Raw genomic sequence first — 115,177 nt, 5'->3', positions numbered from 1 at the left:
AAATCTTGTTGGCTTCTCTATAAGCATGCTTTTCCTAAAATTTGGTGAACTGCAATTGGTAAAAACACTCCAAATGGCACCTGAAGGTATTACAAAAAGCTTGTAAAATTGAATTTCTGTTTAAATAGACTTTAGTTCTTTGACTTCACCAGGTTTTGGCTCTTCCTTTCATAGCCTTTGAATAAGTCAATAGACAATAGGTGCAGGAGTAGGCAATTCGGCCCTTCGAGCCAGCACCGCCATTCAATGTGATCATGGCTGATCATCCCTAATCAGTACCCCGTTCCTGCCTTCTCCCATATCCGCTGACTCCGATATCTTTAAGACCCCTATCTAGCTCTCTCTTGAAAGTATCCAAAGAACCGGCCTCCACCGCCCTCTGAGGCACAGAATTCCACAGACTCACAACTCTGTGTGAAGAGATGTTTCCTCATCTCCGTTCTAAATGGCTTACCCCTTATTCTTAAACTGTGACCCCTGGTTCTGGACGCCCCCAATATCGGGAACATGTTTCCTGCCTCTAGCATGTCCAAACCCTTAATAATCTTATATGTTTCAATAAGATCCTCCCTCTCATCCTTCTAAACTCCAGAGTATACAAGCCCAGCCGCTCCATTCTCTCAGCATATGACAGTCCCGCCATCCCGGTAATTAACCTTGTAAACCTACGCTGCCTCAATAGCAAGAATGTCCTTCCTCAAATTAGGGGACCAAAACTGCACACAATACTCCAGGTGTGGTCTCACTAGGGCCCTATACAACTGCAGAAGGACCTCTTTGCTCCTATACTCTTGTTATGAAGGCCAACATGCCATTTGCTTTCTTCACTGCCTGCTGTACCTGCATGCTTACTTTCATAGACTGATGTACAAGGACCCCCCCAGGTCCTGTTGTACTTCCCCTTTTCCCAACTTGACACCATTTGATAATCATCTGCCTTCCTGTTTTTGCTACCAAATTGGATAACCTCACATTTATCCACATTAAAATGTTTGTCATGCATCTGCCCACTCACTCAACCTGTCAACAATAAAAATCCAATTATACATAGCACAATTAGAACTTGGAAACAAATAAAACAGAATCTAAAATTAAGAAATTTATCTCTTTTATCTCCAATAGTTAATAATCCGTCGTTTAAACCCTCTATTATAGATAAATCATTTACACAATGGGAAAGAATAGGAATCAAAAAGTTTGGAGACTTGTATGAATTTGGAAAATTACTATCATTCCAACAATTACAATTGAAATATAATTTGAGAAATAATCAATATTTTAAATATTTTCAAATATGTGACTATCTGAAAATATATATAAAAGACTATCATAATATGCCTCCAGACTTACTGGACGAAGCAATGAAGACAGGCCGAATCAGCAAACTTAATATCATACTTATGTAGCGCTTCTTTGCCCTCTACATGAGCTGCGCCCCAGGTTCGTAAACTTTAATTCCCTTATAGGTGTTTTACTGGTGTTTCTCACACAGATATTCAAAAAAAAACAATACTCAATAAATCAATCTTTTATAGTACCTTTAAGTATTAATTACTATGTGGGCCCACACACTCACTCACACAAGCCGGCAACATTAAAAACAAAACAAGAATAACCCCACGTTGCAGGCCTGGTCGAAGCTGGAGAGCGTCGCGGCCAAATACAGTGGAAGCCGACAAGTGCACAGTGCAGAAGCTCACAAGATGGCGGGGAGTTGGCTGACCAGAGAGGACCCCATGTGGCAGAAATCTTCCTTCTCCCTCGTTGTCTCCAGGGCTCAGCTAACCGCTGCTCTCACTCTCCTCGTAATCACAAAGTCCAAACAGCGACAGTCTTTAATCCACCCCTCCGAGCTGAAGGGGTAGCAGTTAGCCTAGGCTTCTTCTGGACTTCTCTCTCTCTCCTGGACTTCGATTACCCACAATTCCCAGCTCCTGCCCCCAAACCAATCACCACACAGGAAAAATGATCTAACTCATTAACATCTAATCAAAATGCAGAACACATATTCACAGCAAAACTTATATAAATTTCTTAATAAGAAAAACTAATATGAAGTTACACAGGGCTACACCCTCCCCCTGCTAAACGTCTGATGTCCCTATCAGGCTAACCTACTGTGCACTAAACACATCTGCTTACTTGGGCTCTTTAGATGGATTCTGAACTTAACGTTAATCTTGGTTCACTAGTGTCTGTGGTCTCTGTGTCACAGCATATTTGAATAATCAGGCCTCTATAAACTATCGTCACAGGTCTGTCAGTCGGCTGTCCAAGTTTGTCATAACTGAGGCGTAGGACAGGTTTCACAAGCCGTTTGGCACAGGGTGTCTGGGAGGACTCAGCAACCACAGCCGAGGTGTTAGGGGTAGGGACGTCTCCCTCCCCCAGCTCTGTGTCCACCACAGAGTCTTGGTGTGGCTGTAAGGGTTCTTCCAGATCTTCTGTTGCTACTGGCAGTTCATCCACTTGATCCTCCTCTTCAAGTGAGTCATGATCATTGGAACAGACGCTGATAGCTGTATCTATCATGACCGGACCATGTCTGTGTTCAGCCTCCAGGCCTTGGGCTTGCGGACGTAGACAGAGTTTTAGCTGGGGTAAGTAGTAATTACTCTCCTCTTCAGACTCTGAAGTCTGGTCCTCTTGACTCGCATGTTCTGGGTTTTGGGCTTGACACTTTACTTTCTGTGCTCTGGTTACTGGTTTCTTTGGTTGTGTTTTCCTCTCTGCAGGAGTAGGCAGTCTTACCAAGTAACCAATGGGAAGCAAGTGATCTCTGTGCATTGTTTTCACTATGCCTGTTCCTCTCTCTGGTTTCACACGATACACCGGAAGATTGGGCAACTGGGCTATCACCACATAGGGCAAGGGGTTCCATCTGTCCTGTAGCTTGTGTTTTCCAGTGATGCCAAGATTGCGAACCAGGACACGGTCTCCTTCTTGCAGTGTCTGATTTCTCACTCTTGCATCATAGAGTCTTTTGTTCCGTTCATGGTTTTTGGAAGCTGCTTCAGCTGCTAGCTGGTAAGCATCCCGCAACTCTTTTTTCATTTTGGCCACATATTGGTGATGCTTAAGAACATCCTCTTCCTCCCAACCAATTCCAAAACAAAGATCCACTGGTAGCCGTGCCTCTCTCCCGAACATTAAAAAGTAGGGTGAGTACCCTGTTGCATCATTTCGGGTGCTGTTATAAGCATGCACTAGCTGGCTTATGTGTTGGCTCCATTTGGGCTTTAGAGCTGGATCAAGGGTGCCAAGCATGGACAGGAGAGTACGATTGAATCTCTCAGGTTGGGGGTCTCCCTGAGGGTGGTACGGAGAGGTTCTCGACTTGCGAATGCCCAGCATGGTCAGGAGCTCTTTGATAATTTTGCTCTCAAAGTCGCGACCCTGATCTGAGTGGATGCGGGCTGGCAGTCCATAATGAACAAATAACTTTTCAAAGACTTTAGCCACGGTGAGGGCCTTTTGATCTTTCGTCGGGAATGCCTGAGCATACCTTGTGTAATGATCTGTGATGACCAGCACATTGGCAATGCCTTTGGAGTCGGGCTCAATAGAAAGGAAATCCATGCAGACCAAGTCCAACGGTCCATTACTCGTGATCTGTTGCATAGGGGCAGCTCTGTGTGGAAGGGACTTCCGGGCCACACATCTCCCACAGTTCTGGATGTAGGTTGCAATCTCAGAGGCCATTTTGGGCCAGTAAAATCGGTTTCTGACAAGCTCTGTGGTTCTTTCAATGCCGAGGTGACCAATGTCGTCGTGCATGGACTTCAGAACCATTGATTTGTACTGAGCAGGTAAGATAAGCTGACTCGCCTCTCTTCCAGAGGGTCTCTTAATGACTCTGTACAGGAGGTCACACTTTATCCGAAGCTTGGAACTTTCTCGCTGCAGCAAGGCGACATCAGCATTTGTATGTTTAGGAGCTGGGTCACATTTGCCTAGCTTCACTTGAGACATTACCACACTGATGACAGGGTCTAATCTCTGGGCTTCTATCAGTTCTTTACGGCTCAACTGCTCAAGCTCATTTCCCTCCACTTGAGTGAGGTAGGAATAAACAGCAGGAATAGCATCGGGGGAAGCACCTAGTTGGTCGACACATCTAGTGGTGCTTTCGCTGGGACCACATGCAGCGATTCTTCGGCTGAGAGCTTTCATCCCAGAAGTAGGAACATCCACCCATCCATCCTCTGTCTCCTGATGATTTCTGGAAAGCAAGTCCGCATCAATGTTTTCACGACCAGGCTTATACTGAACGTTGAAGTCATAGGTGGAGAGGGCAGCTAGCCACCTGTGGCCTGTGGCCTGTGGCGTTAAGCCTGGCAGTGGTTAAGACATACGTGAGCGGATTATTATCCGTTCTCACAGTGAATTTGGTGCCATACAAATAATCATGGAACTTATCGACTACCGCCCACTTCAAAGCTAGAAATTCTAGCTGGTGGATGGGATAGTTCCGCTCTGACTGGCTGAGCTTGCGACTGGCGAAAGCAACTGGACGGAGTCATATTAGTTTTTCTTATTAAGAAATGTATATAAGTTTTGCTGTGAATATGTGTTCTGCATTTTGATTTGTTGTTAATGAGTTAGATAATTTTTCCTGTGTGGTGATTGGTTTGGGGGCGGGAGCTGGGAATTGTGGGTAATCGAAGTCCAGGAGAGAGAGAAGAAGTCCAGAAGAAGACAGAAGAAGCCTAGGCTAACTGCTACCCCTTCAGCTCGTAGGGGTGGATTAAAGACTGTCGCTGTTTGGACTTTGTGATTACGAGGAGAGTGAGAGCAGCGGTTAGCTGAGCCCTGGAGACAACGAGGGAGAAGGAAGATTTCTGCCACATGGGGTCCTCTCTGGTCAGCCAACTCCCCGCCATCTTGTGAGCTTCTGCACTGTGCACTTGTCGGCTTCCACTGTATTTGGCCGCGACGCTCTCCAGCTTCGACCAGGCCTGCAACGTGGGGTTATTCTTGTTTTGTTTATAAGGGAATTAAAGTTTACGAACCTGGGGCGCAGCTCATGTAGAGGGCAAAGAAGCGCTACACAAAATGGAGGCACTGCTGGGATTTGGCTGACCAGAGAGGACCCCATGTGGCAGAAATCTTCCTTCTCCCTCGTTGTCTCCAGGGCTCAGCTAACCGCTGCTCTCACTCTCCTCGTAATCACAAAGTCCAAACAGCGTAATCCACCCCTCCGAGCTGATGGGGTAGCAGTTAGCCTAGGCTTCTTCTGGACTTCTCTCTCTCTCCTGGACTTCGATTACCCACAATTCCCAGCTCCCGCCCCCAAACCAATCACCACACAGGAAAAATGATCTATCTCATTAACCGCAAATCAAAATGCAGAACACATATTCACAGCAAAACTTATATAAATTTCTTAATAAGAAAAACTAATATGAAGTTACACAGGGCTACACTTATAACACTATTTTAAATATAGAAATACCTACAACTGACGGTATTAGAAGAGAATGGGAACAAGAACTAGCTATAAAAATTTCAAAAGAGAGCTGGGATAAACACTTACTATATGTGCATAAATGCTCGATTAACGCAAGACATACTCTAATTCAATTCAAAACATTACATAGACTATACTATTCAAACACCAAAATAAATAAACTTTTCCCTCACGTCTCACCCATTTGTGATAAATGCCAGTCTCAAGAAGCTACCATAGCGCATTCATTTGTTTTTTGTATAAGAATTCAAAAATTCTGGACCGGAATCTTTGAAATCTTCACAAAATTATTTAAAATAAAACAGATACCAAAAGCAGAATGGATTATCTTTGGAATAATGGAATTAGCCCTGAACTAAACGTGTTTCAAAAGAATTTATTTAATTACGGGCTAATAACGGGAAAAAAGCTTATACTCAAATTCTGGAAAAACGCTCCTATACCAACAATAAATATGTGGATTTTTAATATGTTCGAAACATTACACCTGGAAGATAAGAGACTCCTCCTTGCAGGCAAAGCAGACCACTTCCAAAAGACGTGGTCTGCATTTATTGACTTACTACAAGTATAAGGTGCAACAGTAATTTAAAAAATAAATGGTGCCAGGATCTGGTAACTGGGGATGAAAAATATGAAGTTGGTATATCCCTTTTAGCGTGGTTTTTTATAATAGAGCAATTGTTTCTCTTTCTTTCTTTCTTTTCTAGGGTCAATTTCTTAACTTTCTTCTCTAACTCTTTTTCTAATGGGCTTTTTTTTCCAACACTTTCTCGCACTATCACGAGTCTTTCTCACTTCCCTTACTTCCTTTATTTCTATCTTTCTTAAAGCTCAAAAAATGAAGGGGTACAACAAATGTAATAAGATATGTGGTGTGTACTACTGTAACTTATTGTACTTCTAATAAAGAAATAAAAATAAAAAAATAAAAATAATTGACTCCAGCAGCTTCCCCACCACTGATGTCAGGCTAACTGGTCTATAATTCCCTGTTTTCTATCTCCCGCCTTCCTTAAAAAGTGGGATAACATGAGCTACCCTCCAATCCACAGGAACTGATCCTGAATCTATAGAACATTGGAACATTATCACCAATGCTCAATTATCACCAATACCCAAATGAACAATATCTTGTACTGAACAAACTCGAGATGCAAGGTCAGACTGAGATTATCTTTCTCAGTAATTGACTATCTTGAACATCTAATCTTTTGAGAACTAAAATGTAGCTGAAAATACATTAATTGACTAGAATAATTAAATACATAAGTATTTGTTGATTCTTTGGCAGAAATATGCAATGAGTCCCATTCCTCTGTTCTTTCTTCATAAATAAACAAAGGCCCGTAAAATGTTAATCCTGTTACTAGGTATGTTACAATACCTACCTTCAGCGGCGCTGCAATTCTGCCACTGGCCGTGTGCGCGATTTTGGCGCGTTTGAAGGGGGGGGGGGGTTAAAACGCGGTTTTTTTGTACCTTGTCCTGGATTATATTTGGTTGGAGTGCAAGATTTTGTTGAAGAATCGTTCCGACGGGCGTTCTGTCTATTTTTTTTTTTTTTTTAATCGCCCGACTCGTTCAGCGCTGGAGTGATTTTAAAATCAGCTTCTAAAACCGTCAATGCCGACAACGGGGACGGATTTCATGTAGGTGACAGGTAAAAGAAAGCGGTTTATTTTTATGTATAAAAGTGGTCCTTAAGATACCTTTAGTTCATATTTTAGGTTGCGCAACGGTGATTTAGTCCCCATACCAACGGGCAGTGTTTTCCAGGCAGATATTGGAATCTAAATCATTGCAAACCGCAACGTTCCAAATGGTCGCGTTCCATAAAAACCCACAGGCAAGTTGATTTAAATGGCCATTAATTTGCAGGTATTAAACATTAAATTCCTTCCATTTGGCCTATAAATCCATGACAATGAGATTTGAAAATTATGTTATTGTGAATTCTTAAAATGTTAATCTATTCTTAAGAAATTGATAGATGTTTAGATCTAATTGAATTTTGTAACTAGCTACAATTAGGCAACTAACTAATTATATGCTTTAATTTCAAGTCATCTAAGTAAGATTGTTTCATATTTGTTTCAGAATGCTTCAATCTATGATAACTGAAAATTTCTTTTAGTTCTCTTAATTTTTAAGAAAGTTATGGCCATTTGACTGTCCTCGATCACAGCTTTTGTGTTAAGTCAATGGAAAAGCAATAGAGAGCAAGATGCTAATTTCCGAGTATGAAAATGGCCATAACTTTTTAAATACTGAAGATATGAAAGTGAATTAGGTGACAAATTAAACTTTTTATGCTTTATCTGATGGGATAAATTATAGACTTGATTTTTAAAATCTCAAAATGTTGTAGCATTGCTACTGTTACTTGAAAGCTATTACTTGATTGTTTTTACCAGTCTTAGTAAATCCTGTGGTTTTCTAAATTGAAAGTTCTCTGTGATTCGGCTCCCCCTCCCCCCCCCCCCCCCCCCCCCCCCCCCATTTTCCAGAAGATTAGTAAAGCATGATTTCCCCTTCGTAAATCCATGCTGACTCGGACCGATCCTGTGCTGCTAATGTGCTGCTATTTCATCTTTTATAATTGTAATATAGGAGCGATTTTCCTCTCACCAATGAACCTGAATAACACAAATTACAATAAAAATCCAATTATACATAGCACAATTAGAATTTGGAAACAAATAAAACAGAATCTAAAATTAAGAAATTTATCTCTTTTATCTCCAATAGTTAATAATCTGTCGTTTAAACCCTCTATTATAGATAAATCATTTACACAATGGGAAAGAATAGGAATCAAAAAGTTTGGAGACTTGTATGAATTTGGAAAATTGCTATCATTCAAACAATTACAATTGAAATATAATTTGAGAAATAATCAATATTTTAAATATTTTCAAATATGTGACTATCTGAAAAAATATATAAAAGACTATCATAATATGCCTCCAGACTTACTGGACGAAGCAATGAAGACAGGCCGAATCAGCAAACTTAATATCATACTTATATAACACTATTTTAAATATAGAAATACCTACAACTGACGGTATTAGAAGAGACTGGAAACAAGAAATAGCTATAAAAATTTCAAAAGAAAGCTGGGATAAACACTTACTATATGTGCATAAATGCTCGATTAACGTAAGACATACTCTAAATCAATTCAAAACATTACATAGACTATACTATTCAAACACCAAAATAAATAAACTTTTCCCTCACGTCTCACCCATTTGTGATAAATGCCAGTCTCAAGAAGCTACCATAGCGCATTCATTTGTTTTTTGTATAAAAATTCAAAAATTCTGGACCGAAATCTTTGAAATCTTCACAAAATTATTTAAAATAAAACAGATACCAAAAGCAGAATGGATTATCTTTGGAATAATGGAATTAGCCCTGAACTAAACGTGTTTCAAAAGGATTTATTTAATTACGGGCTAATAACGGGAAAAAAGCTTATACTCAAATTCTGGAAAAACGCTCCTATACCAACAATAAATATGTGGATTTTTAATATGTTCGAAACATTACACCTGGAAGATATGAGACTCCTCCTTGCAGGCAAAGCAGACCACTTCCAAAAGACGTGGTCTGCATTTATTGACTTACTACAAGTATAAGGTGCAACAGTAATTTAAAAAATAAGTGGTGCGAGGATCTGGTAACTGCGGATGAAAAATATGAAGTTGGTATATCCCTTTTAGCGTGGTTTTTTAATAGGAATCAAAAAGCTTTATCTGATGGGATAAATTACAGACTTGATTTTTAAAATCTCAAAATGTTGTAACATTGCTACTGTTACTTGAAAGCTATTAATTGATTGTTTTTACCAGTCTTCGTAAATCCTGTGGTTTTCTAAATTGAACCTGCATCAGTTCTCTGTGATTCGGCTCCCCCCCCCCCCCCCCCCATGGAATAAAAACATACATCAGCAGGGCATGATTTAAATGTGATTGCTTTGTAGGGGCTCTGAAAAGAAGTATGCAGGTATGTTCCTAAGAATTGACGAGTAGCCTGTGATCTTACTATCCCTGACACTACCTCCATTTGCAGTAGAGATGTGTATGAAATTGAACATTGTGCACTCCAGCAAACGTCCCTGCTTCTGACTTTATAATAGATGAAGTTGGATGGTTGAACATGGACACCTGGGACGGGACGGGTGAACAATCGTCTTCCTTTGCACAAGGTATTCCAACCGCACAAGTGATTTCTTGCCACATGCAGTCAAATGCTACTTTGAAGATGAGGCAAGCTTGCCTACCTTTGACATCAGAGTTTTGACCCCGACATGTTGTTTCCCTTTACCCAGAGGCTGTCTGACATATTGGGTATTTCCAGTATATTCTAGTTTTACTCTAGAATTTAGCTCTTTAGCCATGTTTGAACTAAGGCTGTGATGCATTCAGGAGCCATGTAGTCCATGGAAAGCCCAAACTGGGCATCGGTAAGTGGGTTACTTGTCATTAATTGCTGCTTGATGTCTGTTGACAATGGTGACATCACTCAGTAGATATTTGAGATGGTAATAGCCTAATTAGATTTTTTTTTGTAAATATTAGGATTATTTAATTGCATGAATTTAAATTTTCCTGCTGCTCTGGTGAACTTCAAACTGCGATCTCTAAACTAATGGTTCAGAACTCCAGAAACGGGGAACTACAGATGCTGGTGTACAAAATTAGACAACGTGCTAAAGTAAAGATTCGGGCAGCTTCTCGGGAGAACATAGATAGATGATGTTTCGGGCCGGGACCCTTCTTCAGACAGGTTGTGGGGGGGGAGGGGGGAAGAGTGGAGGGGCACGTAATAGGTGGAAGATAGACACAAAAAGCTGGAGTACCTCAGCGGGTCAGACAGCATCTCTGTAGAAAAGGAATAGTTGACGTTTTCTGACTGAAAAAGGGTCTCGACCGGAAACATCGCCTATTCTTTTTCTCCAGTGAAGCTGTCTGACCCGCTGAGTTACTCCAGCTTTTTATATCCATCTTTGGTTTAAACCACCATCTGCAGTTCCTTCCTACACAATTAATAGTTGGATACAGGCAAGAGGGGGGGTTTGATAATCAGATGGTTGAACAAAGACCAGAGATGAAAGGACAAAATTTAAGACAAAAGGATTGAAGAATTGCGAATCGTGAAGCAGGAGGGAGAAATTTCAAATTGAAGCAAAGTATCCTGTGATTTACTGCTCCTTATTTCAAATTGTACTGCCTGTTTTGTGGCATCACAACACAATGAATGCCAACAAATCCATGAATTATTTTCACATTACATGGTAAATATGTTACAGTAACTAGAGCTATCTGTTTCTTGTTGATATAATAGTGATGTGATAGATATATAAAGGTACGTAGTTCCTTGAAGGTGGTGTCACAGTTAGATAGGGTGTCAAATAGGCTTTTGGCACAATGGCCTTCAGTCAGAGTATTGAGTATAGAAGTTGGGAGGTCATGTTGAAGTTCTAAAAGACTTTGGTGAGGCCGCATTTAGAGTATTGTGTTCAGTTCCAGCTGCCATGTTATAGGAAAGATGTTGATAAGTTGTAAAGGGTACAGAGAATGTAAATGTTGCTAGGGGTATAGGGAGATGTTGAACAAGCTTGGACTCTATTCCTTGGAGTGCAGGAGGATGAGGGGTGATTTTATAAAGGTGTACAAAATCATGAGAAGAATAGATCAGGTAGACACACAGTCTCTTGCCTAGAATAGGGGAATTGAGAACCAGAGAACATAGGTTTAAAGTGAAGGGGGAAAGATTTAATAGGTATCTGAAGGGTAACCTTTTCCACACAAAGGGTGTCGAGTGTCTGGAATGAGTTGCCAAAGGAGGTAGTTGAGGCAAGGACAATTGCAATGATTAAGAAACAATTAGATAGGTACATGGATAGGAGAGGTTCAGAGAGATATGGGCAAAACGTAGGCAGGTGGGACTAGTGAAGATGGGACATGTTGGTTGGTGTGGGCAAGTTGGGCCGAAGAGCCTGTTTCCACGCTGTTTGACTCCATAATACATAGGACTGCAATTCCAATCTCACCTTACACAATTGCAGTCTTGCCATTGTCAGTGTTATTGGAATGAATCCACAAATAAATATTTCAAGTGCATTAATTAATGCATTTGAAATATTTATTTGTGGATTCATTCCAAGATTGAATCTTCAGATTTTTAATCTTCAGTAAGTCTTGGACTAACATTTTTGTTGAATGCAGATGTCCAAGATCTACTAAGCCACCGATGTGATTGCCCCTTTTGAGAGGTTTCATTGCTAGATTTGAGACCCCATTGCAGGCCTGTGGACCAAGGGAGCAAGATTTTATTTTAATTAGCTATTTAACATTAATAGTCATACATGCCTGATTTACAATCTGTTCAATTCAATTCAATTCAATTCAATTCAATTCAACTTTAATGTCATTGCACAAATACTGAGTATGGGTACAACGAAATGCAGTTTTGCGTCAGTCCGTAGTAGTGCAATATAGAAATTTAAAAAAAAAAAAAAAAAAACCCTTTCAGATTTGATGTTCTGCCTCCCAGCCTTATCTTTCATCAAGTTATGTCAGCAATATTTTTGGGGAGGGGCCTTTGTGACCTGATTACTGTCCGCATCTCCTTGCCCCAATTGAGGGTGTGGAGGGCAGGTTTGAGACCATAGATTGGGTTGAAGTGATCGGTTAGGAAAAATGTGGGAGTGATTGACTCCGGTTTCTCAGTTTGCTTTCTACTTTCTGCTCTGTTACTCATTCTATCATTGACACTGAAACACACAGCCATAAAAGATTACTTCTGTTTGAAAGGCTGCCGTTTTTGACACCATACTGTCCATTCCTTTTGTGTTTCTAATGATGTCCAGAAGAAGACAATCCTGAGCTCGGTATCTACTGTAGCCCAGGTCTCATTCACCATTAACATGTATAATTTTTTAATGTAAGATTCAGCTCAATTGTTGGAGCTGAAACTGAATGAGAAGGGGCAAAAAAAAATGCTGTTTTGGCAATATACATTGATGCAAGCATTAAAATGGTATTGTCATTGATCATCAAATGAACTTAAAACAGTTTTGATAGCAACCATTATGAACTCTTCTTAAATACATTTGTGTAACTCTGCTTTTGCTTTCCCCTAAAGTCTTTCTTCTGACCAAAATAAATGCCTCACCTTCAAGCAACAAGTAATAAATTAAAGGCAAGTCATCAACTAATAGCCTTAGTTGTCAACTAATACTCTTCCAAACCAAAACATTGGACAAGAGGGGCCATATTTTGAAGATGACATTTAATAATTGATACTTTAAACAAATAAATCCATATTACTTATTACATCATGCTACAGATTACATACTCATCAAAAAACAAGTTGGGTATACAAAAACAAATTATTGTACAATTATACATACATACAACTTAAAAGCACAATTTATTTTTTACTTTATAAAATAAAGTACTTACCCAAGCTTTAAAGCTCATTTGCTGCCAAATATTTCATACTGCTTCTCATTGTATATAACGGTCAAATTACAACTAACAGTTTGGTGATTTGACAATCTTAAGCGCACTCTGTAAGTATGAGTATATGAGAGAGGTGTACTTGCCCAAATGCTGATCTAATTTACTGGTGCAGTACATAGCATGAGTAATATCTGATGACGTTTGCAATGTACACAGAAGGATGATGGTGTATTAAATCAATAGAAAAATGTTTTCTGGTTTCTATGTAATTTATATTCAACATTTAGGTATCGAGTTATATTTAATACTCAAATTTGCTGGATTTCTTGTTATTTCCTGTATTATTTTACCTGATTTGATGCAGGCAAATTAAAAGTTGTGACGTTTGTTTCACGTCAACAAATTAGACCGTTTTATGACTATTTGTAAAAAGGTAAGTAAAATCTTCAGTGCTGATTCAGGTTTTTGACCGAATAACAGGCTGGTTTAGATTGATATTTACATTTTACAATATAAACATTCAAGAGCCATTTTACATGAAAGCATCAACGTACCTGTCTCTGTCCAAAGAACTTTGATAGTTTGTGTAATCTAGAGCGGTAATGGTTGGTCCAGGGAAATATACACAATGCAGTGTGATTTATTTATAGACTATGCTTTGTGCGTTCTGGTTCACATACAGGAAAATGTTAAGTATTTGAGCTATTGCAAAAAAAAAAAAACATATTTGTCTCTGTGATATTGCAAAGTTATTAAACTTATCCAATCAAACCTTGTCATGAACTCAGTTCTGAAATTTGAGCATCCATAACTTGCAATTTGAGCAGACATAAATGCCAATGAAATAGCAGGTGACCTGCCTCTCAATATCTGTGACATTTTTAAACCTGGAAGTATGAAACTCCTGAGCAATCCTAGGTGACTCTTTTCACTATGATTCATTTCTCATGACTTAAGTATTGATTACAGAAGTGAGATTTATCAAAATTTCAAGTAGGTTGTCTTGGAGAAATACAATTTGATTATTTTAGAATGATGACTGGCTTTGGCACATATAAATATTAAAGAAAAGCTTCATGTCACTTTCTTATTTTAGTGGCTTGATACTGTTAAAGATGTATGTGGAGTGTTCTCATTTTTACAAAGCTATCTGGACAACAAAAACCTACTCAGTGCCTTTTTTTGTCTGGTCAGATTGCTTTGAAATACAGTTACTATTGCAGTTATATGGAAAGTGGTATAAAAATCTTGTTGCTTAAAGATGTGTTGGTCACTGGCTATCTCATTGTGGTGGACATAACTGTTTGATTCAATTTTATTTGAAACTGAACGAAATGGAGATTGACGTGCACTTCAGTTGTCTCTCATTCAAAACCGATAGTCAAACAAATGCTGAAAAATGGTACTGTGTATTAGTTGGAATTGCTTTGTTGTAATATTTTTGGAACAACATTTATTGCTATCCTGCATCAATTTTTGCTCACAATTCTATTGCTTATTTTATACTAATGTCATTAAAATGGCCTCAGTGTACTTCTAAAAAACTGTTATTTGTGTTTTCCAAAAATACAGAGCTGAACATCAAATGCCCTCCCAAATTCAACTTGTTTGAATGTGCACTTGATTTTTCATAAAGTTGTTTGTATTTAGTGTTGGTTTTAATGCTTGATTTTGCAATCTAAAAAATATTTTTGTTAATCAAGGAAATAGTTAAATAGAGGGAAAACGTCCAATATTTTTATTACCAACATATCCTGAAAATTCTATATTTACCCTATTTTTGTACAGATGATGGGTATGAGCAGAAAATGATAATTTTGTTATTTTTATGCCATGCTGCTTTCATCTATGACCATATGCTTTTGGAATGCATCAAGTTGTTCTGAGAGAGTTTTAATTTCCTGCTGTGCCTCTAATAGTTTTGTCTGCAGATTTGTGTTTTCAATGTGCAGTTTTTCTTTCTCTTCTCGAAGTTGGTTTCTTTCCTAAAAATAAGGAAAAGTGATAATTATGTACAACGTTTCTGATGGTGTTGATTTCATGTTTTCTAAAGCCACTTTTGTGCCACATATTGGATAAAGCTATTTTGATATTTTAATATAAAACATAAATCAATTACTACATATATTGGAACAATGAAACTGGAAATTATATCTTGCTTAAATCCCTTAATGTCAAACAACAAAATTGCATAGTGAGTACAATGGGAGACATTTTAGTTAGTCTTTGCCTCTTAAGTGACTTATTGTGATAAGTGCCAACAGAAAACTGAGCTTGTACCTTTTCAAGTAGAAAGATCCGATGTTCTTTACTAAAGTCATCTCCTTTGGGTTTATGAAAGGATGCCATATTCTCCCATTTAACACAAGGTCTTCTACGAGTTGGAGTAGGACTTGGACATAATGGAAGTATATTTGGGGACAGCTGAGAGGTGTCTGCCTTAATTTTTCCCAGAGTAGCAGCTTGATTTCCAATGATTTCTGAGTCTGAGCTAGAAGCGTCTGTTTGTACAGCCTTGTGCATTACAATAGGCTTTAGTCTTACGGAAACTTTCTGTGCCGAGCTGCCCATTAGTACAATAGTGCGGTCCTTGTGCTCAGAATGGTTCTGTGCTTCCTCGTTAAATTGCGTGAATGGTCCATCCTCATTTCCTGTAATATTTGCAATATGAATGTCAGCAATTTTTAGAGAATGAGATAACAGACATACATATGAACAACTAATGTTTAAGCATGGCCTGTTGTGTTGAATTATAGTCTTCTCTTCTCTCTTTAGGTAAAAAGGTCATGCTCTGTCCTACCACCGGCATTATTTGGTAGGACCTAGGGAGAGTAAAGTGGGCAAATCAGAACATGCCTATCCATTCCCTCTGCGGATGCTGTCTGACCTGCTGAGTTACTCCAGCAAAAGGCTAGAGTAACTCTTGTTACAAAACATGTGTTTTGCTCAAGATTATGGCATTTGCAACTCCTTGTGTCTCCAGAGTAAATTGGGAGCAGTTGTTATTGGATAAGTCCACATCTGATATGTGGGAGTCATTTAAAGGCCAGCTGGTCAGAGTTCAGGACCGGTGTATTCAAGTAAGGATGAAGGACAAGGATGCTAAAGTAAGGGAACCTTGGATGACCTAAGGAGTTGTAAATTTGGTCAAGAAGAACAAGGTAATGTAAATAAGGCCTAGAAAGATGAAATCAGATGGGGGGCCTTTGAGGAATGCGAAGCAAGCAAGAAACTATCAAGCATGCTATTAGAAGAACAAGAACGGGTCATGAAATTTAATTGATGAGATGGATTTAAGAAAATCCCAAGGATATACGTTAAAAACAATGTAGGAATAGGAAAATAAGACAAATGAACACGTGGCTCAGGAGTCGGCATAAGAGGCAGAGTTTCATATTTTCTGATGGTTCTTCCATAAGCTAGGGTATTTCCAATTCACTGCTGAAGTATATATTTTTCAATGCAAGTATTGTGGGTAAAGCAGATGAATTTAATGCCTGGATCAGTGCTTGGGACTATGATGTGGCCATTACTGAGACTTGGTTGCAAGACTTGGACATGACTGACAGCTTAACGTTCTAGGGTTTTGATGTTTCAGATGGGATAAAGAGAGAAGTAAATGAAGTGGACGAGTTGCTCTACTAATCCAAGAGATTGTCATGGCGGCACTCAGGGAGTTAATCCACTGAGGCAATTTGGGTAGAGTTCCAAAGTAAGAAAGGTGCAATTACTCTAATTGGATTGTACTATAGGCCAAAGCAACATGGTTGTCTTCATGTTTGACTTCATTACCTTACATTCATGGTTGACTTCAATTTCTCCGATTGTTGCCAAAGCCTGAGATGAGACAGAATTTTTTAGGTGTATCCAGGAGGGTTTCTTTTAACAATATATGGATGATCCAACCAGAGGAGGGATGATTAGAAGGGCCATAGAGCAGAAAGCATTTTGTGGCACACTATGCAAAGACATTTCTCTTCAGTTCTCCGAAATCTTTCCCCTCTTACCTGGGAAAATGACTGACCATTCACCTTATCAGTGCCCCTCATGATTTTGTATACCTCTATCAGGTCACACTCCTACTATGCTCTGGAGAAAAAAATCCCAGCCTCTCCGTATAACTTAAGCCCTTAAGTAATATGCCAAATCACAAACCCTGGCTATCTGAGTGGGTTACCACTCAGGAAATAGTGTACCTGCACCCCTTGGTTTCTCTGCTTTACAACACTCTCCCATGTCCCACCATTTACTGTGCAAGCTCCGCCCTGATTTAACTTACCAAAATGCATCATCTCACATTTGGTCAGCTTTAAATTCCATCTGCCATTCCTCTCCCACTTCCCCCAATTAATCCAGATCCTTCTGTAAACTTAGCCTGCTTTATTTATTCACTGTACCACCAACTTTGGTGTCAATGACAAATTTAACTAAATTTGTATAACCAAATTGACATAAATGTAGAAACTAATTAGAGCTAATGTATGGCCAAGATGAGCCAGCACAGGTGGATGAAAGTTAAGGTTACTTTTTCTGAAGATGAAAAATAAAATAAAAAACTTTTTTTGCCTGCTCTTCAATGATGTAATTAAATTGACTTTTGGGGTATTTGGCAAAGGGAAGCCCCAAGTCTCTGAAGTACAGGAGTAATGTACTGGGTTAGATGTGTGCATCCTTTATGTAAATTGCTGTTACACCAAATAGAACTTTTTCTAAATGTTGCTATAATCTAAAATGGTACAATAATTGTAAGAAAGGTAAGTTTACCAATGTTGTAGCCCTTTGTTCCAGCAGGACAGAGTGCAGTAGGAGTGGAGCTTGATGTTGGACTGGAGTCTGAGATCTTGGATCTTTTTTTGCATTCCAAGACCACGAGATCTCGACATTGTTTGTGACAGTTCATGCCACAGTCTGCACCATAAGAAATAAATTATTAGACACCAACAAAATCATGCAACAACAGAACAATGTCCAACCAGAAAATCTACAAGCTAGAATGAAACATTTACTTGCAAGCTCTTGCATTTATTTCCATGTTTAGATAATAGGCATCATTTCTGCAGTGTGTAAGGTATTTTTTGGGAAACCATGAAAATATTATGCTATTTTTCCAATCATAAATAAACTGTAAAATTTTACAATATTTAACTATGATTAGAAAAAATGTCAAGTAATTCATAGATAAAATCTTGAACATGTAATTTGCTTTAAAATATATAAATAATTCCACATTATCCATAATAATCCTTGCCCATATATCTTCCGCTAGTTTTCTAAAATCACATTCTTCTTGTTTCCAGGAATGAAAAGTAAATATAAATATAGCTGTCCTCTCCAGATGATCTGGGAACCATATTGGAATTTATTTTCTATATGTTAACTGTCAGCAAGTCTTTCCTTTGTCTTGCATTACTCTGATCAGATGTTTTAATGTTGGAGAAACAGTGCGGAAACAGGCCTTTCGGCCCACCAAGTGTGGACCAACCAGTGATCCCCATACACTAGCACTATCCTACACTCTTGGGACAATTTTTACAATTTTACTGAAGCCAATTAACCTACAAACCTGGACGTCGTAGGGTGTGTTGAGCACCTGGAGAAACCCCATGCGGTCACGGGGAGAACGTACAATCTCCATTCAGACAGCACCTATAGTTAGGATCGAACCCGGGTCTCTTGCACTGTAAGCTAGCAAATCTACTGCTGCACCACCATGTCGCCCCACCGATACATCCATTGTCTAAAGGAGAATTCTATACGGTGAATTGTGCATTTAGGAACTGATTGCATTTACTTCAGAACTTGCATTGCTTCTGTCTCATTCTTCCACATGAAAGAAAGCTTGCTGGAAATATAAAAACTGACTGTAAAAGTTTCTATAGGTACAGTGCCCTCCATAATGTTTGGGACAAAGACCCATCATTTATTTATTTGCCTCTGTACTCCACAATTTGAGATTTGTAACAGAAAAAAATCACATGTGGTTAAAGTGCACATTGTCAGATTTTCTTAAAGGCCATTTTTATATATTTTGGTTTCACCATGTAGAAATTACAGCTGTGATTATACATAGACACCCCCGTCCCCCTCAATTTCAGGGTACCATAATGTTTGGGACACATGGCTTCACAGGCATTTGTAATTGCTCAGGTGAGATTAATTGCCTCCTTAATGCAGGTACAAGAGAGCTCTCAGCGCTCAGTCTTTCCTCCAGTCTTTCTATCAGCTTTGGAAACTTTTATCACTGTTGATCAACATGAGGACCAAGGTTGTGCCAATGAAAGTCAAAGAAGCCATTATGGGGGTGAGAAACAAGAATAAAACTGTTAGAGACATCAGCCAAATCTTAGGCTTACCAAAATCAACTGTTTGGAACATCATTAAGAAGAAAGAGAGCACTGGTGAGCTAACTGATCATAAAGGGACGACTGGCAGGCCAAGGAAGACCTCCACAGCTGATGACAGAAGAATTCTCTTTTATAATAAAGAAAAATCCCCAAACACCTGTCCCACGAATCAGAAACACTCTTTAGGAGTCATGTGTGGATTTGTCAATGACCACTGTCCGCAGAAGACTTCATGAACAGAAATACAGAGGCTACACTGCAAGATGCAAACCATTGGTTAGCCGCAAAAATAGGATGGTCAGGTTGCAGTTTGCCAAGAAGTACTTAAAAGAGCAAGTTCTGGAAAAACGTCTTGTGGACAGATGAGATGAAGATAAATTTATAGCAGAGTGATGGCAAGAGCAAAGTATGGAGGAGAGAAGGAATTGCCAAAGATCCAAAGCATACCACCTCATCTGTGAAACACAGTGGTGGGGGTGTTATGGCCTGGGCATGTATGGCTGCTGAAGGTGCTGGCTCACTTATCTTCATTGATGCAACTGCTGATGATAGTAGCATAATGAATTCTGAAGTATAAAGCCACATCCTATCTGCTCGTTCAAACAAATGCCTCAAAACTCATTGGCCAGCGGTTCATTCTACAGCAAGTCAATGATCCCAAACATACTGCTAAAGCAACAAAGGAGTTTTTCAAAGCTAAAAAATGGCCAATTCTTGAGTGGCCAAGTCAATCACCCGATCTGGACCCAATTGAGCAAGCCTTTTATATGCTGAAGAGAAAACTGAAGGGTACTAGCCCCCAAAACAAGCATAAGTTAAATATGGCTGCAGTACAGGCCTGGCAGAATATAACCAGAGAAGACACCCAGCAACTAGTGATGTCCATGAATCGCAGACTTCAAGCAGTCATTGGATGCAAAGGATATGCAACAAAAGACTAAACAAGACTACTTTCATTGACATGATATTGCTGTGTCCAAAACGTTATAGTGCCCTGAAATGGGGAGGCTATGTATAAACAGTGCTGTAATTTCTACATGGTGAAACCAAAATGTATAGAAATGGCCTTTGTTAAAATCTGACAATGAGCACATGTGATTTTTCTTCTATTACAAATCTAAAATTGTGGAGGACCGAGGCAAATAAATAAATTATGAGTCTTTGTCCCAAAAATTATTGAAGGCACTGTATGTTAGAAGGAAAAGATTAGTGAAGATGAATGTAGGTCCTTTACAGTCAGAGACAGGTGAATTTATAATGGGGAAACAAGGAAATGGCAGAATATTTAAACGAGTACTAAGGAAGACACAAACCATCTCCTGGAAATACTAGGGGATCGAGGATCTAGTGGGAGGGAGGAACTGAAGAGAATCCACGTTAGTCAGAAAATGGTGTTAGGTAAACTGTTGGGACTGAAGGCAGATAAATCCCCAGGGCCTGATGGTCTACATCCTAGAGTATTCAAGGAGGTGGCCCTAGAAATCGTGGATGAATTGGTGATCATTTTCCAATGTTGTCTTGAACCTGGATCAGTTCCTATAGACTGGAGGGTAGCCAATCCTCCACTTAACTCCACTTTTTAAGAAAGGAGGGTGAGAGAAAACGGAATTATAGACCAATTAGCCTTACATCAGTAGTGGGGAAAATGCTGGAGTTGATATTAAAGATGTTATAGCTGTGCATTTGGAAAACTGATGGGATCAGTCAAAGTCAGCATGGATTTATGAAGGGGAAATAATGCTTGACTAATCTTTTGGAATTATTTGAGGATGTAACAAGTAGAATGGATAAGGGAGAGCCAGTGGATGTGGTGTATCTAGACTTTCAAAAAGCCTTTGACAAGGTCCCACACAAGAGATTGGTGTGCAAAATTAGAGCACAAGGTATTGGGGGTAGGTTATTGACATGGATAGAGAACTGGTTGGCAGACAGGAAGCAAAGAGTGGAAATTACCGGGTCCTTTTCAGAATGGCAGGCAGTGACTAACGGGGTGCCACAGGGCTCGGTGCTGGGACCCAAGTTATTTGCAATATATATTAACGATTTAGACGAGGGAATTAAGTGTAACATCTCTGAAATTTGCGGATGACACAAAGCTGGGTGGCAGTGTGAGCCACGAGGAGGATGCTGTGTGGCTGCAGGGTGACTTGGATACATTGGGTGAGTGGGCAGAAGCATGACAGATGCAGTATAATGTGGATAAATGTGAGGTTATCCACATTTTTGGTGGCAAGAACAGGAAGGCAGATTATCTGAATGGTGTCAGATTAGGAGAAAGGGAGGTGCAACAAGACCTGGGTGTGCTTGTACATCAGTCACTGAAAGTAAGCATGCAGGTACAGCAGGCAGTGATGAAAACCAATTGGCCTTCATTGTGAGAGGACTTGAGTTTAGGAGCAAGGAGGTCCTACTGCAGTTGTACAGGACCCTGGTGAGACCGCACCTGGAGTATTGTGTGCAATTTTGGTCTTCTAATTTGAAGAAGGACATTATTGCTATTGAGGGAGTGCAGCGGCGGGACCGACGTATGATGAAAGAATGGGTCGACTGGGCTTGTATTCATTGGAATTTAGAATGATGAAAGGTGATCTTATAGAAACATAAAATTCTTAAGAGGATTGAATATGGTCGATGCAGGAAAAATGTTCTTGACATTGGGGGAGTCCAGAACCAGGGGTCAGTTTAAGAATAAGGGTTAGGCCATTTAGGACAGATGAGAAAAGACGTTTTCACCCAGAAAGTTGTGAATCTGTGGAATTCTCTGCCACAGATGGCAATGGAGGCCAATTCATTGGATGTTTTCAAAAGAGTTAGATTTAGCTCTTAGGGCTAAGGGAATCAAGGGATATGGGGGGGTAAAAGCCAGAACGGGGTACTGATTTTGGATGATCAGCCATGATCATATTACTGGCTCAAAGGGCCAAATGGCCTGTTCCTGCGCCTATTTTCTATGCTTATGTTTCTATTTCTCCCAGCACTGAAAATAATATGAATGTGTTCTAAAACCATGCCTTCACTGAATTAATTTCTTTTTTTTCATTTTGCAGGTGAATTTTGATCTTGTACATAAACAATTAAAAAAATGTTGGTTGATGTAAAGTTGACATTCTTTGTTAGGTCAAAAAAGTAAATCTGTAGTTCTGCAGTTATTAACCTACACAGGGAAAGGGAACCTAGTTTACAGTATAGCTAGCTACAATGATTTGCCCTGAATTGTGTGGATTTGTTGATCTGAAGCACATTTTGGGGTCAAATAGGACATGAAGTTTGCAACAATCTAATTCACTTTACCAAGGAGAGAGAAATGCAGTTCAGATAAACAAGACCCACTGCTGACTGATCATTTACCTGACATGTTATTAATTGTGTTTCCATCATGACAGATGCTTCCTAATCTTATGAATAACTTTAGTAGTTTGTGTTTGTACTTCTGATTTCCAGCAACTACAGTTTTATAATGAAAACCTACCTTTAGAAAGTTAAATTGAGTTTATTAAGACCTTGCCTGCCTCATTATCTGTACAATATACATTGATGCCTGTGTTTCATGAACAATTTCATGTATACAATTCCTCAGATGCTGAATCTGAGGACCAAACGTGATGTCCATTTTGACAATTTGCCACTGTCAAGTCTCTTTCTGATAATTAGAGACATTTAAAAACAATCCAATAGCTGTAAATAATTTAAAACATAAATACACTTAAACTACCAGAAATTAGAAATCATTTTATAAAAAATTGAAAATAAATAAATCACTTCCCTTTTTAATCAAGTTTGATGACCTTATTGAAATGAATGGTGTTATGCTATTTATGACTGCCATAACAGAGGCCTGGAATATAAAGTGCACCCAGCTGCTCAACTGAACACATCAGTACTCTGCCACTGGACTCACGGGTGCCCTGCAGCACTGACATCTAACCTCCAGTTACCATGACTTACACATTGTAATAGGCAAGAGTGACAGTTGGAGACAAAGTGACCTCTGATGGGGAAACTGCTAATTACAGGCAAGCATGATTTGGACCGATAATTTTAAAGACCATTACAACAGTTTAACCATCGTCATACGAAAAACAAACAAAAAAATTGTTATTTCTATATATTTAATTTGTCTTTTGTCATTTACCTCTGCATCTGTATCCTTGCTTTATAACGCCCCATATCTGCAAATAATAAACAAATAACTTTTTGTATATTTTGTGGAATGGAAAGTAGTTAAACCTGTAACTGGCCAATCATTTGGATGTCTTGAGAAGTGGCTATCTCTGCCTGCCTGGTGGACATTGACACCAACAATACAATGCGAGAATAGAATTGCTTGTGGTCCTAGTACAACAATGATGATAAATTCCCTTACCGAAGGACAACTTGGGGTTATACAACAATAGCAACTCCAATGATTTACAGGTGCTATTATCCCACTTCTTACCAGATTTAACTAACACAATGTCACCATGCTAAAATGGGACTTTAACTTACAAGCAAAACATGATCCCCATAACAAATGACATATGAATTATCTAACTGCATTGGAACAATTGTCGCAAACTGTTTGTCTACTTTACGTTTGATACAGTGATATGTTACAAGCTAGGAAATGACACATGCAAGTTACTTACAAATCCAGCACAGTTGTCACAGAAGGTAGGTTTCAGATATGTTGTCTCTTGGAAATTATGGAAAAATCCTTGAACTGACTTTGAGGAGATGGAGCTGGACCTCATGAAATAGGCTGTAATTTCGGCCCTGCTTATTAGACCTTCGCTGTAAAATGATGAATTGTTCATTACTGAAACTTTTGCATAGATGTGAACACATTCTTAACAGGAGCTCTGTGTACATTATTCTGGTAAAAGTGGAAGTGAAAGCCAAATAAATTGTTATTTCAGGCTTTGTTACAAATTACAAATCATACGTTCTGTAATGATCCCTGCCAGCTATATTTTCCACAATATTTTAAATAATTCACAAATGACAATGGTATTGTCACAGCATTGAATGTAATTAAATAATGCTGTCATGGGCAAACCTGTAATTGGGCAATCATTTATGTCATACACTAGCAGCAGTGCTGCACGATGACATTGCTTTGCTTTATAGATGTATCAAAGATATGTGCTTAACGACCACATCCTGTATGTTCCTTTTGAGAATTAAAAAACTACTGATAAGTGCACAACAGTATAATTTGCTTCACTTCAGCATTGGGTAATGCCTATTGTTTCTTAGCTGCAATCAACCTATGGTTTATGTGAGTGCCAACATCTGTTTTTCTTGACTGCAGTCAACACTTGGCTGTGGTGTATATACAGTGCCCTCCATAATGTTTGGGACAAAGACCCATCATTTATTTATTTGCCTCTGTACTCCACAATTTGAGATTTGTAATAGAAAAAAAATCACATGTGGTTAAGGCACACATTGTCAGATTTTAATAAAGGCCATTTTTTATACATTTTGGTTTCACCATGTAGAGATTACAGCAGTGTTTATACATGTCCCCCCATTTCAGGGCACCATAATGTTTGGGTCACAGCAATATCATGTAAATGAAAGTAGTCATGTTCAGTATTTTGTTGCATATCCTTTGCATGCAATGACTGCTTGAAGTCTGCGATCCATGGACATCACCAGTTGCTGGGTGTCTTCTCTGGTGATGCTCTGCCAGGCCTGTATTACAGCCATCTTTAGCCTATGCTCAGCAGCAGATAGGAGAGCACTGCAGAGAGTGATCAAAACTGCCCAGAAAATCATTGTCTGCCCTCTGCCTTCCCTGGAAGACATCTCCAGCTCTCGGTGCCTCTGTAGAGCCAGGAAAATAATCCTGTCGAGCCAAGAAAAGACCCCTTCCATCCTGGACAGTCCCTGTTCAACCTCCTGCCCTCTGGTAGGTGGTACAGGTGCGTCAAAAGCCGGACAAACAGACTCAAAAACAGTTTATTTCCCTGGGCCATTAGATTTCCTCTAAATTCCTCAAATATCCACACGACATGAGAATGCTGTCATCCATTCCACTATAAAACAGCTAATATTTCTTTTTTTAAAATTCTTTTAAAGTATGTATTAAATTTTAAAGTGTAATATTCTCCCAGTGCAATGTTCTACCTAGGTGTGGTAATTATAATTTATCTACTATTTTAAGCAGTTAAATAATGTATTGGATGTGTTTTTGTCTTGTTTGGACTTGTTTTGGTTGCACTGATCAGGAGTAGCTCTCCTAATTGTGTTGTATTTCTAAGTACAATGACAATAAAGGCTTATTATTATTATTGAGATAATTGGCAAAATCACCATAGGGATGAAGGGGAGACTTTCTTGTTTAATTATTGATAGGTTAGTTGATTCAGGAATGGCAAATGGGACAAGAAAATATACAACACATAGGATTCTGAAAACTAGAACATTGAAACCAGCAGGCCTGGAAGATGAGCTGGTAAAGGATGAATGGTAAAGAAACAAACTTTTTACAATTTAGACACAAAAAAATGGAAAGAATAAAGTACGATTAGACAAAAAAAAAGGGAAAGCGTGTAAAATCTTAAAAAAATAAATTTCTACCTTCAACTTTTCTGAATTGAGTGTGAGTTGTGATACATAATCTATTTTGTCCTTAGAATTAAAAGTCCCAACTCGAGGTGGTTGTTTTAAGTTATATTTACATCACAATCTTCATGAGACCTTGAAGCAATGAAACTTTTGCAAACTTTGCACCTGCAGGTTCTCATGTTTTAACTATTCTTTCACACAAACTGCTGGAGTTCGTATAGATAATGGGTGACGACTTTATTTAACAAAGAAATGGTGAGGAAAACATTGGCTTTCCAAAGGATGATGATCATATATACTTAAATGAGGAAAACATTTGAAGCTACAAGGAATGAGCAAGAAAAGGAACAATGAGTTAATGCTTTCAAAGAACTAGTAGACCTATTGGGCTAGATGTCCTTTTTCAGTGTTACATGATGTGTACAAAAATATATAATCTAAAAACTTCTATTGGAGATTAAGACTTTCACAGCTAACTCTTTCAATCAGACTAAAGCTATTGGACTGCGTGGGAATGCATGCTGTCACACGGTTGGGACATCTTATACAATTGTGAAATTGCTTTACCTACCAATCTTTGTCCATCACACAAAAGGAAAAAGGAAAACTAGCAGCAATCTTTTCAAATTCTTCCTGTGAAATGTAGCCATCCTGATCGTGATCATAATTTTTAAAAACAGACTGCAAAGAGCAAACAAAAGGTTAAATACAAAATGTGCACTAATTAAAATAATGGAACAGTCCTAAATATACCAGTAGCTATGTTCTTCTTAAGATTGAAAGATCAACTTTGGGAATTGTTTTTGCTAAATTTTATTTTTAAATCACAGGCTGATAAATAGGGAAAAGTGTGGATACCCCTGCAGACTTAATTGTCATGGTCCAAGACAAGAGTTAGTCCAATAGGTAAGAGTTCAATCCATGAAAAATAGGAGCAGGAGTAAGTCATAATACTTCATCAGCTTGCTCTTTTAAAAAGACCTGGATGAGCTGGTCTAGTCTCCATTGTCCTGCCTGTTTCCCCAAGATAATGATTCCCTTTTAATTCCAAAATCTGTCTACCAGCTTACACCATGTTCTTTCTTTTCAATGGGTGATCCTTTATTCTTATATCAAACCCACATTTGAACATCTTCACTCATGAAGCGAAACATCCTCTCAGCATCTATCTTGTCAACCTCGCCTCACCTCAGAATTTAGTTTAGAGTTACAGGGTGGAAACAGGCCCTTCAACCCACCAAGGCCGCGCCGACCACTATCACCCCATACACTAGATCTATCCTACACACTAGGGATAATTTACAGAAGCCAATTAACTTACAAACCTGCATGTCTTTGAAATGTAGAAGAAAACCAAAGTACTCAGAAAAAACCCACGCGGTCACAGGGAGAACACACATGTATGTTTCATTATGATAACCTCTCAGTTCTAATTAAATAGTCATATTGATGTAGAAACTAATGAAATAGGTGGACATTGTGGAATAATTCATGAAATATGCTCTCGGTGGTACCTGCAGACCTAAATTCTTGACCTGATCTTACAGTTTGTGAAACACTCATCAAATGTAATGGTCACAGGAAGAATATTCAAACTTCACGCAGACAGATTTAATTTGCTGATTTTAAAGTAGGGAGAGGCAAACCTAAATAGAGAATCGCTTTTATGCATCACAGCAGATTTCAGAATTATTGGCAAAGATCTACGAGTCAACACCATGGCTTGATTGGAGTTTAAGTGTGGCCAAGATGAGCCAGGACAGGTGGATGAAAGATTTGGTTATTTCTTGCTCTATCATTTATTTAATAATATTATAGACAAGCTAGTCTTGCCTCAATGAGTGCAGAACTAACTTCTCAATTGTTATGGGCTCACATAACTCAAATTGGGAAGGCCACTCACCAGATACAAGTATTCTACACAATTCAGTTGATTTTTATTCTTGTGTCCTGCTTGGTAAAAGCAGTACTTTTTTCTACTGAAATTAAAGAAATGCATTGATGAAAATCAAATCTTGGAAAGGGAATACAACTTTTATCTAGTCTTCTGGTAACCATTTAGTGATCAATGCCAAATTTTGCCAATACCTCTGTGTCTTGGAACGACAATACAAAAACTAGTAACTGCATCCACAACATTGTAAAAACTCACATCAACCAGCCGCTGAACATGTTTACTGATGGTCTTCGGATCAGGCTTTGGGGCTATTCCGGGGGCCCAGTCTGTTACCATGGGTGGCTTACAAGGAGTTGATGGCTAAATTAAAAAAAAAAAAAGTTAATTTGCAACTGCAAACCTTCTATATGGGGGTGGGGAGAACATTTATTGTTGCCATCTTAGATACGAATCATCAAGCAGTTTTGATACCCAACAATATAATAATAATAATGCATTTTATTTATGGGTGCCTTTCAGAACACTCAAGGACACCTTACAGTTAAAACAAGCAAATTACAAATAGATAAATAAAATGAAACAAAAACAACATATCCATGAATTTGATAGAAAGTGGAGTTACGTGGGATAGGCCAGTCTGAATAGGTGAGTTTTGAGGGAGGTTTTAAAGGTGGGGAGAGACTCTATGGTACGGATGGACAGTGGGAGAGAGTTCCAGAGGCAAGGGGCAGAACGGCTGAAGGCTCTGAACCCCATCGTGGACAGGCGGACAGATGGAGTGGAGAGCAGGGAGGAAGAAGAGGATCGGAGAGTTCGGGATGGAGTGTAAGGCTGGAGGAGTTCAGAGAGGTATGGAGGAGTGAGATTGTGGAGGGCTTTGAAAGTGAGGAGGAGAATCTTAAAATCAATGCGGTATTGGACAGGGAGCCAGTGCAGTTGTTTGAGGGTGGGAGTGATGTGTTCGATGGATGGGGTTCTGGTGATAATGCGGGCAGCTGAGTTCTGGACCAATTGGAGTTTATGGATGCGGAGAGAGGAGAGAGTTACAATAATCAATACGGGAGGTGACGAGGGCGTGGATGAGAGTAGCAGTGCTGTTAGGTGTGAGTGATGGACGAAGACGGTGGATAGTGCGTAGGTGGAAGTAAGCAGGCCGAGTGAGATTATTGATGTGTTTTTCAAAAGAAAGTGTGCTATCAAGGATGACACCCAGACTCTTGACCTGAGGGGAAGGAGGAACTATGGAATTGTCAATGGTGTGGGAAATTGGGATATTTAGATAGGGTGGATTTGGAGCCAACAAGGAGAATTTCAGTTTTGTCACTGTTGAGTTGGAGGAAGTTGTGGGAGTAAACCAGGTTTTAATTTCCACTAAGCAGTCAGACAGGGAAGAGGGAGGAAGCATGAAAGTGGGTTTGGTGGACAGGTAGAGCTGGGTGTCATCCATGTAGCAGTGACATTGAATGTTGTATTTCCTGAAAATAAAACCAAGGGGAAGTAAATACATTATAAAAAAGAAGGGGCCCTAGGACTGAGTCCTGGGGAACACCACTGGTGACTGGGGAGGGTTGTGATTGGACATTTTTAAGTTGTACAAACTGAGTACGGCCGGAGAGGTATGATGTGAACCAGGTGAGTGATGTGTTGATGATACCAATGGAGGCTAGACGGTCGAGGAGGATGTTGTGAGAGATGGTGTCGAAGGCAGCAGTCAAATCAAGGAGGATGAGTATGGTGAGAAAACCGGAGTCAGCAGCCATCAGCAGGTCGTTGGTGACCTTGACTAATGCTGTTTCTGTGCCATGGAGAGGAAGAAAACCAGATTTAAATTGTTCATAGAGGTTATTGCTGATGAGATAATTATGAACCTGTGCAGCAACTGTTTTTTCTAGTATTTTAGAGATAAATGGCAAATTGGAGATTGGTCGGAAATTATTTAGATTGTTGGGATATGTTTCTCCCCATTATTAACTGCCTGTTAACTCTGTAAATTAAATGTGCCTAGGATCATTACATGTTGACTGTTTAAACAGTTTATTGACTTCAAAAAGTCATAAATCGAATATTCATTTTCACAACAAGCATGTACAACGCAGTTTACTTAAACATCATCATTCATTTAACGCCAACTACTGCAGACTACACTTCACTATTATCCTCATTCTTCTCTTCTTTCTCTTTTCTCTTTTTCTATTACAGCTTAAAGTTAAAAAAAAAGAGAAGTTGTACACGAAATGTATTATGTTGCATAGCATGATTAAGATGTATGTACAATGCTTTTAATAAATAAATAAATATAATTTAAAATTTGTTAATTAATAAATGAATGTAAATTTATCTTAACATAGAACAGTACAGAACAGGAACAGGCCCTTCGGCCCACAATGTTCACGCCAAGCATAATGCCAAGTTAATCTCCTCCGCCTGCACATGATTTATATTTCCCCCATTCTTTGCATATCCATCTTGCCACAGTTCCCATCATGTTAAAATAATTATTCCACAACCAAATGCATTTTAAAAGGCTACAATAGGGATTGCGCCACCAAAACATAGAAAAGACAAATACAAGGGTAATGACAAGAATTGAAGGGTTTTTGATCTGAAACATCAACCGTGTTTCTCTTACCTAAGCTGTTACTTCTAGCATATTCTGTTTTTATTTCAGATATCCAGCATCTGCTGTTTGTGATTTGAACAGTTCTGGCCTTCATATTATAGGAAGGCATTAGAGAAAATGCAAAGAAAAATACTGCCTCAATGACCAAATAGATTTCATCTGCCCAGGTAGATTGGACAAGATTGGTAATTTCCGTACAAAAGAGAACACTGGGATTTTAGAGGGTAAATGTCAGGAAAATATGTTATTATTTGGCAGGTTAAATTAATGGGCCATAAATATAAGACAGCCAATAATAAATTAAATAAATAATTCACAAGTATCTATTTTACCCAGGTAGAGTTTCGAATGTGTAAGTAATTGCCAACAAGTAATATGTGAGGTGACCAGGATAGAGATGCTTGTCAAATTCAAGATTGAGTGAAGCACAGGACATGGCGATGGAATTAAGTGAAGGATGGAAGAAGGTTTCTCTAGAACATTATCACCATTTGGTGCCTGTTGGGTCAAAGACGCTGCTTCTAAGCTGCAAGTACATTTCATTAATATTTAATATTTTGATTATGCCTCTAAAATAAATTTGGTTGATCTAGATGTGGGGTGTTGAAAAATGGGAAACTGCAGCATTACAAGATCATGTTCCATCAGACTGGCCGAATCAACTCAAGGCAACCAGGGATTACAGAAATATGCCCAGCTGGAGACAGTTATCTAATAAAGATTCAACAATACCCACCAGGAATTAATTTACACTGAAATGCTTGTACTCCATTTCTATATCCCTGGAAAAAAATGCTCGCCCTACAGTAGGATAACAAGAATCAGCCCTATTAGTTGAGTCCCATTGTTACTTCACACTCTACCAGTTTTTCTTTCAAAGAGAAACAATAAAACACCCTTGCCTCACAGTTCAACTAACACCCAGATAAATGTCAATGGTACATAAACTGCCACTCCAATTGTACAGAAATATCTCAGTAAATGATAAAGAATCCAGTTAGTGAATTATCCCCAACTGATTTAATTTGGATCGCACCTACCTGAACCAGAAAAATATGGTTCACAGTAGCAACTGGATGCAGACTGATAATGCAGCATTAATTAAACAGGTCGACATATCTGAACAAAGCTAATTTTAATTTTAGGCAATGGTATAAAGTAAGCAGGATTATATCAGATACTCATCAAACATCTCTCCCAGAGAAACATGAAACAAGACTAATGGACTGACACCTGATTTACAAACATATCAAAAATGTGGCTCACCAATATTTTGAGAATACAACAAATGGTCAAATTACCTTGGCGTTACAATTATTATTAACAGTGACCTTGGCATATTGTACATAAGTACCCCAAAAAAGTATTACTTTTAATGTAGCTTCCATATTATATTGGAGTTTTTTTGTTCGGCTGAAACCCTAAGTGAAAGAGTTTCAGATTTTGCATATGCTTTCAACCCAAAATCAATTATATGCTTAAGGAGCCATAAAGCTCTTGATTTGAACATGATCAAATCTGATTGTCTTTCAAATTTCACCAACTGCAATTTCATGACATATAACTTATCTGGCAATCTGACAAGATGATTGCAGCTTCAATCAGCAATAATGCATATCACAATGTGCACTTAATGTGAAACAGCAATATCAACTGACAGAAATGGTATGAGGAAAGTTTCTTACTGGGGCTTTATTGTTTCGTGGCTCACGTGCATATGAAAGCTCATAAATTTCATCTTCTGTGTAGTAGAGGTCCAGTGAGAGCTGAAATAATGCAAAATATCAGTTACCAACTGCTTTCACCAAATGTTTCAGTTTTCACTCACCGCACTACATAAGTGACCCATGTTTGGCAAGTACCTTTTATTGTATATTAATAGACCCACTAATTAAGAAATGTTATACTCTTGCAGATCAATTAATGATTTACTGATGATTCAAGCCACCGCAAAAATCTACAGAGGGCACCAGTTACTCTGATTACAGATGGCAAACATTAAAATGGTAGTTATTGCAGTCACACTTCATCTAACTGCATCAATAAAACCTTTTAAAGAAAGCCAGATACAGAATATTTTACGCTAAGATCTCAAGTGTGGTTATGGCTTCTGATTCTCTCACCTCTTTTTGACAACCTTGCTGGGATAAGATTACACAGGTATCGTCGCCCAGAACTAAGGTCTTGACACAATAAGCATTATTCATATGAGCTTATTCCATCTTCAGCAAATGTTTACTAATACTTTAAGTTTTCAGAAACAGATATATTATATATACATTCCCTTTACTGAGACTTGTTGTAGTGATTCTAAGGTTGTTCTACAAGATTACCATAGAATAGGTTCACATTTACTGGGATAGCTGTCCTGCATTTTTACATAAATACTGTCCAGCATAAAAATACCACTTTACAAAATTGGCAAAACATGCTTTAAACTGACAAAGCAAGCAGCAAATCAGTATTGCAAATAGGCACCAAAATAAATGTACTGGAAGACTGCTAAATGCACGTATTCTTTTCAAAATATGCCTCTTCCCTAAATCAATGCTGCTCAAAACAGACTGACGTTAGTCTCATTACTTCATTTGAGCAATTCCCTCCTGGTACACAACGTTGGGTGCAAATCCATTCCTTTATATTTTCACCTCTACTATCATCTACACCCAGTTCCATCCCCAAATCTTCCCATCATCAGCAGTTCTGACTGAAGTATAGGCACAGCAGTAATGTATCCATTATTGCTTCTCTTGAGTGGGTAGTTAGGAGATGCACAAAGTGTTTGCTGGAGATGACTCACAGCAAAGCTTTGATCAGCAATTTGTTGGGAAAAGAGCAAATTATTCAAAAAAAAAAAAATCAGTTTTACATGTGTATAAAGCCTGATATTGAATCACTTTAGGCATTACATTGAAAAAATGATACTGTTCCACATTACTACAATGTTCAATGATCATTGGAAAATCAAAATGGAGGAGCAAGTTAATGGTGACCAGTTTGAAGCTGCTGACTATTTGTGACCGGTTTGCATTTTGATTTATTATCAGCAACTGGATTTTATTTCATGTTCCCTGATGGGCTGCCCTGAAGTTAATAATCCCTAATAAGACCGTTTAATTGAAGAACACTATGTGAATTTGTTTGATTACATCCAACAGCAGCCGAGGAGCGGGCAGATTACACATTCCGAATAGCGAGTTGTACTTTCAGTAATCATCTACATGCTTTTCCACCCGCAGTCAGCACTGTAAATACCAAAAGGCAGTTGATTGACTTTGTACACGCATTGCCAACAATAGTGCAATCAAGGTAATACTCATCAATATGAATTTAAATTCACAAATTCTGTTTGCAGAATGAAACTTCGGAGTGCTTTGCTAAATTACAGTCTGCATAAACAAAAGGAAGTGTGGTAATGTCAAAATGAAGCAATAACACAAAATGTATTTATCTTCTCATAATTGTATTTCATACATTGTTCATTTTATCGTGGCCATATGGTTTATCTAAACCAAGAAAAGCAGTATTTAAAGAGCTTATCTTTATAAAAAATTATCAATTTTTAATAAATATTGTGGAAACAAAATAAAAGCCTAATTGGATAGGTAACCTAATAAAATGCCCAATAGCAATTAATAGGATCAGACCGAATTAATATTATCAAATAGAAATGTAAACATGCAGACCATGTCACAGATCGATATTAGGAGAGTTGGCCAAAGGCTCAATCAGAGGTAGATTTAAAGGACAAGAGAGAAGTGCAGAGCTTTAGGGAAATAATTACAGAGCTTAGGGCCAAGGCTGCTGAACAAAAGGTCACAAATGATGGAGGTAAATATCGGGGGAATACAAGAAGCCAGAATTTGAAAATGTGAGTGATAATAAGTCTTGTATGGCTGGAGGTGTTAAAGAATTATCAGTGGTGATGAAGAGGGGGTAGGTGGGGTACGAAGGAAGGGGTAAAGTGTAATGCATTGATACTTATTTATTAAGACATTTCAAGACAAATTTACATTTTCCATTAATAGGATTTCACTTTGATTCAATAAAGTTCACTATTAACCAGAATGGTATTACTTGGTGAATAAAGTTCCTTGCAGCAGTTTGGGTTTTGCTCATTCATTTGCTAGTAACTGAACCGTGCAAACAATTTCCTGAAGCATTTTGATACAATTGATTTTGATGTATAGTTTTAAGCATGTAAATGAGAAAGCTAACCTGAACACGTCACCTTAAAGTTTTACTGCATTATCACATGCAAGATTGAAACTATCATTTTAGTATAAGTGACGACCAGGTGAATTATGATTAAAGTTTCTTAAATTGTAAATTTCACAATTTATACGAGTTAAAAATTTACTTATTCTTGGGAGATAAACACTTGGAAGTTGTAGAAACATTCAAAAGACAAAAGCAAATAGTTTTAATAAAAATGCAGAGGTCAAAACATTCTTAACTTTGGTTTGACATGTCATTTACTTGGTGCATTAGAATAGGGCTATAGTGGTGATATGCTTGACATTTTTTAACAGCATTAATTTTCTTAGTATTTAGGAAATCAACATTAAAAATAATAAATTGAGCTATCCTTTTCCTTTTAGATAAAAATTAAGGATATGAAAGTGAGTTCAATATTTCATTGAATTATTTGCATCTTTCATCACAATTAAGGAGCAAAATAATGCTGAGAATTATAAATGCGCCAGTGGTAAATGTTTATCCTTAAAATTTGAATGGTCCAAGCTGTGTTTAGGTCTCTTTATGGGATTGGTTGTCCTTATCTCTATGCCTCCTCTAGGTGTACATCTCTACAATGCTCCAATTTTGATTTCCTGCACAACCTCTATTTACTTCACCACACCACTAGCAAATATTTCTTATTACCAAATAGCTTGGTTACAATCACTGCTAAGCACACTGAGAATAATTTTTCTGAGAGCAAGGAGAAGTTTGAAGAGTCCAGCATTAGAAGCAGGGAAATTGGGTTGATAGGTCCAGGTTTGGTTTGGACTTAATTCCATGCTCTCCCATTGTTCTGGGTGTTGGTGACTGCAAAAGACTGAGAAGACCTGGACTCAATTTCTGGGCAGTGATAAGTTAAAACAGGACTGCAGCTGAAGACAGTTGGAGACACAGAATGCAAGCAGTTTCCACTCGTCCCGTAGGATTACTCTGAAACCAGCGTTTAAAGCAAATCACAAAGTAGGGGGCAATCAATCAATCTCAGTTCCAGCCATTAATCAAAAGGCTCAAGCCCAGGTATCGCTGTGTCCAAATAAGCAGTGCAGAGGAACCTCAGCAAGCTTCTGTTCCACACCTGGATTCCACATGAAGTCCACTGCAAGAATCCGAATGTCTACGTACTCTACTATATGCTGCTTAATTTTATATACTTCTATCAGGTCTCGCCTCTGTCCCCAAACACCAACACTCCTAAGAAAACAAGTTTGTCCAACTTCTCCTGATAGCTAATGCCCTCTAATCCAGGCAATATTCTGGTAAACCTCTGCTGCACTCTCTCCAAAACCTCTACATTCTTCCTGCAATGGGGAACATGAACTGCACACAATACTCTAAATGCAACCTAACCTAACCAAAGTTGCAACATGACTTTCTGACTCTTATACGTAATGCCTTGACCGATGAAGACAAGCATACCATATGCCTCTTTAATATCGCTCTACTTATGCTGACGCTTTCAGGGAGCTATGGACTTGGACCCAAAGATCCCTTTGTACAACAATGCTGTTAAAGGTCTTACCATTGACTATATATTTCTTAATTTCGACCACCCCAAAGTCCAACTGCTTGGACTTGCTCTGATTAACATCCATCCGACATTTCACTGTGCGTTTCTTTAACTGATTTATATCCCATTGGAGACTTGGACTACCTTCCTCACTGTATGCAACTCCACCAATTTTGATGTTGTCTACAAACGTACTAACCAACCAATCTACATTTACATCCAAATCATTCATAAATAGCAAAAGCATCCTGAGGAATGGCATCAGTTGCATTTTGCTGGCTCAGATTTGTTCACCAATAACACCAACATGCATTTAAATAACACGGTAAAAACTGGGGGTTTTATTTAATTTACAAATTATGCACTTTCAATCAATCAATCAATCAAGTTTTATTCATCACTTGCACATAAGTGCAAGGAAAATGAATTTGCCAGCAGCGGTACAAATTGTTTACATTTATCATTTAATTTTGATATCCTAAATGCCACAGTGTTTGAAATGTCATTGTGCAAATGTCTACTGTTGGACTGTTTATCACGTGAAGGAACGAGACATCATCAGAGTAAGACCAACTTACTGTGAGCAAATGCACCAGATCCTTATTTGCTTCCAGAGGTGGCACAGTGTTCTGAAGTTGGACAAGCTCGTTGATGTGGTTGAACAGAATTTGCAGTTTATGTACGTTAATCTTGCTATCCTCAACATAGTCTGGCAAGGCTTCATGTAGTGAGATAAGATCTTTCAGGTGGACGCCCAGAATAGGAATCTTGAAGTCTGTGCAATCACCATACACACGTCGATAGCTGTTGTAGTTTCCACTGGACGAAAGCAGCTCAGTCATTTCGTTCATTCCCTACATTGAAAATCCCAAGATTACAGATTCTGGATATTTTTACATAAATTAATCATTTATCTTATCCATATATATTTTCCTTTAATAGTTGTGAGAGAACATAGCCAATAACAGTATAGGAATGAAACAACCTAAGTTGATGCAAAAATGCCGTCTGTGATTGTCCACCACTGTGCCTATTTACAAAAACGGGTTGTTCCTGTGAGTGTAAATTCTGCCTTAAGTCACCTGCCATTGGTGCTTAATCACCAGGAATCAAGTATCGCATGTTTACCAGCCTAGGCAGTGATTGTAATATTCTTGATACAGATTTTAAAGTCTGCAGTACTTTCACTGCTGTCATTAGGATTTTTGTCATGTTCACCATGCAAATATTGATTTATCAGTTCAGAATGGGATGTGGTAGTTTATGTTCAGTACAACATATCTTTTTTCCTTGTTTGATTTGGCTGCAGATGCAACAGTGTCCAGAGGCAACGGTGAAATTATCCTAATTATCCTAATCAAAAAATATTCTTAAGAATTAAATATGTTTAAGATCATCCAATTCTGTCCTTACAATCAAAAATATTACAGTGCAGAAAAACATTCAGCCCATTGTGTCTGGTCTTTCTCACGTCTTAATTTCCCATTGCTAAAATATAACAATATTGCAAATGATGACATAAGATAAATAAATCCTTAATGTATCGTTTTTCACAAACTGCATATAACGTGTGGAATTTTTACACATTTCACCCTCTGTTTGCACTAATACATGAATGAAGAACAAATGTAATCTACTCGTTTCAACTATTTGTAGAGGTTAGGTTTTGTAATGAAGCTTTCAGACATTAGAGAAAGGTTCTCAGCCAGCTAATAGTAGAGCAACTCCTGAACAAGGAAGGGGGAGATCAGCTTGCATTCTTGTTCCCATTTTTTGATTAAATGACGCCTGCTGAAAGCTTCCTTTCTCTAGGTATTTGGTACAGCTTGGTGAGTACCAACCATGAGTTTGATAATCACCACAATGAGCTTTAATGACCAAACTCATGAAGTTTGGTTAATGCAATGATCTGTAATATACATTGGCTAGGTTCATATATTAAGAATTGTGAACTCATACATGTATATATACAAGACACTGGAGAGCATGTTATTTGTGGAGCAACTGCCCAGCATGTATTGCCCCTTTCACAAACGGTAAGTGGTTGAGAGGTACTGCAATCAGAATATATCAGCTGCATTTTTCCTGGAATGCTAGTTCTCAGTGCTGATCAGTTATTTTCTGCCACTGGACTCCTCACACTCCAAATGTTGAACTCCACATTGTGAGTGCACTGAATGACATCCACTTATACAAGGGAATCTGCTTTTAAATCTTGTGCCATATTAGAGTAGGATCCATGTGTATATTGCATTCACTGAGGATTGTAGGGCTACAGAAAAGAAAAAGTTGTTTCTTTTTTCAGTTGCTTTTATATTTTTTAATGTTTTAGTTGTTTTGATTTTGAAAAGTTAAATTCTTTATTTAATTTTCAGCAGTTTTAAATATTTCTAAATGTGGTACATGTTTACAAACATTAAAAGATCTTACACTTGACAAAAGAAAAGCTGGAAGATTCTCCAATTTCCAGAGGAGTTTCATGGCTGAGGCTTGCCCTGGCCTGCCCAATATTGCTCTCGTGTTAGTCAAGGCCCTGCTGCCATTCAGATCCTCATTGGTGAACTGATGGATTTCAGCTCCAAATGACTGGCTTTTCCGGATCTAGGTAATTTCCATAATGTTTCCATGTTTTTAAAGATATAAGAGTAGGCCATTTTAGCCTCATCATAGCTCTCCTGGTTCTCAAAAAAATCCCACTCCTACCCATTTTCCCTGTACTCATTTACCCCATACCATCCCCCCCCCCCCCCCCCAAATTCCACCACTTACCGAAGCACCAAAGGCAATTTACGGCAGCCAATTAATCCATCGACCTGCATGTGTTTGGAATGTGGGAGAAAACTGGTGATCTGGGGAAAACCCATGCAGTCAAAGGTTGAACACGGCTAGCACAAAGTATAGGAGTAACTCAGCATCAGGCAGCATCCATGGAGAACATGGATAGGTGACTTTTCGGGTCAGAACCTTCTTCAGTTGAAGGTCAAACAAGGCATATTCCCTGTGGGTCAGGATTGAGCCCAATAAATGGTGTTGGGAGGCAGCAACTCTGCTGGCTATGCCTTTCTGCAGTTCTTCCAAATCTGATAGTCTGTATCATAAATTGGTTCACAAATGGAGAAATGTAATTTTATACATATAAATGTAGAAGATATTAGATATATGGAGCGATGGTCAAGCATATGTTACATAGGAAGTAGGGGTCTGAAAGTTGCTACAATCAGATGCCGTTCCCATGTAACCTCTTACTTGGGGCCTCTATCATCCTACTAATTAAAAGTAGTGGAGTGGAATGCACTTTGCTGGCAACAGGAGACAACCTCCCAAATCTGGCCCTCTATCTCAAGGTCTCAAGCAACATGAACATTTAGACAAGATGCGATCACAAACAGCAAGATGTGATGATGGGGTTCACGGCAGTAAAATCCAGGCTGAACCTTTCATCAAATTTATGACATTTACTATCAGTCTTGCAATATCATAAGCACTTGTGTAGAGCACTCCAAGAAAAAAAACCAACCTTATTCACTTCATGAGGGACACAAGCGCTTGTTTCTTTTAGTCTGGAGATTGAGCTGTGACACAAACCTCCAACCACAGCCATTAGTGTATTAAAGTTCTGTAGCTGCTGGAGTTTCTGAGGAGAGAAGCAGATGATAATGCATTCTGAATCAGATGAGAGGAACGGCAGATTCTTGAATGCTTCAGGTTTACTGTACTGCAACCCTATTATTATAATCACCACCTAGACTCAAAACAACAAAATATATAATTTGAAATATTCAAGGGCACATATTTTCCTGTATGTGCAATGTTAAAGCGCAATTAACTTGCTAAGTTATAATTATGAACTGATGACAAGTTAATCATTTACTTTTGTTGAGACTGAAGCTCATGGTGATCTGCCACTTTATTAAGGCATTAGTATGGGCAAACCCCCCCCTAAATTTTGTGTTTATTTATATACTTTAAAAATATATATTTATGAGTTAGTTTTTATTCCATATCCCAGATATTTTTTAGATGATTTGTGAATTGCATAAGGGTGATTTTCTATTATCCAAATGGAGTTTTCGCCTGTAATGAATAATGTTGCTGCTGTTGAAATGATACCTTTCCGCTATTATAGCACCACAGAAGATTTGAAAACATGGATACAATAAATTCAATTGGATTTCTTGCCTTATCTTTCCATCTACATATCTGGAGAAGTCAATAAAACAAACTGGATTACCCAACAAATTATGAATTTAAAATGTAAAGAATAGCAAGATCAGGCCAAATTAGCTTCTGAGCTTGCAACACCATTTAGTAAGTTCATCGCTATTCTAATCCTGGCCTCAGCTCCAGATATATTTTTTGTAATTCTTCCTTTTTCCGAGTGAAGTAGGTATGGCAGTCATGGGACCTCCTGTAGGATGTGGGACGTCAGGGAAACTTCCAGTGTCCCTGAGGAAGTGCGTCCAGCTGTAGCTCCTGACTGACCACATCAGAGAATTGGAGCTCTGGATTGTGCAGGAAAATGAGAGAGTCATAGATCGGATATAGTTATAGTGGGGTGGTCACACCTGAGGTATGGGCGGGAGGTAGACGGGTGATCACCAGGAAAGGAAGTATGCAGGAATCTTTAGAAGTGAAGGACCTTCAGACCATCTTGATGTGGGATAAAGGTTTAGACAAATCAGTCATCCACTGTGAAAATGAGTCTGTTGGGACTCATTTTGAGAAATGTCAAAACAGTTGGATACAACACTCAGAATCTTAGCTAGTAAGATCATTTCCAATAGGTATATGCCCAACCTGCTCAATTGTTTTTCATAACTCAACCTCTTAACACAGATATCAACCTAATGAACTCTCTGTCTCAGGTGCTGATTTTTCTTAAACAAAGAGCCCACAAAAGAATGCAGTACTCCAGGTGTCGTGTGACTAATCCCTTATATACATACAGCAAACCAAGTCTACTTTTATAATCTCCCTTTCAATTAAGCCAATATTCCATTTGGTTTCTTATTCACTTAATGCATCTCCATGCTAACTCCCTGCATCCCATGTATTAAAATACACAGGTTCTTGTGAATAGCACAAGTCTCTAGTCCTTCTCTGTTTAAACAATACACTTCTTTCTACAACACGGAATAACCTCACATTCTTCAATATAATTGTCTATCAGCCATTTTGATTTTGCCCTGAGACATAACCCATTTATATCCTTCCTCACAACTTACAGTCAAGAAGCAGTGCAACATTGGCAAATTTGGCAAAATCTCATTTAGCTTCTTCATTTAATTCATTGCTAAACATTACAAATAGTTATGGCTGCAGTACTTATCTTCATAGGAACCCCATTGGTTATAGCCAAAATTTAACTAATTAAATCCAACTCACTGTTTTCTGTGAGCTAACCAAACCTGTATCCATTCCATAAGCCAATACATAGTTACGTGGCAACTCATTTTAGAAATCCCAAAACGCTAATACCATTGGTTCTCCTTTATCCAATTTCCCCTGGAATGCACTGCCAGGCATTGAGCCAGAGGCGGATATAATAGGTGTAACTAAGAGACTTTTGGATATACAGGGAATGGAAGGGAATGGATCAAATCATGTTGACTTTAATTGTACTATGATTTTCTAGCCTCTTAACTATTACCTTAATAATCGATTAATTACGATTAAGATCTATAAATTAAAACATTTTCTCATCATCCATTGTGACAATAATATTTTGGCAAAACTATTTACACATTTTGCAAAAACCACTCGCACCATCCATACCTGAGCAACACGAAGAAACTTGATGAAGACTTCAGCTCGTAGTTGTGGTGTAGGTCTACTGAGAACCATAAGCTGAACCCACTGTGAGATGCCATTACACAAAGCAACAGAGCGTTCCATCGTGGGATTATCCTTTACACAACCAGTCAATATATAATTCTGATAATCTGAAAACTGGGCAAAGCAAAATCCAGTCATTTTGTCATTGTTACCCATTTTATCAGCTTTGTCATATCCTGTCTTTTAATGGCAAGACAGCTTCTGATAGAACTGCGGTTGCTGGAGTCACAATAACTGTAAACACAAGGAACTGTAGATGCTGGAATCTTGATCACTCTGAAGAAGGTTCCTGTCGTGAAATGCCACCCATTCATGCTCTCCAGAGATGCTGCCTGACCAACTGCGTTACTCCAGCATGTTGTTTTTTGCACAATTACTGTGAATTGTTTAGTCATGGACCTTCTTTTGGGTGGCAGAAAGTTCTATTCACCTTAACATGAGAACATGCACAAACAAAAGAAATGCATTCCAAAGACGTACAGGGTGTGTAGGTTAATTGGCTTCTGTAAATTGGCCTTAGTGCGTAGGGCTAGAACTAGTATACAGGTGATCGCTGGTTGGCGCGGTCTCAGTGGGCCGAAGAAAGCCTGTTTCCATGCTAATTTAAACTAACTTAAACTTCCTGCACTATTTATTAAGCCTCCCACCAGCCTGCAAATAGTGAAGGGAAAGTCAAGGATGGTCATGTTTGGTGTCAATGGCAAGATGTGACCAGGAAGCATCTCTTCGAAGGGACTAAAGATATAAACTATGTCTTGTGCATATAATCATTCCAAAGTTGAATTTGAAACAATGCTGGATATCAACTGTGGTTTAATCTTAATATTTGTGCTTCTGAATCTATTTAACAAATTGGGTATTTTTGAGGGGAACAAGTAGATATTTGTACAATTTCTTAAGGCATTTGGAAGGCTGTATGTTAAAGTTGTTACACAAGATAAGGTTATGGAATTAGGCATATAATATTAGCATAAATACAGAAACGGTTAGAAGACTAAACCAGCAAATGTTTTGAGAGACATTAAGCATTGAGTGTTGCAAAGAAAAGTGCTTGGGCCTCAACTTTAATAATCTACATTAATGACACACAACAAGAGATTGTGTGTAATATATCCATATTTGTTGTTAATACAAAGTTTGGTGGGAAAATAATCCTTGAGTAGGACACAAAGAAGTTGCTAAGGAATTTTCAGACAATATAATTGAGTGGGCAAGATGGTGTCAGACAGAAAATAATGTGGATAAATGTGAATAAATCAAACTTTGATGGAAAGAATGACAAAACATTTAAAAATGGAGAGCAAGTACTCACAAACAATTGGAAAGGTAAACAGGGAGTTGGTCTTTTACTGCATTGGAGTACAAGGGTAGGGAAATCCTCATACAAGTATACTACGAGAATACACTTGGGAACTCTATGGACAGATTTGCTGTTTTTATCCTCAGGAAGGATGAATTAGCTTTGGAGATATGATGATAAATATTTTCTAGATTGATCCATGGGATAGAAGGGCTGCCGAATGATTGGGATGAATATTAGAATTTGGATTAATATGAGGTGATCTCACTGAAACGTACAAATATGCGGAAAGAGTAGGACAGGGTGGATGTTGAAAAGTAATTTCCTTATTTTGGAGAATCAAGAATGGTTTCAGGATAAATTATCAAACATTTAGATCTAAGGTCAGAAAGTATTCCTGCACTTAGAGCATTGTGAATCTCTGGAAATCTACACCCCAAAAGCTGTGCCCTCTTTGGGGAAATCTACACTCCAAAGAGGGCGCAATTTTAAGGTGAAAGGGGCAAAGTTTTAAAGGCGATATGCAGGGCAAATTATTTTACACAGAGAATATTGGGTACTCGGAACGTACTGCCAGGCATAGAGCCAGAGGCAGATATAATAGGTTTTTAGATATGCAGGGATTGAAAGGAAATGTATCAGGTGCTAAGGAGATTAGTTTAACTTGGAAACATGTTTGGCACAAACATTATGGGCTGGAGGGCCTGTTCCTGTGCTGTACTGTTCTATACACTATATATTCAATACCAAGATTAACAGATTTTTGGAATTTAAGGAAGGCAAGGAAGTTGAGAATCCGCTGAGAAAGCAATGTGCAGTTAAAGATCACCAATAACCCTGTCAAGTGGTAGCATAGATTTGTGAGGACATGTTCTTGGATCTTATATTATTTGAGGGTTTTATGTTCAAACCCTTCTCCAGAAAACAAAGTGTTTATGACTGTTCAGTGCAATACAAAGGCATTTCACTGTCTGAAGACCTATCTTTCAAATGGGATGGTCAAATGGGATGTTAAGACTGCTCACTCAGCAGGACAGAAAAAGAAAATCCCAAACTTTATTTAAAAAGAGATATGAAGAGCTCTCAATACATTTACCACTCAGGAAAACCACAAAGAGATAATGTGATATTTGATTAATTTGTTTTGGGGATATTGCTGCATACTAACTGGCTGTTGCATTCCCATATTGTAATGGAGACCTGACCACAACAGTTATTTTATCAGTTGCATTAGGTATCATTGTGAAGAGGAATGCTACATGGTTGTGTATATTTTCTGGAAAGAATGTGAAAGATATTTCTCACTGCAGCAAAATTATCAAAAAAAATCTATGCAGAAATATTATCACCATGGAAACATGACAGAGTCCCCTCGATAACAAATTGTTAGCCATTCAAATGAGATTTTGGAGGAGACAATATAAAGCAATTCTTGAAATCCTAAATGAAATTGGAGGTAAATTTGACTGTGTTTGATTGCTAGAGTATACAGTATGTACTGTAAATGATAAGGTTAATTGTTTTCATACTTTTTTCACAGCTGTCAGTATTTAACAATTTCCCATGCACCTTCAACCATTTTGAGAATAATTACCTGTTTACTATGTGATTTATGTGAGAGTGTGTGAAGCTTAAATGAGTAACCTGTTGAAATGTATCTTCTCTTCATTATGGTGATATCGTTATAATTTAAAAATACAAATCAGATTTCTTCCATTTCCTAAATATAATTGTCACAAGACTTACTGATATCCTGCGGAAGGACTTGAACTCGAGGTAAGTTAAGTGTTCGGCCAGCTCTTGTGGCTCCAAATGATCAAAGAGAAGGGAAACTTTTCGTTTTTTGCTACAGTTTGTCTTTATCCGTTGAGTGATTTTCCGTGACCATTCATGTGCACTTCTGTCCAGAAACCAAAAAGAGGGTTAGGTGTCAGTTCCAAACATATTCATCAGAGTAGGATAGGTGGAGAATGTATTGGAATGATTTTCCATCCCACCAATATGTTTAAGATTTAGCTTTTTTGGTGGAGCACAATATTCAAATACCCTCTCCTACTCCTCTTTCAATTCCATTAAAGTACCTATATTCTTGTCTGAACTCTACTTTGTTCTCATCTGGTATGTGCTGCCTGTGTTTATCCTTGTCTGCCTCCTGATATTATACCAGCTTCAAACTTCTCATTTTCTAAAATGACTAATCCTTCATCCACCTATTCCAACGCTGGAAAATACCCTCTTTGTGTTACTGCCTATTGCCTTAAATGTGATACTGCAATATTGCTGTTCCCATTCTTTCAATATATTTCCGAGTAGTGTAGTGGTGGAATTTTACGACTTTATAAGCAATGGATATAACAGCATAATACTAGCTCTGCAAAAATCAAGAATATTTTAGGTTCATGAGTCAATTTTTATGCAGAAGGAAGATATTCGGGAGAGTGGAATCTGAGTGCCCAGAAAAAATACAAGTAACCTATACTTGTATACCTAACATAGTGCTTGGCTGGAGATGAAGCGATAGTTGAAGCTACAAAGTGGATAAAAATCTTCAGTATGTACACAATGTTAAATGAAACATTATTGTTGTGAGTGGCTGCTGTATTCTTATAAAAGTCAGTGGCAGTTGTTAATTGCTTGCTATCATCACTGATATATTGAGATATTTATCTTTGGTTATAAAGACTTTCAGGTCCTCTGAGAGAGTGAAATTGTTGTTTAACTTAAAGTTCTTCCTTCTAGAAATGGTTTGAGAAAGCACATAATCGAGTTCATTTAAAATACAACTAATTCACATTAAATGTTGTATAACGTCACACTTCATAAATCTACCATATATCTATATTGACTGAAAATATTGTATTATAACATTTTCCACAGTTTTTCCTCTTACATTTCTGCTCTGTTCCCAAACACCTATTCTTAAGCAAGAGTAATTATGCTGGTGATATTGATGGATTGCTTAATATTTTTTTCATTAAGAAATGGACTGAATACTTATGTCTTACATTTGTGAAGTATCGATACATTGGGAATGTGACTCTTCACCCTTGTTTCTCACCAGCTCTTGAAAATGTTCCATTGTTTCTGAAAGACTATTGTCTATTTTAAACATAATCCAGAACTCTGTAATCCAATACCTGTAATAGAACAATGCAACCATTAACATCAACGTGGAGAGACAATTCTCAGATGTATCCCATTGTTACAATGTTTCACTGAAACCTACAACATAATTTAGAACAGAAAATAACTCTATATTACAGATTAGTTTATAACTGAACTCTTATATCACAAATATTAATCTCAAATTGTATTTTCATGGCTTTTTGCTTGCAATCACCATCTCAATTCACCCCTCTCTAATCCTAATTCAGAAGGCCATTGCTGCTGGATGGAGCTATCCTGGAGACCAGAAATGAGGCCTGCTAAGTAGCAGGCTTTCAATGATGGACTCCAGAAGCCCCATCAACAAATTTCCCATGAATGCTTTGACAGGTGACTGAGACCGGCCTCTAGCTGTCAATGCTGTAAGAGTTTATTAAAATATATTAAAGAACTTAAACATTTAAACTTATATCGAACAACTAAAATATTTAAAAGCTAACATATTTAATATAGAAAGCTATAACACAAGCTAAAATGTTTCAATGTATGAAACATTAATAATACACAGCAATTCCGTCCTTTTTACTTCCTCATAGCTCTCCATTCACCACTGCAATCAATGGGATCAAGGATTCTGTCCCTGTTCTAACCCCGTGCAGTATTTTAAAGCTATTTCCAAAGCTGGTTTCCATAGGGAATCAAGCTGAGGAGCCCATTGAGGGACACATCGTTTGGAGCTTCTAGCATTTATCAGCAAGGTCTGGGTCCATGTGATAAGAGACAGATTATGAGTTGTCAGAGAGAGACACAAGAAATACCAGATGCTGGAATCTTGTGCAAAACTCAGTGTGTAGGAACTCAGTAGGTGAAGCAGTATCAGACGGAAGAAAGGTCCCGGCCCAAAATGTTATCTGTCCATTCCCTCCACAGAGGCTTCCTAACCTCCTGAGTTCCTCCGGCATGTTGTGTTTTGCTGTTGAATGAGTTGACAGATCCAGATCTCCTTCCTAAAGGAACGTCCTTTAATTCTGAGGCTATGACCTCTGGTCCTAGACTCTCCCACTAGTGGAAACATCTTCTCCACATCCACTCTATCCAGCCCTTTCACAATTCGACAATCGGCAATGGAGACCGCACATGGCAATGCACCTTTGGACATTACTTATGCAAAATTAATAGTCCATGAGCACCTTGGCCACACATAAAGAAGTAGACTTTAACTGGGAGAGTTGAAGTCTGTTTCTATGTTTGTTTAAAGAGGACAGGATTATGTGGTCTGTGGCTGGAGTGTCCAAGATGTTGATTATCTGACAGATAACTTTTCTAAGAACTTTTTTTGTGGGTCATTTTCACACCACCCCCACCACCCTTCCCCTCACCCCTGCCTTCCCCTAGCTGGTTCAGTTCCAGCAATCAGTCTTCACTGCTCTGCCTCAAATGTATACTAGCCTAAGTGGGACCCGTTGGGTCCCAGTCACACGGGGGAGGGGGGGTTTTGGGGGCGTGGGGGTTGTGGGGGCGGGGGGGTTGTGGCGGCAGGGGGGTTGTGGGGCGGGGGTGTGTGGATGGGGGTGTGTGTGGGCGGGGGGGTGTGGGCGGGGGTGGTATGTGTGGGCGGGGGGGCTTGTGGGGGGGAAGGGTGTGTGGGCAGGGGGTTTGTGTGGGTGGGGGGGAGTGAGCTCGGAGGAAAGACGGGGAAGAGCCATGGGGGAGAGGGGAGCATCACGGGGAAGGGGGGGAGGAGCCAGCGAGGGGGACCAGATGGGTAGTGGCTGGAATTGGCGGTGCAATGGGGACTCACAGCGGGCGCTGGTCGCCGGTCGTTCTCCTCCGCTAGGATCAGAGTCTCCGCTTTCCGTTTGGCAACATCTCCGACTCTGGGCGGGGCTGGGACTCCGACTCGGGGCTGGGCTGGGACTCCGACTCTGGGCTGGGCTGGGTTTCTGGGCTGGGCTGGGTCTCCCACGTTGAGCTGGTTCGGGTCTCCGACGCTGGGTTGCTTGGGGCTGGGCTGCTTGGGGCTGAGCCGCTTGGGGCTGGGTCGCTTCGAGTCCCTCTGAAAATTGTGTCCGATTGGAAACCTCCGCCGGCCATCCTCAGCTCCAGTAAAGATGCGATGGCACAGGAAGGGGCGGACCGTCCCAGGGAGTGACAGGGGAAGAGACTAATCTGCGTGGCGCTGACTGTCAGGAGAAGGATAGATCTGCGCACGCGCGGTTTTTAAGATTTTTAAACCTCGCTAACATTTACGACATTCAACCGATTGGATCGAAACATGCAGCACAGGAGAATGGTGAGTGAACTGGCGAAAAATCGTAGTGCAATCGCAAACCATTTTTACTCAAATAGAAAGGCCGCCAAACCGGAAGACAACAAGATCAGAGTTTTAGTTATGTATGGAAAGAATAGAATAGAATAGAATAGAATAGAATCTTTCTTGAAAAAGGAGACCAAATCCATGTATTATATTGTTTTAGACACAAAATTCTTGAGTAACTGGCAGCATTTCTGGAGAGAAGGAATGGGTGACGTTTCAGGTAGAGACCCTTCATACTTCGACGCGAAACGCCACCCATTCCTTCTCTCCAGAGATGCTATCTGTCCCGCTGAGCAACATTTTGTGTCTATCTTCGGTGTAAATCAGCATCTGCAGTTCCTTCCTACACATAATATTGTTTTAGTTACTTATACTAGAGCATCAACACCCAGTGGTTCAAAACTATCAAAACTAAATTAATATTTAAATATTATTCCTTATTACTCGCCAGCACAATTTTACCTAGAAATTAGATTAAAAATTAGATGCAATGGATATTCATGCATAAATTGCGAAAAAATATGTTTTGCATATTTTGAAGTGTGTACATATTTCCCATTGAACTCCAGTCCCTCAGAAAATTATATAACGTGTTTCTTGTCCCAATTCGCTTTAATGCAGCTATAATTTTCCCCAAAGAATTTTGCTTATGTAATGACACTGTCACAAGTGTGTTGCTGACTTAGGAAAAGAGATCGGAACAAAAGGCAATGTTTGCACTCTTGCAAGGAAAAGCAAGTTAACAACTATATCAGACAGAAAGGTGGGAACCATGTGTGAATTAAAGAGTGCCTGCTGTGACATATTGTTATTTTCAGTAACCCCCTCCCTAACATTGAGTTTAATGAGCTGTTTCCTGCAGACAGGAAACACTGAGATCTGCACATTCGCAAACAGGAAGTTGTTTTCAATTCTTAACAATTTATAAAGTGGCCCAATTGTACAGGTGGGGAGAGGGGGGGAGAGGTGTTACCATTAAACTGCGCTGTTCATACTCCTAACTTTATCTCCTCACTCCACTATCTGTATCTCCTCCCACCCCTTCATTCCACCTTATGACCAGTGAATACATAGTTCGACTTCTATCTCTTTTAGATGGCTAAAAACCTGAACAACAATTGCTTAAAGCATGCACATGAATTTTGTGCTATTGCTGGTGATACCACTTTTAATGCTGGGACAAAATATAGCACTTTCAAGCAATGTATGTATAAATATAACAGCAATCATCTGCCACAGTCTCTTTCTATTCTGATTTTCTAATGTTATGCTTCTTAACACTTGCATCCCTTTATGTATATTTAACAGGTAGACCAGATAAGTATTTCCTGCCTCCAACCCATTAGATATTATTTATCTATTATTGTTATTTGGAACATATATCGAACTGAATAATTTCACATAGTTCTCAACTGAATAGTATGTGCAGAAAAAACTAACTATAGACAACACGGATGAAAAAAAGAGCTTTTATCATTTCAAAAGAAACATTTGCAGGATGTAACCACAATCTTTCAAACACAACCCAAAATGAGATGTGCAGCTACCGCAGATAGTCACTTTGCTTTTTGTCTTTACTAGCTGTGGTTATTTCCAGGAAAAGCCTCACCTTATGAAATAACAGATCTTCAGGCAGGCTGCAGCACAGTTTTGCTCTAAAGCATTCTGATATGTAGGTCATCATTAAGGAAAACAGTTCTAATTTGAAGTTTCCTTATTAATATCCTTACTGATATTCAGCGACATCATTATTGAGGTCCCTATGAATGAATGACATTTTCTGGAAGTCAACTGCTGAAGATGATGTCGGTCATTTGTCTTTTAATATACCTTGAAATACACAACAATTATGTTTCTCTAAAATGTAATTTCAGAGCACCTAAGAGGAACAAAATTGAGGCAATTATTTCCTACTTTAAAATATTTTTACAAGTATAATCAGTCTTGTAGAAGGCACAGAAGGCAGTGCCGGTTGTATGCTGGTTATGATGTACCGTGATAAACAATGATTGTGGCACTTAATTACTTGTTCAGTTGGCCAGCTTTAATCTGCATCTTTATTTGGCAATAGGGTTGATGTCTTTTTACCCTGCCTTGTTGGGGAGGAAGTTGAGCAACAGTATTTTGGGCACGACTCTGCTAGTTCTGCAGTCCAGTCCCCACAAAACTGCAAGTATCTGGGATGGATATGTAATACCGCTCACAATATTTCTCTGCACCCTTGAATCAAGTGTTGTAGCCTAGATGACAACAAGGTCTCAGGTGGCATAGTGAGGAGGCCTTGCTTCTCGAACACCCTGAGATTCCTTGATGTTACACAAAGCTGGGAGTGGTGCTATGGTAATTATTAAAGCTATTATGTTTTTTTTTTCTCTGAAATTCAGACATTTGAAAACTAGAAATATAAAAAATATACAAGTTAATTTCTTTAAATATTTAATTAAAACACAAAATCATTTGGGAATAATTAAAAATACTTAACTTTATTTATAAAAGTGGCTTCCACTTTGCCTCCTAATCTATATGTGTGAGGGTCTCAGGAATAGAGGAGCTAAAACAAATATGGAAATGGGCAAACTGAGAATCCTATATAACTGGGTGTAGCAAACAATCTGGTTCAGACTCAGACATTTACCTGGAGGATATAGGAGTTTGTGTAAGGGACCAAACATAATGGCATCCCTATGATGAATTATATGATCTTTCGAAACTGGAATTCAAATGAGCAGTCTGACAATTTGATAGGAAAAACCACAGAAGTGTAGTGAGGTAGGGTGCATATTGCAAATCATTTTCTGCCAGGATGATACCAAGATATCACCGCAAATGACATCCTCTTTCATTATGCACTCAAATTGTTGATTTTGTCTTCTGCTCTGAAGACTTTCCAATGCTAGCATTGGCAAATGTTACTATTTATAAATAAGTCTTTAAAACCTAAGCAAGCAGCCTACTGTAGATATAATGTTCTCATTCAAACATACATTTTTGGTATTTTCTGATCATTATGTTGGATTTATTACGGATAAGAATATTGTTCCACTGGAGCTCACAGGGACTAACAAGACAAAGGTAAGGATTCCATTGATTTCTGACAAACAAATATATAATGATTCAATTAATGGTGTCCTTGAGATAGAGAGAAGAGAAACATCTGGTGTTTGGATTTTTGGTGGTATGATTGTAATCCATTGCTTTGAGATGGAACATGCTCACATTTAGACATTGGTGACATCAACAAGCCTGCTGTTGTTCACTGCACTGTGCAAGCTCACATTTAAGTTAAGCAATTACCATATGAAAGTTTGCAGGTAACTATCACTGACTGTCAAATCATAAGCTATGGTTATTGGGGTTGGGAATGCCAATGTAGTGGTAAAGAAATGACGGATCAAACGTTGTCTTTAGTAGTGTGTGAAAGACATGATATAAACAAGTGCAATTTGATGCTGATCCAATGGTATGACTAAAGTACGTTAACTTCCAATCCCTAGGGTCAATGTAGTAAAAGATTTTATAACATTTGTCTGCGAAGGGTCTCGACCCGAAACGTCGCCTATTCCTTCTCTCCATAGATGCTGCCTCACCCGCTGAGTTTCTCCAGCATTTTTTGTCTACCTTTGATTTTTCCAGCATCTGCAGTTCTTTCTTAAACATTATAACATTTGTCTTCTCAGACAGGTGAAAATGTCTGCACTCTGGGTCTATATCCTTTCTAATTTGGTTTGAGTGCGACAGGGGGAATAAAAATCTTTGTTCTAACATGGTAAATGTCATGTAACGCAATATCATGCAGTGCCACTCAAAATTCACTGTGAATAGGTACATTGGTGTGCCCTTTTCAAGTATCTGGGAAGCTTTTTATCTCTCTACAAGCCCGCTGTTCATTCTCCAGCATGACAGACTAATTATCATAATAGTTAATGTGTTTTCTGAAGTAGCTTCTGTTGCCTGGGTTATTTTAAACATGGTCTCACTGATTAGAGTCTAATTTTAAACTGTTCCAACTCGATAGAGTACTACGGGGACAGTAAATTAATGCTTGCTTAAGCTCTTCAGTGTTGGAAATATGAACAGAAATGGAAGATACTTATAATGCATGTGCCCTTAGTAAAGGTAGGTTATTTTTTCTTTCTTATTCAGTAGTTCCAGACAATATTGTAACTATACAGTTCTAATTATAGGAATATTATAACATTGCCTCTGTTATGAGATTTCTAAAGAATTGTCACATACCCAACTTTAGCTGAAACAGTATACATTTTGCATAGGGTGTTTGTATGGCTCTAAACTTGAAACTAGGTGATAATAGTTTGTGTTATACTAAAATCTATTATTTCCATTGAATCATGTCAGATCTCATGATGACCACAATTACAGCAGGATCATCAACAATTACAGGAGGATCAAGTAGGCTGAGGAAAGGCTAATAGATTTTAATGCAGATAGGTGTGAGGTGTTGCACTTTGGGAAGTCAAACCGGGGTAGGACCTTCACAGTGAATGGTAGGGCCCTGGGGAGTGTTGTGGAGCTGAGGGATCTAGAAGTACAGCTACACAATTCTCCAAAAATGGCGCCACAGGTAGATAAGGTGGTAAATAAAGGTACATTGACCTTCATCAGTCAGGGTATCGAGCATATAACACAGAACAACGCAGCACCGGAACGAGCCCTCCAGCCATCAATGTTTTTACGGAACATGATGCCTAACTGAACTGCTCATCTGCCTGTAAATGATTCATATCCCTCTATTCCCTGCACTTTCATGTACCTATCCAAGAGCCTCTTAAACAGCACTATCATATCTGCCTCCCCACCACCCCTCGCAATGCGCTCCAGTCCCCCACAACTCTCTGTGTAAAAAACTTGCCCCGTGCATCTCCATTAAACTTCCCCCCTCTCACCTTGTAGCTATGCCCTCTTGTGTTGGACATTTCCACCCTGGGAAAAGGTTCTGACTGTCTACCCTATCAATACCTTTCATTGTTTGATATGCTTCTATCGTCTTCCCTCAACCTCTGATGTTTCAGAGAAGACAACCCAAGTCTACCCAACCTCCCCCTGTAGCAGAAACTCTTTAATCTAGGCAGCATTTGGGTAAACCTCCTACGCACCCTCTCCAAAGTTATTACATCTCTCCTGTAATGGGGTGACCAGAACTGCATGCAATATTCCAAATGGGGCCTAACCAAAGTTCTCTAGAGCTGCATCATGACTTCCAACCTATTGTACACAATGTCCCTAGTAATGTAGGCAAGCATACCATATGCCTTCATTACCACCCAATCTACTTGTCTTGCCATCTTTAGAGAGCTATGAACCAGAAATCCAAGATCCCTCTGCACATCAATGCTGTTAAGAATCTTGCCATTACCTATCTACTCACTCCTTACATTCAACCTCCCAAAGTGCAACACCTTGCACTAGCTCGGGTTAAAATCTATCTGCCATTTTCCCACCTATTTCTGCAGCTGATCTATATCCTGCTGTATCTTCTGACAGCCTTCCTCACTGTAGACGACTCCTCCAATTGTGGTATTGTCAGCAAACTTACTCACCAACCCATCTACATGTACGTCGAGCTCATTTATATATATCGCAAATAGCAGAGGTCCTAGCACAGATCCCTGTGGACTCACTGGTCACAAATCTCCAGCCAAAATATCTACTTTCCACCACAATCCTCTGTCTTCAATGGATAAGCCGATCTTGAATGTTATGTTATATTTGTACAAGATGTCAGTTAGGCCACATTTGGAGGATTGTGTTCAGTTTTGATCACCCTGCCATAGGAAGGATTTCATTAAGATGTAAAGAGTGCAAAGAAGATTTATGAAGATGTTGCCAGTATTCGAGGGCCTGAGCTACAGGGAGAGATTGGGCAAACTAGGACTTTATTCCTTGGAGTGCAAGTGGTTAAGGGATGATCTTATAGGGGGTATATCAAATCATGAAGTCAATTGATAGGGTGAATGCATAGAGTCTTTAATCTAGGGTAGGGGAACCAAGAACCAGAGGACAAAGTTTTAACACGAGAGGGGAAAGATTTAATAGGAACCCGAAGAGCATTTTTTTCACTCAGAGGGTGGTAGGTATATATGGAATGAGCTGCCATAGGGGATAGTTGAGGCGGGTGCAATCGTTAAAAGATACTTGGACAGATACATGGATAGAAAAGTTTTAAAGGATGTGGACCAAATGCCAGCAAATGGCACAAGCTTAGATGCCGACAAGTTTTGGTCGGCATGAACAAAAAGGGCATATTTCCGTGGTGCATAACTAAAATCAGCTTCAGTTTCAGTTTTTGTTAGTTGCGTGAGAGTCAGTACACTCTGATGCAATTGAAAGTTCAGCAGTTATACTGGATCAGTTTACTTATATGTTTTGATCCCCATTATGTGTAATAACAAACTGGTGAAAACTACTTAAGAGTACATTTTCGAATGACATTTACACTTTACACTAGTCCCTCCTGACAATTCACCTATATGTTGTGATATATTTATTGCAGCAAGTGCTGCTGAAATCATCAAGGGAACTCAGCTGCAGGAAGTGAAATATATACTTAGTAAATACTTAGTGAAAATATATATTTAGTATTTGTTGTATCTGTAATCCCAGATCCCTTGGTCTCTGCTCCACTGAGGATTTTTCCAAGGTTTATGTGACCTCTTGGTATTGTTAGTATGAATATGTTGGAGGGAGATACTGTCCGACTAATTTCATTTTTTTTAGCGATAATTAAATATATTGAATAGGAAGTACAGTTGAATGTGTTCCACATAGACTTCAGTAAGGCCTTTGATAAAATGCTTCATGGAAGTCTGGTCCAAAAGGTTTGAGACCAAGTTGATAAATTGGTTCCAAAATTGGTTTGGTAATCGGAGATAAAGGATGATGTTGTAGGGTTGCTTTTGTGATTGGAAGCCTATGACCAACAGTATACCGTAGAGAATCAGTGTTGATTTCCTTGCTGTTTATTACATGCATTAACAGATGTCAAAGCTAGACACAAAATGCTGGAATAACTCAGCGGGTCAGACTGCATCTCTGGAGAAAGTGAACAGGTGACATTTTGGATCAGAACCCTCTTCAGACTGAAAGATAGGGAAGGCCAGAACAAAATAGGGCTGGTTACAGATGACCTCAGGAAGGGTGGAATCTATTATGGCCCATTGTTGGCTGGGGAAAATGTGCTAATGACAGGGATACAAGGATGGGAACAGTGGAATTAGTAGGATGACTAAAGTGGGGGAGGGGGTAGAGAGAAGGGAGGGGGGTGGGTGGGGGAAATGCAGGGGTTACTTGAAATGAGAGAAATCAACATTCATACCATTGAGTTGTAAGCTGGCCAATCGAAATATGAAGTGCTGTTCCTCCAATTCGTGTGTGGCCTCACACTGACATTCGAGGAGACCCATGGCAGAAAGGTCAGTATGGAAGGCAGTCAGGAACGGGAAGGGGAGTTAAAATACTTGGCATCTTGTAGATCGTGTGGGCCTAGGCGGACTGAGCGTAAGTGTTCAGTGAAAAGAGAACATTGTATAGGGCAATTGCAGATGAAATTGATAGACGGAGGTGTTTTTTTGGGGGATTGCATTAGAGCAGAATATGAATGTTAGGGCCTGAGGGACTGTTGAGCAAGGGACTGTGGTGTACGAATCCAAAGAATCCCAAAGGTGATAGCGCTATTAGATAAGGTAGAGATGGCAGCATACTTTAACAACGTGGAACTCGCGGTCCTTGGTTAGCGACCGACTTTGGGAGCTCCAACCGCAGGAGCTTCAACCGCCCGATCGCGGGAGCTTCGATCGCCCCGAGGTGGGAGCTTCGATTGCTGGCTGCGGGAGCTTCGATCGGCCTGACTGCGGATGGTTCGACTCCCCCGACCGCGGGAGAAAAGGAGGAAAGAAGATAAGACCTTGTTGCCTTCCATCACAGTGGGGAATGTGGAGGAGCTGCTGTGATGGATGTTTATGTCAAATTTTTATGTAGTTGTGTGCCTTGCTGCTTTTTTTTGTATGACTGTATGGCAAACCAAATTCCTCGTATGTTGCAAAACATACTTGGCTAATATATTACGATTATGATTATGATTACAGGGTATTTGCCTTCATTAACCAGGGAATTGAATACCTGTCTTGGTACAACTTTATAAAACATTGGTTTGGCCAAGTTGGAATATTATGTGACACTAACCAATTAATTGAGATTAGTTTACAAACTTAAAGCACACGGCATTGGGGGTTCAGTATTGAAGTGGATAGAGAACTGTCTGGCAAACAGGAAAAAAAAACAAATAAATAAATAAATAATAAAAAATAAAATAAAAAAACAAGATATGTGAAAAGAAAGAGATTAGTTAAAACAAATGTAGGTCCCTTGCAGTCAGAAACAGGTGAGTTGATCATGGGGAACAAGGATATGGCGGTCCAATTGAATAACTACTTTGGTTCTGTCTTCACTAAGGAAGACATAAATAATCTGCCGGAAATAGCAGGGGACCGCGGGTCAAAGGAGTTGGAGGAATTGAGTGAAATCCAGGTTAGCCGGGAAGTGGTGTTGGGTAAATTAAATGGATTAAAGGCCGATAAATCCCCAGGGCCAGATAGGCTGCATCCCAGAGTACTTAAGGAAGTAGCTCCAGAAATAGTGGATGCATTAGTAATAATCTTTCAAAGTACATGGTAAATGGTAGGGAATTGAAGAATGTAGGTGAACAGAGGGATCTGGGAATAACTGTGCACAGTTCCCTGAAAGTGGAATCTCATGTAGATAGGGTGGTAAAGAAAACTTTTGGTGTGCTGGCCTTTATAAATCAGAGCATTGAGTATAGAAGTTGGGATGTAATGTTAAAATTGTACAAGGCATTGGTGAGGCCAATTCTGGAGTATGGTGTACAATTTTGGTCGCCTAATTATAGGAAGGATGTCAACAAAATAGAGAGAGTACAGAGGAGATTTACTAGAATGTTGCCTGGGTTTCAGCAACTAAGTTACAGAGAAAGGTTGAACAAGTTAGGGCTTTATTCTTTGGAGCGCAGAAGGTTAAGGGGGGACTTGATAGAGGTTTTTAAAATGATGAGAGGGATAGACAGAGTTGACGTGGAAAAGCTTTTCCCACTGAGAGTAGGGAAGATTCAAACAAGGGGACATGACTTGAGAATTAAGGGACTGAAGTTTAGGGGTAACATGAGGGGGAACTTCTTTACTCAGAGAGTGGTAGCTGTGTGGAATGAGCTTCCAGTGAAGGTGGTGGAGGCAGGTTCGTATTTATCATTTAAAAATAAATTGGATAGTTATATGGATGGGAAAGGAATGGAGGGTTATGGTCTGAGCGCAGGTATATGGGACTAGGGGAGATTATGTGTTCGGCACGGACTAGAAGGGTCGAGATGGCCTGTTTCCGTGCTGTAATTGTTATATGGTTATATGGTTATATGGTTATGTGCAGTTCGGATTACCACAGTGGTAAGAACGGGATTGCACTGGAGAGGAGATTTCATTTATGAGGAGAGACTGGATAGACTGAGTTTGGTTATCTTGGGCCACAGGGGGCTGAGAAGAGACCTGACAGAACTATACAAAATTATGAAAGGCACTGATAGATTAGGTAGTAAGAAACATTTCCTCCTAGTAGATGTCCAAGACCAAAGGACATAGAATCTTTTCCCACATAGGGTGGTTGTAATTTGGAATGCACTGGCTGAGGTGGTGGTAGAAAGCAGGTGCTCTCGTGGCATTTGAGCATAAGAATAACCAGTCGAACCACCCAAACATACGGTCCTAGTTAATAGGATTAGTACAGACAGGTGCTTGATGGTCTGCATACACAAGGTGGGCCGCGGGTTTATTTCTGCGGTGCTCTATGACTCTATGGTGTGAGATGGTATATTTTGGGAGTGAACATCAGGAGAACTGCACAGTTTTTTTCATATCACAAAAAGGATATTAAGACACTGAAATTGAGTGTAACAAATATTTACTGGAATGATACACCAATTGATAGGTAAAACTAGGTTGAACAGAAATGATTGACAAATGATCTATTAAGAGGTTTTTGAGGTTTTTGTAGGTTAGATATAGATAACTAGATTTGTAGGGAATTTAATATCGGAGCTATTAATAAAAGTGTCTAAAACTACTAATAATTCCAACAGGGTATTCAGAAGAAACGTCTTTACACAGAAACCAGTCATAATACGGAACTCATTGCCTCAAGTAATGTTTTGAGACCAATAGTATTGTTGTATTTACAGGAAATGCTATATAAGTACATGAGGGTAAACAGAAAGGAAAACTATTAAGTTGCAGTGAATTTAAATTAACATGAAAGGTGCAGCAACATTTTTTTTTCCTTTTGCATTAGAATCGAGATATCTGATTTGGTAGTGATAGAACAGCAACAATTAGATTCTATTACTTTGTAAGTGATCAGATTCTAAATTATATTTAACCTGAATCATATCACACTTGGGGATAACTCGCGATTTTTGAAAATGTGTCAGTGGATAATTTTAGATCTAGTCAAAAGGTCTTCAATTTAATATTTCATCCACGAGACACCACTTTGAACAGTCTGGGACATCCACTGCACTACCCTACAGTATCAATCTAGACCATTGATTGACCTTTCAAACTTCTGACAGAAAGAACTACTGCACTATCAGCTGAATCTGGCTGACATTAAATGGTGTAGATGGGGGGAAATATACTTTTAACTTTTTACTTCACAAGCTAAAGAGCATTTTGACAAATCATTTAAACTAAACTCCACTTCCTTTTCCAACCTGTTTATGATCCAGATATACTGTTACGCTCTAGTGGTAATACCTGCTTTGCAGTTCAAGGATTATTGCACCAAAAGGATATAGTACGATGAGCTTCTGCAGCAGCTCCGTTGATGATACATTGAAGCGGTGCATTGACAGAGTTACCTGCAAGAGGTGGCTGCTTCGACATAGGTTCCCATCTGCATCTGTTGGGAGAGAAAAGATTATTATGATTTGGTACACAGGCTCACTGATGTCTTCCTCGTCATTTATGCAAATATGACTATTCGCCTTCAGTATGAAAACTTTGGTTTTAGTTCAATGATTTTGCGAGTAGGTCCTTTCATTAAATCTGTGAGTTTTAAGATTAAAGACAATGGAAAATGGCATGCTACTCATGGAAGTACTTCACTATACTGCAAAGTCAGGCACTGAAGTGGGTCAACACTATTAGCTCCAAACAGACAAAATTGACGGTGCTATTGTATGGACTGATCTCACATCTAAAAATGAACAAAATGTTACAAAATTAGAAAGTACCTTGTTCTATTCTCACTCTTTTTTGTATGCTGAAAGCAGTATTTTATAAAACAAATTCAGGGTTGACCAAAAAATTAAAATTAATTCTCTTCCAAATCGCACACCATCCTAAAAAGCCAGAAGATGGGGAAGCTTTTAAAGAACAACAGAAGGTAACTAAAAAGGCAATATGGGCAGAAAAGATTAAATACGAAGGTAAGCTGGCCAATAATATAAAAGAGGATAGATAGCAAGACTTTCTTCATTTATATAAATAGTAAGAAAGAAGCAAGAGTGGAAGTTGGACCACTGGAGAATGATGCAGGAGAATTGATAATGGGGAATAAAGAAATGGCAGATGAGTTGAATAATTTTTTTATAATCAGTCTTCATAGTGGAAAACACCAGCAACGTGCCTGAAATTCATGAGAGTCAGGGGGTGGAAGTTACTGGACTGGCTATTACGGGAGAAGGTGCTTGGGAAGCTGAAAAGGCTGAAGGTAGATAAGTCACCTGGACCAGATGGACTGGGCCCTAGGGTTCTGAAAGAGGTGGCTTTAGAGATTGTGGAGGCATTGACAATGATATTCCAAGAATCACAAGAGACAGGAGTGGAAACTTGCCAATATTGCCCCGCTGCATAAGAAGCAAACAAAGCAGAATAGTTGGAACTATAGGCCGGTTAGTCTGACCGGTGGTTGGTAAGATTTTAGAGTCCATTATAAAGGTTGAGGTTACTGAGTACTTAGAAGTTCACGATAAAATAGGCCAAAGTCAGCATGGCTTTGTGAAGGAGAGGTCTTGCTTGACATCTGTTGGAATTCTTTGAAGAAATAAATGGCAGGACAGACAAAGGAGAGTCAGTAGATGGTGTTTACTTGAACTTTCAGAAAGCCTAGGGTGCCACATGTGAGGCTGCTAAGGAAGATGAGAGCCCAAGGTATCAGATACTAGCATGGATAGCAGGTTGGCAGGGAAGTGGCAGATGGAATATAGTGTAGCAGAGTGTGGAGTCATGCATTTTGGTAGTAGGAATAAAGGCGTACACTATTTTCTAAATGGGGAGAATCCAGAAATCGGAGGTGCAAAGGGACTTGGGAGTGCTGGTGCAGGATTCCCAAAAAGTTAATCTTCAAGTCGAATGGGTAGTAAAGAAAGCAAACTTAATGCTAGCATTTATTTAAAGAGGGTATGCAAAAACAGGGTTGTAATGCTGAGGCTCTAAAAGGCGCTGGTAAGGCCACATTTGGAATACTGTGAGCAATTTTGGGCACTATATCTGAAGAAAGATGTGCTGGCTCTGGAGAGGGGTCAGAGGAGGTTTACAGGAATGATCCCAGGAATGAGTATGTTAACCTATGATGAGCGTTTGTCGGCACTGGGCCTGTACAGCTGGAGTTTAGAATAATGAAGGGGGACCTCATTGAAACATACAGAATAGTGAAAGACTTGGATAGAGTGGATGTGGAGACGATGTTTCCACGTGGGAGAGTCTAGGACTAGAGGTCATAGCCTCAGAATTAAAGGACGTTCTTTTAGGAAGGAGATGAGAAAACATTTTCTTTACAGAGGGTGGTGAATCTGTGGAATTCTTTGCCGTCAGTGGATATTTTTAAGGCAGAGATAGATGGATTCTTGAATAGTACAGGTGTCAGTGGTCATGGAGAGAAGGCATGAGAGTGGGGTTAGGAGGGAGAGATAGATCAATTATGATTGAATGACGGAATAGACTTGATGGGCCGAATGGCTTAATTCTACACCTAACACTTATGACCTATGACCTAACTTTGAAATACATTGCCAGTCCTTCTGAGTGTAAATCTCAGATCTATAGTAATATCTTCAGCAAAAGGGCTGCAGCAATTGAAGCTAGCAGTTTACCATCACCTACACAGGGGTAATTAGGAACAGGCAATAAGTAAGATGCCATATTACATAAATTAATGGCAGCTCATTCCATACAACCATGATACTGTGGAAAAACTCCAATCTCCTTTACATTTTGAGGCGGCGCGACTCACTGTTGCAGCGGCCCCTACAGCCTGTCTGTCTTTTTTTTTATTTTTTGTCTAGTTAAATGTAGTTGTTTGTGTTTTTTAATAGTTTTTTTAACTGTGTATATGTGGGGGGCGGGGGGGGAAGGGGGAAACTTTTTAAAATCTCTTCCCTGTACGTGAGACCCGACCTTTTTCCTGTCGGGTCTCCGTTGTCGTTGGGGCCTAGCACCGTGGACCGGCCTCCAGCCTGAACGACCTGGGGGCTCCAGTCACGGAGCCTGCGGAGCTGCGGACTTACCATCGTGGGGCTGGCTGGCCTCGGAGCGTGGGGAGCGGTGGTGATTCGCTGCTGCGGCCCGACCACGTAGCTCGGAGGCTCCAGCTGCAGCTCCAGTGAACTGTCGGGACATCGGGAGCTCGCGGGTCCGGGTGGAGAGACCGCTTTCCGGAGCTCCCGCAACGCGACTTCTCTAGCCCGAGTCGCAGGGTTGGAACGACCCGGAGCGGGGTCGCGCATCGCCCGGCGCGGCTTCATGGCCGTGGGACATTCCAGCGCCCGCCGGGGGCTCCAACTTTTGTGACATTTAGACCGGGAGCGGGGCCGTACATCGCCGTGGGACTTATCATCGCCCGCCTGGGGCTTGGACATCGGGAGAGAAATGGAAAACAGGGGAGAGAAAAGACTTTGCCTTCCATCACAGTGGGTTCATTGTGATGGATGTTTTTGTAAATTGAATTGTGTGTATGCCTGTAGGAGATTGTCTTTGTATGGCTGTGGAAACGGAGTTTCGTTTGAGCCTCACTGAGGTTCAAATGACATGTAATAAATATTGATTGATATTGATTTTTCCCCTCTCACCTTAAACCTATGCCATCTAGTGTTAATTTCTGGGATACTCTATCTCATCAATGCACCTCATAATCTTATACTTCTATAAAATTACTGTCAACCTCAGAAATCACCAGTGTGAACAAATTCAGAATATTCAATGTCTCCTTGTGGTTAAAGCCTTAATTCTAGGTGACGTCCTGGTGAAAAAAGGAGAGGTGCTGGAGGAACTCAATGTGTCAGGTGGAGAGAATTGAACAGTTGATATTTCAGGTCGAGATTCTTCATCTGAACTGAAAGAGTAGAGTTTCCAGTATAAAAGGGTTGGGAGAGGGTGGATTAAGCTGGCAAGCAATAGGTGGATCCAGGTGAAAAGGGGTTGATAGGTAGATATGGGTCAGGTGGGGGAAGGAAGGGAAGGGAAGGTTGGAGATAGTGACACAACTGGGAGGTGATAGGTGAAGACATACTGGTTTGGTGCAAGGAGTTAGGGTGGTCATGGTGGGCTGTTAATCAAATTGGAAGCCCTTATCCAGTAGTGTGCTGGAGGGATCAGTGCTCAGTCTACTGTTGTTTGTCTTCTATATTTACAATTTAGATGACAATGTTCATAACAACATTAGTAAGTTTGCAGATGACTCCAAAAGTGGTGACATAGTGAAGAGAGCTATCTAAGATTACAAAATGAATGAGCTGAGGAAGTGGGCTAAGGAATGTAGTGGAACTTACTTGGATAAGAGCAAGGAGTTGCATTTTGTTAAGTTGAACTGGGGCAGGACTTGCAGAATATATGGTAGGGCCCTGTAAAGTGTTGCAGAGCAGAGAGACCATGGGTTGTGGTACACATTTCCCTGAAAGTGGTGTCACAAGCAGACTAGGTGATGAAGAAGGTGTTTGACATGCTTGCCTTCTTTATTCAGGGCACTAAATATAGGAGTTTTGCCATCATGTTAAAAATGTACAAATCGTTGGTGAGACTGTATTTGGAGTATTGTGTGCCGCTCTGGTTGCCCAGCTATAGGAAGGCAGAGAAAGCTGTAAGAAAAATTCACAAGGATGTTCCCACGGCTGGAGGGATTTAAGGTGTAAGTAGAGGCTGGATAGGAGATTGAGGGGTGACCTTACAGAAGTGTATACAATCGTGTGGGACATAGATAAAGTAGATGATCACAATCTTTTTCCCAGGGTAAGGGCGCCTAAAACTAGAGGGCATAGTTTTACGGTGAGAAGGAAAGGATTTAAAAGGGACCTGAGACAAACTGTTCACATGGTGGACCATAGGTATATAGAACGAGCTGTCAAAGAAAACTGTTGAGGCAAGTATAATTACAATGTATAAAAGACATTTGCACAGGTTGAGAGGATATGGTCTTAACATAATTGAACAGTTGATATTTCAGGTCGAGATTCTTCATCTGAACTGAAAGAGTAGAGTTTCCAGTATAAAAGGGTTGGGAGAGGGTAGATTAAGCTGGCAAGCAATAGGAAAATGGGACTAGCTCAGAAGATATATTGGTTGACATGAGTTGGACCGAAATACCAATTTCCTGGGGAAAAGACCTATCTCCATGCTGTTAACACTTTGGATCTAAGAAGCGTATGACCCTCTGCCTTCTTTCATCAAGGCAATTTTATATCTAGTTTGCAACATTTCTTGGATCCAGTGTGCTTTAACCGTGCAAGATCTTGTCAAAAACTTTGCTAAAGTCTATGTAAATAATGTCTACCACTCTTCAATAATTTAGTAGAGTGGGAGGTTTGCCATTACTTTCAGTGTTGTTGCTTAGTACATGCATAAGGAAAGAAAATGTTCTATCAAATTCTAATATTGTTAGTCATGGAAGCAATTATCATTCTGTAGCAAAAGAAAAAAGCTTTATTTGCACAGGTCCCATAGGCTGCATCGTTACATCAGTTAGTCATCATGGATGTTCTCCATATTGTACTTTATTGAATGTGATCTTTGTAGTCCATTTTAATGGCACCCGTAACCTCCCAGCTTATCCAGTATCTACTTCTGCTTTTTAAAAAATAATTAAAGATTCTGCTTGCATCAAACTTTGAGGAAGAGAATTCCAAAAGCTGTTGATGCTCTGAGAAAAATAATCATGCACCAGGATATTCTGATCCCACTGCATCTCAGAACTTTACAATCTTTCATCATTATAGGTTAAAGGCTTTTTTGATATTTTTCCTGCCAAAGTGGACAATTTCACATTTTCCCACATTATATTCCATTTACGAGATCTTTGCGTATTCACTTAACTTTCTTCTTTATAGCCTGTTCAAACCTGCATTCAGTGGCCCCGATGTAGCTTCCTTTACACGGCGAGACCAAGTGTACACTAAAAGACTGCCTCGCCTAATATTTGCACTTTGTGCTCCAAGACCTGCTGAATTTCACCTTTGCTAACCATTTTAACTTCCCTTCCCATTCCTCTACCAATCCATCTGTCCTTGGCTCCCCCCATTGCTGGAGGAGAGCCACAACCAAACTGGAGGAACAGTATCTCATATGGCACTTGGGTAGTGTACAACCATATGGTATGAACATTGAGTTCTCCAATTTCAAGTAATACCCCAACCCCCTTCTCTTTCCCATGATCCCCATCCAACCACTCCAGTGCACACACACCAGTCACACCAACTTCCAACCCCTCCCCATTACCCTGCTCCTCCCCATCCTTCGTACACTTGTCTCCCATTCCCAAGTCCCCAGTTTCCTTTTTATTCCCTTTCTTTGCCCTCCTCTGTCCCCTTCCACCCATATCCCTCTCTTCAAGCTTTACATTTCATTCCTCCTTTTTCCTTATCTGACACCTTTTTGTCTCCTTTTCATCTATAGCCTTTATCACTTATTCCACTCATTTTCCACCCCTCCCTCACCTGTATCCACCTATCACGCCAGACTTTGCCCTGGTCCCACCTCTCTTTTCCAGCTTTCTCCACCCTACAATCATTTTGAAGAAGGCCCAAACCAAAACCTCGTCTATCCATTTCCTCCACAGATGTTGCCTGACATACTGAGTTCCTCAAGCACTTTGGGTGTTGCTCAAGTTTCCAGCACTTGCAGTCATCTTTATAGCCTCCTTTTGTTCAATTCATCTTATTTTACTATTTGCCTTTATGTCATCAGCAAAGTAAAAAAATACCTTTGATTCTTTCTTCCAAGTCATTTACATTCATTGTGAACCACTGAGGCCCCAGAAACAATCCCAGTGGCACACCACTCATCATATCCTGCCCACCAGAAAAATACTCGTTTATGCCTATTCACTGTTTTCTATTATCCATGCAATTATCCATACCAATAGGTTATATCCTGGACCAATTTGTCAAGTGTGTCTAATTTTCATATGCATTGGAACCAGAACAATTACATTTTTTCTTGCTGCAGATTTACTATTCTAGAATAGCAAATTATTCTATAAATTATTCTAGAAACAAAGACCATGATAGTGCAAACCAAAGTATGTTGCCAGTCCATAGCAATATAGTGCTGAAGTGAGATTGTCTTTAGGATTGTTCAGGGTGGTTCAAGAGCCTGGTGGTTGATGGGAAGAAGATGTTTTGAACCTGGAGGTCATGGTTCTCGGGCTCATGTACTTTCTTCCCAGTGGCAAGAGTGAAGTGAGAGCTTGGCCAGGCTGATGTAGGCCTATGATGATATTGGCTGCCTTTGAGAGGCAGAATTTAATGGAGGGGAGGTCATTGAACCATCTTGGGGAACGGCTGCTAACCAGCAGCCGTCCGTTTAATTCACTTTTTTTTTGTAGTTCTAGTGAGTCCTGTGTTTTGTTTGTGGGAGAAATAGACTTTTTAATGTGGGGGGAAGGGGGTAACTATATTTCTAGGTCCCTACCTGGTCGGTGAGGCAGCTTTTTCTCCGGGCTGCCCCGTCGACCCGTCCTCGTGGCCTACCAGCGGGCGTGGAGCGCCGTTTCCTGGCGGGGGACCACCCAGCACCTCGGCTTCGGTGGCGGCACAGCGCTGGAGCGCTATCGCGGAACGGAGCAGGCGATGCCTTGTCTGGGTCGCCGCGCTGGATCGACGCGCTGGAGCTCCGGTGTGCTGTGACCGCCGAGTTCAACACCTCCGGGCTGCGGGTCTGCGGAGCGGAGCGGGCGGCGCCGACTTCAACATCGGGAGCCTGGGAGCTCCAAACCGGCGCGGCCTTGTCGGCTTCGGAAGCCGCGGTCTCCGGTAAGGAAGCGGCCGTTCCAGGTGGCCCAGCCGTTGAGAGGACTCTCCCGACGCCGGGGCAACAGCACCCGGCGAGAATGGCCAGGAACATCGGGCCTCCGTAGAGGCAATAGCTGAGGCCTCAATAGGCCTGACTTTGGGAGAACTGGGGATGGGGACTGGACATTGTGCCTTCCCCCACAGTGGTAACCATTGTGGGGGGATGATTTTTGTGTGTAAGTGATTATTTTAGTTTGTGTCCAAGATGGCTGTCGGAAGGGAGAGTGTACGCTGGCGCGGTTTAGCTGCCGCTGCTCTCTCTTCACATTGTGTTTTTGATTTTTTTGTCTTTGGATCGAATTCTGTCTTTAATTTGTGTATTGGTGATGTCTTTATTATTTATTTTACTCCGATTATATGTTTTTTACTCTTGTTAAATTCTGTAAGGTGTCCTTGAGACTTTTGAAAGGCGCCCACAAAGAAAATTTATTATTATTATTATTGAACAGGCAATGTCCACCACTTTCAGCAGCAAACTTTGAGGAAGATAATTCTTGAGCATTCAAACCAGGCCAAGGAAACCAGTCATTTGGCAACATGCCAAATCTCCTCAAACGTCTGAGAAAGCAGAGGCATTGGTGAGCTTTTGTTGTTATTGCATGAAAGGCCTCAGGACAGATCATCAGACCTCTTTCATCTCATGTGCTAATCCCAGGACAGATCATCAGACATCTTCCATTAAAGATGGTGTTAGGGTGTGATGACTTTATGCCAGCAACTGAGCAGACAATATTAGATATAACACTTTTTAAACCACCATTTTCCACAAAGACCTTTGATGCAGCATCTTTATCAAATGCCTTCTGGAAATCTAAAAATAATACATCTACCAGTTCCCTTTCATTCCTTGTTCATTCTACAAAAGAACTCCAATAAAGTGGTCAAACATGCTCTACTTTTCACAAAACCAAATAAGAATTTTCTTAATCATCTTGAATTTTTTCTAAATGCTTTAATAATAGCTTCCAACACTTTAATTATGACAGATATTAAGCTAACCGCCCTGTAGTTTCTTGCTTTGTCTCCCTTTTTGAATTAAGATACATTTGCAATTTTCCAGCTCAATGGAACTTTACCAAATATAGGCAATTTTAGAAAATTTGATGTTTTATTATATATCTCTCACTAGCTACATCTGTTATTGAATGACTTAGTTACTATTACAGAGTAATGCAATTACATCATTTTCATACATTTTCTAATTTAACCAATGCATTTAATAGATACATGAACTTTTAGAACCATAGCATTGTACCCTCGTGTGCAGCATGAAAAATAAGTGGGACTAATACAAACTTAAAAGGTTTGCGTTGGCTAATAATTTAGTTGATATCACTATCTGAGAAATTGAAAGGGAGTCTGAAGGAGGTGCCCAGTTTGTTGTGAGCCCAAGACGATATCAGCAGCAGAGAAATTCTGAAGGATGTTTCAGTCATACATTCTATGATACGATACAATAGAACTTTATTTATCCCGAGAGGGATATTGATCTGCCAACAGTCATAAAAACACAAAATACATGAAACATTAAATTAAAATGACGAGTGGAAAGACTTGGGGTATGTGCAAGGATTGGGGAGGGGTGGAGGGGGGGGGGGGGGGGGGGGGGGGGGGAGTCAGTCTCTGTCTGTCCCACGACAGAAGGGGGAGGGGTTGTAAAGTTTGATAGCCACAGGGAAGAAGGATCTCCTGTGGCATTCTGTATTGCAACTTGGTGGAGCCAGTCTGTTGCTGAAGGCACTCCTCGGGTTAACAGGTGTGTCATGTCATCTCGAGATGGGGCAGGCATGCTGATGGACTTGAATAGAGTATTTTCACATGTTTTATCTGCAATAATGAGGCAGGTATCAACCACATACTTGACTGCTATGGACTGCAGCAATTCCGATATGGCTGAATGATCCAGCAGGGCATACATCATAGAAACATAGAAAATAGGTGCAGGAGTAGGCCATTTGGCCCTTCGAGCCTGCACTGCCATTCAATATGATCATGGCTGATCATCCAACTCAGTATCCTGTACCTGCCTTCTCTCCATACCCCCTGATCCCTTTAGCCACAAGGGCCACATCTAACTCCCTCTTAAATATAGCCAATGAACTGGCCTCAACTACCTTCTGTGGCAGAGAATTCCAGAGATTCACCACTCTCTGTGTGAAAAATGTTTTCCTCATCTCGGTCCTAAAAGATTTCCCCCTTATCCTTAAACTGTGACCCCTTGTTCTGGATCAAACCAGACAACTCTTCCAGACTCCTGACTGAAATGATAAATGTGCCATATTGTATGATATCTTCAACAAACTGATAAATGGAGGAAGCATTGTAGCAATACAACTGGTCTGTGATGGAGAAACTTCTTGTAATAAAATATCCAGGTGGGCGGCCCAATGGCACAGCAGTAGAGTTGCTGCCTTACAGCACTTGCAGTGCCAGAGATCCGATGTCGATCCCGATTACGGGTGCTGTCTCTACGGAGTTTGGATGTTTTCCCCATGACAGCGTGGGTTTTCTCCAAAATCTTTGGTTTCATCCCACATTCCAAAGACGTACAGGTTTGTAGGTTAATTGTATACTTGCTATAAGTGTAAATTGACCCCCACCGTGTGTGTAGGCTTGTGTTAATGAGCGAGGATAGCTGGTTGGTCTGGACTCGGTGGGCCGAAGGGCCTATATCTCTAAACTAAGCTAAACTATAGGTCAATAGAGAGGCAATTGGTGACTCCTGATTAGTTTGATTAACTGAGAGATCACCAATGAGACGACATCAAATAGACGCAGTAAGCCACAAAGATAACATAAATGGAGATTGGCAAGATAGCTCAGACAACACAATCTTTATTTTTTACTATATATTTGACCCGATGAAAATCCTTTCACAAAATATTACTTTGTTGCACAGAAAAGCATTTACTTTACAATAGTAAAGTAAAAGCTATTCTGTGCAACAGTAATATTTTGTTTAGTCTTAAAGTAATATACCTTTATCGTACTGTTAATAGATGTTGTTCATTCACAATGATCACAATTATCTGCAGTAGAAATAAAAAATGTATAATGTTCTGCAGTCTGATCTAATAAATAAATCAACACGTCAGGCTCATAACTGACGGTCAGCCTCAGAAAACTTGGTTAATTTAAATTACTCCATCAACACTAAAGTGAAACATAAAAATATAAAATATGAAGTATAAACAGTGAATAAAATAGTAATAGATATGTTTTTTTACATTTTTAAGTATGAAAAAATGTCAATGGAATCTCATTTGGTTGTCTTTAGCAATGATATGCTGGAGTATTGTGTTCAGTTTTGGTCACCCTGCTATCGGAAAGATGACATTAAGCTGAAAGAGTGCAGAGAAGATTTACAAGGATGTTGCTAGACTCGATGGCCGGAGCTATAGGGAGATATTGGGTAGGCTAAGACTTTACCGAGAGACTAAGAGACTGAGGGATGATCTTATAGAGGTAAATAAAATCACGTGGAATAGGTGGGTGAATGCACTTTGTCTTTTTTCCCTAGAGTTAGGGAATCAAGAACTAGAGGTCATAGATTTAAGGTGAAAGGGGAGAGATTTAATAGGGATCTGAGGGGCAACTTTTTCACATCGAGAGTGTTGGATATATTGAAGCTGCCAGAGGAAGAAGTTGAGGCAGGTACAATAACATCAGTTAATAGACATTTGGACTAGGTACATGAATAGGAAAGGTTCAGAGCAATATGGGCCTGGCCCGGGTAAATCGGACTAGTTTGGATGGGGCATCATGGTTGGCATGGACTAGTGGACTGAAGAGTATCGACCCGAAACGTCACACATCCTTCTCTCCAGAGATGCTGCCTGTCCCGCTGAGTTACTCCAGCTTTTTGTGTCTATCTAGTGGGCTGAACGGCCTGTTTCTGTGTATATGACTTTAAAACTCCGAGTCCTATACTCCAGCTATTTCTTTATATATGCTATTACCACTGTTAGAAAAACAACTTGAAAAGAACACACCAATGAATCCATGTGTAAATTAGTTTTCCAGTCTGGTGCTAAATCACACTGGAAAAATATGAGATAAAAATTAGTTTATGTTTCTCGTATCAGGAGGTTAAAATATAAACTTGTCTTCAGCAGCCATCAACTATGAACTTCTGAGGAATACTGAGATTTGTTTTAACTTTGGGATGAAAAGTAGTCAATTGCATCATGGATTGTCACATTTATGGGATTTTGAAATTATTTCCTGTAACACATTGCTACTATTTCTGTTGATATAAATTGATAAACATTTTAATGAAGTTAATGCTAAGTTAAGCATTTTAAATATTTTTGAATTCCAAAGTATATTTTATGAAACAACATGTAAATAGCAAATGATTAAGGGAAATGTTCTGGATTTGCAGAATTGAATGAACAATTTTTCAAAGAAAATGTAAAAGCTACAAATAACTAAGATTGACATGATCTATACAGCTACTCTCAAGATAAAATAACCAAGAATGTTTTATATAAGGTATGCAAAAATGTAAACCACAATATGTAAAAGCTCTAAAGCATCTTAGAGCCTTGAGGATACATGCCACATTCTATTTAAAACTATGAATGTCTTTTTGTTTTATCACGATTATGTTTGCTGAGAAATCCAGAATATTACTGGTGTTACTTTGCTATTTTCATGGGTTAATGGAGAGTGAAAGTCAGTAGAAGGCTGAGTATCATTGAGTGGGAGTGAATAGATTGTCACTGTTGCATAAGTGTTGTCACGTGACTCATGCTAGGGCACGGCTTTTCTATTTTAACAGTGAGAGTGAAAAGACTTTGGAATTCATTAATATTAAAAGGCTTTGTTTGTGTTTTTCACATCTGCCGTAGCTTGAGAATGAAGGAGAGAATGTTTTTGCAAATATCTTGCCCCATATGCAGGCCATTCCATAATTTTGTGTTAAAGAATTGATTAATACTAAAAGTCAGACATGTTTCTTTAAAAAGATAACTAAATGTAGTAAGAAAAATACCTTTCTTAATAAAAGTGATGATTATAACGGCCTTCTGCTATAAAAAAACTATTTTTTTTAAGCAAGTTGTTTGCTTCTCATTGTACTTGTGTGATATCACAGTAAATATCATCATAGAGTAAGAGATACAACTGAAAGGAAAGAGACCCTTCGGCCTACCAAGGCCAACCATCAAGCAACCATTTTTTTTACACTAATGCTACCCTAGCCCATTTTGCTCTCCCCAAATTCCCATCAGCTTTCAGTCATCTACACACTGAATGTAATATAAAGTGGCCAACTAACTGATTATACCAATCCCAAACTTTTGGGATATAGGAGGAAACCATAAAACTAGAGGACACCCACATGCTCACATACAGATGCAAAATGCACACCAATAGCATCAGAGGTCAGGATTGAATCTGTGTCAAGGACCTGTGAGGCAACTGCTATAGTTCATGTTCAAGTTCACATTTATTTGTCATATGCACAAATTAAGGTACAGTGAAACCATACATGTTCTACATCTTTATATGTGCCATTTAAGAATGGTTTATTCTGATCGTTTCAATACTAAGAAACTCCATTATCAAGAAGCCATAGCAAAGTAAAATACATTTCAGACAAAACAAATTGTGCTGGACATTAAGCTCCACATTGGCCTTTCCTATTCCCTTCCTATCCTACCCACTTTTCTTACCAGTCCCTTTTCTCCCATCTGTTCACCATGCTTGCCCTTAAGAGTATGAATGCTATCTGATTTGATTGTTCAATTTACCAGTACATTCCTCATTCCCACATCAGGTTGTTTTAATGCTAGAAGAAATTCCACCTCTATTTTTTTTATTTGATGCACCCTTGTTTAAGGACCACCTGCATACCAAAAGAGTTTCTTCATGACTAACCTTTTGAAAACGTTTTAAATTTAAAATACTTTCTCCCATCTTCTCCTTTACAAAGAGCCTGAACAATCTAGTTTAACCCAGTGCAGGTTTTTAGGTTAGCTTGTGCTGTCTAGGGATTAAGCAGCATGAAAGTGACTTGTAATTAAGTTACTCTATCTATTATGAGGTTTCTTGCTGAAGACATTTTTTCTGCCTAGTGGTTATTGCTGATGTTTACGATCGAATATATCATTAGAATTAGTGCATACAAAGCTTTCCTCCAATTCCATACTAGGACAATGTTGTTTCCACTTGACATCCTGCTCCTAACTGCTCAGAATCTCTGTCAGGAGGAGCTTTAAAGCTCTGACACAATGCAATGGTAGGCTTCGATAAAGTACATCAGGAAGTATAAACAATCTCCCAGATGTACTAGTGGCCCAAGGACCTAGGGTGACGGAGGAACTGAAGGAATATTACTATATGCATTAATGTTTTAGATGAAGGGATTAAAAGTAATTAGCAAATTTGCAGATGACTCAAAGCTGGGTGGCAGTGTGAACTGTGAGGAGGATGCTATGAGTATGCAGGGTGACTTGGGCAGGTTGGGTGAGTGGGCAGGTGCATGGCAGATGCAGTCTAAATGTGGATAAATGTGAGGTTATCCACTTTGGTGGCAAGAATGGGAAGGCAGATTATTATCTGAATGGTGTCAAGTTAGGAACCGGGGAAGTGCAATGAGATTTGGATGTCCTTGTTCATCAGTCATTGAAAGTAAGCTTGCAGGTACAGCAGGCAGTGAAGAAAGCTACTGGCATGTTGGCCTTCATAACAAGAGGAGTTGAGTATAAGAGCAAAGAGGTCCTTCTGCAGTTGTACAGGGCCCGTGTGAGACCACACCTTGAGTATTGTGTGCAGTTTTGGTCTCCAAATTTCAGGAAGTACATTCCTGCTATTGAGGGAGTGCAGCGTAGGTTCACAAGGTTAATTCCCGGGATGGCGGAACTGTCATATGTTAAAAGAATGGAGCGACTAGGCTTGTATACACTGGAATTTAGAAGGATGAGAAGGGATCTTATTGAAACATATGAGATTATTAAGGGATTGGACACTTTAGAGGCAGGAAACATATTCCCGATGTTGGGGGAGTCCAGAACCAGTTTAAGAATAAGGGGTAAGCCATTTTGAACGGAGATGAGGAAAAACTTTATAACCCAGAGAGTTGTGAATCTGTGGAATTCTCTGCTTCAGAAGGCAGTGGAGGCCAATTCTCTGGATGCTTTCAAGAGACTGATAGAGCTCTTAAAGTTAGTGGAGTCAAGGGATATGGGGAGAAGGCAGGAACGGGGTACTGAATGTGGATGATCAGCCATGATCACAGTGAATGGCTCGAACGGCCGAATGGCCTACTCCTGCACCTATTGTCTATTGAAGTAGCAAAGTATTGCTAGGTCCAAATTATAGCTTAAGACAAAAAGCTTCATTTGCTTAAACTCAAAAAAAAAAACTGCTTATGGTCATGCAGCACCTCTGAAGGGAGAAATAGTTAATGGTTCAGGTTGATTACCTTTTATCAATACTTTTACTGGAATTATATCTGTCTCCTGAAGATACCAAAAACTGAAGGGTTTTGCAGAGATCTAAAAGGAATGCTAACATTTTCCTTTCACTTACAGTACATCTTTTAGCAACAGTGGCTGAACCTTCATCTTCATTGACTATTTAGTATTGCACTAGAAAGTCTCCCGATTAATTTACACTAGAAGAATGAGAGTTACCAGGACTGAGAGATGACTTGCTGGACTTTGAATGTTGATATCATTGCCATCAGTGTTGTGCACAAATGTTTCCCCAGTGATCAAACACCAGGTTTCATCTGCATTAGGCATTGGGCCATAGTTATTACATTCTAGCCCTTCAGCTCTGGATGGTAATCTGTTCAAATATTTAATAAACATACTGCAATCGTACAGAAGCGAAGTCTTCTACACTTAACATTGAACTCAGTAATTTCAGGTAATCAGTTATTCTAGTTGTGTTTCAATAGTCACTTTATTTTTTCCTCTTGAGATAATTACGGAATTTACTTCTCCTATTTACACTTCTCCCAAACTTACCCTTTATTTTATTCACCAGCCGTTCTACATCAGCTGGCTCTATCACCACTCATCGTGTAAATTCTGCCTAAACCCCATCAAACTTTTTGTTTTCTCTCCCCCTCTCCATTTTCCTCTGTAATTTAGAACTGTTTAATACATTTTTTTCCCCAGTAATAAGAAAAACTCATTAACCTGAAGTATTAAACTCACCTGCTCGGGCTGCATCTATTCAAGGGTCAAATGTTTTAACTAAATTAATTCTGCAGCAGAAAGTTAAAAATCACTGGTTATTGACATTTCTCTGCCAAAGTTCTTTACGTTTTATTCAGGATGTTGAAAGGGTAAAAGAATGAGAGTCAGATTTTCACCATAAAGATGAAGGTAACTAGCAAATAGATCATTATCGACGCTACTGACATATCGCCTGACACTGAGATCAAATACAACATCTGCAGAAGTTTGGTAAGGTGTGGTATGTTTATTTTCTAAGGGGTATTACTGTGAATAATTCTATGTATTAACTTGTTCTTTCATTAAATTGTAACATTACATAACTTTCTGAATTCTGATGTGAAAGGAAATTCTGATCTGTAAGGAACATATGTTCTGCATAAACGCAAGCCAATGACCATTTCCAACAATAGATGGTCAAACCACTTCCTGTTGATGTTCAATGATGGCAGAATCATAAAATCTCCCAACATCAACATCCTCTGAGTTACTGGGTAAAAGATTTAACATGATCCTGGCTAGAAAGACTGGACATTCTGTAGCAAACAACTCACACTCTGACTGTCAAAAACCTTTCCACTATGACCAACAGTATGAAGGAATACACCGCACTTGCCTGGAAAAGTACTGATCTAAAAATCACCTCAAAACAATCCAGAATAAATCTATCCGATTGATTAGCCAATCTACCATACCGACCTTTCACTTTTTCAGTCAGTTGGGCCTGGCTATCTGACCCCGTCCAATAAAATCCAACTAAATAGGTCAGGCTCAGGTCTGGTATCGATAAACAAATTGTAAATTTTCAGGTTCAGGTTGGATGAGTCTGACCAGCTCTTGAGAAGTTAATTCACTAAGGCTCAGTAGTGTGGGACACATTAGGATTGACTTACCTGTAAATAACTGGATAAGTACCTGAAGCAACGCGTGACTTCTTTAGAGATTGCTTACCTGGGCTGAATGTTTGATCATGAGAATATTTATCATGATCCATGTAACAGCTAGGTTTTATCTATATTTGGTAAAATGATTGCAGTCTTAAATTCAATCATCGAATCACTGAAATCTTGAACACTTAATATCAGTAAGAAGGATACAAAAGCTGTCTTATTTCTTTTGTCTTCCCACTTATGCAACATACCTAAAAGCACCATAACTTTTGTCCAATTAAAGTAGAAGAACAAACCTCATCCCATTTCTGGCATATATTTTAAACATCATAATAATAATAATAATAATAAATTTTATTTTCGGGCGCCTTTCAAAGTCTCAAGGACACCTTACAAAAGTTAACAGAAGAGAAAAAAAACATATAGTCGGAGAAAAATAAATAATAAGGACATCATCAATACACAAATTAAAGAAAGAAATCGTTCCAAAGACACAAAATCAAAAAATCAAAAAACACAATGTGAAGAGAGAGCAGCGGCAGCTAAAGAGCGCCAGCGTCCACTCTCCCTTCCGACAGCCATCTTGGACACAGACTAACATGTTAACTTACACACAAAAAATCATCCCCCCACAGTGGATACCACTGTGGGGGAAGGCACAAAGTCCAGTCCCCAACCCCAGTTCATCCAAAGTCAGGCATATTGAGGCCACCGCTATTGCCTCTACGGAGGCCCGATGTTCCTGGCCGTTCTGGCCGGGTGGTGTTGCCCCGGCGTCGGGAGAGTCCTCACAGCGGCTGGGCCACCTGGAACAGCCGCTTCCTAGCAGGGGGTTGTCGGCTTCCGATGCCGACAGGGCCGCGCCGGGGTGGAGCTCCCAGGCTCCCGATGTTAAGGTCGGCGCCGCCCGCTCCGCTCCGCAGACCCGCAGCCCGGAGGTGTTGATCTCGGCGGTCACATCTCACCGGAGCTCCAGCGCGTCGATCCAGCGCGGCGACCCAGGCAAGGCATCGCCCGCTCCGCTCCGCGATAGCGCTCCAGCGCTGTGCCGCCACCGAAGCAGAGGTGCTGGGCGGTCCCCGCCAGGAAACGGCGCTCCACGCCTGCTGGTAGGCCACGAGGACGGGTCGACGGGCAGCCCGGAGAAAAAAGCTGCCTCACCGACCAGGTAGGGACCTAGAAGTATAATTACCCCCTACCCCCCACATTAAGAAGTCCATTTCTCCAGCTAGGAAGAACAAGACTTACTAAAAACCTTTTTAAAAAATGAATTAAACGGACTGCTGCTGGATAGCAGTCGTTCCCCAAGATGGCTCCTCCTCCATCATTGATATATCTCTCCTTTTCAATAAATGAAGAATAACAATCGAAGAAACGGCTGTGAGTAAACCACCCATTTTCTTCCCTCCTGCTCACAGACCTCTGAACTAATCACCTCTTTCACAACCCCTTCACCGTAGCATTGCCATGTACTCTTACTCTCAAATCTACCTCACTTGGCTATTCCATTACTGTATGGTTAACTTATTTTTTGCACTACTCGCATTTGCATTACAACCTTGCACCATAGTCATACAGTGTGGAAACAGGCCCTTCGGCTCAACTTGCCCACGTTGACCAACATGCCCCATCTACACTGCATTTGGCCCATACCCCTCTAAACCTGTCCAAATGTTTTTTTAAACATTCTGTTTTCACTCATCATTTTATTATTGCATTAATCATGATTGCATATATACTGTTTATTCTGTCAGCATCATGTGAACTAGAAATATCATTACACCCTGGTGTACATGATAATAAATGAAACTGAATTTGAATCTATTGCTCTTACAAAAAAATATGCTTTAAGACAGATTTTCCCCTTGTAGTTGAGATGCTGTTTGCTTGATTTGTTTTTAACGGAACATGAGCAATTTTGAAAAAGTTAATATATATCATACACATGGTCCACTGCTCCCACCTTTGAACTAATTGAGGTTGGTTAATTATGGAACAAATAAGTGAATCGATCTTTGAACTTTCCAGTCAATATGAAAGTTATATGTATAGAGGCTTTCCAGAAATTGGCTGCTTTCATTGCAATATTTTTTCCGGAAATACATTTCAATGAAGTACCAGCATATTAGCAAAATCCAGTTTTGTTCCAAGCCAAGGCAATGCAGTGAAGTAAAAGATTTAAAGGCTCTTACTTTTTTGCTTGGAAGAAGTACACATGTAATGACCTAAAATGCTGTTTATTATTGTGTACTGTGGGCAATGTAATGCAGAAAAGACTGGAATATTGCGGTTTGTAGAAAAGCTTGCTGAATGTTTTAGGAACATCTTTAATAAAACAGTTAATTTGATTGATTACCAAAGCTCAGTTTGGTGCAATAAAGACAAATGCAAATGTAGCTTTTATCCTTCATTTCAGTTTTGTTGCCTTGAATACATATTCAGCAGCAATAGGTCACAGCATGTAACTCGAATGGTTGCTTTTTGTCACCATAGTAACCTTTATCAATTGCCATTTCTTCCCTCCCTTTCATCACTTGGATAAAACTTCCAGCTGCCTCATGACTAAATAATAATGTGGGACTTCGAGTAATAGCCATAAGTCTCTCAGATATTTCCCAGTTCATGATATCAGCCTTGCTATAAAGCCACCATGACTGATGCTGAAATCCACCAGAACAACATTTGTGTACAGCATTTTGTATCCAAGAGTACTGTAATCCCACGAAAAGCAAGTTGCCATAACAACCTGAACTATTGTCAATGTGGCACTTAGGATGCATTTTGCTCAGGAATTAATCTGATAGGGTATGGTATTTCACATTTCCAGACCATAGAATATGTCAGTAGTTATCTCTTCAATGGTATGACAATTGATGTACAGTTAAAATTGTTTTTGAACAGCATTTAAGAGTACATCAGCACTATCAGTATAATAACTGGACAGTGAATGTTTTACAGATTCATACATCTTATAATAGGATTTCCCATGTGACTGTAAGATAACTTTAAAAAATACAAGCATATTACAAATAATGTCTGTCCTGGTTATAATACTTCAGAATATTAATGCAACATTTTCACCATTTTTTGCCGTCAATTTCAAATCATATCCAAACATACTCCAAACTTACCATTGACCTCCAGTAAATCTTTCGCACTCCACAAATTTAAGTATGTAGATTTTTTCCATATTTTTCCTTTTCCTTTCCTAACTTTATTATTTCCTGATGATGCTAACATTATGGAATAATGCTTCTCTGGATGCTAACAGTACCATGGGTTGTCTTTGCAAGCTTGGACAAAACATTGCTTCAATAGACATCTACCAGGGATCCTGCTTGACCACAGCCATATTTAGGTATTCTTTCCATAACCATATAAAGATTTTTATGCATGCCCTAAAGATGAATTTTACACCAGATATTATGTTGATTAAACTGATTAATACACTTGGACAAAGTGCTTATGTGTGGTATTTTGATAAAGTCAGTCCTCTTAAAGTAAACAACTTTATTAAGCTAGTACACAAAGGAGTGCCTGACCCAGGAATTAAAACACAACTCTACAGAATTTAAACCATTCAAGGTTTTAGGTCTCGATTCTGAACTATTTTTGTTAATTGGTCAGTCTTAACCATACAATAAATTATTTCCACTAACTACCACAGTCGCTAGTTCCAAACCTTTATTGCATTTGCCAACAGAAATTAATTTTATTTTAGATTATTCAAAACTGAAGTGTTATTAACATAGGGAAACACTTATGCACTATAGCTGGACTCATCAGCAGAATTGCATTTTATTCCCTTATGTAAGCGACAAAATGATTACTACAGACAGCAAATTAAATGTCATGCAAATTGAATACAGTAAGAAGGTTTAGAATATGGTCGGTATGGGAATTCTGAAGGCAGGGTGGCGCAGTAGGTGGTATTAGCTTGTGTCTCTTGTATTTATGGTGGTTTGCATCTGATTCATGCTGGAAATTTAAAATGTGTCCAATGCTTAGTGTGTTTTTTAATTTAAAGCTTACAAACAACTAAAAGGGGATTTTAATAAAGTCAACCATTTAATTTCTAGCAGTTAAACTGGTTATTTGAAACAATCTCAATATCAAACATATGGAAATAAAACTAATAGAATAAATAAAATAAGATTTGATACGAATGGTAGAGTAAGTAACGCGTTGTATAAGCAACATGTTGAAGTTGGTGGAAATGTGAGAAAACCCCAGCAAACACAACTGCAGTATCTGCATCTCGTGCCAAGTTGGCTCAGAATTGTTGATTCTGACTTGCTGACTTTATAATGTATCAGAAAAGGAGAGATTCATCTGTGATCCAGTTAACTCTCCTGGTCCCCACTGTGGTAGTAAAAGGGGATAATATTGTCAGGCTGCAAGCTATGTAAATCAAGGATAAAACACATTTCTTCAAGGCTGGGGAAGACTTGGTGGGAAGGCAGGATCCTGTTTGCATGGTCCCTGGAGGAACCAACAAATGGGATAGAATTTTCAAAATAGTATTGCTAATGTCTAAATTAACAAGAACAACCATAAAGGTAATAATTTCTGCATTACAAGCTACATCACATAAAAATTGACAAGGGATACAACATCATAGAGTACACATGGTTAGAAAACCATTGCGGGAGAAAGGGGACTTGATTCACACACATTTGCTTCAAAGTAGGGGAACGAGGAAGACAGTACAATGGATCAGATTTCATTTAAATTGGACTGGAGCAAAGTGTAAATGCAAAAAAATATTTCTAATGATGCAGAAAAAATATTGGCACAAATAAAGATAAATTAGTTTGATTCTACCACAACAGATTTGCATTTACCAGGTGATCAAAGCAGGGAACTGAATAGTCCAGGTTGGCATTCCAGAAAAACAGGCAGAATGATAAGAGGCAGTGGACAGCATCTCTGCAGTGAAGGGTGATGCCAACAAAAATAAGAAAGAACCCAGGGCTGGAAATTGAATCAATTTAGATGAAGATGAAGAATAAAAAAATAGCTCAAAGTCCTTCAGTAATAACTGTGGAGTTGGACAAACTGATCAGTGGGGAAATAAAGTTAAATAATATTTTTTTATTCTTCATCTTCATCTGTGTAATCCACTTCCAGCCTTGGGTTCTTTCTCATTTTTGTCAGCATTATCCTTCACTGCAGAGATGCCGTCCACTGCCTCTTTCCATTCTGCCTGTTGCTGGAATGTCAACCTGGAATATTCAGTTCCCTGCTTTGATCACCTTGTAAATGCAAATCTGTTGTGGCTGAATTAAATCCAACTTATTTATCTTTATTTGTTGACATTCCGGAAAAACAGGCAGAATGGAAAGAGGCGGTGGACAGGATCTCTGCAGTGAAGGATGATGCCAACAAAAATGAGAAAGAACCAGGGCTGGAAGTGGAATCAATCAATCAATCAATCAGCTTTTTTCATCACATACACAATAAAGTGAAGTCAAGTGGAAGTGCATTCAGTCACATACACAATAAAGTGGAATTAATTTAGATGAAGATGAAGAATTATTAAAAAATGCCCCAGGTCCTCCAGTTGGACAAACTGATCAGTGGAGAAATAAAGAAGGCTTATAACAAATGAACTGAAGTATCCACGGGCATTCTAATTTGAGTCCCCAGGACAACGACATGAAATACATTGTCCTTAGCACTCAAATTCCCCTTGCAGAGGAGCAGATGGAAAATAGTCCGATCCCTTGCTCGATGATTAACAAGGGATCACACTATTTGGAATAAAGGATCTGTAATTCTCTCCCTTATGTTCATTCTTTGCTCCAGTCGAATTTAAATGGTATCTGTCTCAATGGACTGGCTTCCTCTTTCCTCTATATTGTGGGAAATTCTTGTCAATCAAATCCCTTTTCTCCCACAATACTCTCAAAGCCATGTGTACTCTGTTATGTTTTATCCTGTGGTGATTTTTATGTGACCACGGGAGCAGCCTAATTTTCATCTGCCCATCTGAAACAGAATACAGAACACTACAGCACAGGAGCAGGCCTTTGGGCCCACAATGTCTGTGTTGAACCTGGTGCCAAATTAAACTAATTATTTCTGCCTGCACATGATCCATACCCTTAATTCATTGCATATTCATATGCCTGATGATAAAAGCCTCTTAATCGTCAAAATGATATCTGCCTCTGCTACTGCCAATGCCTCAGGCGCCTACTCCTCTGTGTAAAAATACTGCCCCAGACATCTCCTTTAAACTTTTCCCATATGCCCTCAAACAATCCAGTCTTTGATATTTCCATCATGGAAAAAAAGATTCTGTCTGCCCTATCTACAGCATGGCTCTCATCATTTAAAAAACTTCAATCAGGTCTCCCCTCAGCCTCTGATGCTCCAGAGAATGCTCCAGGGAAATATTAACATGCTAGGGTAGTTTGTGATCAAAAGGGAAGTGGTTTGGAGTTCTTGCTGAGCATTATGGCTAAACCCTCAGGGCCTGATGGGATTTATCCTAGGTTATTGAGAGAGGGAAGAGAGGAGATTGTAGGGGCCTTGACAAAAATCTTTATATCTTCTCTGGCCACTGTCATGGTTCTAGAGGACGGGAGAATAGCCAATATTGTTCCTTTGTTCAAGAAAGGATGTAAAGATAATCCAATAAATTACAGGTCATTAAGCCTCACGGATATCAAATGGTAAGAAAACTATTAGGATTCCTCAGATTACGATTTACTCTCATTTGGAAGATAGTAGACCAACTTGGGGCAGTCTGTTTGGCCTTGTCCATGGCAGGTCATGTCTCATAAACAACTGAATTTTTTGAGTAGGTGACAAAGGATAAGTCAGAAGATGTTGTCTACATAGATAATGCCCTCATGGAAGTCCCTCATGGAATACTTTATCAGACGAGCGGAGATTCAGCATGCCCCTAGGTACGCTATGGAACTTAGAGTCATACAGCATATAAACACGCCCTTCAGTCCAACTCGCCCATGCAGACCAAGCTGCCCCATTTACACTAGCCCCACCTCCCAGTGTTTGGTCCATATCCCTCTAAATCATCCCTATTCATGTACCTGTCCATATGTCCTTTCAATGCTGTTTTAATACTTGCCTCAACTACCTCCTCTGTCAGCTTGTTCCAAATGCCCACCACCCACTTATGAAAGAATTCCCTATCAGGTTCCTATTAAATATTTCCCCTCTCATCTTAAACCTATGTCCTCTGGTTCTATCTATTCCCCTCATGATTTTGTACACCTCTATAAGATCACTTCTCAGCCTCCTGCACTACAGGGAATTTAGTTCTACAAATAAGCGGTGGAGAGCATACTGTTTGGGTGCATCACTGCCTGGTTCACTCGAACACTTATGAAAGAAGGAAGCTCAATAAGTGGTGGACAAGACCTGATCCATCACATGTACTGACTTTCCCACCACCAAGGCCGTTAACATCTTCAAACACCCACATCACCCTTGCCATGCACTCTTCTCATTACTACCATTGAGAAAGAGGTATAGAGACCTCCAGGTTCAAGAAAATCGTTCTCAAATCAACCAACAGGCTCTGGAACCACCCTGCACAATCCTAACCACAACCCTCTCTTAGCACCAAACCACTACCAACTTTGCATTACTATATTTAAGAAGGAACTGCAGAAGCGGGAAAATTGAAGGTAGACAAAAATGCTGGAGAAACTCAGCGGGTGAGGCAGTCTCTATGGAGCGAAGGAAATAGGCAATGTTTCGGGCCGAAACCCTTCTTCAGACTGCATTACTATAGTTGCTCTACATCCTATAAATGTTGGTGTTGTTGTTACATCTAATATTCATGTAAATCTGCAGCAAGAAATAATGTTATTGCTTCCAGTTCACATCCAGTGCATATCTATATAACTAAAAGTCTCATCTTGACCACTTCCTGTCTGCACTGTATATTGATTTTAGAAAAAATGCTACCCTATATCACTATGATTTTAGGCCAGCTTACTCACAGTCCTCCTCCGCTGAGGCAGCCCCGAGGATTTTTCCGATCGATTAAAAATAAAAAAGTTATGAGTGTTTAAAAAATCTTGAGATCAGCTGATTGCCTGTCAATCACCACGGTGAAGGTTAAACCCCTTCTGGGGGGGGGGGGCAGGACTATAAAACCCCGGACCTGAGTCTGTCACTCTGGAAGATCGCGAGGGAGAGGTCACAACTGTCATTCTAAGCTGTGAATCAACTGAACTGTGAGGCTGCAATGTATATGCAATAGAAACATAGAAACATAGAAAATAGGTGCAGGAGTAGTCCATTCGGCCCTTCGAGCCTGCACCGCCATTCAATATGATCATGGCTGATCATCCAACTCAGTATCCTGTACCTGCCTTCTCTCCATACCCCCTGATCCCTTTGGCCACAAGGGCCACATCTAACTCCATCTTAAATATAGCCAATAAACTGGCCTCAACTACCTTCTGTGGCAGAGAATTCCAGAGATTCACCACTCTCTGTGTGAAAAATGTTTTCCTCATCTCGGTCCTAAAAGATGTTCCCCTTATCCTTAAACTGTGACCTCTTGTTCTGGACTTCCCCAACATCAGGAACAATCTTCCTGCATCTAGCCTGTCCAAATAATTGATTTGTTAGCCCTTAATGACAATGCAATGAGTTGTTTGGCAATTTGGTGGCCTGCACTCTGCTTGAAATGCTATGGAATTGAATTTGGTGGCCTGCACTCTGCTTGAAATGCTGTGAAGTTGAATTTGGTGGCCTACACTCTGCTTGAAATGGAATTTCAAGGAATAGCCGTGAGTGAACTGCCAGCCCACCAGCCCTGAGTGACTGATCTGCCAGCCCACCAGGCATGAGTGACTGAGCTGCCAGCCCACCAGGCCTGAGCGACTGAGCTGCCAGCCCACCAGGCCTGAGTGACTGAGCTGCCAGCACAAGAATCCATTCGGCCCACAATGTCCATACTAGCCCTCTGGAAACCAGTCCCTTCGGCCCACCTCACCCATACTGGCGCTCCAGAAAGCCCCCCTCTCCCCCCCACTGGCCACCAATATTGGAATATTGCGTTGGGGGGCCAGCCCTCCCGTGTGAACATGGGACCCAATGGGTCCCACTTAGTCTAGTGATAAATAAATATTCTTGACAATTATCTTGATTCTTGTTTCCCCAGCTGGAAGCTTGAAAGCTTCGACATTTAAAATTTACTCTTTGAGTGGGTTGCAAATTATTGGCCCTCTCTACCCAGCAAGCTATGAATCCAGTCATTGAGGATATTCAGGTCTGAGATCTATTACAGATCAAGGATTCAGGGGATTGGGCAAGAAAGTGGAGTTGCACCCAAAGGGCACATTAATAAGGGTGCATCTTATTAATTCGTGCAAGGTGTAATATAGTCTACTCTTTCTATACATTTGGGAAATGATTTGGTATAGATATTCCTAGCAAAACGTACTATTGCAATGGGAATTATTCTGAGGGAAACCACTCTGTATTTTCACTTTATCAACTTTACTTTATGATCAGACAAACAATAAAGTCTTTCACATAATTTTGTTATGCAGCGATTACAGAGGCTTTACTGCACACAAGTTATTGGCACAGTGATGAAGCCACATATTGAGGAGATGATAGAATCTCAGGGTTTAATCAGATCAGGAAGGGGCAAAGAACTATACTCTTAGTGCATTGGTCTTCTAGCACTGGAATGTATGTCTTTATGAAATTTTATCTCTAATAGTACTGGTAGTTTATCAGTGTTTATGCATTCAATTTACAAATGTAAAGTGGTGCAGATTTCCAGGGATTGGTATCAAATTGCTGAGTACTTTGCAGGCACCTATTTAAACTATCTTGTGATCCAGATGTATATTGATTTCATGCTTTTTGTTATGAAGGGATTGCAATTTGCGAATGAAAAAGGTCCAACTTTTCTGCAGCTAGTCATAGCAGACACATGAACATACACATTTCAGGAGGCATGCTTTCTTTATGTAAATGAAATACGTTTTGGGTCTGTTGGAATTTGTTATTCAGTTCTATTTTCTGTTCCCCTGAACATAAGCTTTATTCAAGTGAATGAAAAAAGCACATGTTGAGCAGTGAGTCTTTCTGTCTGTGATTTCAACTGTCATTTCCAAAGGAAGGTGAAATAATGATAGGCTATGATAGATTCTATTTTTAATTGTCTTTAGTTAGGCAGATTTTAATGCACATCAGAAATTATTTGGTGACACCTAAGCAAGTCATCAGTCCTCTGTTCCGTTTTAATTCCACAACAGGAATCCTTGTATCCTACCCAAGTCCATGCCTGACTCCAGAAGGAAAAAATGACTTTCAGCCATGGAAGACCAGCACTGAGAACCTTCTTCTTCTTCTTCTTCTTCTTCTTCTTCTTCTTCTTCTTCTTCTTCTTCTTCTTCTTCTTCTTCTTCTTCTTCTTCTTCTTCTTCTTCTTGCGTATGGCGTGCATAGCCTAAAGTTGTAGGACAACTTGTTCTTTTTTATCTTATTTGATTGTGTATGCTGGGTTGATTGCATTAGTCAAAACAGGGCGGACCACGTGAAGGTTGCAATCTTCCACCCCACTGAGAACCTGAACAATAGTCCACAAGTCAGGTACAGTCTTAAGAAAGATGTGAAGTGATGGAAAATTATGGCAAAATAAAAAGTTCCAGGTCTCCTTCTGGTGTTAGGAGGAACACTTCTAATACTATTTGTTCTCAACATAATCTACTCTATGCTTTTACTCCAACATGATTCCAAATCAACCTTGCATGTGAAGTATATTGCAGAGAGCTAAAGAATTAATCACGCGTAAATTGTAGTAGGATTGGAATTGCACGGAAACAGTTACATATGGTGAAATGTATAAAGTAACTCAGTCAATGAATGATGAGACTTAGCCTAACTAGAAAAAAATGAAAACAAAACAAATTTAGAAACATTCTTCTTTACATTACTGCATTTTAGCTGAGAGGACATTATTTTAAATTTCTGCACAATTTCCAACAAACATTCATGATTCTGAACTTTTTCCTTTTGAACTGAACTGAACATTCTGTCAAATAACTACTAAAAGTGCTTGGATAAATCAGCACCCATCTGCAGTACTTTACTACATAAAGTTCTTGTGCACAAAACAGAATGTGCTTTTTGGACAGAAATAAGAATGCAGCTTTAGAATTGAAAGGCCCGATGGATTATAAGTATTAAATTGTTCAGTTTTCTCCTAGGTTTAAAAACAAAGATAGTCTAGTCTTTCAAATACCCAAAATGTGTGTCATCATCAACTCAGTTATTGAAGTTCAGAGTGTGCGTGATGTAGGTCCTTTCTGTCAACATTTGTTTGATCCCTCTTCTCAAAGTGCTTGATATTTCAAAGCAAAGTTACACATTCCTTAGAAGCCTCATTTGGCGATGTGACATTTCAGCTCTGCATGTGTTAGAGTAGGTATTGCATTTCCCCCATAAATAGATGGCGATTGCAGTCTGTGTAGATCTCAACATCCAAAGGCAACATCCCCAGGACCTCAGAGGGTAGCTCTGATGTGCAGCAGCACAGCAGGAATGTTTTCCTCTTTATACCTGTCATGTAGTTACTGGTCAGTTATTTTATTTTTCCTTAACCCTTTGGTTTCAACAAGTAAGATTTTTTCCCAAAATAATTACCTGACAGTTCAAATGACCAAGGATTCGGGTATCACATGTATCAAACTCCCTTCCTGATACAGGCACCCATCTGTCTATGTGGCAACAGAACACTTGAAGGCATATGAAACTGGCATGCTGAGAATTTATTTTGATCTAAATATGTTAGGTTGCCTTTCCATCAATCGCTGCCACAGAGCAATACACTGTGAAAGAAGAATGCTTAACTCAAACTTTCACTTCTAACAACATTGGAGAATGCGAGTGGCGAGTGGCAGCTGAAGAATATTGGAAAAATCTTGAATTAATCTCCTAAGAGAGCACAGAATTGCAATGCATGCTGGTGTGAATGTATAATTAAATTGCCTTTTGTTACATATTTGATGAGATTTTGATTGATAAAATAGAATTAAATTTGAGACCTATGACAATTCGTACTGGATACTATTTAGATACGAAAGAACAGTAATTTTGCAGTCTCTTGAAGAGCAACATAAAAGCAAATGGCGCACTTTCTCTTCCAGTAGGTCCATATTTTCTGAGAAACTGTGGAGTGGTATTTAATGCTGCCCTTATATAGTAGATTGTAGAAGGAATTGAAGATAACTTCCCCACATTTTAATTGGAAGAAATTGTGGTTGATTTTGGGCTGGATGTTGAACAAGAAGTCTGACCAGTTCCTTTCCCTAGTCTTCACAAACTACCCGTAAAATCTTACAGAAGAGTTGTAGAATTTTTCCCGACCCAAACAAATCTTGGAGATCTGCAAAGTGCAGGGCACATCTTTCTATATAGGTTACACATCTTAATTCGTGAAATGAAATCTATAGAAATTAGCTGCATAGAACATGTACCATGTACATGTACATAGAAAGCCAATGATTTGGTATAGATCAGTATTGTATATTGATTCTAATTGATTTCAACAACAAATTGAACTTTAAATGGTCAAAAATATTAAAATATTTTCGACCTGAAACGTCGCCTATTCCTTCGCTCCATAGATGCTGCCTCACCCGCTGAGTTTCTCCAGCATTTTTGTCTGCCTTAAATATTCTCAGAAGTTGCTTTAGTTTATGACCTCACGGTTCCAATTAAAAGTACACCTTTTCTCTGTGCATAATATTCATGGAATAATTCAGGTCAAAAGAACATAATAGAGGCAACTTAATTAGCCATGATCAAATTATTCTCATTGTTAAGGGAAAATACCTCTCAGTAGAAACTTCTACTTCAATCTTTTAATTAAATGCAATATAATACCAGGTCAGCAGAAAGCTAAAATTTTAAGATGTAAGACATTTTATATCTTAAATAAAATGCAAGGCAAATAGTTCTTATGCTCTCTGACTAAAACCTCCATTAACATTCCAGCTATAAGTGTTCAACAACTAAAAGGTTGTATCTCCCTCCCTTTGTGCATTAGGTTGAGCAACAGAATGTATAGTTGGCGGCGCTGGTTTAACAGCTGCGGCCCACCTGCAGTCCGTCTGTTTTTTTCTTTCGTTTTGTTTATTGTCATGTTTTAGTTAATTTTGTTTTATTAAGTTGTGTATGTGTGTGGGTGGGGTGGGAGAAACATGCTTTGGTCTCTTCCTTCGGGGGATGCGACTTTTCTTCGGTCGTATTCCCCGTCTCCGTCTGCGCCGAGGCCTAATGGCGGAGCTGGCGACATCGGAGCTGTAGCAGCAGCAGCGGCGGCAGCGGAGACCTGACTCGGCCCCGAAACTGTGGCGGCGGCAGCAGCGGCAGCGGAGACCCGGCTCGGCCCTGGAGCTGTAGCAGTGGCAGCAGCGGCAGCGGAGACCGGACTCGTCACCGAAGCTGTGGCGGCGGCAGCAGCGGCAGCGGAGACCCGGCTCGGCCCTGGGGCTGTAGCAGCAACAGCAGCGGCAGCGGAGACCCGGCTCGGCCCTGGAGCTGTAGCAGCAACAGCAGCGGCAGCGGAGACCCGGCTCGGCCCTGGAGCTGTAGCAGCAACAGCAGCGGCAGCGGAGACCTGACTCGGCCCCGAGGCTGTGGCGGCGGCAGCAGCAGCAGCAGCGGAGACCCGGCTCGGCACAGAAGCTGCGGCGGCGGCAGCAGCAGCAGCGGAGACCCGGCTCGGCACAGAAGCTGTGGTGGCGGCAGCAGCAGCAGCAGCGGCGGAGACCCGACTCGGCCCTGGAGTTGCGGCGGAGGCAGCAACCACCCGCGGAGTTTGAACCGTCGCCTCGGCGCAGAGGGAGAACAAAGGGGGAAGAGACAGAGACTTTAAGATTTTGCCTTCCACCACAGTGAGGAGGTGTTTGGTGAACTCACTGTGGTGGATGTTAAATTTGTGTTGATTGTGTGTTTTTGCCATTTTTAAAAATTATATGTATGACTGCAGGGAAACAAAATTTCGTTCAGACCGAAAGGTCTGAATGACAATAAAACGAATCTAATCTAATCTAATCTAATCTAATCTATAGGAAGGAACTACAGATGTTGGTTTAAACCGAAGATAGACACAAAAAGCTGGAGTAACTCAGCAGGACAGGCAGCATCTCTGGAGAGAAGGAATGGGTGACGTTTCGAGTCTGAGTCTCAACCCGAAATATCACCCCTTACTTCTCTCCAGAGATGCTGCCTGTCCCGCTGAGTTATTCCAACTTTTTGTGTCTATCTTAGGTTGAGCAATATACTGATATTAACTACATCAGTATGCTTCTCAACCTACAGTCTAATATGCTTCTCAACCTAAAGAGAGAGGGATACAACTTCTTAGCTGTTGAGCACTGAGCTGGAAAGTTTAATGGAGAACTTCAGTGGGCAAAGCATATTAGACTATTGGTATACATGCCCTGTATAGTATGCCCACTATATAGTTTCAAGCTGAAGGTATGCAGGCAAATGGAACGTGAACACCATCTTCCCATCTCTTCTCTCACCCCCGAGTGGTTTCCTGTCAATTTTTCCATTTGAATATTTTCTCTTACTTCTCAATGCTATGTTGATAGGGTCCCATGCCCAATCTTACAGCAAATTTATTCTAGATAGCTACTTTAAATTGTTCAAAAGGTAGCTGATGTATATTTCCCCATATTATTCCTGCTAATGTGCAAGTAATGTGCCTAGGATTTGCCAACTTCCCACAACATCATTCAGCCCTAATAACCCATCACTGAGCACTAGATCCACACTGTGAACCACACTGCAGCAAGCACCAGAATCTACACCCCATCACAATGTGATTAGATTGATTCTGACAACTGATTACAATCAATTTGTTAAAAACGCAGATTAAATAGAAAAATCTCCAATAACAATGATTTCGCAATGTATTTCCTTCCTCAAATGATCCAGCACGATTAATTCAAAGGTTCAAAGGTTCAAAGGTTATTTATTGGTCACATACACCTAGGTGTAGTGAAATGCTTCTTGCCAATGCAGCACATAAAGAAAGAATACAGACATAACATTAATAAGAGATTTAAACATAAAGAACATCCCCCCACAATGGCTCCCACCATGAGGGAAGGCACAAAGTCCAGTCCCCAACCCCAGTTCACCCATAGTCGAGCCAATTGATGACAACCACATGTATTGGTAATCATAGTGACATCAGTAGATTAAAGAACAAAGTTGTTAGCAGGACATTCTTGGAAGATACTTAAAATTTGATTGTAAATTATCAAATCTACTGAAATTCATTTTTTATTACAATCTTTAATGCTTTCACAGAGATATTGGCTACGTTATTATAGATGCTGGCCTTCCATAGTTACTGATATCCTTTATTTTATTTTTGTTTTCTAGCCACCTGCTTTGAAAAGGGCATCAATAATATATATGTTCAAGAAGGGTAAGGTGACAAGCCTCAATGACTACTAACTGGTGGCACTACAAGCTTTACAGGTCCATCAAATCACACACCACAAGATTAACAAACAGTTTCTACCCCAAGGCCATCACCACTGAACTCTGCACTGAACACACAGCCCCCATAGCTAATATTTGGTACTGCCACAACACTATACTGTGAATATTGCACATTGCACATTCTGACTTGACTTGACGTTTTCTTGCCGTTTTTGTAATTCGTTATTCGTTATTATTTATCTGATAAGTTGGAGCTCCGCTCAGGCAGTGCGCCTGAAATGTCGTTGTATGTATTTACAATGACAATAAAGTGTATTATTATTATTATTATTGTTATTATTATTATTATTATTATTATTATTATTATTATTATTATTATTATTATTATTATTATTATTATTATTATTACATCAATGGCAATGAAGTGCTTTGATAGGTTGGTTGTGGGGCATATCAACTCCTATCTCAGCAAGATCCTGGATCCACCACAATCTGCTTATCACCACAATAGATCAATGGGCATACGATCTTGCTGGCTCTCCACTGGCCCACTTGGACAATAAGAACAAGTATGTCAGGCTGTTGTTCATTGACTACAGCTTGATGTTCAACATCATCATACCCTCCAAACTTGTTATCAAACGTAGGGAACTGGATCTCTGCAATTTCAATACAACTCAATTTCCTCTCCAACACACCACAATCAGTACAAATTGTCAACACCACTTCCTTCTTGATAACTATCAGCAGAGGAGCACCTCAGGCCTGTGTGCTGAGTCCCTTGCTCTATTCACTTTATACCCATGACTGTGTTGCCAGACACAGTTCTAACGCTATCTTTAAATTTGTCGATGACACCATCGTTGTTGGACAAATTACAGGTAATCTTGAGTTTAAGTATATGAGGGAGATTGATAATCTGACCGAACGGCGCCTGAACAACCACCATGCTCACAAGGTCTGCAAGACCAAGGAGCTGAGAGTTGACTTTAGAAAAGGGAAGCTGAGGATCAACAAACCAATCCTCATCAATGGGTCAGGACAGAGAGAGTCAACAACTTCAAATTCCTGGGTGTACATCTCTCTGAAGAACAGGCCGGAGCCCAGCACGTTGATGTAATCATAAAGAAAGCCCATCGACGCGTCTTCAATCATGAGACAGGGTACAGGAAAGAGATAGAGAATTTAGTAACGTGATGTCAGGACAATAACCTCTCCCTCAATGTCAGCAAGATGAAGGAACTAGTTACCGACTTTAAGAAGCATGGTGGAGTACATGCCCCAATCAGCATCAATGGTGTTGAGGTGGAAATAGTTCAGAGGTACGAGTTCTTTGGCATTAATATTATCTGTCGTGGACCAACCACATTGACGAAACAACCAAGAAGACACAACATTGTCTCTACTTCCTCAGGAGACTGAGGAAATTTAGCATGTCTCCCTGACTCACTCATACTTTTACACCTATTGGGTTACAACCGCTTGGTTTGGGAACAGCTCTGCTGGCAAGAAATTGCAGACAGTTGTAGATGTAGCCCAGCCCATCACATAGACCAGACCTCCCACTATTGACTCCATCTGCACTTCATGCTGCCTCGAATAAGTAGCCAACATAATCAAATGCTTGTCCCACCCCAGTCATTCCTTCGTTTCCCTGCTCACATCCGGCAGAAGGTACAGAAGTTTGAAAGCACATACATTTCTTGCAGACACTGGAACAACTTCTTCCCCTCTGTTAACAGGCTTCTGAACGGTTCTTCCATAAACTAGGGACATAGCCTGATTCACCTCTACCCCATTGCAGACATTGGATTTTGCCTAAGGAACACGTGTGCCACAATGCTGAGTACGATATTCTGCATTCTGTTTCTTTCCCTTTGCTCTATCTATTGTACTTGAGTTTAACTTAATAGAATTTATATGTAGTATTATCTGATCTGATTGGATAACATGCAAAACTATGCTTTGCATTCTATTAAATTAGATCTGGTAATACCATACATAAATACACAAGACCATAATAAACCTAAACCTTAGATCAGGGGTCTCCAAACTATGGCCACATCTGGCGAGATTTTATCCGGCTCGCAGCAAGGCATTGCGTCTATTTGAGTTGGGGGAGCATGGTGGCCTGGAGTTGCTCTTAGTGTTGTTACCAGGTAGGTCCTTCAAATTGTCTTAGCCGAGACATCACAGGGCCATCGTGAAGAAGGGTGCAATAGGGGGGGTCAAAGACCCGGCAGTCAGGTCAGAGCCCCAAAGTTCAGTTGGGTTGAGGACAAAGTAGTGATGAACCGAGTCAGAGCCCTGAAGTTGAGTCGGAGCCCCAGCAGGTGATGTCGGGTCAGGTCGGAGCATGGAGGACAAGGTCGGGCCGAGGTCCAAGTCGGGCGAGGTTGGGTGGGGCCGAGGTCAGGTCAGAGCCTCGAACGGAGGTTGGCCGAGGACGGAGCCTCGAGGAAGAGGTTGAGCCAATGTGGACGGACCGCATTGCTGAGAGCAAAGGGGGACCCGGCGTAGGGGAACCGCCAAGAACTAAGGGGGACACAGTGGGGGGGACGAAGTAGGGATGAGTACTTTTTGTAACTTTGTCGGTGCCTTTGTGGTGACTCTTTTGTGTACTTTGTATGCACAAACAAAGAATTTCACTGCACCTAGCTAGGTACGTGACAAAATATCATCATCATTATCAAAGTATCATCATCAAAATCAATAAAGTTGTGTAGATTAAAGAGAATATATGCAGCATCTCAGCGAGTATACTATATTTCCTTGTTAGGAAACTGACGAAATTAGGCTAAAGATTAATTTAACACCCTGCCCAATTTTATGCTCAGTTACATTAGAGTAATATGAGGGGTGAATTGAAGAACGAAGGAGGCTGCAGAAAGTGGTGGACATTGCTTCGTCCATCACAAGTATTGACATCCTCATCATCAAACTACAGGAAAACCTACCTCAAAAATATAATCAAAAACTCTGAGATACCACCAATACCACCCTGATAACAGTTACCTCCAAGTTCTGTGGAATTCTCTGCCTCAGAGGGCGGTGGAGGCAGGTTCTCTGGATGCTTTCAAGAGAGAGCTAGATAGGGCTCTTAAAAATAGCGGTCAGGGTATATGGGGAGAAGGCAGGAACGGGGTACTGATTGGGGATGATCAGCCATGATCACATTGAATGGCGGTGCTGGCTCGAAGGGCCAAATGGCCTACTCCTGCACCTATTGTCTATTGTCAAGAATAGCCATCAGGGATTTTAATACCAAAAGTGTAAGTGTCTTTTCACCACAAGAATGAATCTTGTGATGATGGGAATAGGAGCTGGTGAGCTTCAGGGGATGTGGCTCATTATTGTTTTACCAAACTTACTATTTGCAAACTCAAGGAATTGTATGGAATACTGATTTTATACCGAACACCAAGAGTGTTTAATTGTCATAAGCACTGGGACCAGAATAATGAAATTATTACTTGCTGCAGCTTTACATCATTGCTTTCTCTGCGTCTCTGTCTAACACCAGTCCTACTCATCGTATGTGTTGTTGTTCATGCCCAGAGTACATCAGTGTTTTTCCTTCGCTCGTTAGCTTCCACTCCCTATCCATCGGACTTCACTCAGCTCATACTTCTCAAACTCTCTCAGTAGCTGGGATAAGTTCCCACTCTGGTACAAGGCCCTGACATTCCAGGTAGCTTTTCACATAGCAGTTTTGGCAGAGAAGATGTTACTCTTTTTCGGGACACAAGCTTCCCGGAGGCTTTGGCCCAGGCCCGTCATACTTGCAGGGGGCGAGCTCCATCTCTCATGCCGGTTTCCAGTAAAGTTTATGCTTGCTGTTTCCGTAGCGGGTTAGGGTTTTTCAGGGTAGGAGTGCTAGCCCTACACCCAACCTCCTCCTTTCTCCGGGCGTGGGACCGCCTTGTTGATTTCAAAAAGACATTCAATAGTGTACATAGAGAAACCCTGCGGCAAATTCTTAAAGTGTACTAGACTAAGTGGGACCCGTTGGGTCCCATGTTCACATGGGAGGGCTGGTCCCACAATGCAATATTCCACCTCTCCACCAATTCCAATATTGGTGGCCCAGTGGGGGGGGTGGGCTTTTTGGAATGCTAGTATGTGTGTTGTGGACTGAAGCGACTGGTTTCCAGAGGGCTAGTATGGACATTGTAGGCTGAATGGATTCTTAGGCTGGCAGCTCAGTCAGGCCTGGTGGTCTGGCAGCTCAGTCACTCAGGTCTGGTGGGCTGGCAGCTCAGTCACTCAGGGCTGGTGGACTGGCATCTCAGTCACTCAGGGCTGGTGGGCTGGCAGCTCAGTTACTCAGGGCTGGTGGGCTGGCAGATCAGTCACTCATGGCTGGTGGGCTGGCAGTTCACTCATGGCTAGTCCTTGAAATTCCATTTCAAGCAGAGTGCAGGCCACCAAATTCAATTTCATAGCATTTCTAGCAGAGCGCAGGCCACCACATTCAATTTCATAGCATTTCAAGCAGAACGCAGGGCACCACATTCAATTTCATCGGATTTCAAGGAGAGCGCAGGCCACCACAATAAATTTTGTAGCATTTCAAGCAGAGCGCAGGCCATCACATTAAATTTCATAGCATTTCAAGCATTGCGCAGGCCACCACATTCAATTTCATAGCTTCAAGCAGAGCGCAGACCACCACATTCCATTTCATGGCATTTCAAGCAGAGCGCAGGCCACCACCTTCAATTTCATAGCATTTCAAGCAGAGCGCAGGCCATCAAATTCAATATCATAGCATTTCAAGCAGAGCGCAGACCACCACATTCAATATCATAGCATTTTTTAGGTGAGTTTTCCTGTAGATCCCTTTGATGGTGGCGGTCAATACCTGTGATGGACCGGGTAATGCCCACCAGTTTCTGCAGCCTCCTTCATTCTTCACGTCACCCCACATTACTCTTCAATTACTTAAACATGGCATAAAATGGGAAAATATTTTTAATTAATCTTTCACCCAATGTTGTCAGTTTTCTAACTAGTGAGTTCTGTTAATATTTTCCATTATTTTGTGGAATGTAAAGAGCACCAGTATTCAAAGAATTGCTGTTATTATGCTTGCCATTATAAAGGGGCATACATAGATGGGAGCTGGCATGAACACCTTTTGTCCTTATACACTCCGAAGATGCGTTGCTCTCAGCAAATAAGGTGAAAAAATGACCAGCAGATTGGGCAAAATATTACACCACAGATTTACATCTGAATGGAACAATCCAGAGACTAAATAGAACCAAAATATCAAATCTGATCATTCCTTTCTACATGGCTGCAAAGGGAATCCATCTAGTGCCATTGCCAGTGAAAATATTACAGAAACTATCTCCAAACCAGGTTATCCTTCAATAAACTTGGAGTCATTCCGGAGAAATCTTGCTCAGGTTTGCGTCCCATCAAAGTGATGATGCATTCGATGAATGAAGTAGCAACAGAGTATTAGATAAATTAAAGTGAAATTAAACTTTTATATCACTTTTCTTTGCAATCAACCAATATAAGAGAACAAAAAGGGAAATAATGTACTGTTCCCTGCATCTGAATTAGGCCAAGATTATAAATAAGCACAGTCAGACAGTTGGAACTGGATCATATTGCAGAAAGCAAGTGTGCATTATTTATAGGATTTCAATAAACCCTTTAACTGCATTTTCATCTTATTTGATAGTGCTATTAAAAATCTAAATACGTCAAAATCCAATTTAAAACCTATCTAATGTTGGTAGTGGGTAGAAGAATGACAAAGGCTAAGAATTTTTCTTATAATTTATAGTTATGTAACACAATTCCAGCTATTTGTTAGTTCCTGAGTATCATAGTTCATGAGCCAAAGACTGTTTTTGTGCAATTCACATTATTGAAAGAAGGCTGGATCAAATGAATTTGGATAAAGTAGCAAATGACAGTGCAATCAATGAACTGTAGTTGAAGAAGAGAGATGGGAACTGCAATTGGCTAAAAGAGCACAAACACAATTGGATGATATCCCAATGAAAGAACCATTGAGTAGGGTGGATCTTTCGATTAATGCAGATATGGAAAACAACAGGAATTTTACATTGGATAGAACAATTCAGATTGCAATTGAAGCAGCCAATCTGCATTGCAGCATTTTGTAAAATATGACTGAAATTCCGCAGTGAGAAAGCCTGCTATTTCCCAATATTACATCCCAAAGATACTTTGAAAATCACAATATATTTTTTTAATAGATTGCTCCTTAAAGTTAGCTGCTGGTATAAATAGCAGTAAAATCAGAAGCCTAGTTCATGAATTGACTTTTCTTTCATGGCATGACATAATTCTGTAACTGAAAGAATCTTACCAGAATAGCTAAAAATTGGTATCAGTTGAATAGTATAAAGACATGCTGTAAGACTGATAAGGCAGTTGTACATCATGTAACATAATATAAAATTATGATCTGAAAAGCAAGTATGCATCCATTGAGTAAAAAAAATAATGAAATACAAAAAAGAAAAATCTGTGCTAAAGAAAATTTTTATTGAAACTGGAAAATTCATAAAGCTTGACAAAAATGTCTCTACGAGGCATTGAGGACTGAAACTCGAGGACCATAAAATAATTAGTTATGGTCAAGTTTTGTTAGAAATCTCTTTTGTGAATTCTTTGCTATAATCCGTATCAGCTAAAACACATATATTAGGGCATAAGGTCATAAGGAATAGTAGAATTAGGCCATTCGGCCCATCAAGACTACTCCGCCATTCAATCATAGATCTATCACTCCCTCCTAACCCCATTCTCCTGCTTTCTCTCCATAACCTCTGACTTGTACTAATCAAGAATCTATCTATCTCTGCCTTAAAAATATCCACTGATGGCCTCCACAGCCTTCTTTGGCAAAGAATTCCACAGATTCACCACTCTCTGATTAAAGACATTTCTCCTCATCTCCTTCCTAAAAGAACATCCTTTAATTCTGAGGCTATGACCTATAGTCCTAGTCTCTCCCACTAGTGGAAACATCGTCTCCACCACCACTCTATCCAAGCCTTTCACTATTCTGTTTGTTTTAATGAGTTCCCGATTCATTCTTCTAAACACCAGCGAGTACAGGTCCAGAGCCGTCAAACGCTCATCGTAGGTTAACCTACTCATTCCTGGGATCATTGTTGTAAACCTCCATTCTTGTATACATCCCTGTTTTTGTATACTCTTGAAATAAATGTTAGCATTGAGTTTGCTTTCTTTACTACTGATTCGACTTGCAGATTAACTTTTTGGGAATCCTGCACCAGCACACCCAAGTCCCTTAGCACCTCCGATTTCTGGATTCTCACCCCATTTAGAAAATAGTCAATGCCTTTATTCCTACTACCAAAATGCATGACCCCACACTTTGCTACACTATATTCCATCTGCCACTTTTCTGCCCACTCTCCCAACCTGTCGAAGTCCTTCTGCAGAATCCATGCTTTCTCCACACTACCTGCCCCTCTACCTATTTCTGAATCATCTGCAAACTTTGCCGCAAAGCCTTCAATCCCTTCATCCAAATTGTTAACATACAATGTGAAGAGTAGCGGCCCCAGCACCGATCCTTACGGAACCCCTTTTAAAAAATATATACTCTTTTATTGCCATTCCACAGCAAACACATTCGCATAAAATGGGTTTCAGGTATAAAGCTATATGTATACATCATCCACTTATGTTTGTCTTAAATTGCCTCTTTTTGAAATTTGTACAAAACAAATATAGAAACAGGAACACAATAAAAACTACAAACACTTAGGGAGTGATCCTTTCTTTACCATATAATCAAAAATTTGTAAAAATGTCCGGCCTATGAGGCATTACATAGTTAACCCAATTTTCTCAGCGTGACACAAATAAATCCAGTTTAAAGTTAACATATGCCGTTATTTTCTCCATTTTATAAATGTCCATTGTTATGTCCATCCATGCATTCAGAGTTGGGCTCTCCTGAGATAAACAATTTCTTTGTCAGAGCTTTTTTACCAGCTACCATCAATATATTCAGTAAGTATTTGTCTTTTTTCCGCCAGTTTTCAGGTATGAGTCCAAAAAACATGGTCTTACTCTCCAGGGGCACATGACATCTAAAAATGTCTTGTAAGGCATCATGTAACTCTCTCCAAAAATCTTTAATGACAGGGCAATCCCAGAGAACACAGTAATGATCTGCCTTTAAATTTCCACATTTTCTCCAGCAAACTGGAGAGTACCCACCATAATTAGCTTTCTGAGAAGGCATAATAAAATACCGTATCAGACTTTTCCAACTAAACTCCCTCCAGTTTTGTGAGCTGGTACACTTCCATTGATACCTCCATATTGCTGTCCATTCTTCCTCGGATATGATTATCCCTCCTTCCTTCTCCCATTTCATTTTAATATGTAAGGTTGAGTGTGATTTAAGTTTCAGTAACCCTTTATACATACATAAAATTATTTTACTACCAGTATTTGAATTATACGCTTTCCTAAATAATCCCATCAAACCTATACTTGACTCCGTTATTTTAACATTTTTATTAACATAGTTCCGCATCTGTAAGTATCGATAGAAGTCTTGTTTTTCTAACAGGAATTTTTCTTTAAGCATTTCAAAACTTAACAATTTCATTATGTTACAAAGAGCAGTTATACATTTAACTGTCCACTCTTTAAACCTACTATCTAATTTATTAGAAGTAAAGTCTCTGTCATATGCGCACCATTTAAGGACTGTAATGTCTTCCTCTAAATTATACTCTGTTATAACTGTTTTCCATATTTTAAGAGTCAATTTTACCCAAGGATTTTCAATAGCATTTATATAGTCATGTAGGTTGCTGTCAGCTGTAATTGCTTGTACAGGAATGGCGAGTGTTCTCTCTTCAATATTTTTCCATTGAGCGTCATATGATGGGTTGTACCTGCATATCATAGGTCTTAACTGTGCTGCCTGATAATAGTCTTTGAAAGAGGGTAGACCCCCATCCCCCCATTTCTTTTATTAACTCTAAGGTTTTAAGACGGGTCCTAGGCCTTTTACCTTGCCATATATATCTTGACAATATTTTGTCCCATTCTTTAAATTGTTTTTGGTTAATCTCTCTATTGGTAGGGTCTGAAATAAATATAACAGTCTTGCCAATATGTTCGTTTTAATAGATTCAATTCTCGAGCTGAGACTTAAGAAAGGAATTAGGTTCCATCTAGCTATATCCTGCTTAATTTTTTGGTGTTTAGGTGAATAATTGCATTCTAATAATTCTGTAAGATCCCTTGGTATAATGATGCCCAAATATTTGAGATATTCTGCTTGCCATGCCAGAGGGTACCTACTTCTGATCTCCTGATGAGCTATAGTTGTATGTAAGCAGTTGGGTTTTACCTACATTAATCTTGTATCCTGATAGTTGACCATATTGTTTGAGTGATTGCATCAATTTAGGAAAAGAGTTTGTTGGTTGCCCCAAATAAATCAAAATGTCATCCGCATAACAGCCAATTTATATTCAGTCCTTCATTGTTATCTTCATTTGTCTTATATATTGAGCTAGTGGTTCCAGATATAATGCAAAGAGTAATGGTGACCACGCACATGCCTGTCTTGAACCCCTTTCCAGAGAAAAACTCTTTGATAAATATCCGTTAAAAAGCCTCCCTTACTGCCGCTCTTTGTCTTTTGCCATCCAGCCAACCTGCTATCCATGCTAGTATCTGCCCTTTGCTACCGTGGGCTATCATCTTCCTAAGCAGCCTAACATGTGGCACCTTATTAAAGGCTTTCTGAAAATGTAAGTTAACAACATCTACTGACTCTCTTTTCTCCTGCTATTTACTTCTTCAAAGAATTACAGCAAATTTGTCAAGCAAGACCTCCCCTTCACAAAGCCATGCTGACTTCGGCCTATTTTATTGTGAACTTCTAAGTACTCCGTAACCTCATCATTTATAATGGACTTTAAAATCTTACCAACCACCGAAGTTAGACTAAGGGGCCAATAGTTCCCATTATTCTGCCCTGCTCCCTTTCTGTGCAGCAGGGTAATATTGGCAATTTTCCAATCATCTGGGACCACTCCTGACTAGTGATTCCTGAAATATCACTATCAATGCCTCCACAATCTCTAAAGCCACCTCTTTCCCTAGCGTGCAGTCCATCCAGCCCAGGTGACTTATCTACCTTCAGCCCTTTCAGCTTCCCAAGCACCTTCTCCCTAGTAATAGACACTCCACTAACTTCCACCCCCTGACTCTCTTGAATTTCAGGCATGTTGCTGGTGTCTTCCACTGTGAAGACTGGTGCAAAAAAGTTATTCAACTCCTCTGCCATTTCTTTATTCCCTATTATCACTTCTCCTGCATCATTTTCCAGCGGTCCAATGTCCACTCTTGCCTCTTTCTTGCTCTTTATATAACTGAAGAAACTCTTGATCCGCTGGCTTCCCACTAATCTTTGCTAATGTTATCCACCTTCTCTTTTAGTTTTATACTGTCCTTGACTTTCCTTGTCAGCCACGGTCACCTCTTTCTCCCCCTAGAATCTTTCTTCCTCTTTGGAATGAAAAGATTCTGCATCTTCCAGGTTATTCCCAGAAGTTCCTGCCATTGCTGTTCCACCGTCATCCCTGCTAGGGTCCCATTTCCAGTCAACTTTGGCCAGCTTCTCCCTCATGCCTCTGTAGTTCCCTTTGCCCAGCTGCAATACCGATACATCGAATATCACCTTCTCCCTCTCAAATTGCAGATTAAAACGTATCATATTTTGGTTGCTACATCCTAATGGTTCCTTTACCTTAAGATCCCCTATCAAATCCGGTTCATTACATAACACTAAATCCAAAATTGCTTTATCCCTGGTAGGCTCCACTACAAGCTGCTCTCAGAATCGATCTCAGAGGCACTCTACAAATTCCCTTCCTTGGGGTCCAGTACCAACCTGATTTTCCCAGTCTGCCTGCATATTGAAATCTCCCATGACCACCGTAGCATTGCCTTTTTTATATGCCAATCTTATCTCCTGATGTAACTAGTATCCTATGTCCTGGCTACTATTTGGGGGCCTGTAAATAACTCCTATTAGGGTCTTTTTACCCTTATAATTTCTCAGCTCTATCCACCATAACTCTACATCTTCTGATTTTATGTCACCCCTCACGAAGGACTGAATTACATTCCTAACCAACAGAGCTACCCCACCCCCTCTGCCCACATTCCTGTCATTCAGATATGATGTATAACCCTGAACATTCAGCTCCCAGCTCCGATCCTCTTGCAGCCAAGTCTCTGTAATTCCCACAACATCATACCTACCAATCTCTAACTGTGCTACAAGCACATTGGTTTATACTACACACATTCAAATACACCTTTCATTCGATATTCACCTCCCTTCTCACACCGGTCTCGATTTTAACGAACCTTCCACTCGTACCGCTTCTTGAACTTTCCGTCCCATTAATTTGGTAGACTTCTGTAACATTTCCTGCATTCTCTTTCTCTTTAACTCCACCCTTACACTTCTAATTTGTTGACCCCCCCCCCCCCCCTCACTATTTAGTTTAAAGCTCTATCTACAGCCCTCGTTATACAGTTTGCCAGGAGTCTGGTTCCAGTCGGGTTCAAGTGGAGTCCATCCCGTCGGAACAGTTCCCTCCTTCCCCAACACTGATGCCAATGTCCCACAAATTCAAAACCACTTCTTCTTGACTGCATATTAACAACAAATAACTTTCTTCATGAGCAAAACATTAATTTGGGATTATTCCTAAAGCCTGGCAATGTAATCCAAACTGTTTAGGATGTAGGTGCCTTTTGTTTGCTGGAACTGAGGATAAAGCAGGTATAGATTTTAAGCACCGTAATCTTTAAACACTGTAATCTTTAAGCACCTAAAACGGTATGTGCCTTGTAAAAATATATTTCAGTACCTTGGAGTAAATGTTTGTGGCATGACATGATACATGATTTTCAAAAAGAGCTAAAATGTCATAGAAACATAGAAACATAGAAAATAGGTGCAGGAGTAGGCCATTCGGCCCTTCGAGCCTGCACCGCCATTCAATATGATCATGGCTGATCATCCAACTCAGTATCCTGTACCTGCCTTCTCTCCATACCCCCTGATCCCTTTAGCCACAAGGGCCACATCAAACTCCCTCTTAAATATAGCCAATGAACTGGCCTCAACTACCTTCTGCGGCAGAGAATTCCAGAGATTCACCACTCTCTGTGTGAAAAAAGTTTTCCTCATCTCGGTCCTAAAAGATTTTCCCCTTATCCTTAAACTGTGACCCCTTGTTCTGGACTTCCCCAACATCGGGAACAATCTTCCTGCATCTAGCCTGTCCAACCCCTTAAGAATTTTGTAAGTTTCTATAAGATCCCCCCTCAATCTTCTAAATTCTAGCGAGTACAAACCGAGTCTATCCAGTCTTTCTTCATATGAAAGTCCTGACATCCCAGGAATCAGTCTGGTCAATGATATCTGGGACAATTAATGTTTCTGATACAGTACTCTCATAAAAGAATTTGAATGGAATATGCTGGTTTACAATGTCATGGTACTATAATGCAGAAAATTGTCAGCAAAATATATAAACAATTACATATGCATTTTTCCCCATTGCTAATTAACAGTATTTAATGATAATCATTATTATTCATCAAAATGAAGTTGCCTAAAGTGACAAGAGGTATACAAAATAAAAGCAAAACATGGACTCTGTGAGCTGATCAAACTGTATTTTCTTAAACCATTGGGACTCACCAGATTCTGTCTGATTAGCCCTTTTCCCTGATTTAGACGTGCACAAACACAAAGACCATTTTCACAAATTCATTTCAAAACGGGGACAGTTCCCATCCATGTTCCTCAAAAATGTGGCAGTATTCTGCCACTGCATGAAAATTCTCTCACAAAGCTCAGGAAAAATAAATGTTGTGGATTCTGAATTTAATAGGAACCCATTAATTTCATGAACACTCAATTACAACCCTTTACATTTAAATGAATTATTTAGCATATGGTAGCACAAAAGAATAACCACAATAATTTTTTGAATAGTTCTCTGAATAAAGTGAAATAACAGAATGTTTACTTTATGCTATAAAAAATCTAATTAAAAAATTCCAGATATTGTTCAGAAAAGAATTAAACAGTGATTTTAATAATATATCCATGCATTTTAATATTTTAGCTAAATGCACTTAAAAAAAACCCCATGCTATTCAGCTACATTGTGTGTAACCTGATTGAGATAGTTTTAAACTGTCTACATTAAAGCATTAAAATTACAATATATCAGCACTGCTTACACATTTTATAAATCTATTACTTTTATTCTGTGGAAACTAATAAACATGGTGTGATATATGTAGAATTAAATCTTTTAAAATGCTTTCATAATTCTAAAATCAGAATTATTTTATGTAACTGTTCATAAATGAATTAAACAATTCTTAATTTAAAGATATCTGTTAACAGGGTAAAAGACCGATTGATGAGACTCCCTTCTACGAAGAACAATGAGCTCCACAATAACAAAAGTAAATCTTACCAAAGGACTGAATGCAGGTGTCCAGTAAGTCATCCAGGCTGGCCCCTTTAGCTAGCTGACCAAGAGACATCATCATGCTCACCCGAGTGATCGGAATAAGGTTTAAGCTTGATATATTATAGCTTTGCTGCTTCTGAGCAGTAGCAACTTCAAGATTTCTGCATTCTTGCTGGGGTTTCCTGGAAGATGAAACAGTAGCAGTTGGAGAAGTGTCAGATTGCTCAGCTGAATCTCACATCAGGCCCGAACACAAAAGATTAAAGCAAAACCCTCTGGAGCTGGGCTGTTAGGAACCATTACCCATTGGCAACTGAAGCAAATAAGACACATTGTGGAGGCTGTGTTTCATATGCAAATTAAAACACCACAAAAAAAGTTCACAACAACTTGTGAACACAGGCATGTTGTTTAAAACTAGCCAGCCACGGAATGCACAGAAGCACTGAATGACACCTACAGTGCACATGGCCATACAGCAAAATGACCTAATGTCTCCTGTGATTCGCAAAAAAAATAATTGTTTATTTTGATGTATTAAAATGTAGACATTTAGTGTAAACAGTTAATGGCATACTGGAAGTCACAATGAACATTCCATTAGCATAATTTGTTAATTTTAGCCAAAATGGGTTACCAATACTCCTGAATAAATTGCTGTTCAAACGCTGCTGGTATACAAGACGTTAACCAACATTATATTTTCCAATTATTAACAATTTTTTAAGATGCAGAATTTAAAATTGATTCTTGCCACTTTAACAATGATAAGTATTCAAGCATTTCAAGAAATACTTTTCAATCAATAACAGAGATATAAATTTTAAAAGATTGATTTTTTACTGCTCTGACAAATTGGGAACTTTCCAGTGGCTAAGATTAGGGATCTACAGATTTGGAAAAAAGCATATTCATTAGTCCTGCTTACAGCATACGTGGCCTTCTGACAGGTGCAATGTATGTAGTAACTTCTGAACTTAATTCAGGAATTGATACCTCCTATAATTATAGCCCGAGGCATAAAGATGATTATGATCAAGAAATGCAAATTTCTTGTCCAATTATCATGAACTTTTCTAGAATGTTACACATTCAGAGTGACCTATTCTTTTTTCTATATTACCTATTTAAAATATGAATATGAATATTCTAAATGGCAATTAACATTTTTTTTAAAAGCCAGAAATATCCATTGGGGCCAGGCAGCATCGGCCACTGGAGCAAGATTGGCAATGCTCTTTTATGAGTGCTGAAGAAGGGATTTAATTCTAAAACATAAAATAGTATATTTTCTTCAAGAAGGTTCCCTGAACTCCTGAATGTTTCTGGTCTTGTTACCTGGTGGTCTCGTTTACCTTTAAATGAATGCACAAATGTCTCTCATTTTCATTTTCAGACATTCCACTTGGGTTGTGCAGGTCAAAGATATGAAGCCTAGATAATGTGATTGAGCTGGGGATTACTGATGTGGCCTTTTGTAATTCTTAGCTGAAAAACCATGGTCTTCTGCAATCTTCAAGGGCAGCAGTAAAGTCTATTATGCATATCATTTATGTTGAAGCCTTGATTGTCAAACGCTGGTTGAATATTTTATTGGAGATGTTCCAACTGCCTTGGCCACATCCACAACACTGACCACCTATTTGTCAAACTCACACCATTCCTTAACCAAATAGACACTTTCTGACTATCAAATGGTTGAATATACCATCTCCATTTAAATGAACGTGTTCAGAGAAAATAAAAATAAAATGCTTTTTCTAATTGACACAAGAATTTTGCTCCGACATTGCCAGAAGCAGCATCCTGGAGAGTATTGTTAAATTCCTGGAAACCCAGAATATTGCTGTAGGATTCGTGAATCTCATTGAACATAGAACCATGATACGAGACGGCACAGAAAGAATTGTCTGTTGTCCTCAGTACAGTTTGGAAAAAAAGTAAAACATTCTCGCAGCAGTATAACCAAGATTTTACATTTCTACGAGATCTATGTTTTACGCTGGTGAATCCCAGCTGAAGTGTTCTGATGAATGACTTAAAAAAGATTAACCATTTATTTCTCCGTTGATGCAACTTGACCTTCAAGATATTTAGATAATTTGTTACATTTGAGACATCCAGCACCTGCAGTACTTTGAAGTGCCTCATCCTTTTTTTGTGGTGTTGATTGAACACCAGGTCCAATGAATGAATAAGTCTATTGGCCAAGTATGTTCATATACAAGGAATTTGCCTTGGTTCTCCACTCGCAAGTGACAACATGACATATAGTGACAATTAAGAATGACATATAAAACATTAAACATTAATAATAAAACATTATCGATTACTACTCATGGAAAAAAAACTGTTTTTATGTCTGGCTGTGGCAGCTTTGATAGTCCCGAGTCGCCTTCCAGAGATAAGTGATTCAAAGAGTTTGTGGCCAGGGTGAGAAGGAGATGATGGTTGCAGCCAACAACCTTCTCAGCTGTCGTGCTTAGTGGCTGAACCAAACCAGACCATGATAGAGAAGGAGAGGACAGACTCTACGATGGCCGTATAGAATTGGACCATCATTGCCTGTGACAGATTGTGTTTTCTCTGCTGCCGCAGGAAGTACATCCTCTGTTGGGCCTTTTGGACTGTGGAGTTGATGATGGCCCCCCATTTAAGGTCCTTGCAGATGACGGTTCCCAGGAACTAAAAAGACTCCACAGATGTGACTGTGGTGTTGTTGATAGCAAGTGGGGTGAGGGGAGGGGGAGCTCTCCTAAAGTCCACAATCAATTCCACTGTCTTAAGAGCATTGAGCTCCAGGTTGTTGTGATGGCACCAGGACGCCAGCTGTGTCATGTCCTGTATGTAGGCAGATTCCTCCCCATCCTGCGTCAGTCCAATCAGGGTTGTGTTATCCGCAATCTTGAGAAGCTTGACAGAGAAGTCTGTGGAGGTGCAGTCATTGGTGTAGAGAGAGTAGAGGAGAGGGGAGAGTATACAGCGTTGCGGTGCTCCTATGCTGAGGGTCTGCGGGTCCGAGATGTGCTTTAAACCTTTCCCAGCCTCACATGCTGCTTCCTGTATGTCAGGAAGCTGGTGATCCACCGACAGAGGGGTGACATTGATCATTGAACATTATGTTATGTTTACAAGTGCTGACTACCTAATTGTTGTGCTGAAGTGAATGGGTAGAGGAGATGGGAGTAACAGGAGGAAATGAAATGTAAATACATGGAATAAAGGAAGAAAAAAAGTATATTAAGTGATTGATTGACAGATTATGTGCTCTGTAATTTACCCTGGATGTGTCTGTTTATTTATTCCTTGAAATTTGTGTAAATTGTCCTTACACTCCAAAGGGAACCAAACCATGGTATTTGATTGATCAACATTATTAAATTATGACTTACTTCATAAGATTTTAAAGGACGCCATTGCACGGAACACATAGCAGTCAAAGTTCATTGTAATTTGCTCTCTGTAATTTACCCAAGAAATGAAGGTAATATTACTAGCGAGGTACAACAAAATATTGAACAATTATCTGGAAATCAGGTGCCGAAAACTGTGAACTGTGTTAGCCTTGTTTAAAAGAACTATTTTTGATAGAATGTGGAAACAAATGATAATAAAAATCATGTTTTTTTTTTAATTCTCTTGCTTCATTTCAAATCTCTCCATGCCTTCAATATCCTCACCTCCATAAGTTTATTCAACCCCCACGATCTCAGTAGGTAAGCATCCTTTAGTTCTGGCCTCTTGATCAACTCAGATAATGTATTAGAAATTGATTAAGGAATGGGAAACAGGTGATCATTATGGGGTCAAATCAGAGTTAGGGGCACCTCAGAGATTACTGTTGGAACCATTGTTGTTTCTAATGTATACAAATTCAAAAACAATGAAAAGCAATCATATTTATGTGGATGTCATAATGGAGGCAGCAACATTGAATAAAGCCGCTCAGAAAATACAAATAAAGTAGCCAAGGTATCGGAAGCATGAATAATGCTAGACAAAATGATTGTAAATAAAGGTAAAGTGCTACACACAGAAATGAAAAGTAAATGATACCACAAACACTGCAAATTAAATAGTGAGTAAAAAAAAGGACTGGCTCAAGATGGAGACAAACATTTTCGAACAAGTAGCAGAAAATCACTGTGCACAATACATGAGTGATGTGTGGAATATACCTACTACCTTTAGTAGTAAACACAATAGGTCTAGAATCATTTAAAAACAATTGAAAAATGTAGTGGCGCAAGAATCATTCTGGATGGATGAATCAAAATGGACAAGTCATTCGTTCAAGATGGAACTGCAGATGCTGGAAAATCGAAGGTAGACAAAACTGCTGGAGAAACTCAGCGGATGAGGCAGCATCTATGGAGCGAAGGAAATAGGCAACGTCTGAAGAAGGGTTTTGGCCCGAAACGTTGCCTATTTCCTTCGCTCCATTGATGCTGCCTCACCTGCTGAGTTTCTCCAGCACTTTTGTATACCTTGGACAAGTCATTCCCTCATTCATAATTATCTTACATACAAAAAAAATTACAGGTAAGTCACTATTTCATCTGATTAAAGCATTTGCATTCCTGGAATAGATAAAAAATACAAGTATTGCATCTTCTGAGCTTGCTTAGGAGGATACTGTTGGAAAATGAGCAAACTTTGGTGGAGATTGAGGAGATGGCCACTGGTGCAGAGGAAAACATTTCCATTGAAAGGAGAGGAATGATATCATGCTGCAATAATATCTAAAACGATCCATTGAATATGGAAAAAGCAGGGTGGAAGGCAAGAACATGTGGGGAAATGAGAATTGCTGGCAAGTCTGATGTGAAAGATGGTATTTCAGAATATGCACATCAGAAATAGAGAATATAGAAGAATGCATCAATATCCTTACGAGGGTGGGAGGAAGAGCAATCAAAGCAGGTGTGGGAGTTGGCAATCCTGAAGTGAATACTGATTGCTAGACTATTGTCAGAAATAGAGATAGAGAAGTCCTGAAGGGAAAAAAGAATTGGAGATGGACCTTGTAACCGAGGGTATAATTTGCTTGCTGACTTGACAATAGGAAAAGGTATCAAACCATTCATAAATGTCCCATAAGAGGCGAGGGACGGTACTCAATTAGGATTGAAACTAAAAGAAAAAAAATTGCCATAAAAGAGGAACCTTAAGTGGGGGACTGCTTCAGCCATTCTCGTAGGTGATTGAGATTAGATTTGAACACCCATATGAAAGTGAGATATTTAGAACAAAATTAAACTGATGAAGTGAAACTGTAGCAAAAAACAAAGTGCTGGAGGAACTCCAAGTCAGGCAACACCTGTGGACGGGAATGGATAGATGACGTTTTGAGTCAGGACATTTTATCAGTCTTAAAAGGGTCCTGACCCAAAATGTCATCTATCTAGTCCCCTTCAGAGATGCTACTAGACCTGCAGCCTTTTTGCTTTTTGATCGAGATTTCAGTCCCTTATGTACCCAAGTCTGCAATTGAGTCTAGGCTGGTTCAGAACACAGGATACAAGCTTGCTTGTGGTAGAAGCATGCAAAGCAATCAAGAAGAAATTAGCAGAAACCCGCTGACGAAAACAATTGCCTTTCTTCAAGGCCAGTATGCCTGGAAACAAAAAGAGAAACTGCTGAAAAAGACACCAGGTCATACAGGAAAATCTGAAAAAGATGCAGGGTGACCATTTCAGGACAATGGCTTCAGAAAGGAAAAAAAGAATAATTAAAGAAATTTTAGATTGAAAGAGGGGAGTGGAAGAAAGCAACTGAGACAGCAAAAGCCCGCCTGATCATCTATCTTTATTACATTCTATCCCAATCATAACACAGTGTCCAGTTTAATTTTTAATTGAGTTTAATGGAATTATGAGTAATTAATTTTACCCGGAGTCCATCCACAGGTGTGCCACTCTGATGAGCTAATTGTTAATTTTGTAATGCAATTTTGAAATGGTATTTTCAAATCTTACAGTAGATTATTGCTGCTTTTACATTGCTATAACTTTTGCCAACATTACATGTGCTTCTATGTAAAGCTCTGGTGAAAATAGTATCATTAAAAAAAGTGTTTTTACATGGTTGTAGTACAGTTGGCTGCATGCTTTTCTCAGTTTTCTTGTTTTTCTAAACAAATTGACCTCAATAAAGTTCAAGCCACAATTTTTTTAAACCTTCCAAACTATCATCAGGTTGCATTGCTGACCTGTGTATATGTAAATTATTAGTTTTGTTAATAAGATCACATTTAAATTGTGTTTCCTTTTTATGCTTTTACTTCAATGAGATACAAAAATATTTATCTTTCCTCCGAGCATATGCATTACATTTATCCTATTCATAAGGGGAAATGTATAACGTTTATCCATATTAAAATCTAAATATTATCTCAATTGTTAATTTAATTAAACCATCCAATTCTTTGAATGTAATATTTTAAGTGTTACTAACATAGCTGTACAAGTATCATCCTCCAGTTCTTTTTTTAGATAGTGTGAACAACATTGGCAAGAAGACACCTTGTCAAAATTGAAGTAGTCACTGTTCCCAACAGCAAAGATTTTCCACTGATCAAAAATTATGCAGTTACGCCTACCATAAAATAGCTACTTACTCTCGTCAGTTTCAACCTGGTCACTCCCAATGTTTAAAGGAAGTCTTGAAATGTCATTAAGATAAGCACAAGAGGAATCCCTTTTTACCTTGATCACCAGAAAATACCACTGGGGGAGGGGGAGGGGGAGGGGGAGGGAGAGGGGGACAAATACTGATCCCAAATGATAAATGTGTACATATTGAAGGCCCAGTTCAGACTTCTTGCATCTTACTTATAGATAACTGTGCTATTTTTGACGTGGTAACTAAACAAAATTTTGCCCATTGGTAAAATTAAACCTGATTTTAAGATGGTACGAAATTCCAAGGAACCATCAGAAGCACCATCGTTACCAGAAAAAAGTGAAACTGCTCAGCAAGTAATTTAGAAATAAAGATTGAACTCTGATTATAACATTAAAATAATTGCTCTAATATGCTCACCAAATAATGTCAAATCAAATAATAGCTCCTAATATTGAGACTCACCAAAATTAAACTTTGAATTTTAAGATATAGAGTTGCTGTACAATATGTAAAATGGATTAAAACAGTAGGTTTTGATAGCGAAATTACAAAGCAGCCAGCTGTATAAAATCAGTGTGACGGCATGGTGGCATATCGGTAGAGCTACTGTTTTATAGCGCCAGAGAACCGGGTTCAATCCTGACTACCAGTGCTTGGCTGCATGGAGTTTGTACATTCTACCCGTGACCTGCATGGGTTTTCCACGAGACCTTCAGTTTCCTCCTACACTCTAAAGACGTGCAGGTTTGTAGGTTAATTGGCTTGGTATTAATGTGAAATTGTCCCTAATGTGTGTAGGGTAGTGTTAATATGCGGGAATTGCTGGTCAGTGCGGACTCGAGCCGAAGAGCATGTTTCCGCGCTGAATCTCTAAACTAAACTAAAAAAGTAGGGTTGTTTCTTTTGTTTAGTTTAGTTTAGAGATGCAGTGTGGCCCACTGAGTCCATGCCGACCAACGATCACACGCACACTAGTTCTATGATATCCCACTTTCACATCCTGCACACTAGGGACAATTTACAAAAGCCAATTAACCTACAAATCTGCACTTTTTGGAATATGGGATGAAACAAGAGCATCTAGAGAAAACACACACGGTCACAGCGCAAATGTACAAACTCTATACAGACGGCACCCATTGTCATGATCATGCCCGGGTCTCTTATGCTGTAAGGCAGCACTTCTACCGCTGTGGCACTGTGCTGCCCTTTTAGTTATTACTGTAGTTCAATGTAAGAGACTGAATTTATATGGTTGAGATAGCTTTGAAAAATATAGGTAGCATAATGGTCATGTTATTTAATTAATAATCCAGGAGATTCGGTTATAGATTCCACAAAGGCTGTTGGGAACTTTAATTTGGTTAATTAATTAATTCTACACTAAAAAACTAGACTTAGAGACAGAACTGTAATGTCTAAAATCATCTTGTTCATTTGTAGAGAAGGAAATCTGGCCCTATTCACAGCAAAGTCGCTGCCTTTCAACTATAAGAGGCATATATCTGTTTTTATACTTATTTCATGCTGATGAAGAATCACCTGCAACTGTTGCTTTTCCCACTCCCACAATGTTCCTCTGGTGTCTCTCAATAATTTGTACACCTTCCAATATCCTTGCAACCCCTTCTATTTTTTTTCAATGTGCTGACCTATGCCAACATTGTCCGAAAGTGTGGCATAATTTTCCAGTGAACAATGATGCTACAAATTATTTCCAATGATATATAAAGAAGATCACAATAATTACAGTTAATCAACACAGGAATCCATTCCCAAATACTGATTGCAAAGGTCTTGGAAATGGTAAGAGACTCAACGAAAAGTGTGCACAATCTTGTCGTTATAGTTGGTCTTTTAAAGAGCTTCAGACCACATTTCCACATCCATTTCCATCATGACCACCTATTTCCTCTGGAATATTACATGAAACTGTCTTTAATCAACTTGTCCGCAGTTAAAACTATTATTCATGCTTTTTTAATTACTAAATTTGACGATTTTAATTTACTCCTAACCCACCATCTTCATTATTTTAGACTTATCCAAAATATTGCTGTCAGTGTACAGTAGTCAATAGTGACTTCAATGACCCATTTGCATTAACCTCATTTAATTATCTCCTCAACCCCATCAATTTGATTCCACACTCACCTACACACCGGGAGCAATTTACAGCAACCAATTTATCTTCTGATCTGCGCATCTTTGGGATGTGGTAGGAAACCTGAGCACCCGGAGGGAAAGTTGCAAACTCCACATATAGCCAGAGCTGTAAGGCAGGACCTTTGCTAGCAATGCCACGGCAGCGTCTTATACTTTGCATAATTCATATTTTACAATTGTAAAACATCAAGATTTCAGAACTTACTTGTTCAGAAATCTAATGGATAATTGTACAATGGGATCCTAGAGCCATATATTGTAAATAAAACTTGATCAAACTAAATGGGGGAACAGACACAAGGAGCAGATTAGTCTACTCCTGCTCCTTGATGCAAACGGTGACAAGCTGCCATTAATATTCTAAAGATAAGATCCATGATAAAATATTCTTATAGAATCTCTATAAAAAGTTCTGATTGAAACCTCTACACTGCAGTAGGATTATGCTTGTCAAAATCAAAATGATTCACATTAAATGCTAAGAAAAATAACTAAAGAGCAACATTATAAAAAGGAATTGCTGAGACACAAAGTACAAGCAAACAGGCACTCACTGAGTTTCTTTGATTCCCACTAATGTTCGTATATAATCCGATGGCTGACATGTTGCATTTTGTCGGTATCTCATTGCTCGTACAGTGGCATAAACAATAAAATGACCGTGTTCATCTCATGCTTCTTGTGCAACAACCAATCTCTCTCGCACAACTGCTGTTAGAAGTAGCTTCTAAAGGAAATGCTTTTGTTTACGAGTGCTGTATATTTCCGACATATGAATTAAGATCTTATCATCCAGCAAGGAGGAGGTAGCTTTTGGTCTGAAGGGGATAAACATTTACCAGTGCATGCTACATCTGTTATGTTCTCACCTTAATATGCAAATAGGCTCATTTTAAGAAAACATACCTTATACATGCCTTAACAAGCAGAGGTAATTATATACTGAGGTTACTAACACATGACGTGGTAGCAATTATAATATCCAATAAACTTCAACATCACTAAAATCATTATTTTCTGAATGTTACTTTTTCATAAACATTGTCAGATTTTAATAAATGTAACCAATGATAGAGGCACAACAGTATTTAGTAACCGTAGGAAGTAAGTTTAGTGACTTTAATAGAAACTATGTCAGGCCTGAAGATAGCTGATGAAATTGCAAATATTTTTTAAATTATTACCAATTAACCTTCAGTATATCTGAAGGCTACAACTTTGATGGTACAGTGGCACAGCAG

At 39.5% G+C, this 115,177-nt stretch overlaps 1 protein-coding gene and 1 long non-coding RNA gene across 3 annotated transcripts; one reads left to right on the top strand and one right to left on the bottom strand.

The window, feature by feature from the left end:
• Nucleotides 1-12,763: 12,763 nt before the first annotated feature.
• Nucleotides 12,764-114,605, bottom strand: rasgrp1 (RAS guanyl releasing protein 1). 2 transcript variants are annotated; one of them, XM_033026944.1, is made up of 17 exons: nt 114,491-114,605; nt 105,147-105,325; nt 59,539-59,644; nt 50,277-50,339; nt 46,251-46,382; nt 44,992-45,145; nt 41,886-42,059; nt 39,628-39,744; nt 36,689-36,964; nt 32,047-32,127; nt 27,997-28,101; nt 26,416-26,525; nt 23,918-24,062; nt 23,425-23,461; nt 17,713-17,856; nt 15,229-15,599; nt 12,764-14,933 (listed from the first exon to the last, which is right to left on the bottom strand). In XM_033026944.1, exons 1-17 carry the CDS (start codon nt 114,562-114,564, stop codon nt 14,775-14,777), a joined length of 2,427 nt encoding a protein of 808 aa, XP_032882835.1. In that variant the 5' UTR covers nt 114,565-114,605; the 3' UTR covers nt 12,764-14,774. The 2 variants fall into 2 exon arrangements, with proteins under 2 accessions (XP_032882835.1, XP_032882834.1); XM_033026943.1 differs by lacking the exons at nt 59,539-59,644; nt 105,147-105,325; nt 114,491-114,605 and having other exon boundaries at nt 44,992-45,142; nt 50,277-50,333.
• Nucleotides 52,968-55,923, top strand: LOC116976900. Its single transcript, XR_004413067.1, has 3 exons — nt 52,968-52,978; nt 55,724-55,726; nt 55,874-55,923. It is a non-coding gene; the product is annotated as an uncharacterized LOC116976900 (long non-coding RNA).
• Nucleotides 114,606-115,177: the final 572 nt, after the last annotated feature.

The sequence above is a fragment of the Amblyraja radiata genome, chromosome 9 (genome assembly GCF_010909765.2).
Source record: "Amblyraja radiata isolate CabotCenter1 chromosome 9, sAmbRad1.1.pri, whole genome shotgun sequence".
Lineage (NCBI taxonomy): Eukaryota > Metazoa > Chordata > Chondrichthyes > Rajiformes > Rajidae > Amblyraja > Amblyraja radiata.
Note: the sequence above shows the minus strand (reverse complement) of the source record. Positions and strands in the feature narration are given on the sequence as shown.

Coding starts and splice junctions, on each gene's coding strand:
- rasgrp1 (XM_033026944.1), bottom strand. CDS start 114,564: ATGAGATACCGACAAAATGCAACATGTCAGCCATCGGATTATATACGA. Junction 50,340..59,538: donor CTGCAGAAGCTCATCGTACT/ATATCCTTTTGG, acceptor ATGATGACCTAC/ATATCAGAATGCTTTAGAGC. Junction 17,857..23,424: donor GCAAGGATACAGATGCAGAG/GTAAATGACAAA, acceptor CTTATGGTGCAG/ACTGTGGCATGAACTGTCAC.